Raw genomic sequence first — 142177 nt, forward strand, 5'->3', positions numbered from 1 at the left:
TAAAAAAGATGGGTTTTCCCAATCCTTGGAGCCCAGAGTTAGAGGGTCTGTGGTTGAAGCTGGTGAATGATGCCAGGGGTGTTTACCACAAGAGCGGGCACAGGATGCAGTCAGTCTCCACTGGGGAGTTTGTGCATCCAGAAGTCAAACCATTGGTTCTGTAGATGCTGTAGGAAGGATGTTAAAAAAACAAAACAAAACAAAACAAAACAAAACAAAAAAACAACCAGCCCATGAGCATCTGATCCAAGAGCCTTGAACTAAGAACTTTAAAAACCAAAACCAAGGCACAAGCTCAAACACAACTGGCAGAGACTCTGGAGAAGTGGCTTCTACTCTGCACAGAAACGGTTCTAAGATTTCCTGAGAGCAACTGGAGGCCAAGATGTGTAAGTTTACACGGACTTGGTTACAATAACACAATTCCAACCTGTAGAATTTCCTCAAGCAAAACTGAGAGCCTTCTAGAACCTCCTGAAAAAGTAAGTTTGAGCCAGGCGAAGTGCCTGGAATGTCAGTACCCTTTCAGGGGCCTCTCAAGTGTAAGGGCAGCTTGGAGCATATGGCCAGTTTAAGGCTGGCCCCAGCTTTATAATGAGATTCTGTCTGAAAAGAATATATATATATATATATTACATATACATATATAAAACACATAGTATAATGTATTATATATATATATGGTTTGAAATTGGTCTCAGTTTCAGAATCTCACTAACTTTAATATTAGTAGTTATGTACATGTAAGTAGTCAAATAAATTGAAAGGAAATTACATTTAAGTTGTTTCATAATTTAAGAGGAAGCAGAAAATTTCCTTAAAAAAAGGCAAGATTGGGGACAGGCTGCATATGGGATTGCGGAGGGAATTGTGGAGAGGATTGCAGACTGCAGCCGGAATTGCAGACAGTTTTACGGAAGTATGCCACCTCTTCCCACTGGTGCTCAGGGCCTCACACCAGCACACCGAGCCATCTCTCCAGTTCCAAGGAGGATCATTTTGTGCCCTTTGTGCCCTTCTTCTTCTTCTTCTTCTTCTTCTTCTTCTTCTTCTTCTTCTTCTTCTTCTTCTTCTTCTTCTTCTTCTTCTTCTTCTCCTTCTTCAAACTAAAATCAATCAGAAGAGATAGAGATGGACATTTCATACTCATAACAGGAACAATTCATCAGAATAGCTAAACTCAAAAACGTCAATGATAGCCTATGTTGGAGAGGTTGTGGAGTGAGGGGAACTCTCATCCATTGTTGGTGGGAATGCAAACTTGTGCAGCCACTGTGGAAATCAGTGTGGCGGTTTCTCAGGAAACTGGGAGTCAACCTACCTCAGGACCCAGCAATTCCACTCTTGGGAATATTCCCAAGAGATGCCCTATCATACTACAAAAGTATTTGTTCAACTATGTTCATAGCAGCACTATTTGTAATAGCCAGAATCTGGAAACAACCTAGGTGCCCCTCAATAGAAGAGTAGTTAAAGAAGGTGTGGAACATATATACATTAGAGTTTTACTCAGCGGTAAAAAACAATGACATCTTGAATTTTGCATGCAAATGGATGGAAATAGAAAACGCTTTACTGAGTGAGGTAACCCAGTCCCAAAAAGAGAAATATGGTATGTACTCACTCATAAGTGGATTCTAGCCATAATTAAAGGTCTTTGAGCCTATAATTCGTGATCCTAGAGAAGCTAAATAAGAAAGTGAACCTGAAGAAAATCATATAGTTATCCTCCTGGATATTGGAAGTAGACAAGATTGCCAGGCAAACTTGGGGGCATGGGGGGTGAGGGGTGGGGGATTGAGGGGTGGATGTAAGGGGAGTTGGGTAGAGAGAAGGTGAGAAGGGGAGGATTCGGGATAATTTGGGGGAATGGGATGGGTGGGAGGGAGGAAGGATGGATATGGGAGCAGGGAAGTAAATATCTCAACTAAGGGAGCCATTTTAGGGTTTGTAAGAGACTTGAGGGGGTCCCAGGTCCAAAGAGAGATCCCCAGATTGTTCCCTGGGCAGCAGAGGAGAGGGTGCATGAACTGGCCTCGTCCCATAACCATACTGATGAATATTTTGCATGTCACCATAGAACCTTCATCTGGCGATGGATGGAAATAGAGACAGAGACCCACATTGGAGCACTGGACTTAGCTCCCTAGGTCCAAATGAGGAGCAGAAGGAGGGAGAACGTGAGCAAGGAAGTCAGGATCACAAGGGATGCATCCACCCACTGAGACGGTGGGACTGATCTAATGGGAGCTCACCAAGGCCAGCTGGATTGTGAGAGATGGAGCATGTGATCAAAATGAACACTCTGAACGTGGTGGGCAATGAAGGCTGACTGAGAAGCCAAGGACAATGGCATTGGGATTTAATTCTGCTGCATTGTCTAACTTTGTGGGAGCCTGGTTTGTTTGGCTGTTCACCTTTAAAGACCTGTATGGAGGGGGAGGACCTTGTACTTCCCATGGGGCAGGGAACCCTGACTGTTCTTAAGACTAGAGAGGGAGGCAGAGGTGGGGAGGAGAAGATGGGGAGGGGGAGGTGGAGAGGGGGAGGGAAAAAGGAGGCGGGTAAGAGGTGGAAATTTTTAATAAAAAAAATAAAAATAAATAATTAAAAATTAAAATAAAATAAAATAAAACTGTACTGATAATAAAAAAAAATGTAAGTTCCAGAAATAGGAATGTAGACATAAGAAAATAAAAAGTTGTAAGCCTAGGAGAACGAGAGCAGACTGTCAGCAGCTTTCTCTGCAGCTTAAGGATTAACTTTTAACAGTGGATTTCTTTGCTTAACAACCGGCAGCGCTGTCTGTGGGGCTGAAACGGCCCTCTGCAAACTGAGGGTCAGCTTTTAGATAACCCTCATGAGCAGCACCTGATGTTGAGAAGAGCTAACTTTTAAATGATGATGGACGTGACGTTTGGGTTGTGCACTGTCCCATACCCTTCCCTGGTTATGCCCAACTGGCAGTTTCAGAGACCTGAAGAGCTTGGGTAAACACCCCCAGGAAGTGCCAGAAACAATGGGCTCGGTACAGACACTAGCTTAACTGAAAAGCCCTGTTAATGGGAATTGTGAAAAGAAAACCAATTTGTATCCGAGTTTTACCTCGAGACTGTAAAAATCCCTTTGTTTCTGCCTAATGCTTGCTTCTTGCTATAAAAGGGGGAGTTTGGGAACTGCGGCTACAGAATCCCCATCTCTGGCTGTGGTCACAGTGTAGCTGGTAAGCTTGTGTGCCCCCATGGTGACTCTTTCTTTCTTGGAATAAAGTTTGCTTCTGGTTTAATAGACTTTGGTGGTCTGTCCCCCATCGTTGTGCGACTTGTCAGCAACTTTTATGGCTCGGGGAGGCAGCTGTGAGTTATTTCTTAAAGGAACCAGGGTCATAAAAAGCAAAAACTGAACCATGGAAAACGCTAATGAGGAAAAAGATAATTCACACACTATCCACATTTAAACACCTGCTGCTAAATATATAAGGCTAAAAGTCCATGATTAATAAAACGTGGATAAAAGCAAGACGCAGGACGCACCATTTCTCTCCCAGACAGCAGGTGAAGTGGTTACAAAAAAGTTGAGTAACCATAGCAACCCGCGTAAGGAAGGAGAAAACACGTAGCGCTGATTCGTATCATCACATTCGCCAAACGCGGAACTGACAATAAAACCCTTGTAAGTCTAAAGATAAGCCTTCTGCCTTATGTGGTTAGAACAAAGGAAAGGGCCTGTAATTATCTGTACAAAATGTGGGGCCTGACACCTCTCAGCCGCTCTGGCCCCTGGCGGCCCTCACTTCCCAGGGAGGTTTTGTGAGACTGACTAATAACTCTGTTAGTTGCACAAATCTTAGGACTAAAACATAAACAGTCTCCTAACTAGAATCGAGTATCGATAAACTGAGGTGAAGTGTGTATGAGGTGTCGATAGCCTTCCGGGTCGAGCAGGAGAGTGCAGCTCCTGTGAGGACAGGCGGTTTACTGGTAATGCTGTTGGCGCATTTCTGACTCTGCCTTCTTTCTCCCTGTGTCTAAGCTTGGATTTCCTGCTTAGCTCTATTCTGCCCTGCCATAGGCCAAAGCAGCTTTTTTATTAACCAATGGTAATAAAACATATTTACAGCATACAGAGGGGCATCCCACATCTCGCCTCCTCTTCCTTCTTTTCCTCTGTTTAATAACACACTGAGTTAGTATTGCCCATATGGGCACATATATGGGGTTGTCTGCTGGAGCATGGCCAACCTACCAGGGTCAGCACACCCCTAAAGAAAACTGACTCTTCCTCTCTCAGCAGCCATCAACAGCCAATAGTTTCTCAACGAAGGGTAGAATTCCTGTTTCTCAATGGCCTATTCTCACACATCTGTTAAGTTCATTTGATCTGTGGTAAACTTGAACTCTGTGGTTTCTCCATCAGACACTATGCCCTCTGTGATTATCAGGATCCATCAGACACTGTATGCCCACTGTCATTGTCTCAGGATCCATCGGACACTGTATGCCCACTGTGATTGTATCAGGATCCACTGGAGATTGTATGCCCACTGTGATTGTATCAGGATCCATCGGACACTGTAACTATACTAGTTTTTGTTTTATTAAGTTTGGAGACCCAATATTTTACGCACATGGATTTATAATCATTATATCATCTTGATGAGTGATTCCTTAATAAACATGCAGCGACCTTCTTTATCTCTTTTGACTAAATAAAGTCGAGTTTATTAGAGAGAAAGACAGCTATGCCATCTTGTTCTCAGTCACACTATACTTCGTTTCCCATCCTTTGCCTCTAGGTCTGTGTCTTTATCATTGACGTGTGTTTCTCCAAGTCAATGAATAGTTAAGCTTTGTTTAACCTATCAATCAGTCTGCACCCTTTATGGATGAGTTGAAGCAGTGTCCATTGAAGGCTGCTAGTGAGCGATGTTGACTAATTCCTAGTCTTTAATCTGTTGGTTGGATTATTGTTTGCTGTTTTTTGCTTCTCCTTAGTTTTGGGAGTTTTCTGGGCTGAACATGATGGATTTCTCTACCTTTTCCTTTTTCTTCCATTTCTCTCATGAAGTTTGTTCTTTCCCTTGCTTGGTTACTTTGCTTCCTCCTCATTGTGGACGACTCCTTTAAGCTCTTTCCGCAACATTGATGGATGGCTATGGACCGATATAGTTTGTGTTTGTATAAGATGGCATGGAGAGATTCTTTTATGATCATGTATGCTTGGGGGTCTCAGTGTCTCTTCTGTTTGGAAATCTCTGTACATTAGGGGATCCTAGGTTATCATTTCCTTGCACAGATTCTTTGTGTTTTCAGTTCTTATCTTGTCTCCTTTTGTCCCATGGATTTTTAGGCTTGGTTTTTTGCTTGGATTCCAGAATTCTTGGACGTGAGGTCATGCTTGCTTTTTAAAAATCATTCCTTATTGATATTTGACTCTAGTAATTTTCTGACCTCATCTTCCACCTCCACATTCTTTCTTCTGCTTGGTGATGCCCTTTGGAGATGCTTTCCATTTTTCAAATTTGACTTTTTGAAATTTTATTTCCTATATTTCTATTTGATTCATTTGTTTGTTTGTTCGTTCCTTCCTTCCCTCCCTCCTTTATCTCTCTTTCTCTCTTTCTTTCAGAATTTCGGTTTTATTGCTGAAACTGTCTTCCATGTTAAACTTTTCTTATCCACTTTGATGAGTTTTTCTTTTTTTTTTTTCTGACTTTGCTCTCCATTCTGGGTCAAACTCATCTGCCTGTTGGGATCGTTTTTCAGGTCAATGATCATTTTTACCAGAAACATTTTGAAATTGTCACCTGAAATGTTCCCTATTTTAGTATCTTTTAGCCCATTCCTGAGGGGTTAGGATCTCCTGGAGGTGTCATGTGCCTTGTTTGTTCATGTTTCTTGTGCTCCCACAGTACGGTTTGTGCCTCTGTCTGTGTATCTCTTCTGGTTTTTATTTGGGAATTGTACTGTCATGTGCTCTTGTAACAGCTAGTTTTATCTGACAACTTGACACAGTCTAGACTTGCCTAGGAGGAGATTGTCCTCCTCAGGGTGTCCTGTGGGCGTGCCTGTGGCGGACTGTCTTCATTGCTGCTTGTTGCAGGAAGACCCAGCCCCCTGCAGGTAGTACCCTTGCCTGGACAGGGCTTCCTGAATCAGACAGGACAGGAGAAAGCCAGTTGGGAGCAGGCAGGCAGCATGGGTTCATTCATTTCTTTCCGCTCTCCACGGTGGCTGTGATGTGACCAGTTAGCTCCTGCCTTGACTTCCCCTCGGTGATGGACTGTACCTGGAATGGTAAACCAGTTAAGTACCTTCCTTCCTGAAGTTGCCTTTGATCAGAGTATTTTATGACAGGAGCAGAAATGTCCCTAGAAGGCCTCTCTTGAAGGCTCAATCCCACGTTGTTCACGAAGGAGGAATCAGTCGCTAGAGAGGCGTCAGGAAACCTTACTAGATATAGAACACCACTTGAAACCCATGGTAGCCCACAAACACACCGCCGGTGGACACAAAACTGAGACTGAAAAACTGATGCAGATATGTTATAAATATGTTAAATAAGTTGAAAATCAGAGGGGCTGGAACAGTGGCTCAGCAGTTGAGTGCTTTCTTCTTTTCCAGAGGCCCTGGGTTCAGTTCCTAGCACTCACGTTAGACGACTCACAACCCCTGAAACTCCAGATCCTGGCATCCTATGCTCTCTTCTGTCCTCTTCTGTCCCTCACCACATGCGGTGCACATATATACACATGAGCAAAAATAGAGCCTTAAGACTATGTGGGGTGAGTATAAAGATAAGAAGTGAGACAGGAAAAAGAGGCAAGGAGGAGGGAGAGGAAAGCAGGTCAGATGCAAGGTAGGAAAAAGGAGAGGCAAGAGTGCCATGGAGAAAGGACAGAGGTTAGAAACTACACGGAGAAAAGAAAACGGGGGCTTCCAATAACGAAACAGCTCAAGAACGAAATTATAACAATGCTCCATGGAAAACAAAACCTAGAAACACGAGAGGGTTTGCTTTTAAGCCAGCAAGGAAAAGCTGCAAACGTGGGATGGCTGAGAGAAGGAGGGGATACAGGGAGTACATCAGAGAGGAGGGCTGGCAAGACGGCTCGGCAAGTAGACTCGCTTGCTGACAAGCCTGGGCCCAGACCACAAGGCGCAAAGAGAAAGCCAACGCCTACAAGTTGACCTCTGACCTCCACATGTGGCCCACGTGCACATTCACCTAAAAACGCAGACAAAATAAAGTCATTGTAATAAAGGAAAAAAATCCCAACAGTGAAAAAAAATTCACAAACAAAATTAGAAGAGGAAAAAAAAAAACTAAAAATGTAAAGGTATACTAAAGTTAAAAACACTGCTAAGAACAAAATAAACTAAAAGTAAATAGAGAAAAGGAATCTTAAGACTAAAATATAAAGCTGGTTGAGAATTTCTGCACTGCAGAAGGAAGGGTCAGGGACGCTGTTGTCGGGTTCCTATTGGGGAGACATCTGCTGTCAGCCTGCGCTGGTTTCCCCAGGGTACTGTTCTTTCTTCCTGTCCAGAGCACTCTGGGGCCACACTTGGCTGTGTTGTGTAGGCAGGCTGTTTCACCCTTCCGAGACCCCCAGATCTCTACCGCCTGGGCAGCTCAGGACTCAGCTAGGTCGTGCCAACCAAGAGCGCCGAGAGTGTGGGAGCAACCTCAACACTGAGAGCTGTACAATCAAATGGTCTTCATAAAAATTAAACTTAATGATCTGTGGGCAGGACAGATTTCTTGGAGCGCTTCTCGGCATCTGTCTGCAGGGAGAGTGTGTTTACCCAGGATTATCTGTGTCAAGGGCATTTTCTGGACTGTGGGCTTAGTGTTAACATTTATGTTTACCTAAGGCCAGTTAATAAGTTACATGTGGGGCTCTCACGTGCATTGTGTCCACCAGTCAAGTGTCCCCGGGAAGGAACTCCCAGGGGTGTGTGCAGGGGCCGTGTGCAGCCAGCCTTCTCCGCCCACTCTCGGAGGCACAAGCCAGGCGTGTTGGCCCATGACTCAGGGTTTCCTAACAATTTCCACCTCATTGTGACTCAGGCTTTTCCAAGCGGGGTTTGTTCAGCTCCCTGTGCTGCTGTCACACTGTAAGATCACGGGAGTCACATGCTGTGTGCACCTCCCTTTGTGCCATAAGAGAGTCCTCTTTTTTTTTCTTAGAGGTTATTTGAAGCTTCATTTTTAAATTTTATTTTTTGTTTTTGAGAATTTCATATGTGCGTACTGGGTTTCTCTCATTTCCGCCCCTATTCCTCCTCCAGGCTGTTCTGTGTCCCTCATTCTGTCTCCAGTTCATCTTTCTCCTTCTGCATTTATTATTGTTTTACACACACATGTGCATGCACACACACACACACACCATATCGAGCTCATTAGTGTAGTGCGTGTGAACACATGTTTAGGGTTGACCACTTTGGATCAGATCACCTGTCAGGGGCTTGTCCTTGGAGAAGATGATTCTGTGTCTCCTCATTGATAGCCTGTAGTTCTTCATCTAGAGGTGGAACCTTGGGGAAAGTCCCCATCTGTGTTGACATGTCAACTGTTTTTTGCATTCAAAACCAGGTCTTATTCAGGCAGACTGTTAAGATCTCATGGACTCTGTGTCTCTGACATGTCTAGAAGACACCACCTAGCAGCGGGCGCGCTGGGCCCCCGACGTTAGCAGTCTTTCTCCTCAGCCCTAGTTGAAGGGTTTGTGCTGCGGATCTATCAGTTGGGGCTGGCACCACGTGGGCACTCATTGTTTGCAATTTGAGCACTTATGGATCTCTGTAGTCACCTTGGCACAGTGCAAGCTTCACTTTAGAGGAGAGCTACTTATGGTTTCTAACTTTCTTTGAGTGTTTTTCAAACTCCTGAATGCCTGCCTTAGTTGTCCGTCCTGTGACAGGAAGTTGTTTGTGCATGCGCTCCTTGTCCCCCATGAGTTATGGAGCTTCTGCTTCTGCAGTCCTGGTGGTGGAAATTGTCTCCTTTGCTGGGTTCCCCTGATGCATTGGCTGCAATGCAGTTACGATTTCCCACAGGAACAGGCTCTTGGGTTCCCAGGTATTAGAGAACACACTGAGCACACTCCAACTCTCTACATAAGTTTGGGAGCAAGTTCTTCGGTAAAAAAACGTGACGAAATAGAATGCCGGTTTGCAAGAACACAGAGTATGAGCAGGTGGAGGACCCAGACTTCAATGAGATTATGATAGAGGTCTTGCGCAGTATGTAGTGTTCCTGGGGGAAGGAGGGTCACAGGCAGTTCCTGATGCTCCCTGGAGCTGCCCTGGGTGATGGACAACGAGCAAGTGCTTTTCTTAACTTGGGGGGATGGTGTCATTCCTAAGGGCACTGTGGGGTGAAAGCGTGTACTATGCGTGTCCACACACCTGTCATGATGACCTGTATCCTATTATTATCCTCACTTGACAGTTAATAGGGTCAAGGCACAGCAAGACATAGTCACCCTGTTTCAGCTCATGTACTAAGTATGTAAAGCTGTGAATTCTTCATGTCTTTCTTCATTTCAGGGCTTCAGGGCTGAGGACTGCAGACTGAGCCTTCCCTCCTCCCAGAATTCTCTTAGTCTGGTCACCCTACCTACACTTCCTGCCTGGCTACAGGCCAATCAGCATTTTATTAAACCAATACAAGTGACAAATCTTTACAAGGTTCAAGACAGCACCCCCGAGGCTGTCATATATGTGCACATGAAAACGCACACACAAACGTCACACGAAGTCACCCCAGCCACACACACACACACACACACACACACACACACACACACACTATGGGGACATTTCCTATAAGCACAAACTCACATAAGACTCACTGGTGTGGCTGTTTGTTGTGAACAAAATTCGCTGAAAAGAACTCCAGGAGGAAACCATGTCTGCAGAGACTGACTGACTGGACCTGCAGGAGTCTAAAGAGACTGGAATTTTGCAAGTTCAGAGGCTAATTACTTTATGTTGGGCTGGTTTTAGCTTCTGGAATGCCCATTTCTTACTTCACTTCATATGTGGAATTAATTAGGGATAATAAATAAAAACCTCTTAGGAGCTATTAACGTAGCAGAAGACCAGCTTCCAGCATTCTAAGAGTTAAGAATGTTCTGGGACAGCATCTGGGCCTACGCATAGCTCCCTGTCTCTTTGTACCTGCCTCTCTGGTATACCGACAAACGTAGTCTAAAGTTGTCTGATTTATGACTTACTTTGGTCTATAAAAACAGCTTCTGAGTTGGAACACAGAATATGGGGTAACCTAACTCTGCGTTCCCAGGCCGTGGTCTCTCAGTGGCTCCAGCATAAATGCTCTCTTATTCTTTTGAGAGCTGAGATTGTTGTGAACCTCAGACACTGTCCTGGACTCAGGCTCCTCAGCTTGTCCGGCTGTCACCCAGGACACACCTGTGTGGCTGCTACAGCTGGCGGGGATCACAGAGCCCCCCGTATTCTGAGCTGACTCTTGAGATCTCCACTGACTGCAGCTGTGCTCTTCCTTCCATTGGCCTGACTTTGGTTTTGATTAAACCCCTGAGATGAAGCTGATTTTGCCTGGGCAGAAGCTGCCCAATGAGGACTGGAGAGAGGGCTCAGCTGTGAGGAGCACTTGCTGTTCTTGTAGAGACCTCAGTCATCTCTAACCTCAGCTCCAGGGGAGCCTCTGCCCTCATCTGGTCCCCATGAACACTTTATGCATGTGGTACACGCCCATCCACCTAGACAAGATGCTCACACACATAAAGGAACCTAAAAATTATACAAATCATTATGCTTAAAGAACCAGCTACATACTTTTATTTTTCCAGAATTGACTTTTACTCATCCTGTACCATAGAGGGAATCATAAAACAATTCATAGAATTACAAAGGTCAATCAGTCAAGTAGTTAATGAGTGTTAAATCAGTATATTGTGTTAATATTATCAATGTTCCTTGGCCCTCACCAACAGGATACAAAGAGAGAGGGGCAATGTGGGAAGAGGCCAGAGCTGAGTTCACCATTGTTCAACCTTCTTTTCTTGCACAAACTGCCCGTGAGGACCCTCTGCATCTGGTGGCAAAAGGGCCAAGTACACGGGGGTCTCTGCTCCTTCTTCGGGACTCTTGGGGGCTTCTGGTCCTGCCATGTCTGTTCTCACCCACCCAGGGCAACAGGCATTGAGGAGGATCTTGTCCCCTCCCCTATCCTCACTGAGTTTCCGGGCGTGAATTCTCGACAGGACTGTCACCCCAATCTTGGTCACCCCGTAAGCAGTCTTAGGCCACCCTTCTTTCTCATGCACTTCTTTCTTTGTATCCTCCACAAACTTGTTCATGAGCCCCACCAGCTCCTCCTCTGTGATGGTGTCACTTCGAAACTTCTGCTGCAGCTCAGGGCTGCAGTTTTTCAGGGCCATGAGACTCATCATGCTTGATACGTTCACCACTCTGCCTAAAACACAGCACAGATTGCTATGTAAAGAGGTATACACACGGATGGCACTTTATCTTGGTGAGATTTTACTCCAGGAAACTTCCATGTGAGAAAGAATGTGCAGAACAGGACTGAGGTAGAATAAAAAACTGTATTCTTTCGTTCAAAGTTTGGGTGGGTAGAGAAGTCAGGTGACCATGGAAACAGCAGCCCTTAGAGGTTCTGGAAATGCAGAGGATCAGCCAGGGGAGAGGACATGAGTTCAGATGAGGTATACTTCCTCAGCTCAAAACCAGACCCTCACAGTCCTACAGGGGCACACTTGTCACTGCTGGTTCATGTATGATGAGGGGTGGTTCACACACTATGCAAATAACATAGGGTCTTAGCAGTTCTTGACAAAAAAGAAAGTAATAGTTTGTTTTGCAGAATATGAACAAGTTGATGGAGAGCTAAGATCAGCCTGTAGTAAAGACAGGTGAGATTATCAAGTGGTGTGAACCATGCTGAAGTTTTGGGCTCTGTCCTGAAGTATCTTTGGGAGGAGAAGACTTGTGTAGACAGGGCGTAGAAACCCTGGACAGGAGCACGCTCCAGAATGGAGGCTTCCTAGGTGGGCTTGCAGTTTCCCAGTCCAGACCTGCTGTGGAGCTGAGCTGAGGGAGGCACTGTGTGGGCTTGTGGAGCAGGGATTTGTGAGCAGCTGGGTGCGGTTGGTGTGCATCAGGGTTTAGAGAGGAATGGAATTCTAAAAGCCCCTAAATTGTGAGGATGTGGAACAAACAGGCCTTGGAAGCAGAATGGATGGTTAAAGAGGAATCGGACAAGCAAAGAGAGAATCAGGGGCCACAAAGAACTGAGATCCAAAGAGCAGAGACACATCCTCCAAGTTTCAGAGAGGCTGTGGCACAGAGGGAGAGCAGCGGCCTGGAAAGCACCCACCAGACTCACCTCCGGGTTTCATTAGAGGGAGCAGCTCAGTGCAGACATCTCGGGTACCAAAAAAGTTAGTTTTCATTGTCACTTCTGCTTGAATGTGGAAGGGGGTTGGGTCAGCATCTTCCAGGGGAGAAAGAGAATGGATTAACTGTGTGGGACCTGGCCCAGGGCCTCAGTGATCTACTTCCAACTTTAGTCTGGGCACTGCCCCACTGTCAATCAGAAAGGTTCCTTTGATTTGAAAGACTGCAGGACTGAATTGCTGAGTGCCCATGGGAGCCTGAGGATCAGGATCTTAATGTCACACCTCTTTCCTCTACTCTTTCGCTGCCTTCAATTTCTGGTTTATTTCACTGTCAGAAAAATTTTACTCAAGTATCCCCTATCCAACTACTCAACAAGTTGAAACATGATTAATTCGTTCTAGATAAAAACGAGGCCCAATGAGGCTCTGCTTTGCCCGCAGCCCCCCGTCTGTTCCTGATCTCCCAGGGGACCTGTTCTAGACCACCACGACAGACTGCCCCTGCCCTAGCAATGCTCCCCTGAGAGACAGAGCCCACCCTGGCACCGCTGGGAAGCCGCCTTCCCTCTCCACACCCCAGGGCTTACTCTTGAAGGCGATGCCTGCATTGTTGACCAGCACGTCCAGTCCCCCATACTCCTTGAGCAAAAAGTCTCTCAGGGCGCGGATGCTCTGCAGGTCGTCGATGTCCAGCTGGTGGAAGCGCGGGCTCAGGCCCTCCGCCTGCAGCTGCTGCACCGCGGCTTTGCCCCTTGCCTGGTCCCGGGCGGTGAGCACCACGTCCCCGGAGAACTTCCGACAGAGGTCACGCGTGATGGCTAAGCCGATGCCCTTGTTACCCCCGGTCACCAACGCCACGCGGCTGCAGGATGACATGGCCGGGTGAGTGTAGGGTGGCGGTCGAGTTGGAGAGCAGTGAACCTAGGGCAAGCTCTGTCGTTCGGAAGTAGTTGCACAGTGGAGAAATGCAGAGTTTTTCTAGGGGAGACCAGTTGGGGAGGTTCTCACTGGAGGCTCAACCCAGGCCCCGCCCCCAGGAGGGCGTGGTGTGGCCGGAGACTGGGTGGGTCTTGCTTGCTTTAGACTTTCTTAAACTGTACTTTTATCATGTTGGTGTGTAGTTATGGGGTGCTGACTGACGTTCGCAGTTAACAGGCTCCGTTTTATAAAAGTTTATACTGAAAGAAACTGCCGTGTCCTTTGCTAGCTCCAAGCATGCAGGGTATTGTAGGTCGTTAAAAACCAACCATAAAAAAACAGCAAGACCAGCTCATGGACCTTTTTCTTAGGGCAACTTGGAAGCCAGCAGCCAGGGAAAACCGCAGGGGAAGGTGAGGGGAGGGTGCTGCAGCTGTCCATGCTACTGACTCTTCGTCTGTGCTCGTATGAATTTGCACTGTATTCCCCAACTTGCACACCAGACCTCTGTACCTAATCATCCCGCTGTCGAGTGAAATATCGCGGTGCCCCTTAAGTCACAGGAAGTAGAGTTGTAGGATGAACTCTTCAAGAAGGGCGAGGGTTCAGAAGTCGTGTTGAATTTCCCACTGCGTACAAAGCAAAGCTGTTGGATAATCCTTGGGCAGAAGCGTTCCTTCCTAGCCGCACGGGCTTCTCTTTACACACTTCTAATGCCTGCCTTACCTGGAGGTGAGGACTGACGTGTACAGAGGCAAGGGACATCAGGGAAGGTTGCTCACCTACACTCAAAATAGCATACAATGGACCTCTTATTCCTCTTTGAGACGAGAGGATGCTCTGTGCTGAGAAAGTCTACAGTTGGTTCAGTAGAGGGACACGAATCCTCACTGCTCCTGACACCCAGGAACTAGGGATCCAAGGTCAAGTTCCATTTCCTTACTCTTCAGTAGGTTGCTCCCAGCCACAGTGGCCCTTGGAATAAAGTAAGACTTTTGAGTTGCACTGACCTCAGTATGCATGAGGGCGCTGGTATTGGGAATACAGTGAAATCCAGGAAACAGATGAGACCTTTCTATATAGAGTCATGTAAGTAAATTCCCATTTCAGGCCAGCCCTCCAGTCAGCTGTTTACCAAGCATTTGAGACACCCAGGCCCAGAAAACCCATGTTCTGCAGTCTCTACACAGACCTGGAACTGCTGGGCTCCAGCCCCAACCCAGGGAAAGAATCACAGCCTGAAAATGGGAAAGGATCTAAGAGAAGAGACACTTTGTCCCTGAACCTAGAGTTGGTAAAAAAAAAAAAAAAAAAAAAAAAAAAAAAAAAAAAAAAATCCTTGGACTCTGAAACTTGGCAGGACAATCTCTGAGGCTCTAGAGCTTGCAATACCACCCCACTAGGGGGCAACCCGTCACAGGCCCAGAGGCTTGGAATCCCCAAGCCTCCTGCTCTCTATAAACCCCTCTGTCAGCTGGTGGGGTCTCTCCCGCACTATTTCTGTTGCTGCTGCTGCTGCTGTTGCATTGTTTTGGCATTGGAGTTGGTCTCTTGGTGGTGATTCCGGTTCTGGACTTTGGGTCTAGCACGTTCATAATCAGAAAATGTCTGGCAAGTGTGCCATGACTCAGCAGGTGCGGGCAGGTGCCTGGAAAACCCAGTAACCTGGGTTTAGTCCTTGGAAGGCATGTAAAGTGGAGGTCAGAGCTGATTCCATGAAATTGTTGTGACACCTCTGCAGGTTTGCGCGGTGTTTGGTTTGCACACATGCAGGATCAGACATACACACACACATATACTTTAACACCACGTTCCCACTCTCCAAACCCACACATACATTGTACTGCACACACACCAGACACACATACACAGCATATACACACATACCACCCCACAGCACACACCACACATACAGTACATACCCTTTACAAACATGCCACACCATACACACAGAAACACACCACCACAAACACCATACCATATACAATACACCAACGCCACTTGTACAACATAGCATACACACATAACACACACCAAATGCACACAGCACACATACACACATATAACACACTCATCACACATATCACACACCATACCACACTCCATACCCACAGAGGACACATAAACCATATCACTCACAAACCACACCATACTACAGTTATAAACATATATCAAACACCGTCACAGACACCAATAATTCCTGTCACCATACACCACACCACACCTAATACACATGTCACAAACATACCATTCACACCATACACACATACCATACGACACACAAACCATACTCATCGCACACTCATGTTACACCACTACACCTATACCATCCACACACGCAGTACACACACCTTACACATGCCATACCACACAATCTATAAACAAATACACACCACACACACCACAACCATACCACACACGCAACATACACATGTATCATCCAAACTAAACACACACACACATACACACACACACACACACACACACGTAGAGAGAGGTGTTCATTCTATGAGGTCAGTTACTCTAGAGAAACTGGATACACCTCATTTTCACCAGCTAGAGATACCGAAAGATTCTGGTTATTTGTATCCAAATTATACAAATGACATCAATGTCTGGTAAAAACCATTTTTGATGTTTTATAGTTTAAATACTGGTGAGTCCTGATTTATAAGTATCTAAAATGTTCTATAGTACAATGAGTTGGGATTAAAAATTAATCAAATAATTATTAAGTAAGAAAAAAGTGAGTCAATAGCAGAGTAACTACATTAAAATTTCCATTTCTAACCATTTAAATGTAAGCAAATTCATCAAATACAAACAACTGTAAAATACGGAAACTACACAGTGGGTCTTGTAAATTTTAGACGTGGGTCTCATCTGTAATTTTCCCTTCATTGGGCCAAATCCTGTTCTTAATTTGGTAATCAATCACATGTAAATGTAGTGTCAGAATCAGGGGGTAAAAGATAATAATTCAGAGGCGGATCCTAGTGGCTAATTGCTTCCATATGATGCTTGCTTAATGGCTTCTCTTGTATTCCTCTCTCCTAATGATGCTGTCCTGCTCACTGCTCAAGCCTCATCCACAGCAGGTCCTAGGCCTGAGTCCTCGCCATGAGGGACCTCAGAACATTAAAGATGGAGCCCCTGCATGCAGAAAATGTGGTGCTTGGTCAACGGAGGAGCTGTGATGTAAAGTTCTGAAGAGAAGCTGTATCTCTGTGATCAGAACGCCAGGGAGGAGTCTTGTATGGACTGATTGGACGTTCAGTTCAATAGAGGGACTGGAATGGAGCAGGTTGAGAGGCTAATTACATCTTGGGCTGGTTTTAGCGTCTGGAACGGCCACTCTTTGTACCACTCTGAACACACATCTAAAGATGATGAGGATAATGAAGAGGAGGAGGAAGAGGGTCATGCTGCTGATACCTGTTAGAAGCTTTTAATTCAGCAGAACATCACTTACACTAATCCAAGAACTAGAAAGTCATTAAACAACATCTTGGGCTTATAAAATGGTTCTCTTTTCTCATTGTACCCATTTCTCTGGTCTACCTACCAATGTATTTTAAATTTCCTTCATATTTTACTTTGCTCAATAAAACTTTATAGAACAAAGGAAGGTATAAAACCTAGATGAAAGTGCTTTAATGTTGGAACATAGAATGTGGGACACCCAACTCTGCGTTCCCAGGCCGTGGTCTCTCAATGGCTCTAGCATAAATGCTCTCTTATTCTTTTGAGAGCTGAGATTGTTGTGAACCTCAGACACTGTCCTGGACTCAGGCTCCTCAGCTTGTCCGGCTGTCACCCAGGACACACCTGTGTGGCTGCTACAGCTGGCGGGGATCACAGAGCCCCCCGTATTCTGAGCTGACTCTTGAGATCTCCACTGACTGCAGCTGTGCTCTTCCTTCCATTGGCCTGACTTTGGTTTTGATTAAACCCCTGAGATGAAGCTGATTTTGCCTGGGCAGAAGCTGCCCAATGAGGACTGGAGAGAGGGCTCAGCTGTGAGGAGCACTTGCTGTTCTTGTAGAGACCTCAGTCATCTCTAACCTCAGCTCCAGGGGAGCCTCTGCCCTCATCTGGTCCCCATGAACACTTTATGCATGTGGTACACGCCCATCCACCTAGACAAGATGCTCACACACATAAAGGAACCTAAAAATTATACAAATCATTATGCTTAAAGAACCAGCTACATATTTTTATTTTTTTTCAGAATTTACTTTTTCTCATCTGTATCTTAGAGGGAATCATAAAACAATTCATAGAATTACAAAGGTCAATCAGTCAAGTAGTAAATGAGTGTTCAACCAGTATATTGTGTTAGTATATTATCAATGTCCCTTGGCCCTCACCAACAGGATTCAAAGAGGGAGAGGCGATGTGGGGAGAGGCGAGAGCTGAGTTCACCATTGTTTAACCTGTTTTTCATGAACAAACTGCCCGTGAGGACCCTCTGCATCTGGTGGCAAAAGGGCCAAGTACACGGGAGTCTCTGCTCCTTCTTCGGGACTCTTGGGGGCTTCTGGTCCAGTCAAGTCGGTTCTCACCCACCCAGGGCAACAGGCATTGAGGAGGATCTTGTCCCCTCCCCTATCCTCACTGAGTTTCCGGGCATGGATTCTCGACAGGACTGTCACCCCAATCTTGCTCACCCTGTAAGCAGTCTTAGGCCACCCTTCTTTCTCATGCACTCCTTTCTTTGTGTCCTCCACAAACTTGTTCATGAGCCCCACCAGCTCCTCCTCTGTGATGGTGTCACTTCGAAATTTCTGCTGCAGCTCCGGGCTGCTTTCTTTCAGGCCCATGAGACTCATCGTGCTCGATACGTTCACCACTCTGCCTAAAACACAGCACAGATTGCTATGTAAAGAGGTATACACACGGATGGCACTTTATCTTGGTGAGGTTTTACACCAGGAAACTTCCATGTGAGAGAGAATATGCAGAACAGGACTGAGCTAGAATAAAAAACTGTATTCTTTCGTTCAAGGTTTGGGTGGGTAGAGAAGCCAGGTGACCATGGAAATAGCAGCTCTTAGAGGTTCTGGAAATGCAGAGGATCAGCCAGGGGAGAGGACATGAGTTCAGATGAGGTATACTTCCTCAGCTCAAAACCAGACCCTCACAGTCCTACAGGGGCACACTTGTCACTGCTGGTACGTGATTTATGAAGAGGGGGGGGTTCAAACGCTATGCAAATAACATGGGGCCTTAGCAGTTCTTGATAAAAAAAAGTGTAATAGTTTGTTTTGCAGAATATGAACAAGTTGATGGAGAGCTAAGATCATCCTGTATTAAAGACAGGTGAGATTATCAAGTGGTGTGAACCATGCTGAAGTTTTGGGCTCTGTCCTGAAGTATCTTTGGAGGAGAAGACTTGTGTAGACAGGGCGTAGAAACCCTGGACAGGAGCACGCTCCAGAATGGAGGCCTCCTAGGTGGGCTTGCAGTTTTCCAGTCCAGACCTGCTGTGGAGCTGAGCTGAGGGAGGCACTGTGTGGGTACAGTCTGAGGTCTTGTGGGGCAGGGCATTGTGAGCAGCTGGGTGCGGTTGGTGTGCATCAGGTTTTAGAGAGGAATGGAATCCTAAAAGCCCCTAAAGTGTGAGTATGTGGAACAAACAGACTTGGAAGTAGAGTGCATGGTTAAAGAGGAGTCGGACATGCAAAGAGAGAATAAGGGGCCACAAAGAATTGAGACCCAAAGAGCAGAGACACATCCTCCAAGTTTCAGAGAGGCTGTGGCACAGAGGGAGAGCAGCGGCCTGGAAAGCACCCACCAGACTCACCTCCGGGTTTCATTAGAGGGAGCAGCTCAGTGCAGACATCTCGGGTACCAAAAAAGTTAGTTTTCAATGTCACTTCTGCTTGAATGTGGAAGGGGGTTGGGTCAGCATCTTCCAGGGGAGAAAGAGAATGGATTAACTGTGTGGGACCTGACCCAGAGCCTCAGTGATCTACTTCCAACTTTAGTCTGGGTACTGCCCCACTGTCAATCAGAAAGGTTCCTTTGATTTGAAAGACTGCAGGACTGAATTGCTGAGTGCCCATGGGAGCCTGAGGATCAGGATCTTAATGTCACACCTCTTCCTCTACTCTTTCGCTGCCTTCAATTTCTGGTTTATTTCACTGTCAGAAAAGTTTTACTCAAGTATCCCCTATCCAACTACTCAACAAGTTGAAACATGATTAATTCGTTCTAGATAAAAACGAGGCCCAATGAGGCTCTGCTTTGTCCGCAGCCCCCCGTCTGTTCCTGATCTCCCAGGGGACCTGTTCTAGACCACCACGACAGACTGCCCCTGCCCTAGCAATGCTCCCCTGAGAGGCAGAGCCCACCCTGGCACCGCTGGGAAGCCGCCTTCCCTCTCCACACCCCAGGGCTTACTCTTGAAGGCGATGCCTGCATTGTTGACCAGCACGTCCAGTCCCCCATACTCCTTGAGCAAAAAGTCTCTCAGGGCGCGGATGCTCTGCAGGTTGTCGATGTCCAGCTGGTGGAAGCGCGGGCTCAGGCCCTCCGCCTGCAGCTGCTGCACCGCGGCTTTGCCCCTTGCCTGGTCCCGGGCGGTGAGCACCACGTCCCCGGAGAACTTCCGACAGAGGTCACGCGTGATGGCTAAGCCGATGCCCTTGTTACCCCCAGTCACCAACGCCACGCGGTTGCAGGACGACATGGCCGGGTGGGTGTAGGGTGGCGGTCGGGTTGGAGAGCAGTGAACCTGAGGCAAGCTATGTAGCCTGGAAGTAGTTGCACAGTGGCGAAAAGCAGGGTTTTTCTAGGGGAGACCAGTTGGGGAGGTTCTCACTGGAGGCTCAACCCAGGCCCCGCCCCCAGGAGGGCGTGGTGTGGCCGGAGACTGGGTGGGTCTTGCTTGCTTTAGACTTTCTTAAACTGTACTTTTATCATGTTGGTGTGTAGTTATGGGGTGCTGACTGACGTTCGCAGTTAACAGGCTCCGTTTTATAAAAGTTTATACTGAAAGAAACTGCCGTGTCCTTTGCTAGCTCCGAGCATGTAGTGTATTGTAGGTCGTTAAAAACCAACCATAAAAAAACAGCAAGACCAGCTCATGGACCTTTTTCTTAGGGCAACTTGGAAGCCAGCAGCCAGGGAAAACCGCAGGGGAAGGTGAGGGGAGGGTGCTGCAGCTGTCCATGCTACTGACTCTTCGTCTGTGCTCGTATGAATTTGCACTGTATTCCCCAACTTGCACACCAGACCTCTGTACCTAGTCATCCTGCTGTCTAGTGAAATATCGCGGTGCCCCTTAAGTCACAGGAAGTAGAGTTGTAGGATGAACTCTTCGAGAAGGGCGAGGGTTCAGAAGTCGTGTTGAATTTCCCACTGCGTACAAAGCAAAGCTGTTGGATAATCCTTGGGCAGAAGCGTTCCTTCCTAGCCGCACGGGCTTCTCTTTACACACTTCTAATGCCTGCCTTACCTGGAGGTGAGGACTGACGTGTACAGAGGCAAGGGACATCAGGGAAGGTTGCTCACCTACACTCAAAATAGCATACAATGGACCTCTTATTCCTCTTTGAAGACGAGAGGATGCTCTGTGCTGAGAAAGTCTACAGTTGGTTCAGTAGAGGGACACGAATCCTCACTGCTCCTGACACCCAGGAACTAGGGATCCAAGGTCAAGTTCCATTTCCTTACTCTTCAGAAGGTTGCTCCCAGCCACAGTGGCCCTTGGAATAAAGTAAGACTTTTGAGTTGCACTGACCTCTGTATTCATGAGGGCGCTGGTATTGGGAATACAGTGAAATCCAGGAAACAGATGAGACCTTTCTATATAGAGTCATGTAAGTAAATTCCCATTTCAGGCCAGCCCTCCAGTCAGCTGTTTACCAAGCATTTGAGACACCCAGGCCCAGAAAACCCATGTTCTGCAGTCTCTACACAGACCTGGAACTGCTGGGCTCCAGCCCCAACCCAGGGAAAGAAACACAGCCTGAAAATGGGAAAGGATCTAAGAGAAGAGACGCTTTGTCCCTGAACCTAGAGTTGGAAAAAAAAAAAAAATCCTTGGACTCTGAAACTTGGCAGGATAATCTCTGAGGCTCTAGAGCTTGCAATACCACCCCACTAGGGGGCAACCCGTCACAGGCCCAGAGGCTTGGAATCCCTAAGACTCCTTCTCTTTATAATCCCCTCTGTCAGCTGGTGGGGGTCTCTCCTGCACTATTTCTGTTGCTGCTGTTGCATTGTTTTGGCATTGGAGTTGGTCTCTTGGTGGTGATTCCGGTTCTGGACTTTGGGTCTAGCACGTTCATAATCAGAAAATGTCTGGCAAGTGTGCCATGACTCAGCAGGTGCGGGCAGGTGCCTGGAAAACCTAGTAACCTGGGTTTAGTCCTTGGAAGGCATGTAAAGTGGAGGTCAGAGCTGATTCCATGAAATTGTTGTGACACCTCTGCAGGTTTGCGCGGTGTTTGGTTTGCACACATGCATGATCAGACATACACACACACATATACAGAACACATATACTTTAACACCACGTTCCGACTCTCCAAACCCACACATACATTGTACTGCACACACACCAGACACACATACACAGCATATACACACATACCACCCCACAGCACACACCACACATACAGTACATACCCTTTACAAACATGCCACACCATACACACAGAAACACACCACCACAAACACCATACCATATACAATACACCAACGCCACTTGTACAACATAGCATACACACATAACACACACCAAATGCACACAGCACACATACACACATATAACACACTCATCACACATATCACACACCATACCACACTCCATACCCACAGAGGACACATAAACCATATCACTCACAAACCACACCATACTACAGTTATAAACATATATCAAACACCGTCATAGACACCAATAATTCCTGTCACCATACACCACACCACACCTAATACACATGTCACAAACATACCATTCACACCATACACACATACCATATGACACACAAACCATACTCATCGCACACTCATGTTACACCACTACACCTATACCATCCACACACGCAGTACACACACCTTACACATGTCATACCACACAATCTATAAACAAATACACATCACACACACCACAACCATACCACACACGCAACATACACATGTATCATACCAAACTAAACACACACACACACACATACACACACACACACACACGTAGAGAGAGGTGTTCATTCTATGAGGTCAGTTACTCTAGAGAAACTGGATACACCTCATTTTCACCAGCTAGAGATACCGAAAGATTCTGGTTATTTGTATCTAAATTATACAAATGACATCAATGTCTGGTAAAAACCATTTTTGATGTTTTATAGTTTAAATACTGGTGAGTCCTGATTTATAAGTATCTAAAATGTTCTATAGTACAATGAGTTGGGATTAAAAATTAATCAAATAATTATTAAGTAAGAAAAAAGTGAGTCAATAGCAGAGTAACTACATTAAAATTTCCATTTCTAACCATTTAAATGTAAGCAAATTCATCAAATACAAACAACTGTAAAATACGGAAACTACACAGTGGGTCTTGTAAATTTTAGACGTGGGTCTCATCTGTAATTTTCCCTTCATTGGGCCAAATCCTGTTCTTAATTTGGTAATCAATCACATGTAAATGTAGTGTCAGAATCAGGGGGTAAAAGATAATAATTCAGAGGCGGATCCTAGTGGCTAATTGCTTCCATATGATGCTTGCTTAATGGCTTCTCTTGTATTCCTCTCTCCTAATGATGCTGTCCTGCTCACTGCTCAAGCCTCATCCACAGCAGGTCCTAGACCTGAGTTCACGCCATGAGGGACCTCAGAACATTAAAGATGGAGCCCCTGCATGCAGAAAATGTGGTGCTTGGTCAACGGAGGAGCTGTGATGTAAAGTTCTGAAGAGAAGCTGTATCTCTGTGATCAGAACGCCAGGGAGGAGTCTTGTATGGACTGATTGGACGTTCAGTTCAATAGAGGGACTGGAATGGAGCAGGTTGAGAGGCTAATTACATCCTGGGCTGGTTTTAGCGTCTGGAACGGTCACTCCTTGTACCACTCTGAACACACATCTAAAGATGATGAGGATAATGAAGAGGAGGAGGAAGAGGGTCATGCTGCTGATACCTGTTAGAAGCTTTTAATTCAGCAGAACATCACTTACACTAATCCAAGAACTAGAAAGTCATTAAACAACATCTTGGGCTTATAAAATGGTTCTCTTTTCTCATTGTACCCATTTCTCTGGTCTACCTACCAATGTATTTTAAATTTCCTTCATATTTTACTTTGCTCAATAAAACTTTATAGAACAAAGGAAGGTATAAAACCTAGATGAAAGTGCTTTAATGTTGGAACATAGAATGTGGGACACCTAACTCTGCGTTCCCAGGCCGTGGTCTCTCAGTGGCTCCAGCATAAATGCTCTCTTATTCTTTTGAGAGCTGAGATTGTTGTGAACCTCAGACACTGTCCTGGACTCAGGCTCCTCAGCTTGTCCGGCTGTCACCCAGGACACACCTGTGTGGCTGCTACAGCCGGTGGGGATCACAGAGCCCCCCGTATTCTGAACTGACTCTTGAGATCTCCACTGACTGCAGCTGTGCTCTTCCTTCCATTGGCCTGACTTGGTTTTGATTAAACCCTTGAGATGAAGCTGATTTTGCCTGGGCAGAAGCTGCCCAATGAGGACTGGAGAGAGGGCTCAGCTGAGAGGAGCCCTTGCTGCTCTTGTAGAGACCTCAGCCATCTTTAACCCCAGCTCCAGGGGAGCCTCTGCCCTCATCTGGTCCCCATGAACACTTTATGCACGTGGTACACGCCCATCCACCTAGACAAGATGCTCACACACATAAAGGAACTCCAAAATTATAGAAATCATGCTTAAGGAACCAGCTACATATTTTTATTTTTTTTCCAGAATTGACTTTTTCTCATCCTGTATCATAGAGGGAATCATAAAACAATTCATAGAATTACAAGGGTCAAACAGTCAAGTAGTAAATGAGTGTTCAACCAGTATATTGTGTTAGTATATTATCAATGTCCCTTGGCCCTCACTAACAGGATACAAAGAGGGAGAGGTGATGTGGGGAGAGGCGAGAGCTGAGTTCACCATTGTTCAACCTTCTTTTCCTGCACAAACTGCCCGTGAGGTCCCTCTGCATCTGGTGGCAAAAGGGCCAAGTACACGGGGGTCTCTGCTCCTTCTTCGGGACTCTTGGTGGCTTTTGGTCCTGCCATGTCTGTTCTCACCCACCCAGGGCAACAGGCATTGAGGAGGATCTTGTCCCCTTTCCTCTGCTCGCTGAGTTTCCGGGCGTGGATTCTCGACAGGACTGTCACCCCAATCTTGCTCACCCCATAAGCACTCTTAGGCCATCCTTCTTTCTCATGTACTTCTTTCTTTGTGTCCTCCACAAACTTGTTCATGAGCCCCACCAGCTCCTCCTCTGTGATGGTGTCACTTCGAAACTTCTGCTGCAGCTCAGGGCTGCAGTTTTTCAGGGCCATGAGACTCATCATGCTCGATACGTTCACCACTCTGCCTAAAACACAGTACAGATTGCTATGTAAAGAGGTATACACACGGATGGCACTTTATCTTGGTGAGGTTTTACACCAGAAACTTCCATGTGAGAGAGAATGTGCAAACAGGACTGAGGTAGAATAAGAAACTGTATTCTTTCGTTCAAGGTTTGGGTGGGTAGAGAAGTCAGGTGACCATGGAAACAGCAGCCCTTAGAGGTTCTGGAGATGCAGAGGAGCAACCGGAAGAGAGGACATGAGTTCAGATGAGGTATACTTCCTCATCTCTAAACCAGACCCTCACAGTCCTACAGGGGCACACTTGTCATTGCTGGTCCATGTATAGTGAGGGGTGGTTCACATGCTTTGCAAACAACATAGGGTTTTAGCAGTTCTTGATAAAAAATGTATAATAGTTTGTTTTGCAGAATATGAACAAGTTGATGGAGAGCTAAGATCAGCCTGTAGTAAAGACAGGTGAGATTATCAAGTGGTATGAACCATGCTAAAGGCTTAGGCTTGTCCCCTGAAGTATCTTTGGGAGGAGAAGACTTGTAGACAGGGTGTACAAACCCTGGACAGGAGCACGCTCAAGAAAGGAATCTTCCTAGGTGGGGTTGCAGTTTTCCCATCCAGACCTGCTGTGGAGCTGAGCTGAGGGAGGTACTGTGTGGGCTTGTGGGGCAGGGCATTGTGAGCTGCAGGATGCGGTTGGTGTGGACCAGGGTTAAGAGAGGAATGGAATTCTAAATGCCCTTAAAGTGTTAGGATGTGGAACAAACAGACCTTGGAAGCAGAGTGGATGGTTAAAGAGGAGTCGGACAAGCAAAAAGAGAATCAGGGGCCACAAAGAATTGAGACCCAAAGAGCAGAGACACATCCTCCAAGTTTCAGAGAGGCTGTGGCACAAAGGGAGAGCAGCGGCCTGGAAAGCACCCACCAGACTCACCTCGGGGTTTCATTAGAGGGAGCAGCTCAGTGCAGACATCTCGGGTACCAAAAAAGTTAGTTTTCAATGTCACTTCTGCTTGAATGTGGAAGGGGGTTGGGTCAGCATCTTCCAGGGGAGAAAGAGAATCGAGTTACTCCAGTGGGACGGTATAGACAGGACTGGGAGCCCTAGAAATCCACCTCCAAGTATTTAGTCAGGGTACTGCCCTACTGTCCATCTGAATATATTCTATCATTTTTGAAAGACAGCACCCAGGGGTGGGGGTTGGGCTGGGAAAGGGTTGTTTCTCAGATCTCAAAGTAACCCTCCTCCCTTACTCTTCTCTTTTTCTCCACTCAATTCCTTGTTAATTTTACTATCACGTAGGGGTTCTATTCAAGTATACCCATGTTCATCTACTCAACAGTTGGGTGAGGGAAATCTGGAAAAGATGGTAACGCGTTCTAGTTAGGTAAACACAGGGCTCTGCTTTGCCCGCAGTCCCCACCCTGTTCCTTATCTCCCAGGGTACCTGTTCTAGACCACCACGACAGACTGCCCCTGCCCTAGCAGTGCTCCCCTGAGAGGCAGAGCCCACCCTGACATCGCTGGGAAGCCGGCTCCCCTCTCCACACCCCAGGGCTTACTCTTGAAGGCGATGCCTGCATTGTTGACCAGCACGTCCAGTCCCCTGTACTCCTTGAGCAAAAAGTCTCTCAGGGCGCGGATGCTCTGCAGGTCGTCGATGTCCAGCTGGTGGAAGCGCGGGCTCAGGCCCTCCGCCTGCAGCTGCTGCACCGCGGCTTTGCCCCTTGCCTGATCCCGGGCGGTGAGCACCACGTCCCCTGAGAACTTCCGACAGAGGTCACGCGTGATGGCTAAGCCGATGCCCTTGTTACCCCCAGTCACCAGCGCCACGCGGCTGCAGGACGACATGACCGGGTTGGTAAAGAGTGGCGGTCGAGTTGGAGAACAGTGAACCTAGGGCAAGCTCTGTGGTCCGGAAGTAGTTGCACAATGGAGCAATGCAGTGTTTTTCTAGGGGAGACCAGCTGGGGAGGTTCTCACTGGAGGCTCAACCCAGGCCCCGCCCCCAGGAGGGCGTGGTGTGGCTGGAGACTGGGTGGGCCTTGTTTGCTTTAGGCTTCCTTAAACTGTACTTTTTTATCATGGTGGTGTGTAGTTAAGGGGTGCTGACTCACGTTCGCAGTAACAGGCTCAGTTTTATAAAAGTTTATAATGAAAGAATCTGCCGTGTCCTTTGCTAGTTCCGAGCATGCAGGGTATTGTAGGTCGTTAAAAACCAACCATAAAAACCGGCAATACCAGTTCATGGACCTTTTTCTTAGGGCTACTTGGAAGCCAGCAGCCAGGGAATCCGCAGGGGAAGGTGAGGGGAGGGTGTTGCAGCTGTCCATGCTACTGACTCTTCGTCTGTGCTCGTATGAATTTGCACTGTATTCCCCAACTTGCACACCAGACCTCTGTACCTAGTCATCCTGCTGTCTAGTGAAACAACGCACTGCCCCTTAAGTCACAGGAAGTAGAGTTGTAGGATGAACTCTTCGAGAAGGGCGAGGGTTCGGAAGTCGTGTTGAATTTCCCACTGCGTACAAAGCAAAGTTGCTGGATAATCCTTGGGCAGAAGCGTTCCTCCCTAACTGCTCGGGTTTCTCTTTACACACTTCTAATGCCTGCCTTACCTGGAGGTGAGGACTGATGTGTACAGAGACAAGGGACATCAGGGAAGGCTGCTCTTTTTCACTCTAAATAACACACGATGAACCTCTTATTCCCCTTTGAAGATGACAGGATGCTCTGTGCTGAGAAAGTCTACAGTTGGTTCAGTAGAGGGACACGAATCCTCACTGCTCCTGACACCCAGGAACTAGGGATCCAAGGTCAAGTTCTATTTTTTTTTTTTTTTACTTTTCGGTAGGTTGCTACCAGTCACAGTGGCCCTTGAAATAAAGTAAGACTTTTGAGTTGCACTGACCTCAGTATGCATGAGGGCGCTGGTATTGGGAATACAGTGAAGTCCAGGAAACAGATGAGACCTTTCCATGACAGACAATTCTGTTGTTTCCTATAGAGTCATGTAAGTAAATTCCCATTTCAGGCCAGCCCTCCAGTCAGCTGTTTACCAAGCATTTGAGACATCCAGTCCCAGAAAATCCCTGTTCTGCAGTCTCTACACAGACCTGGAACTGCTGGGCTCCAGCCCCAACCCAGGGAAAGAATCACAGCCTGAAAATGGGAAAGGATCTAAGAGAAGAGACACTTTGTCCCTGAACCTAGACATGGAGAAAAGTCTTTGGACTCTGAAACTTTTCTGGACAGTCTCTGAGGCTCTAGAGCTTGCAATACCACCCCACTAGGGGGCAGCCAGTCACAGGCTCAGAAGCTTGAATTCCGCAAACCTCCTCCTCTCTATAAACCCCTCTGTCAGCTGGTGGGGTCTCTCCTGCACTATTCCTGTTGTTGCTGCTGCTGTTGTTTTGTTTTGGCATTGGAGTTGATCTCCTGGTGGTGATTTGGTTTCCGGACTTTGGGTGTAACACGTTCACAATCAGAAAATGCCTGGCAGGTGTGCCATGACTCAGCAGGTGCGGGCAGGTGCCTGGAAAACCCACTAACCTGGGTTCAGTCCTTGGAAGGCATGTAAAGGTGGAGATCAGAGCTGATTCCATGAAGTTTTTGTGACACCTCTGCAGGTTTGCGTGGTGTTTGGTTTGCACACATGCAGGCACACACATACACATGCACACACACATACACAGAAACACACATACTTTAATACCACTCCCCCCCACACCCACACATACACTATACTTCACACACTCCAGACACACATGCACAGCATATACACATACCACCCCAAAGCACACCCACACAGAAATCACATATACACCATACCGTACACACATACACACTACACCATATACACTACACCCCACACCATGTGTACAAATTGTACACACAGAACACACACACATACCACACATACATACCACACACATATAACACATCACACATATCACATACCACACATACACTATACCACTCACAAACCACACCACACACCAATCATACACATTTACCGCACAGCATCACAGACACAAATAATTCCTGTCACCACCCACCACACCACAAGCAATACACACATCACACAGAAACATACCACACCAACACACCCAAACCACACACACACACAATACACATCTCACCACACATCATAGCACATACCATACCACACACACACACCCCATACACATCACACATACATGCCACAACACTATACCCATACTACACACATACATACCACACCACAGATACACCAAACCCATACCACACACACACCCTACATATGTACCATATACACACATAAACCATACACATTATACTCACATGCTACACTACTACACTCATACGACACACACACACTACACACACACCATACCATACAGACCACAGACACACTACACCCATACACCATACACATGTATTTACCACAACACACACACACAGGTATTTATTCTATGAGGTCGGTTACTCTAGAGAAACCAAATACACTTCATTTTCACCAGGTAGAGATACTGAAAGATTCTGGTTATTTGTATCCAAATTATATAAATGACATCAATGTCTGTTAACAACATTTTTGATGTTTTATACTTTAAATACCGATGCTCCCTCATTTAATTAGTATCTAAAATGTTCTATAGTACAATGAGCTGGGATTAACAATTAATTAAACAATTCTTAAGAAAAAAAGAGAGCCATTATCAGAGTAACTACATTGAAATTTCCATTTTAACCATTTAAAAATAAACAAATTCATCAAATACAAATAACTGTAATATATGGAAACTACACAGTGGATTTTGTAAATTTTAGACATTGGTTTCATTTGTAATTTTCACTTCACTTGGCAAAATTCTATTCTTGATTCTTTAAATTTGGTAATCTAGGTCACATGTAAATGTAATGACAGAATCGGAAGGTGTAAAAGATGGTGTAGGACAATCGTATATATTTTGTCAATTATATTTTAAATAAATGCTGATTGGCCGGTAGCTATAGGCTATCTATAGCTATAGGAAAACTAGACAGGAAGTAGAGGTGGGGCAATGAGTACAGCAGTATTCTGGGAAGAAGGAAGCTCTTTCTGCAGTCCTGCCTAAATCACTGAAGAAGCAGGATGTGACCTGCCCTGCTGAAAAGATACTGAGCCATGTGGCTAATATAGATAAGAATAATGGGTTAATATAAGCTACAACAGCTAGTAAGAAGCCCGAACGAATGGGCCAATTAGTTTATAATCTTATGGAGACCTCTGTTTGATTTTTTCGGGGGCTACTGGCTGCAGGAACCTGGTAGGACAGAAACCCCAAAAAGCAGGCCCTCATGCAAGAAACTGCTCTTGCCTGGACTGTTGCATAAACTGGACATAAAGAACCCGCATATAGAGGACTGCTGAACTTGCCTAAAGGTGAGATGGTCCTTTGGGGTTCTTGTTTCATGAAAGAGTCTGCGAGACATTCTGCAGGACACAAAAGAAAGTGACTGAACTGTCTTTGGAATTTTCTGCTTCATGAAAATGGCTGCTGGATGCTATGGGCCTGAATGCTGAATATGGATGCCCCAATGATACAAAAGAACTTTGGGTGACTGTCCAGGCAGCGAGATGTCTCTGTCATTTCTAGACTTTTGGAAGTTGCTTATAATGTACTTCCTGTTTGCTTAAGTAATATTATCTCCTTCTGGAGTCTTCAATGGAGTTGAAGAATTTATATAGTTTTCCTTAGATATGATAAAAAATAAAGTAGATATAAATATTGTAACTGTAATTCCTGCTTGATAACTGTTTTGTTATATGTAATTTTACTATGTTAAAGTTAAAGCCTTCCCTTTTGTTTAAACAGAAAAAGGAGAAATGGTGTAGGAAGTCCTTTTGCCTATGTGTTGCTTTCATTGGTTGAATAAAGAAACTGCCTTGGCCTTTTGAAACAGCAGCACTTAGGTAGGCAGAGTAGACAGAACTGAAGGCTGGTAAGAAGGGAGACAAGGAGCCGCCATGGAGCTGCCAGGTCAGACATGCTGTTCCTGGTAAGCCACGACCTCGTGGTGACATACAGATTGTTAGAAATGGTTTCAATAAAGATATGAGAGTTAGCCAATAAGAGGCTAGAACTAATGGGCCAGGCAGTGTTAAAATGAATACAGTTTCTGTGTGGATTATTTCGGGTGTAAGCTAGCCAGACTGCTGAGACCAAAAGGACTGCTCCTCCTGTTACAAAAAGATTATAATTCAGAGGCAGATAATAGTGGCTAATTATTTCCATATGATGCTTGCTTAATGGCTTCACCTGTATTCCTCTCTCCTAATGATGCTGTCCTGCCCACTGCTCAAGCCTCATCCACTGCAGGTCCTAGACCTGAGTTCTCGCCATGAGGGACCTCAGAACATTTAAGATGGAGCCCCTGCATGCAGAAAATGTGGTGCTTGGTCAACGGAGGAGCTGTGATGTAAAGTTCTGAAGAGAAGCTGTATCTGCAGTGATCAGAACGCCAGGGAGGAGTCTTGTATGGACTGATAGGCCTTTCAGTTCAATAGAGGGACTGGAATGGAGCAGGTTGAGAGGCTAATTACATCCTGGGCTGGTTTTAGCGTCTGGAACGGTCACTCCTTGTACCACTCTGAACAGACATCTAAAGATGATGATGATAATGAAGAGGAGGAGGAAGAGGGTCATGCTGCTGATACCTGTTAGAAGCTTTTAATTCAGCAGAACATCACTTACACTAATCCAAGAACTAGAAAGTCATTAAACAACATCTTGGGCTTATAAAATGGTTCTCTTTTCTCATTGTACCCATTTCTCTGGTCTACCTACCAATGTATTTTAAATTTCCTTCATATTTTACTTTGCTCAATAAAACTTTATAGAACAAAGGAAGGTATAAAACCTAGATGAAAGTGCTTTAATGTTGGAACATAGAATGTGGGACACCCAACTCTGCGTTCCCAGGCCGTGGTCTCTCAGTGGCTCCAGCATAAATGCTCTCTTGTTCTTTTGAGAGCTGAGATTGTTGTGAACCTCAGACACTGTCCTGGACTCAGGCTCCTCAGCTTGTCCGGCTGTCACTCAGGACACACCTGTGTGGCTGCTACAGCCGGTGGGGATCACAGAGCCCCCCGTATTCTGAGCTGACTCTTGAGATCTCCACTGACTGCAGCTGTGCTCTTCCTTCCATTGGCCTGACTTGGTTTTGATTAAACCCCTGAGATGAAGCTGATTTTGCCTGGGCAGAAGCTGCCCAATGAGGACTGGAGAGAGGGCTCAGCTGTGAGGAGCCCTTGCTGCTCTTGTAGAGACCTCAGTCATCTCTAACCTCAGTTCCAGGGGAGCCTCTGCCCTCATCTGGTCCCCATGAACACTTTATGCACGTGGTACACGCCCATCCACCTAGACAAGATGCTCACACACACAAAGGAATCTAAAAATTATACAAATCATTATGCTTAAAGAACCAGGTACATATTTTTATATTTTTTCAGAATTGACTTTTTCTCATCCTGTATCATAGAGGGAATCATAAAACAATTCATAGAATTACAAAGGTCAATTAGTCAAGTAGTTAATGAGTGTTAAATCAGTATATTGTGTTAGTATATTATCAATGTCCCTTGGCCCTCACCAACAAGATACAAAGAGGGGGAGGCGATGTGGGATGAGGCCAGAGTTGAGTTCACCATTGTTCAACCTGTTTTTCCTGCACAAACTGCCCGTGAGGTCCCTCTGCATCTGGTGGCAAAAGGGCCAAGTACACGGGGGTCTCTGCTCCTTCTTCGGGACTCTTGGTGGCTTTTGGTCCTGCCATGTCTGTTCTCACCCACCCAGGGCAACAGGCATTGAGGAGGATCTTGTCCCCTTTCCTCTGCTCGCTGAGTTTCCGGGCGTGGATTCTCGACAGGACTGTCACCCCAATCTTGCTCACTCCGTAAGCAGTCTTAGGCCACCCTTCTTTCTCATGCACTTCTTTCTTTGTGTCCTCCACAAACTTGTTCATGAGCCCCACCAGCTCCTCCTCTGTGATGGTGTCACTTCGAAACTTCTGCTGCAGCTCAGGGCTGCAGTTTTTCAGGGCCCTGAGACTCAGCATGCTTGATACGTTCACCACTCTGCCTAAAACACAGTACAAATTGCTATGTAAAGAGGTATACACAAGGATGACACTTTATCTTGGTGAGATTTTTCACCAGGAGGCTTCCATGTGAGAGGGGATGTGTCAAACAGGACTGAGCTAGAATAAAAAACTGTATTCTTTCGTTCAAGGTTTGGGTGGGTAGAGAAGCCAGGTGACCATGGAAACAGCAGCCCTTAGAGGTTCTGGAGATGCAGAGGAGCAACCGGAAGAGAGGACATGAATTCAGATGAGGTATACTTCCTCATCTCTAAACCAGACCCTCACAGTCCTACAGGGGCACACTTGTCACTGCTGGTTCATGTATAATGAGAGGTGGTTCACACACTATGGAAACAACATGGGGTCTTAGAAGCTCTTGATAAAAAATGTATAATAGTTTGTTTTGCAGAATATGAACAAGTTGGAGAGCCAACATAAGCCTGTACTGTAGTAAGGACAGGTGAGATTATCAAGTGGTGTGAACCATGCTAAAGGCTTAGGCTTGTCCCCTGAAGTATCTTTGGGAGGAGAAGACTTGTGTAGACAGGGTGTAGAAACCCTGGACAGGAGTACGCTCAAGAAAGGAATCTTCCTAGGAGGGGTTGCAGTTTTCCTGTCCAGACCTGCTGTGGAGCTGAGCTGAGGGAGGTACTGTGTGGTCTTGTGGAGCAGGGCATTGTGAGCTGCAGGATGTGGTTGGTGTGCACCAGGGTTTTGAGAGGAATGGAATTCTAAAAGCCCTTAAAGTGTTAGGATGTGGAACAAACAGACCTTGGAAGCAGAGTGCATGGTTAAAGAGGAGTCGGACATGCAAAGAGAGAATCAGGGGCCACAAAGAATTGAGACCCAAAGAGCAGAGAGACACATCCTCCAAGTTTCAGAGAGGCTGTGGCACAAAGGGAGAGCAGCGGCCTGGAAAGCACCCACCAGACTCACCTCGGGGTTTCATTAGAGGGAGCAGCTCAGTGCAGACATCTCGGGTACCAAAAAAGTTAGTTTTCAATGTCACTTCTGCTTGAATGTGGAAGGGGGTTGGGTCAGCATCTTCCAGGGGAGAAAGAGAATCGAGTTACTCCAGTGGGACGGTATAGACAGGACTGGGGGCCCTCGAAATCCACTTCCAAGTATTTAGTCAGGGTACTGCCCTACTGTCCATCTGAATATATTCTATCATTTTTGAAAGACAGCACCCAGGGGTGGGGGTTGGGCTGGGAAAGGGTTGTTTCTCAGATCTCAAAGTAACCCGCCTCCCCTACTCTTCTCTTTTTCTCCACTCAATTCCTTGTTAATTTTACTATCACGTAGGGGTTCTATTCAAGTATACCCATGCCCATCTACTCAACAGCTGGGTGAGGGAAATCTGGAAAAGATGGTAACGCGTTCTAGTTAGGTAAACACAGGGCTCTGCTTTGCCTGCAGCCCCCACCCTGTTCCTTATCTCCCAGGGGACCTGTTCTAGACCACCACGACAGACTGCCCCTGCCCTAGCAGTGCTCCCCTGAGAGGCAGAGCCCACTCTGGCACCGCTGGGAAGCCGGCTCCCCTCTCCACACCCCAGGGCTTACTCTTGAAGGCGATGCCTGCATTGTTGACCAGCACATCCAGTCCCCCATACTCCTTGAGCAAAAAGTCTCTCAGGGCGCGGATGCTCTGCAGGTCGTCGATGTCCAGCTGGTGGAAGCGCGGGCTCAGGCCCTCTGCCTGCAGCTGCTGCACCGCGGCCTTGCCCCTTGCCTGGTCCCGGGCGGTGAGCACCACGTCCCCCGAGAACTTCCGACAGAGGTCACGCGTGATTGCGAAGCCTATGCCTTTGTTAGCCCCGGTCACCAGCGCCACGCGGTTGCAGGACGACATCGCTGGGTGTGTGTAGAATAGGGTTCGGAGAGCAGCGAACCTCGGGTTAACTGTGCAGCAGGAGGTAGCTGGAGAGCCAGTCCACGCAGTGGTTTTTTTTTTTAGCTGTTGTAGGTCGGAGAGGCCAGCATGGGCGCAATGCGCAGGCGCATTCCTTGATCCCGCCCCCAAGAGGGCGTGGCGTAGTGTGCCGTTGCTCTGGGTTTTGCTTTCTTTAGACTTTTAGAAAGTGGGCTATTGTCGTGTTGGTGTCTCTTTATTGAGTGGTGGCTCACCTTCGCAAGATTGTACTCATTTTTATAAAAATTTCCAATGAAAAAATATGCTACATTTCGCTAGCTCGGAGCATGCAGGGTGTTACTGAGTTTTAAAAACCAGCCACAAACAAACAAACAAACAAACAAACAAACAAAAAAGCGGCTAGGCCAGCTAGCTCATGGGTATTTCAGGCTTTCTCCTTAAGGCGACTTGGAAGCCAGTAGTCAGGCAAGTCTGCAGGGGAAGTTCCGAGAGAGGGTGCTGCAGCTGTCCACCTGGCAGTCAGGCATCTGCTTGCCCATGCTGCTGACTCTTCGTCTGCGCTCGTGTCAATTTGTACTGTATTCCCCAACTCGCACACCAGACCTCTGTACCTAGTCATCCTGCTGTCTAGTGAAACAACGCGCTGTCCCTTAAGTCACAGGAAGTAGAGTTGTAGGATGAACTCCTACAACTAGAAGGGCGAGGGTTCGGAAGTCGTGTTGAATTTCGCACTGCGTGCAAAGCAAAGCTGCTGGATAATCCTTGGGCAGAAGCGTTCCTCCCTAACCGCACGGGCTTCTCTTTACACACTTCTAATGCCTGCCTTACCTGGAGGCAAGGGACATCAGGGAAGGCTGCTCTTCTTCACTCAAAATAGCACACGATGGACCGCTTATTCCCCTTTGAAGATGACAGAATGCTCTGTGCTGAGAAAGTCTACAGTTGGTTCAGTAGAGGGACACGAATCCTCACTGCTCCTGACACCCAGGAAGTAGGAATCCAAGGTCAAGTTCCATTTCCTTACTCTTCAGTAGGTTGCTCCCTGCACCAGTGGCTCTTGAAATAAAGTAAGACTTTTGAGTTGCACTGACCTCAGTATTCATGAGGGGGGTGGTATTGGGAATACAGTGAAATCCAGGAAACAGATGAGAGCTTTCCATGACAGAAATTCTGTTGTTTCCTATAGATTGCATGTAGTAAATTCCCATTTTAGGTCAGCCCTCTAGTCAGCTGTTTACTAATCATTAATAACCAGAAAAAGGACTGGCAGGTGTGGGATACTCAGCAGTGAGGGCAGGTGGCTGGAACCCAGGCAATGGCGGGGTGAATGTACTGATTCTCAGAAGTGGTTCTGACACCTCTGCAGGTTTGCAGTGGGGTTTGGTCTGGCACACACGAAGGTGCACACACGCATGTTACTCACTCATTATTGTGTATGTGCACAATAACTTTTTAAAAAATCAGGAACGATCCCAACTTTTCCAACTTAATAAATTGTAAGGATTTTTTTGTGTTTTGTGTTTTTTTCGTGTGTGTGTTGTGCCTCCATGTCTGTGTGGCTTGTGCATACCTGGTGTCATTGGAGCCCAGAAGAGTAACAGGTATCGGTTTCCATGGACTGGAGGTTGTTAGCCATGTTCTGGGTGCTGGGCATCAGAATTCCCAGTGCTGTTAACTGCTGAGCCGTCTCTGCTGCACCTGTCCCTTGAAGTTTTTGTGGAAATACTTGAAAAGTCTCAAGGTACTGTAAGAAATAATACTGAAATCATACATATTTTCAAAAATATTGTAAAATATACATATGGAGAATGAGACAATCTTCCTTCCTATTCAGACTTCTCTTTTCTGTTCATAGTTAAGTCCCTTATCCTATATAATTTCATTGGAATTATAGACTTGTATCTATCACAGTGTTGGAGATCGACTTTGACAAAGATTCTGTTTACCAGAGTAGGGGCCCGGGGATTAGAAAAATAAATCATTTGAACGAAGATGGGAGTGAAAATAATAAACAGAAACATAGGATAGTACCAGGAGGGAGTTCCATGAATACTGAATTCGCCAATGTTTAATTTCCATTAGCTTATCTTACCCCTGACCCCAAAAGGTAACCAACTATATTAACATGATAGAAGGAAATGAATATACCAGTTGAAGGTTGCAGGCTACATTCTTAAACTTTCTGTTGCTAGAACAAGGCAAGTATTGCTTACACCCTAGACAAAAGCATTCTGTATGCAAACCAGTCCCTGGGTAGAATCCATGGTCATCGCCCTAAGGTAGTAAAGTCTTAGTAGGATCCTTAGAGCTCTGTTTGAGGTAGAAACTGACCTACTTCTCTATGCTTGAAATAGAAGGGCTGGATATTAGCCACACCTGTTGACAATAACCTTGAGCGAGCAGAACCTCTGACCTGAATCTAGGTGAGGCCTTTGTTTGGGGTAGAAGCAGACAACTGCCTTGAAGGAAAGGAAGTTCTAAGTCTCTGACCTTCAGACAGGATGGAAATAGGCTCACATTTGTGGGCCTCTCCATCACAGTGAAGACACGAACCCTCCCGTCAGTGCCCGGATCCTCTTGGTGCTGTTCCTTGAGGAAGATCCCTGCATTGCTCCTCAGTGCTGAGCACTGTTAGGCACGCGAAGGCACTGTGCTTGGTCCTGCTAAGTGTTTTCCCAGTCCGGATAACTTAACAGTTTGTGCTTTTCTCCTTTCTCACAGCGAGTATTTGCTGCAGGTTCCACACCACTGGCTACTGTCTGATGCTGTTGCACTTATCCTGAGTTAGAAGGATGTGCATTGAATTAGTTCAGTACAAGAGCCACTCAGTGATCGTTCAGGGCCTATAAGGAACCTCGAAGGCGGCGAGGGTCCTGCTGCAGAAGAGAATCATGAATTTAGGACCACCTGAAGGCACACTGAGCCCTCCTTCCTACAATGCACTTCTGGGAACCGCTCTAGGATCTTTCTGATCATTCTAGGCTTACTTCTTGGGCCTTGCATTAGAAATTGCCCCATTTATTGAATACATTTCAGGTCAGATCAATGCCATTCAAGATAAACTTGACTCTGGCCTCGGTGGTGGGGTAGAATTCCTTACTGAGTCCCACAGAGGGGTCTGCATTCTCTTCCAGAAACACTGCTCTTTTTACGCCAAGTCAAAGATGGTTCAGTATGGGGGCGGAAATGGAAACTTTTATAATTTAATAAACTTTGGAAAAAAAAAAAGATGGTTCAGTATGGGACCCAGCAGCTCCGGGATCAGGTCTTAACAACCTAACCACAGTCTCTTCTCTGAATGGGCTCCTGGTCCCTGCCATCCTGCTCCTCCTGTAACTTTTTGCCTTCCTCTTAATCCTCCCTGTCCTTACGTTTTTGCCTTGTCTTTTAAACTTAAAAAACAGAAATTTCTCTTGGGTCTTTGGACAGAAATTAGTCCATCACGCAAATCAAATTAAAAACAGTGTGTCTTTTAGAGTCATCCTAGACTGAAAAACTTCTAAAACGATGTCCCCTGTCAAGAGGAAGTAGCCAGAGAGAAGTCTCCCCTATCCTTTATATATAAAAAAAGGGTCTGGAACGCGCCCTCCTCCCTTCCCCCCGCCAAATCCCGGAAATTGAACTCAAACAGTTCTTTAGTAATTGTACAACACACACACACACACACACACACACACACACACACACACACACACACACACACAAACCCAAAAAATATATAAAGAAACCAACCAACCAACCAAACAAACAAAACCGCTGATACCTACTCCAGTCACCCAGAGGTTGCAAAGACAACTGTCCCTGTAGTTCTCATTCTGCCCTTAGGAAACTCCCTTTCACATCCTCAGCTAGAAAAACCCCAGCCTAAAGCATGGGACCTCTGGTCTGGAGTCCTGTGCTCCGATCATGCACACATGGCCAGAACTAGAAACGTCCCTTCCTTGGCATTGACCAAAGCTTGCTCCTTGCTGTTTGAGGACGTCTGCGTTCTCACCTTTCATTTCTCCCTACGAGCTTCTTACTTTTTCCTTATACTTTGGCCTTAACAATTTCGGTAACAGCCTCGGGACAAGACTAACGCGTACACAGAGGTGGATGAGGGGACAGCCTTCCTGGGAAAATGGTGTGCCCGGGTCCTGGCAGTGGGAGAGCGGGGCAAAGTGGGAACCAGGTAAGCCAGCTCGGTGCAGGGCTACAGGTGTGGGGGGGGAGGGGAGCGGGAGAGGGAGGGCTGGGGAACTGCGCGTGCGCAGCAGTGGCGCAGGCTCGCGACACGCAGCCGCTTCCTCCACAGCTGAGCGCTCAGTCTGCGTCTCCACACCCGCCACGCGCGGTTCCCCAGGTGAGCGGAGGACTTCCGGGTTGGCCCGGCGTTGCCTGGGGAACGGCAGCGGGGTTCGGTTGGACTTCCCGAGTTCTGTGCGGATCCCGACCCCAATTTCCTGGTCCTGCCTGCAATCTCTCCCTACCGGAAGTCAGGGCAGGATCGAGCCCTGAGCAGGCGCAGGATGCATGATCGTCAGTCCCCAGTCTGTTTGCCTGTGTGGGCGACGTGCAGTGATTGATGGGGTCCGCCGGGACTGTGCTTTGGCACGTGGCCATCACTGGGGTGCTGGTGGGAAGCAGGGGTGCAGGGCTTCGGTAGAACTGCACGTCCCTGTGCACTCACATCTGAGCACCGGCGAGGACCAGGTCTACATGTCCAGTGTTCCTGCCGAGGTAGTTTATTAACGCTGCCTGCGCGGCTGACCTGGAGGTTCATTTCTGCCCTGGCATTTTTTCTTTCTTTTTAAGAATCAGATTTTGAAGTCATTTTGCATGGGTATAACATGTTAAATATGTGTAAATCATTTATGCCGTTTTAGTATGCACCTGTATGGCACAGGGTAGGGCGTGAAATAGAAAAAGCTTTCAGATAGCGTTCTTTAGGTCGTTTGGTTATAGAGTTATACCCACCTTCCTTCCTTCCTTCCTTCCTTCCTTCCTTCCTTCCTTCCTTCCTTCCTTCCTTCCTTCCTTCCTTCCTTCCTTCCCTCCCTCCCTCCCTCCCTCCCTCCCTCCCTCCCTCCCTCCCTCCCCCCCCTCTCGCTCTGCTCAGAGGCAGGCCCCAAAGGGATCTATCTTATCTTGTGTATAGAGGTGTTTTACCTACACATGTCTGTGTACTGTGTTCGTGCAGTGCGTGTGGAGGCCAGAAGGGACATCAGATCCCCTAGGACTGGGATTACACGTGAGCCCGGCTCTTCTGTAGGAGCAGCATGTGCTCTCAACCACTGAGCCATCTCTCCAGCTGCCCCCATCTTTTAATTTAGAATTTTCTTCAATTTTATTTTTATTATTATTATTATTATTTTGTTTTTTCGAGACAGGGTTTCTCTGTAGTTTTGGAGTCTGTCCTGGAACTCGCTCCAGGCTGGCTTCTAATTCACATAGATCCGCCTGCCTCTGCCTCCCAAGTGCAGGGATTAAAGGCCTGCGCCACCAATGCCCGACTTGAACTCTATTTTTCCTCACTATTTCTTGCTTAGTTTTACATCTTAGCGTATATCTTCCAAAAATGCTTGTGTTTATTTCTGTTAATTCCTACAGTTGATCCCCACTCTGTTGCCTGTATTCCCTGAATTTTCCCTTTTCGAGAAGCTTTCGAGAGTCTAATGTAGAAAGCAGTGGTCATTCTTTTGTCTTCTGCTCATCTCTGGCTTCTGTTCCTATCTTGGTTTTCATTTTCTCCCTAACGTAGTTATATTTATTCCTAGACCCTAGTGTCAAAAAATCCAGTTGACACTGATGGGGGTTTATTTCTTTTTTCTAAGACTTTTGAGCTGATGGGTGACTCAAGGACGGTGTATTCTTTTTGGTATTTATTTATTGTTATTTTATGTGTGTGGGTGTTCTGCCTTCACAGACATCTGGGCATTACACGTGTGCTATGCACGTATGCACTGAGCCATGTCTCCAGTTCCCGTGTGTTCTTGGGTGCTGCCGGCACTGAACTGTGAAAGTCACCAAAGGCTATGTCTAGGAAGTCAGGGGTGAGAATCTGGTCAGCAGGACCTCCAGATGGTTTTGTTTTCTCTTTTTAGAGCAGAGGTTATTAACCTTCCTAATGCTGCTGCCCTTGTTCCTCACTGCTATGTTGTAGTGATAATTTGTTTGTGTTTTAACAACAACAACAACAAAAAGCTTGCCCGAAGATCAAAATGCAGAGCTAAGCCACTAGAGGCCAGGTGGTGGGGGCACACACCTTTAATCCCAGTACTCAAGAGGGAGAGACCAAGGGATCTCTGTGAGTTTGAGGCCACCTTGGAATACACTAGATTGAATCCAGTCTCAAAGAGAAACAGAGTTTACACCTTTGATCTCAACACTTGGGATCCCACACTTTTAATCCTGGCGCTAGGGAGGTAGAGACAGGAGTGATATGGCTGGGTGGAGAGAGGAATATAAGGCAGGAGGAGACCGGAGCTCAGAGATGCAGTCTGAGGCTGCAGTCTGAAATAGTCAGTTTAAGGAGCAGTCTGAGGACAGGATTGCTCCTTTGGTCTGAGCATTGGTAGAGGTAAGAACTCTAGTGGCTGATTGCTCTGCTTCTCTGATCTTCCAGCATTAACCCCTCGTCTGACTCTAGGTTTTTATTATTAATACCTCTTAGAATTTGTGCCCTACTATGTCATAATTATAATTTTTCTACTGTTATGAACTGTTCTGTAAATATCTGATGTGCAGGATCTATGATGTGGGACCTCCGTGACCTCCGTGGTTGAGACCCACATGACCCACAGGTTTAGAGGACCCATTATGGGTATTTGTTACTGCAGGGATCCCGATTTATCACTTGGTAAAAGTTTTGGTGTACAAAGCTTTTAAGAAAAGGACTTTTTAAAAAAATGAAAACATTCACCAAAATGTGTATTTGTATATTCACTCATCCTCCTAATGAGTAGGACTGAGGTTCTTCTTATTATAGGCTGAAGGCGACGACAAGGCGCTGGTTTTAATATGCAGAAGCGAAGAGGAAGAACGGGGAGAGTCAGAAGGCGAAGGCGGAGCTGTGACTCCAGAGGAGGTGACTGGGGAGGGGGTCCCGTGTGCTCACAGTGTTCCTCATGGGAGAGCCCTGTGTGGACGAGGGTCTGCTCACACAGAATTAATCCAAACTTTTTATTTTAGCCTCAGGCAGACTCTTGAGACAAGGGCAAAAAGCAGCCACACTCTTCACCAAAATATCACAACAACAATCTCTAGGCAACATAATAAAATTCTTCTCCTCTGAAATCTGTTGAGCGAGCCCCCAGCAGTTCAAATACCTCTTAGCACCACTGTCTTCCCTGTTCCTACTCATATGAATTATTAAACAGTGATTAAAGCATTCCACTGCTTTCCTAACCCAAAGTACCAAAGTCCAAAGTCCTGTAAGCAGAAGCATGGCCAGGCCTATCACAGCAATGCCCCAGTCCCTGGCACCAACTTCTGTTAGGGTTTCTATTGCTGTGAAGAGACAGCATGACCACCTCAACTCTTAGAAAGAAAACATTTAATTGAGGTTGTGACTTACAGTTCAGGGATTCAATTCTTCATCGTCATGGCATTGAGTTACAGGCAGACATGGTGCTGACTACCTCTTGATCAGAAGGCAGCAGGAAGTAGACTCAGATCCTGGGCGGTACCTTGGTCGTAGGAAACCTCAGAGCCTGCCCCCACAGTGACACACTTCCTTCAACAAGGCCATACCCACCTCAATAAAGGCATACCTAATAGTGCCTCTCCTTATGAGATTATGGGGGCCAATTACATACAAGCTACCACAGTATATAGTTCTCTCTCTCTCTGAGATTGAGTAAATTAAGCAGAATAACTTGTAGTAGAGACTGGGAAATGTAGCATCAAGGTTCTGGGTAACTTGGTTCCTGGAAAGGGCTGTCTGCCTGCCTTGTGGCTAGCTTGTTTCTCACCGTGTCCTCGTGTGGCAAGGACATCTGTGTTCTTCCTACTTTTGTTGGAAAGGGGTGCTGGCCATCAGATCTATGTCTTCAGGCATAAGTGCATGTTGTACCACTGAGATGCATCCTCAGTCCCCTTTTATTAAGCCACCATCATGAAGATCCACCCTGTGTCTTCTAACCCTGGTTGTTCACTTTAGAGTTCATGTCCAGCTCTCTCGAGCACTTCAGTATATAACTAAAAGGAGCATAAAATCTAAAAGTCATGTTTATTATGTACCTTTTACTTGTTTTTAGCAGTATTTTATAGCTTTTGATGTGTAAGTCATTATCTATACAAACATGTACATATATATTTGGATCATTAAGAATTTCATATTTTGTCAGGCAGTGGTGGTGCACATCTTTAATCCCAGCACTTGAGGCAGAGACAGGTTGATCTTTTGAGTTTGAGGCCATCCTGGTCTACAGAGTGAGATCCAGGACAGCCTGGGCTACACAGAGAAATCCTGTCTTAAAAGAACAACAATAACAACAACAACAACAACAACAAAAACCCCAAATTCCACTGACCCAAAATTTATATTTTAGCAGCATTTTTGGAATTTGAATTTTTAGTTATTACTAATATATGTAAACAAAATTAATCTTTATATATTGATTTTTTAATCTTACAACTTTGCTAAATTCATTTGTTGTTTTGATATTCTTAGATATTCCATGATTATGCTTATGTGTCCTGAAAATTTTGTCCCCCCCCCAATTTGGTTCTTTTATTTATTTTCGCTTATTACACTGCTTAAATAGCTTTTATCTTTTTGAGGGAAAATGAGAGATGTCTATCTTTTCCTTGTTCCTCATCTTACAGGAGGTCACTTAACTTTTCACTGTTGTAGGCTGTTTGTACACTGTGTGGAGATACATTGCTGTGATTGGTTTAATAAAGAGCTGAATGGACCATAGCTAGGCGGGAAGTATAGGCAGGACTTCCAGGCACAGAGAGAAGAAGGAGGGGGAGATCATCCAGATGCAGAGGAGATGCCAATGAGTTGGACATACAGAATGAAAGAGAGGTAAAAAGCCATATGGTGAAATGTAGATCACTAGAAACAGGTTAATTTCAGTTTAAGAGCAAGTTAGGAACAAGACTGAGCTATAAACCGGGCTTTCATGGTAACTCTCAGTGTTATTGTTTGGGAGCTGGCTCGCTGGGCAGAGACAGACTCCTTATGTTTCCCTGTTAGTGCGAAAGCTGCCTGGCGGTGCTGGGAATGGAGCCAGGACTATAAGTGTGGAACAGACGCTCTACCCGGGGCCATAGCCCCTGCCCTGTCATCTCAACCCCCACCAGTGTTTTTGTTGTATGTTATTTATCTGGGCTTGGGGATTTCCTTCTATCTTCATTAGCTGATAATTTTTATCAGACTGATGTTAGATTTTATCAGATATTTTTGTGCATGCATTGAAATAATCATACAGTAAATGACTTTTTTGTTTAGTGTGTATCATTTTCATTTTTAGTGAGATTCATTCCCTTTATGATCTGCCTGTTTGATCTGCTTCATCAGAATTGTACCTTTGCATGCTGGCCATTGATACAATGCTGTTAATGGTGGTGTGCCCTTGCCTCTCCTGACAGTGAACGAGAGCCACAGACCTGAGTTTATAGAGCTGAAAAAATGGCTGAAAGATAGGAAGTTTGAAGACACAGGCTTAGTACCTGCCTGCTTTCCAGGTGAGAGTCGTGTTGAAGGCGGGTACGGGGTGGGGGGAGGCAGGGGTGGTTCCTGCAGTGGCTCTGTCATTTCCAGAAGCACATCTATTGCTGTATTTGGGCTTCGCCGTTTGTCTTTGGTCAACGTCTCCGCTGGTGTGAACTATATTGTCAGCCAAGGACAGGACGTTTAACTCTGTGTTTTTATGTCAAAGACTGGTCACTAAGTCACTTTCTTAGGTTGTAGCTCATCCTGGGAAGTGTCAGCATTGTCTCTGTGTCAAGGTCCTTAGATCTTGACCTAGAACCCAGCTTTGCTGTTCCAGGAACGCAAACCCACAGAGAGGCCAGGTCATATTCTAGAACAGCTTCCTGATCCCATCTTCCCTGGGAGGGAAAGCCAAGAGACCCACCTGCAGCATGGCACTGTTAGGACATTTTTTCAGTCCTGAAGGGGCCCCCAAGATCTCTAAGATACAGTAGGATTTACCCCTCCATGTTTTGATTCTTCTAGGAACAGGAAGAGGACTGATGAGCAGAACATCACTACAGGTGAGAACGGCTTCTTTACCCTGGAGGTTCAAGATTGACCCTGCTTGTGCGTGTGTGTGTGCACGCGCGTGTTGCTCATATCAAGGGAATCAAATGTGCTTCACCTACATAGCCATTTCTCTTATCAAATAGATATGTTGGTTAGGATTATGCCAAGGAAGCCTGGTTTGCTGTGTAAAGACAGACATTGAAGTCCTTCTACTGATACAGCATTGAAAGTGGTTTGTTGTCATTTCAACAAGCATAGAGGGGACAGATGACCTGTCCTCAGGACCACGACCTTCAGTCTTCTCGCTCTGAGTTTGAGTTACAGGAGGGGACAGGTAGGAGTGCCGATTTCCTGCCCCTCCCTTTGAGGATGGTCTGGCCCCAGGGGCTGCAAAGGTATGAAGGCCTGCCGTCTTCTCCCTGGCCCTGTGCTCTCTGAGTGAACTCTTAGGAAGAAGAGACAGCCCGGGTAGGGCGCTGAGTGTGCCACGGCTGTTAGAGCTTAGATGGTGTCTGTGATGGTGGTGTGGGCTGCTCTTGTCTGGCATGAGTGCTGTGATGCAGAGCAGGAACACACGGAGCAGGAACACACCGGGAATCGGCCCTAGAGCCCATCCCACAGCATGGCTAAGGCCTCCAGCTTCTGTTTTCTTGCCTGGAAAATGACATTCATGATGTAACTCATCTCTGTGGTCCCCTTTTTCTTTTCTTTTCTTTTCTTTTTCTTTTTTGTGCTATTTAACAGTACTATCCACTATACATTTTTCTCAGTAGTTACAAATCAATTTATTTAATTTTAAATCACATAAATTTGTTTATCAAAACGTTTTTGTGCTGGTGTTTGTACCTGGGTGCTTACCCAGGCTAAGCACACATTTTGCCACAAAGCTACAACCAAGTCCCTAAGTTTATTTTTAAATTCCTTCATTTATTTAAACTAGTCCTGTATGTGTGTTCAGCCAAAAAAAAATGTACATTTCTATGCTGTAATTTTATAATGCTGTTTTGTTTTTATTTATTGTTTTTAAATGTGTAGTCCAGTACTCATGAGTAGAGCCATAGTAGGGTGCAGTATTTCTACTTTTTATTACTTAAACCATTTTTAAAATAAAGATTATTCATGTGTGTTTTCATGACGTGCATGTGTGTGGGATCACATGGCACTGTGCATGTGTGGAACAGAGGACAGCTCTGGAGTTGGTTCTCTCCTTCCTCTTATACATGGGGTCTGGGACTGAGCTCAGGCCTCCAGGTTTGTGTGGCAAGTGCTTTCCCCCTGGGTATTTCTGTTTCCGAGGCTGTCACAGCGGTTTTCTACAGCGCAGACGGAGAGACGTAGCTGGCATGCGCAGCCGTGCTATGGGAGGACCACACTTAGACTGTGAAGTCACAGCCACGCTGGCTGTTCTCCTTTCAGCTTTTGAGGTAGGGTTTTTGTAGTCGCCCAGGCTGGCTGGAGTTGAGCATGTATGTAACTCAGGCCAGTCACAAGTGCTCCATCCTGCTGCTCCCACCTCTGCAGTGCTGGGGTTCTGGTGTATGCCGCAGTACCTGGGCCCAGGCGCTTTGAGATGTGTGTTTTTATGAAAGTTTTTGAAAGTAGAGATGTATGTTATATGCAGTGACAGGTACAGATCCTGAATGCATATTTGATGCATTATATATTATACATATTTTATAATGAGTCTGCTCAAGTTTTTGTTGTTGTTGTTGTGATGAACACTGACCGAAAGCAGCTTGAAGAATGAGTTAATAGTCCGTCCTCGAGGGGGCCAGGGTAGGGCCTCTGGCTGGGACTTGAAGACAGGGACTGAAACAGAAACCACGGGAACTGCTTCCTGTCTTGCTTTTCATGGCTTGTTCTGCCTACTTTCTTGTGTAGTATGGGACCACCTGCTCAGGGGCCACATCACTCACAGTGGGATGTGCCCTCACATATCAGTCATTAATTAAGAAAATGCCCTACAGATGTGCCCACAGGCCAGCCCACAGCAGGCGATCTCTCAGTTCAGGCCTCCTGTCCCATGTAACTCTAGTTCATTTCAAGTTGACAAAAATTAACCAATATAGTTGAACCCTTTGTCACCCTGACACAAAAATATGCCATTATTAAATCATAGCTCCTCTGTTCTTGTTTCTCCCCTAGACCCCTTGTTAACACCGTAGTATAAACTGTAGAGTGACAGGCAGAATCACAGCCTTGCAAAAATCAAGGTCTGGTTAAAATAGCACCGCCAGGCACACTGCCTTCCCTCCTCCCCCAGCTGCCTCTGGACCTTGGCTGCTCTCCTCCTCCATGGCCTGATTTCTCCTCGAGTGCAGGAGCTCTGACCCAGGCCTTCAGCTTTTACTCTGGGCAACGAGACCCTCTACAGAGATGTCACCTCTAGGCTGTGATGGCCCTTTCCCTTTGGAATCTTGGCTTACCCGAAGTTGATGGTCACCCTCATCCACTGTGGCACTCTGGTACCCCTCAGTGAAGCAGGCCCACAAGCTGAGGCAGCTGCAGAGACAGGAGTGGGCTGGGCACCAAGCTGGATGAGTAGTCCTTGTGGTAAGAGGACTGGACGGATGGACAGCTGATGGAGAAGGACAGCAGGCAGGTGATAGCTGGCACTGGACCTAGCAGCCCTCCTCCCAGACCTCATGGCCTGCTGTGACTCCCACCTCTAAGTACATCTGCATTGTACCTCTTCTTGGGGCTGCTGCCATCTGATGTCACAGTTGGGAGTGTGGCCCTCCAAGAATTAAGGACAAACTAGTGAGGTTCTTTGGCGGTTGTGAGAAGATTTTGACTGAAGTGGGAGGGAATGTTACCGTTCCTTGTCAGGTACAGGCCTTGATGACCGGGTCTGTAATGCAGAGCCTTTCGTTAGATGCAGCTGCTTCCCACGAGCCAGTTGACAGCGTAAATGAGATTTAACATCTATTAGACATGACAGATACAGGTGTCCAATCTCCCTGGTCTGCTGTTTTAACACAGACACTGAAGAGGTCCCGGGATACACATGATATGAAGCAATATTGGAAAAGAAGCTATGGATACACCGTCACTAGCCCATCTGACTGCTCCCTGTTTCAGGATTCTTTGCAGCTCTGGACACAGGAGTTAAGCAGAAGCAAAGGCTTCTCCAGTCATTTCCCATTGGTCAGGCACAAACCCTTCTTCCACTGCTCTCCTGGAGAGCCAGGAGATAGGGAGCCTGACAGCTTGTGATTATGAGAGGCAAGTTCTCAGAACTTCCCACTGGTCACAGACCTTGTGCCTCAGCCCTGATACTGTGCTTTGTTTACCCTTGTGCACGTGCTAACACCCTGAAGAGTTCCAGGACAGATGCTGAAATGAAGAAGTGTTGTCCTTGGCTCGTCCATGAGAAGCTGCTACTTTGTATGCGGATGTGAGGGACACACAAGAACATTGTTCAGAGTTGCACATCGGTAAAGAACATAGCCTGCCAAAGATGAGCACATGTCTGTGAGCTCCGAGGAGCTGAAGACATTCCTAGTTCAGCACTGCTTTCTGGGGGGATGATAGCGTTTGTAATGGCAAATTCAGGAAGCTTCAAGGCCAGGCATGGCGGCCCTCACCTTAATGGAGGCAGAGTCAGGCAAATCTCTGAATTCAAGGCCAGTCTGGTCTACAGAGTGAGTTCCAGGCCAGTCAGGGCTAGCTACATAGAGAGACCGAGTCTCAAAACTAACTAAGTAAGTAAGTAGATAAACAAATCTTCTGGATTTTTGGTATTCCTGTCTTTTCACAGAGGACAACATGGTTTCTTCCAGGGCCTGGATGTGCTAGGTGAGACATGACTCTTTCCTGGGCAGCTCTCTTCAGGAAGGGAATCCATTCAAGGAAGTAGCTGTTGGCACAAGTGTTCTCAGAAGTGAAGGCTTCTGAGATGTTCATAAGAAACATCACTGAGGGGCTGGAGAGATGGCTCAGTGGTGAATAGCCGTGGCTGCTCTTCCAGAGGTCCTGAGTTCAATTCCCAGCAACCCATGGTGGCTCACAACCATCTGTAATAGGATCTGGTGCCCTCTTCTGCTGTGCCCAAAGACAGGTCACTCATATCCATAAAATAAATTTAAAAAAATATTTAAAAAAAGAAACCTCACTGAATAGAATATAATTTGAAAGTGATGCCTGAGAAAAAGCGGACTATCAAAATACAGGCCAACAATGATGCGTAATTTGAATTAATGGATTGCAGTACTTTACCCACCATGTTAAATTCTTTCTTTTCCTGTGGGTAACACTCCTCCCATAAATCACACTGTGGTAAAGTGGGAGTGTGCTGTCAGGGAAAGCTACGCTATCCATGTGCAGAACTGGATGCAGTCTTTTAAGAAAGAGGCTGAAGCAAGACAAAGTATAGAGAGATACTTTTGTTAATATTATTCCCAAAATATTTAAACACATTTTCATATAATTTATTAAACACAATTTCATTAATTAACACCTGAGTAGGTTTTGCAAGACTGTTGTAATTCTCATCAGACCTGTTTTAGGTGTGCAGCAATGAAAAGAGAAGTCACATGGGCAAAATCAGAAGTTCTTATATCTGTTACCTAGTTGTCTTTTTCAGTTGGCTTCCATTTTTATATTTTGTTTATTACTATATAAAGTGTATTTGTTTCAAAGACATTCTGAGCCATGAAAATATTTGTTAAAATAAACAAAAGTCTTAGGACTTAAGGAAAAAAAAATTAAATACTTCCTAAGTCCAAAAAGGAAGAATTGAGGCTTAAAAACAGCCATGCTCAATCAGAGCCCAGCAATGCATCCCGGGATTGTGTAGCTCATTGTCTGGTACCTGGGGCTCACTCATATCTTCTGGGCTCTGCCTTCCAGAACAGCTTGTTTTGTAGGCTGAGGCCAGCTTCACTCTACACCTGCTACTCTCCTCGGTGGTCATCTCCTTCTCCTGGCTCTCTAATATACTGGAGTGTCCACTGAAGTTGGGGCCGTATCTCTTCCAGTGGCCTCTCCTGGCTTCTGATATTGCCAAACCTCAACTTCTCTTCAGGGCCTCTTCAGTCATGATGTTTCCATTGCAACAGAGGCTGCACCTTCATCAGTGACGTCTCATGGATCTCACAGTGCCGAGCCTTAGCTCTTGATGATCCCTTCCTGCCTTCAAACCAGTGCCGTGTGATGGATTCCCCACTGAACCACAGCCTCTGTGTACTGATGCTGAGGAAGTACTTCCCAGGCTTATTTCAGTGATGCTGGTCTCTTGTTAATCACAGCTAATTTTTTCTTGTTAATCACAGTTAAGCCAAGCAAATTTTCATTGATTGTCTTGGTAAAGCAAAGATTTTACTTCCACACAGTCTATCATAGGAATGGCCCTAATATAGTCTGTGCTTTTCTCATTTTTGCAAGGCAGGCCTGTACTGTCTGCACTCTGGGGGGCTCTTGATATGTAATGATGCCGTTCTGTGTTTGCAAAGCTGAGGTGTCCTAACTCTACTTTCTCTTTGGCAAGGAGGGACAGATGATTATTTCATTGCCTGAGAGCTGTCTGCTTACCACGGACACTGTGATTCGAAGCTCCTTAGGCCCCTACATCCAGAAGTAAGTGACCACACCTTGCACACCTGGTCTGATTTGAAGCTCTGTAGGGCTCTACATCAAGAAGCTAGTGACCCTTGCACACCTAGTGCCAGTGTGAACGGTTCCTTGAGAGTTTCTGCCATTGGGAGATGTGTCATGACTGACACGGCATGAGGGACCAGCTCTTGTCCAGCCTAGAAGTACTTGGTGTGATCTGAAAGATTTATTCTCTTCTGGTTCGCTCTCAGTTCACTGTGAACTGTGTTTCTAAGTCTTCAGTAGGCTGCCTGGGGTGTGGTGTGAACCCTGTCCTTATTTACTAAGAAGTGAGCATGAAATGGAATGGTGTACACGATACATCTTCCAGATGCTTCTTTCCTGTCCTGGTTGACCCTATTGTACCTGCTTAACTTCTTCAGCTCTGAACAGATTTGGCCTTAGGGAAGAGTTGGCTTTAGTTAGGAATGAAGTAGAGCAGGCAATGTGGAATTTGGCATTAGGGAAGAGTTGGGTTTAGTTAGGGATGAAGGAGAGCAGGCAATGTGGGATTTGGCATTAGGGAAGAGTTGGCTTTAGTTAGGGATGAAGGAGAGCAGGCAATGTGGGATTTGGCATTAGGGAAGAGTTGGCTTTAGTTAGGAATGAAGGAGAGCAGGCAATGTGGAATTTGGCATTAGGGAAGAGTTGGGTTTAGTTAGGGATGAAGGAGAGCAGGCCATGTGGGATTTGACCTTAGGGAAGAGTTGGGTTTAGTTAGGGATGAAGGAGAGCAGGCAATGTGGGATTTGGCATTAGGGAAGAGTTGGGTTTAGTTAGGGATGAAAGAGAGCAGACAGTGTAGGATTTGGCATTAGGGAGGAGCTGGACTTAGTTAGGGATGAAGGTGATCAGGCAGTGTAGGTTGAGATCCTTGTTCTGGGCACATGGTGATGAGCTTTGGTTTGGGGGCATCCTGAGCACAGAGTGAGAACCTCAGCAGAAGTGATTTCTACATTTTGAGGGTTCAACCAAAGATTGTGCTATTACGTAACCCAAGCCTCTGCCCCCATTCTTTATGGGCCTGTGTGGAGGCAAGGATGCTCTGAATCCTTATGTTCTGAATCACTCAGAGGTTGCAATAGAAATGGGTAACGTGGGAATCCGGACTTGAAAAGGGAATGATAGCATTGCAAAGCCTGTGTACACCATAGGGGCTGATTTGTGAGTAATTATTCAGATGCAGCTACATAATTTGTATTAGAACCCATAAGTTTAGGACAGAAGCTTAAAGTGTCTAATGAGCGGACAGTTTCTGTCTGCCAGCATTGCCCAGTGGAACTCCAGCAGTGGTGTGGTTGCTTTGTTTTGTGTTATCCAAGATGCGAATCACAGATGCCTGCTGAGTAACTGGAATGTGGCTTGTTTTATTAAAGAATGACTCTTAATCACTGCTTAACCATAAATAATTGAAATCAAAATAGTTCTGTGAGCTAGTGTTCACTGGGTTGGATGCTGCATCTCTGGATCTTTCTACCCCTTACACTCTCTGTAGTATATATCTTTATAGGGTGAATCCCAGGAGCTTGTAGAGAAAGTTTTCAGCTCGGCGGTGGTGGCGCACGCCTTTAATCCCAGCCCTTGGGAAGCAGAGGCAGGTGGATCTCTGTGAGTTTGAAGCCTGTAACTGGAAGTTTCTCATTCTACCTGGTCCTTCAGCCACTCCTAAAATAACCACTCAGAGGCTTAATATTAATTACACACTGTTTGGTCTGTTAGCTCAGGCTTATTATTAACCAGCTCTTACAACTTAAATTTACCCCTATTATTCTATATTTTACCACCAGGCTCGTGACTTGTTACCTCACGTCTTACTTCTCTGGCAGTTGCTGTATCCCTCAACTCTGCCTTCTTTCTCCCTGTATTCAGTTTGACTTTCCCACCTTGCTATATTCTACCCTGCCATGGGCCAAAGCAGCTTCTTTATTAAACAATGGTAATGAAACATATTCACAGCATACAGAGGGGGATCCCACATCATTGTCCAGCCTGGTCTATAGAGTGAGTTCTAGGACAGCCTGTCTTAGAAAAAAAGGGGAGGAGGATAGGGAGAAAGAAAGAAAAGTTTTCATCAGGAGAACCAAGCTGGAAACAAGATTTCTTTCTTTCTTTTACTTACTTATTTTTTTTGCAAAACGACTCTTACCTACTAACCACAGAAATAGCATTGGTGGGAAAGAGAACATAGACCATGTTGGGTATGCTCTGGAGAGAACATAGACCATGTTGGGTGTGTTCTGGAAAGAACATAGACCGTGTTGGGTGTGTTCTGGGGAGAGCATAGACCGCGTTGGGTGCGCTGGAGAGAACATAGACTTTGTTGGGTATGCTGGACAGGCACAGCCATAGGAAAGATGCCTCTGTCTTGGGTAGAGCGTTGACAGCTTGAGCACACTCCCTCTGAAGCAAACCAAACTGTTTGGCCAAGGCTACACTTTAATTCATTCAATTTGTCTTCATTTTACAAGGTGGAAGCCTCCTCCATCTCCCCTGCTGGCCCTGTGCACATTTTTAGTCTCAGAGAAGCACGCAGGTGATCAGTCCCTCTGGAAGTCTTACCTGGACATTTTACCCACTTCCTACACCTGCCCGGTCTGCTTGGAGCCGGAAGTGGTAGATCTTCTGCCTGAACCTTTAAGGACAAAGGTGGAGGAACAGAGAACCCACGTGCAGGACTTCTTTACCTCCTCCAGAGCCTTCTTTGCATCCCTGCAGCCTCTGTTTGTGGAGTCTGTGGACAGCATTTTCAGCTACAGTGCCTTTCTGTGGGCCTGGTGCACTGTGAACACCAGAGCTGTGTACCTGCGGTCTGTGAGGCAGGAATGCCTTTCTGTAGAGCCAGACACGTGCGCGCTCGCTCCCTACCTGGATCTGCTCAACCACAGCCCACATGTCCAGGTGAGAAGCTGGCATGGACATGTGTCCTGTTGTTTTGGAATTCCAACATGTGGAGTCGAGAATGAAGTAGTGGAGGTGTAAGCTGCTTCAGGTAATCGTGTTAGACCAGTCTGCCTGCAGCCACATTTTGTTCCCTGCCTTGAGTCATTCTAACAAGTGTCTCTGCGTTTGTACCGCACTGCTCTCCAGGCCTGCAGGGCCCTGTGCTGAGCCCTGGACCTTCCGGCCCAGACTGTCTTTCCTTTCCAGCCTTCAGGACCGGGGTGGTGTCTAGCTTTCCTTCCTGCCCCTCAGGACCAGAGTGCTAACTTTCCTTCTTGCCCCATCCCTTATACACTTGGTGGTGTAGCTGTCTGCCCATGTGTCTTTGTTCTGATTGGGGATTGTCTGTGCCTCCTCAATGGACTCAAGGCTTTGCGGCCTTCTGTTGTTCCTCTTTGAAGCCTCAGTGGCCACTTGATTATGGAGCAGATGAGAACCTGTGTGAATTGGAGTCTGCGGGCCATGAAAGAACTCCTAGTGATAGCCATATGCCCTCTCCCTCAGCCCTTTCCTCTCGGGTACACACTGGAGATGCATGTGTTTGCATGGTATGCTGGGAGAAATACTAGCTGAGGAAGGCCAGACTTGGAGGGCCAAGAAGAAACCCTCTGTCAGCTCTCCCAAAACCTATTTAGGGTTTGGGATCTGCACCTTTGCTGTCTCCTAAGAGACATGGCACCAGGAAGAGGTCAATGTCACCTTGTCATTTCACACGACGGTGGGAGGACCCTGGAAGGTCCTGCTTGTCTTCTTGGCCCTGGGAAGCATTTCCCACAGTCTCCAGAATGCAAGTCCAGTGTTAGGTGAAAGGTCATAGGATGCTGGACGTAGGGCATCAGTCCCCAGCCACTTCACTTGGCTCACGGACTATAAACACATGAAATTGGGGCCAAGACCAGCCTCACAGCTTTTGACAACCGATGGGTCTTAGCACCACCACATTGTCTTCCACTCCTGATCAGAGTCAGAGGTCGTGTGTTTGGCCATTTTCAGAGCCTGTGGTTGGACCTCCTCCCTCACCAGCAGGTAAAGGTGAGATGAGGAAACAGGCCCAAGTGCAGCAGTACCGTTTCCCACCTGTGGCCGACTTTGTCACCAGGCATTCCAAACTGCATCGTACTACAGTTAATACTGTACTTGGTGAGCCTTTGAGATTTTGGTTAAAATGAGAAATCTTATGCCTTTCCCCTGTAGGTAAAAGCAACATTCAATGAGAAAACTGGCTGCTATGAGATCAGAACGACTTCACGCTGTCGGAAGCATGAGGAAGTGTTCATCTGCTATGGCCCCCATGATAACCAGCGGCTGCTCCTGGAATATGGCTTTGTCTCCGACTGCAATCCTCACGCCTGTGTTCCTGTCCCCGGAGGTTGGTGTCAGGTCCTGTTGTAGTAGAAGGAGGCTGGAAGGGCATCCTTCACTTACGGCTTCAGGGAACACTAGCCTTGCCTCTGCTGATTGGGATGTCTGTGTTGCAGTAAAGGCAGCAAAACTGATTGGTACTGAGGCTGCAATGAACTGAGAAGGTGGAGTGGGAGGAGAGCTACTTAGGAAGTGATTGACAGTCACAGCTTGGCGGATGCAGATATTTGTACTGAGCAGAAACTTAGTAAGCCCTCAGAAGCAGCTTCTAAGCCATGGGTGAGTGGCTGGAACTTTCTCAGCATTTATGTGTAGGCTCAGATGAATGTAGAACCTCTCGGAGATGCTGTCTACCCTCTAGGCAGAACAACCATTATGCTCTTAGATTAGAGATAGAAGGGCCTGAACCAGGCAGGGGGATGGTCAATGGGTAAAGGGGCTTGCCACCAAGCCTGATGGTATGAGTTCAATTTTCAGGACCTGCAGGGAGGAGAGGAGAGAACTGACCTCTGTGAATTGTCCTTAGGCCTTCACACGTGTATGTGGTGCACACACAACACGTAAAATAAATACGTGTAATAATTTTTTAAAAGGAAAATGAGAGCAGGGACTTGTACAGTGAGTCAGAGAGCCAGCTTTGAGATGGCCTCATTCGAGGTCCTCGCAGTTGCCGTACGATGGCTACATTTGGTTAGAAGTGGCCTGAGGATCAGCTCAGAGGCAGGACAATTGCCTGGCATCTGCAAGTCCCTCACTGAAGGAAAGGGAAGGCTCACTTTTGTCAGAATTATACCCAAAGCCCTGTTTTTGTTTTTGTTTTTATATAAAATGCAGAACTGAACCTATTATCGCGTCCAAACAGACATTGTTTGTTTGCTTTCTCCTTCAAAAACGTTTGTCGGTTTTCACACGTTCACGTGTGGCTGCAGCCACTGATTTGTGGACTGCTTTGCACTGGCTTGCAGACAGAGTTGCCATCCTTCCTCCCTGTGTTTCTGTGCAGCTTCTTCCTGGCTATGTCTCCCAGCAGAGGCTCTAGTGTCTTCATCTCCGCTTGTTCTACTGTGGATATGCTTAGTGGTGGCGGTGTGTGTGTGCGTGCGTGTGTGTGCTTGTGTGTGTGTGTGTGTGTGTGCGTGTGTGTGTGTGTGTGTGAACCTTGCTTCTCTGCATTCTGTCCTCAGCCTTGGACACCTTACAGCTTTTCAGGGACCTCGACCTCAGGAGTTGCCCTGAGGAGGACACTTGGTGTGGGTTAGGAAGCACTCTTGGTTATACGGGGTGGTAATGGGAGGAAGTCAGCTGGAGGGCATGCACTGAGTTCTGTCCTCCTCTGACAGCATCTTCTCTCTGACCTAGAGACGCTGGTTAAGTACCTCCCTGCAGCTGACAAGCAGGTGCACAGGAAGATGTCCATTCTGAAGGACCACGGCTTTACAGAGTGAGTGCTTTTGAATTTCCATGCAAACACTGAGGGTTCTGGTCTCTGTAGCTGTGAACCTCCTGCCTCTATATTAGCCGACAGCTGGGTATTTATTAGGTCTTACTGTGTGGTAAAGTTGTGCTTGGTGTTGTAGACACACATGGAGTAGACTGTGAGAGTCAAGCTTGAAATAGTCCTGTCCATGTGGTGAGGTGGGTCATGTTCAGGTGGGGTGACACTGGGTTATCATCACAAGACAGGCTGACCCCTAGCAGAACCCATCTGCTGGCATCAGGCAGTGAGAGTCAGACCCCAAACTCACCCTCTGACATCTCCTTTTCTGTATAAATCAGGTTTTCCATGGGTTGCAACGGTGTAAGGCTGCTGGCTGGGGTAGCTGCATGTTTGCTCTCTGGGATGACCCGAGGCCTCACTGTAAACTGTGTGGTGTGGTTACCAGGCCTCTTGCTATGGTCCCCTAAACCAGGTTCAATGTCTTAGAGAAATTGATTGGAAAATGACTTTTCACCCTCTCTTAGGATTACTATTGCTGTGATAAAACACCATGATCAAAAGCAGGCTGGAGAGGAAAGGGTTTATTTGGTTTATAGTTCTACATCATAGTCTGTCATTGAAGGAAGTCAGGACAGGAACTCAAAAAGGGCTGGAACCTGGAGGAGCTGATGCAGGAGCCATGGAGGGGTGCTGCTTGCTGGTTTGCTCTCAGTGGCTTGCTCAGCCTGCTTTCTTACAGAACCCAGGACCAGCAGCCCAGGATGGCAGGCACTCAACATGGACTGGGTCCTTCCCCAACAATCACTAGCTAAGAGCCTTATAGTCCTACCTATAGCTTGATCTTACTGAGAGATTTTCTTAATTGAAGTTCCCTCTTGTCCAGTGACCCTAGCTTGTGTCGAGTTGGCAAAACTATCCAGCATAATCCAGAAGAGTCAGAACACAAATTACATTGTGTGGAATGAACCACAGACTGTGCTGTACCCCAGCTTTAGTCATAGAATCCACAGACTCAGTATCTCATGGTGCAGAATTGTCTGTAATATGTCAATCATGTTTTAAATAGACGCTGATTGGCCAGGCAGGAAGTATAGGCAGGAAAATCAGACAGGAAGTAGAGGTGATGCAATGAGAACAGGAGAATTCTGGGAAGGAGGAAACTGATTCCTCCCAGTTCTGCCCAGACCACTGAAGAGGCAAGATGTAAACTGCCCCGCTGAGAAAGGTACTGACCCATGTGGCTAGCATAGATAAGAATAATGGGTTAATATAACTTATAAGAGTTAGCTAGAAGCCTGAGCTAATGGGCCAATCAGTTTTATAACTTATGGAGATCTCTGTGTGATTTTCTTTGGGGCTTGCTGGCTGTAGGGTACCAGACGGAACAGAAACCCCAACAAGCAGGCCTCCTCATGTTACAATCTCACACTATTTTGACCTTCGTGGAGGTGACCTAACATCTGTGCCCGGTTAAAGTCACTGCCAGGGTCCTTAGGTGTTCGCCGTGGTGCCATTTCTGAGTGCTGGATTTGCTGATGCTGGTCTTCTCTTGTAGAAATTTGACATTTGGATGGGATGGACCATCTTGGAGGCTGCTCACAGCTCTTAAGTTGCTGTGTCTGGAAGCTGAGAAGTTGTAAGTTTTACCTGCATTGTTTTTCTTTGTTTCTTGAGACAGGGTTTCTCTGTGTAGCCCTGGCTGGCCCAGAACTCACTGTAGACCAGGTTGGGCTTGAACTCAGAGATCTGCCTACTCTGTCTCCTGAGTGCTGGGATTAAAGGATCCTGCATTGCTTTTCCTCGGTGCCTGCTTCTTGGTAAACATTAAAGGCGTTTGTCTGGGGAGTTTGCAGTTAGAGGGCAGAAGAGCAGGCTGTGCCCTGGTGCTGCTGTTGGGAGTGCCCACCCAGCCTTTCAGAGTGCACAGTTCTGAGAACTTCACACTCTGGTGGTCAGGTGTCCCCGGGTGTCCCCTGGTGACCCGGTGCTGACAGTCTGAGTAAGTGACTGTGCACTGTCAGCATGGGCACACTGGAGGCACGTCTCTGAGTAGGTGGGTTTTCCCTGCAGCAAGCAAGTGCCTGACTATGCCGTCTGGTCCCGTGTTTCCCCCACCCCCAGTTCTCTCCTGGGGTTGATCTAGAAGCCCTGCTGAAGGGTTTTTCCATGAGAGGAGGCAGGTAGAGGAGCCCCAGTGTAGACATGCATCCTGGTTAGGCTCCTTAATATCCCTAAGGAACTATCCGTGGTTCTCAGAGCTGCCTGTCCATGATCATGGCTGTGCTCTGGTCTTCACTGGAACTCCTGCAGGCCCAGGACTGATTTGACAGCAGCTGCCTTACTGCTGCCCGGTATGTTGGACAAGTGTCTGGCAGTGTGTAGGGACAGCCCCGGTATGTTGGGCAAGTGTCCGGCAGTGTGTAGGGACAGTCCCGGTATGTTGGTCAAGTGTCCGGCAGTGTGTAGGGACAGCCCCGGTATGTTGGTCAAGTGTCCGGCAGTGTGTAGGGACAGCCCCGGTATGTTGGTCAAGTGTCCGGCAGTGTGTAGGGACAGTCCCGGTATGTTGGGCAAGTGTCCGGCAGTGTGTAGGGACAGCCCCGGTATGTTGGTCAAGTGTCCGGCAGTGTGTAGGGACAGCCCCGGTATGTTGGTCAAGTGTCCGGCAGTGTGTAGGGACAGCCCCGGTATGTTGGTCAAGTGTCCGGCAGTGTGTAGGGACAGCCCCGGTATGTTGGTCAAGTGTCCGGCAGTGTGTAGGGACAGCCCCGGTATGTTGGTCAAGTGTCCGGCAGTGTGTAGGGACAGCCCCGGTATGTTGGGCAAGTGTCCGGCAGTGTGTAGGGACAGCCCCGGTATGTTGGACAAGTGTCCGGCAGTGTGTAGGGACAGCCCCGGTATGTTGGTCAAGTGTCCGGCAGTGTGTAGGGACAGCCCCGGTATGTTGGACAAGTGTCCGGCAGTGTGTAGGGACAGCCCCGGTATGTTGGACAAGTGTCCGGCAGTGTGTAGGGACAGCCCCGGTATGTTGGTCAAGTGTCCGGCAGTGTGTAGGGACAGCCCCGGTATGTTGGGCAAGTGTCCGGCAGTGTGTAGGGACAGCCCCGGTATGTTGGTCAAGTGTCCGGCAGTGTGTAGGGACAGCCCCGGTATGTTGGTCAAGTGTCCGGCAGTGTGTAGGGACAGCCCCGGTATGTTGGGCAAGTGTCCGGCAGTGTGTAGGGACAGCCCCGGTATGTTGGTCAAGTGTCCGGCAGTGTGTAGGGACAGCCCCGGTATGTTGGTCAAGTGTCCGGCAGTGTGTAGGGACAGCCCCGGTATGTTGGTCAAGTGTCCGGCAGTGTGTAGGGACAGCCCCGGTATGTTGGTCAAGTGTCCGGCAGTGTGTAGGGACAGCCCCGGTATGTTGGTCAAGTGTCCGGCAGTGTGTAGGGACAGCCCCGGTATGTTGGTCAAGTGTCCGGCAGTGTGTAGGGACAGCCCCGGTATGTTGGTCAAGTGTCCGGCAGTGTGTAGGGACAGCCCCGGTATGTTGGTCAAGTGTCCGGCAGTGTGTAGGGACAGCCCCGGTATGTTGGTCAAGTGTCCGGCAGTGTGTAGGGACAGCCCCAGCACAGCTATGTCGTTCTTCTGGCACGGCTTACTCTTTCCTGTGGGGACTCAGAAGTAAGTTTCTTCCTGGTCTTTAGTCCCAGAAATGTCTTTGAGTCACGTCCTGGGCTGATTGGCACCAGAACAGTTTTACTTACATGGGAATTAATTTTTAAAAAAATAATTGCATGTAGAAATATTGAAAACTTTGAGAAAAAGTTAGTTGTAGTAAAGAAAAATAGAAAAACATGTATGCATAATTGTCTGTCTTATCATTTTTTACTGTATGTAGGCAAGTGTGTCATGGAAAGTGAAAGAGTCTCACAATTGGTTTCCAGCCGTGTGAACTGTAGGTGACACTTGCCGTAGTCAGTGTTCTGTTGCTGTGAGGACACCATGACCACAGCAACTCTTATAAAGGAAAGCATTTACCTGGGGCTGGCTTGCAGTTTTAGAGGCTGTGGAGGTTTGAGTATGAATGGCCCCATGGACTCATTTGTTTGAACATTTGGCCCATAGGGCGTGGCACTATTAGGAGGTGTGACCTTCTAGAGTAGGTGTGGCCTGGTTGGAGGAAGTGTGCCGCTGTGGGACAGGCTTTGAGGTCTCATGTGCATGAGCACGGTTTCCTTCTGCTGCCTTCAGATCAGGATATAGAGCTCTCCAGCACCATGTCTGTCTGTGTGCTACCATATTTCCCACCGTGACGATAATGGACTAGACATCTGAAACTGTAAGCCAGCCCCGATTAAATGTGTTCATTTATAAGAGTTGCTGTGGTCACGGTGTCTCTTCACAGCAACAGAAACCCTAACTAAATCAGAGGTTTAGTCCATCTTCATCATGGTGGGCAGGATGGTGGCATGCAGGCAGACAAGGTGCTGGAGAGGGGGGCGAGAGTTCCACATCTAGATCTGCAGACAGCAGGAAAAGAGAGCCACTGGGCCTGGCTTGGACTTTTCAAACTTCAAAGCCCACCCCCAGTGACATAATTTCTACATCAGCAAGACCACACCTCCTGATAGTGCCATTCTCTGTGAGCCTGTGGGGGCCAATTACATTCAAATTACCACGCTATGGCTTCCATTCAGGAACTACAGTGGTATTATAGGTTTAGGGGACGAGCCTCCTGTGCTCAGAAGAACAGGGACGTGGCTTGTGTACCATGCTGCCAGGTGAACGCTATCTCCCGAAGCTGGGGGATTTGCTGAATTGATCTTGTTGGACATTCTGATTCTAGTACCTCCTGGAAAAAGGTGCTTCTTGGTGAAGTGATTTCAGATACAAACGAGAAGACAAGCTGGGGTGTGGCCCAGAAAATATGCTCTGACTACATCGAGGAAACGCGTGCTGTGCTGCGCAAGGTGCGTCCCCTGGTGCTGCTGGGACTCAGTTCCAGTCCCTCCCAACAGCAAGTGTTTGGTCACCTTTGTATCTGACGGTGTTAGCAGAGTTAACCTAAAGTTATACATACGGTGCCAGGGAGATGGCCCAACAGATCCTTGCTGTGCTCGTGTGGGGGCCTGAGTTCAGATCCCAGCACACATATAGAAGTCAGGTGTGGCAGCTGGTGTGCCTGTAACTCAGTGCAGGGGTTAGGGGATCATGAAGGCTCCCTGGCCAGCCAGCCTTGTCCAGAGCACTAAGGATCAAGTGAGAGACTGTGGCTCATGCTACAGGTGGCCAGCCGTGGGAGCTGGCACTCAGCCTCTGGCCAGCCCATGTGTGGGCACGGGCCAGTCTGGAAGGTTTCCATGCCGTGTGTGATACACGGGCCAGTCTGGAAGGTTTACATGCCGTGTGTGATGTATGGGCCAGTCTGGAAGGTTTACATGCAGTGTGTGATACACGGGCCAGTCTGGAAGGTTTCCATGCAGTGTGTGATGTATGGGCCAGTTTGGAAGGTTTACATGTAGTATGTGATACACGGGCTAGTCTGGAAGGTTTACATGCCGTGTGTGATACACGGGCCAGTCTGGAAGGTTTACATGCCGTGTGTGATACACGGGCCAGTCTGGAAGGTTTCCATGCCGTGTGTGATGTATGGGCCAGTCTGGAAGGTTTCCATGCCGTGTGTGATGTATGGGCCAGTCTGGAAGGTTTCCATGCCGTGTGTGATGTATGGGCCAGTCTGGAAGGTTTACATGCCGTGTGTGATGTATGGGCCAGTCTGGAAGGTTTACATGCCGTGTGTGATGTATGGGCCAGTCTGGAAGGTTTACATGCAGTGTGTGATGTATGGGCCAGTCTGGAAGGTTTACATGCCGTGTGTGATGTATGGGCCAGTCTGGAAGGTTTACATGCCGTGTGTGATGTATGGTCCAGTCTGAAAGGTTTACATGCAGTGTGTGATACATGGTCCAGTCTGAAAGGTTTACATGCCGTGTGTGATGTATGGGCCAGTCTGGAAGGTTTACATGTAGTATGTGATACACGGGCTAGTCTGGAAGGTTTACATGCCGTGTGTGATACACGGGCCAGTCTGGAAGGTTTACATGCAGTGTGTGATACACAGGCCAGTCTGGAAGGTTTACATGTAGTATGTGATACACGGGCTAGTCTGGAAGGTTTACATGCAGTGTGTGATACACGGGCCAGTCTGGAAGGTTTACATGCCGTGTGTGATACATGGGCCAGTCTGGAAGGTTTACATGCCGTGTGTGATACACGGGCCAGTCTGGAAGGTTTACATGCCGTGTGTGATGTATGGGCCAGTCTGGAAGGTTTACATGTAGTATGTGATACACGGGCTAGTCTGGAAGGTTTACATGCAGTGTGTGATACACGGGCCAGTCTGGAAGGTTTACATGCCGTGTGTGATGTATGGGCCAGTCTGGAAGGTTTACATGTAGTATGTGATACACGGGCTAGTCTGGAAGGTTTACATGCCGTGTGTGATGTATGGTCCAGTCTGAAAGGTTTACATGCAGTGTGTGATACACGGGCTAGTCTGGAAGGTTTACATGCAGTGTGTGATACACGGGCCAGTCTGGAAGGTTTACATGCAGTGTGTGATACACAGGCCAGTCTGGAAGGTTTACATGCAGTGTGTGATACACGGGCCAGTCTGGAAGGTTTACATGCAGTGTGTGATACACGGGTCAGTCTGGAAGGTTTACATACAGTGTGTGATACACGGGCTAGTCTGGGAGGTTTACATGCAGTGTGTGATACACGGGCCAGTCTGGAAGGTTTACATGCAGTGTGTGATACACGGGCCAGTCTGGAAGGTTTACATGCAGTGTGTGATACACGGGCCAGTCTGGAAGGTCTACATGCAGTGTGTGATACACGGGCCAGTCTGGAAGGTTTACATGCAGTATGTGATACACGGGCCAGTCTGGAAGGTTTACATGCAGTGTGTGATACATGATGGTGCTTTGATGTATGCTCACCATGTGGAGTTGCCTAGTCAAACTGTTGAACAGCGTTTTCCAGACTGCAGCTCTTGGAATCTGTTTCTTGACATGCAGTATGTGTCTTGTTCCTAACTGAGGTCACGTGTTGTCCAGGGAACTCTGCGGTCTGTTCCTCTTGTCTAAGTAAACTCTGTGGTTTTTGACTGATGTCACCAGTCTCCCTGCCATTTACGTGGTGGTCACCATTCTTTACAGACACAAGTAAGAACCTGAAGACCTGGCTTTGTGCCTGATGTACTTCATTAACCCACTGTCCTCCAGACTCTTTCTTGTTGTCACAAATAAGGACTCCCCCTCCCCGCTTTGTGATACTGGGAATGAGATTCAGGTCCTTGAAACCCGAGCCCTGTCACTGCCCTCATTCCCATTTAAGACTATACCACTGTGTAAGTATATCAATATTTTCTTTATCCATTCATCATTGGGCACTTAGGTCGAGTCTTAATTTTGCCTCATGTTTCATCATTGCCTGATTGATAGTGTTTCAAATATTTTTTCTTTAATTTCATAATTTTTTTGTCTTAATGAGAAATCAGTTCATTTATAAGAAACATGACGATTAAAATTCACAAGTTTGTGCATTTTGAAGATTTTATGCTAAATGAGAAGAAAAGCACAAAAGGACAAGGACTGTCCACTTACAGGGTTCCCAGGCCAGGGAACCCAGGGCTCTGGGGAGGGAGCCGGAGAAAGTGATCTGGGCGACTTAAGGCCACTCACTGTCTGCCTCAAAGCAGTTAAAATGGTAAATTTTATAATGCCTTTCTAGTATAATAAAAAGTTAAAAATTACTTTCAGGTCTCTGACATGAAGGAAGGAAACGTGTTGCCGGTAAATCAACTTGCTTTGGTGGAAGCCTTGTGGGTGGAGGAGCTGAGGATTCTCCAGGCCTCTGCTGAGATTCTGAGCAGTTTACAAGCCCCTGACACCACGGGGGGCATGTGATCCCTCCTGTGGAGTGTGTGATCCTCCTGTGGAGTGCGTGATCCCTCATGTGGAGTGTGATCCTCCTGTGGAGTGCGTGATCCCTCCTGTGGAGCATGTGATCCTCCTGTGGAGCTTGTGATCCCTCCTGTGGAGTGTGTGATCCCTCCTCTGTAGTATGTGATCCCTCCTGTGTAGTATGTGATCCCTCCTGTGGAGTGTGTGATCCTCCTGTGGAGTGTGTGATCCCTCCTGTGTAGTATGTGATCCCTCCTGTGGAGTGTGTGATACCTCCTGTGGAGTGTGATCCCTCCTGTGGAGTGAGATCCTCCTGTGGAGTGTGTGATCCCTCCTGTGGAGTGTGATCCCTCCTGTGGAGTGTGTGATCCCTTCTGTGGAGTGTGATCCCTCCTGTGGAGTGAGATCCTCCTGTGGAGTGTGTGATCCCTCCTGTGGAGTGTGATCCCTCCTGTGGAGTGTGATCCTCCTGTGGAGTGTGTGATCCTCCTGTATAGTGTGTGATCCTCCTGTGGAGGGTGTACTTTCCTCACTTTTGCTGAGGTTGGAATAAATAGACTTATATGACACCCTTTGCAGTCTTCGGATGGTTTCTAATAAACAGTTTAATGTTTCTTCCTCGGCTTTTCTTACATGTAGAGAACTTTCAAGAGCCTGTCGTGGGATGGAATGGCAGCTGCTCCCAGCCCTGGGAAGTATGTCTGCCCTGAGCAGAGGAGTGTTCTGGGTACTGGGTAACTGAGGACAGACATGTCACGCTTACCATCCCTTTCCTGCCTGCGTCCGTGGGGAAGGAACAGCATGGAAGTGATGAACTGCAGAGATGGACGGGCAGGCAGCCCGCTGTGGCCTGCTGTGGTCTGTGTCCTGTCAGCTGCTGAGGTCTGTGTCCTGGTGTCAGCCCGCTGTGGTCTGTGTCCTGTCAGCCCGCTGAGGTCTGTTTCCTGTCAGCCCGCTGTGGTCTGTGTCCTGTCAGCCCGCTGAGGTCTGTGTCCTGTCAGCCCTCTGTGGTCTGTGTCCTGTCAGCCCGCTGAGGTCTGTGTCCTGTCAGCCCGCTGAGGTCTGTGTCCTGTCAGCCCGCTGAGGTCTGTGTCCTGGTGTCAGCCCGCTGTGGTCTGTGTCCTGTCAGCCCGCTGAGGTCTGTTTCCTGTCAGCCCGCTGTGGTCTGTGTCCTGTCAGCCCGCTGAGGTCTGTGTCCTGTCAGCCCTCTGTGGTCTGTGTCCTGTCAGCCCGCTGAGGTCTGTGTCCTGTCAGCCCGCTGAGGTCTGTGTCCTGGTGTCAGCCCACTGAGGTCTGTGTCCTGTCAGCCGCTGAGGTCTGTGTCCTGTCAGCCCGCTGTGGTCTGTGTCCTGTCAGCCCGCTGAGGTCTGTGTCCTGGTGTCAGCCCACTGAGGTCTGTGTCCTGTCAGCCGCTGAGGTCTGTGTCCTGTCAGCCGCTGAGGTCTGTGTCCTGTCAGCTGTGGTCTGTGTCCTGTCAGTCGCTGAGGTCTGTGTCCTGTCAGCCGCTGAGGTCTGTGTCCTGTCAGCTGTGGTCTGTGTCCTGTCAGCCCACTGAGGTCTGTGTCCTGTCAGCCGCTGAGGTCTGTGTCCTGTCAGCCCGCTGAGGTCTGTGTCCTGTCAGCCCACTGTGGTCTGTGTCCTGTCAGCCCGCTGAGGTCTGTGTCCTGTCAGCCGCTGAGGTCTGTGTCCTGTCAGCTGTGGTCTGTGTCCTGTCAGCCCGCTGTGGTCTGTGTCCTGTCAGCCCACTGTGGTCTGTGTCCTGTCAGCCCGCTGAGGTCTGTGTCCTGTCAGCCCACTGTGGTCTGTGTCCTGTCAGCCCGCTGTGGTCTGTTTCCTGTCAGCCCGCTGTGGTCTGTCTCCTGGTGTCTTCCATTTCAGTTCACTCTGGTGGTTACTGGTCCAGAAGTGACCCTGTAAGACCCAGGTGGGTACTCTTGGCTTAAGGTCAAGTTGAGGCCAGGCATCTCTGGTGGCTTTGTGACAGAGGGTTGGCAGTGTTGGATCACAACTGGATTGCTTAGACCTTCTCCATGTACACCCACTGAGGGAAGTGTTGAGGTACCTTCTTGATGGGAGGTGGGGTGTGTGTGTGGGGGGGTGGGTGGGGAGGCTTGGGGTCTTCCTGAGGACAGTATGCGGGTGGCCTCTTGAAAGCTGCAGGCAGGGAAGGACTGTGAATCACACAGGGATTTCTACTTTGTTCTGGCACTTTCCTGGGCAGCCTTTCCATGTGGGGACACAGACCCTGCTATTTCATGCTCCTAAAGCAGGGTCAGGACTGGCACCCTAAGTGCTGGCCTCTTGATCCCAGAGGACTCTGGGAGGAGAAATGGCAGAAAGGTAGAGAGGGGCAGGTATTAGGACCAATAGAGGAAGTGGGAGGACTTGAGGCCTATAAAATACCCACACCAGCATCCATTTATCAAGCTTCTAGCCTCAGCCCTCCTCCCCCAGATAAAACAGTTACTTGTTTCCACAGCTTGCTCTCCCGTATCGGCGAATCAATCCCACACCAGTTATGTTTTAAGGGGTTATTTATTTTGAGGGGTAATACTTACATACACCATAAACCGTCAGGAAGGGAGCCTAGTCGCAGGAGCCGGGAGCAGGAGCCAGGAGCAAGCACCGGAACCAAGAGCCGGAACCAAGAGAGCCTATTCCGGATATGCTTCTCTTTTTAAAAGAGAAATATACCACGCCCCAGTGGGCTGGTATTTCAGCAGCTATTGGCTGACGGAGCGGAAGTCACTCCCCGCTGCACTGTGGGCTCGTATTTCAGCGACTATTGGTTGAGGCAGAGGAAGTTACTCCCACAACACTCCCGTCTTTCCTGGTTGCTCAGTTCTGTGTTCATCCACAGAGTGGACTTCACAGTCCCCCTGGCAACTGCTGACATCCCTGTCACAGATGCAGTCAGTCCAGGACAACTGAAGGCACTATGGCATTTTGTCCTGTGTCTGTTCTTTGAGTTTTGTCTTTTCTCTCCTAAATACCAGGGTGCAGAAAAGAGGGCAGAGATTCTGAGCAGTCTATGACCTCGGAGGACCCTCCAAATGAGTAGTGGGATTAAGACTGTCCGGTCTGGGGTCTCTCAGGCATCTGTGGCTGTGGCCCAGAGTCCTCCATCCCTGTGGTGTCCCTTCTTCCCCAGAGCTCTAGCTCTCTTCTCCCTGCAAGACGCAGTGAGTGCACAATGCAGGGGGAGTTCCAGCGAGCATTCTCGGCTACGCTCTGAGCATTGTTCCTTGTGCTCATACACAGAAGTCTGCACACGCTTGTCTCCCTCTCCCCTCCCCTCTGTGTGTGTGAGAGAGTCCTGTACCCCCTTGGTGTGCTTATGGAGGTCAGAAGACAACTTGTGGGAAATGAGTCTCTGCTCCTACCATGTTGATCCCAGAGATTGAACTCAGGACAGGTTTCATGGCAAACGTCCTCACGCACTAAGCCATCACACCAACCCAACTCCTCTATTCTTTTAAAAATGTCTGTGCTTATGGTGTGTGCCTGACATGTTGTGTGAGTATACTTGTGTGTATGTGTGGTGTGTGCATGACATGTGTAAATATACATGTATTTATGGTATGTGCATGGCATGTGTGTGTGTATTCTTGTGCATGTACTATGTGCATGGCATGTGTGAATATACTTATAGTTATGGTGTGTGCATGGTATGTTGTCTGAATATACTTGTGCATGTGGTATGTATGTAGCATGTTGTGTGAGTATACTTGTGTGTGTGGTGTGTTGTAGCGAGGAGCTACAGGCAGGAAATCCCGCCCGGCTCCCACACGGCTAGTTTACCCCCCGGAAATAACAACACACAAATTGTATTCATTTAAACACTGCCTGGCCCATTATCTCTAAGAGTTAGTTACTGGCTAACTCTCACATCTTGATTAATCCATTTCTAATAATCTGTGTAACACCACAAGGTGGTGGCTTACTGGGAAAGATTCAGCATGTCTGACCTGGTGGCTGGCTCAATGGCATCTGCTTCATTGCCCTCTTCCCAGCCTTCTGTTCTGTTTACTCCGCCTACCTAATTTTCTGTCCTATCAAAGGGCCAAGGCAGTCTCTTTATTAACCAATGAAAATAACACATAAACAGAAGGCCCACCTACATCATTTCCTCTTTTTCTACTTAAACAAAAAAGAAAGGTTTTCACTTTAACTTAGTAAAATTACATAGAACAAAACAGTTATCGAGTAAGAATTACAGTTAAAATATCTATTTTATCTTTTATCATAACTAAGGAAAACTATAACTATCCATTCTTCAACTCCATCAAAGACTCCAGAAGGATATAATATTACCTAAGTAAACAAGAAGTAAGCAACTTCCAAAACTCTAGAAATGACAGAGACATCTTGCTGCCTGGACAGTCACCCAAAGTTCCTCTGTACCTTTGGGGCATCCATCTTCACCCTACAGGCCCATAGTATCTAGAGACATTTCCATGAAGCAGGAAATTTCAAAGGCAGTTCAGTCACTATCTGCTGTGTCCTGCAGAATGTCTCGCAGACTCTTTCATGAATCAGGAACCCCGAAAGATCATCTCACCTTTAGGCAAGTTCAGCAGTCCTCTCTCTGCAGGTTCTCTGTGTCCAGTTTATATAACAGTCCAGGCAAGAGCAGTTTCTTGCCCAAATGGCTAACCAACTCCATAAGGAGCCTCTTCGATGCCCATCTTCCTCTTGAATTAGATTGGTGCCGCCAGGAGCAGACGTGTCTCATTGTCATGAAAAGCCCTAAGTTATTAAAATATTAAATGCCATGTTTTGTAGTCTTTGAAAGATATGAAGAATGCCTATCTGAAATATATCTATGCACATCTAGAAAATCAAACTAACATTACTACAAGCTTGACTATTATTGATGATTATCAATTAACAACTTATATTTTTAATTATACATTGCATTTTTAAATGAACTACACAATCACAATACCTCAATCAAGATCAGAAATATATATATATGTATACATATAACAAAATTGACCTTAAAATCCAAACCAATGCAAATTATTCATATCTATATCATATCCCCCTTTAAATGTAAACGAACATTTATAAGCAATATTTGGGAATATGGATGTAGTTATTTCTCTCCAAACTTCTTCCTGCTGTATAGGGGTGCTGTTAATCAGGTCTTTCATGGTATAAACTGTGTGCTAGATTCATCTCAGTCAGCAGTTGAGCAAAGTAATTTCTTGAGGGTATTCATAGCAACCTTTCAGGAGGACGGGGTCTATCATACCATATTGGGATAGAAGCAATCCACAGGGTCTCATCCTCTGTGAAAACAAAAGAAGAACTTTTCCAAAGCATCATAACCTTAGATCCAAATTTTGAAGTCAATGTATTTTCAAAATATCTATCTTGAATTAGTTCAGCAGCATTTATAAACAAATATCTTTTAGCAGCTGTTACTCCTTCCTCAGCATTCAAACAATTCAAAGAGAGCATAATAATATACAGTATCAAGAGTCTCTGTGTGTTTTCCATCTTTATGCAGCTTTAATTTAACTCTATTTCTTTTATTTTTACTTTTACTTTTTGAGACAGGTTCTCTGTATATATCTTTGTCCTGAAATAACTCTGTAGACCAGGCTGTCTTTGAATTCACAGAGATCCACTTGTCTCTGCCTCCCAAGTGCTAGGATTAAAGGTGTGTGCTACCACACCTTGAAGTCACAGAGGTCTATCTACCTCTGCCTCTTAAGTGTTGGGATTAAAGGTGTGTACCACCACACCCAACTACTTTCTTTCTTTCTTTTTTACCCTAAGAACTTTAACCTTTAGCCTGCATATATTTTTAACACATAGTAAACCATTTAGAGGTTTTCTTCGTCTTTGAATCTCTCTTTATTGTATATCTCTCCTTTTTTCTAACCACATGAGCCTTTAAGGAGAGGATTGAAGTCATGGCTTTGTCGGCTGGATCCAGCCCATTCCTTAGCTTTCCAGCCTCGTGGCTGAGGTACTGGCTGTAGCCATTTTTATTGCCACAACTCTATGGTATTTCAAGGTCCCTACCAGCAAGCAAACTGCAGCATTCTGTTCACAGACCACACTCAGTCGGACTGCCTGTCTGAAAGAGTCAGAGTTTGCCCTGGCAGGACGGCCCAGAAAGCCGGCATTTTAAAATGGCGCAGCTTTTTTCCTGCTACGGCTGAAAACCAAAAAGCATGTGTTCAGCTTTTCACTAACACCGTTTAAGTGTTTTGTGGCAGGACCTCTTAAAAGAGCTACAGGGTTTTGCAGCTAAAGCTGAGTGAGGAAGCCTCTCTTAGATGAGAGCATTTGCTTGCCTCTAACAAGCAGCGCAGACCCGAGAAGTTGCTGCTACCAAGAAAACATGCTTTACTCTGTTCTTTTCCAAGCTTTCTCAGGCTTTTTGTGGATTCAGTTATCCACGTGGGCACCATATGTAGTGAGCTGTGGGCAGGTCTGCTTTTTGTCTCACCCGGCTCCTGCACAGCTAGCTTGTCCCCAGAAATAACAACACATAAATTGTATCCATTTAAACACTGCCTGGCCCATTATCTCTAGACAGTTAGTTACTGGATAACTCTCACATCTTGATTAACCCATTTCTAATAATCTGTGTAACACCACAAGGTGGTGGCTTACTGGGAAAGATTCAGCATGTCTGACCTGGTGGTTGGCTCCATGGCATCTGCCTCATTGCCCTCTTCCCAGCCTTCTATTCTGTTTACTCCGCCTACCTAATTTTCTGTCCTATCAAAGGGCCAAGCAGTCTCTTTATTAACCAATGAAAATAACACATAGACAAAAGGCCCACCTGCATCAGTGTGTGCATGGCATGTTGTGTGAGTATACTTGTGCTTATGGTATGTGTGTGGCATACTGTGTTGGCGGAGACTGCTTGTTCGTTTCTCGGCTACCCAGACACGAATAATCACACAGAAACTATATTAATTACTGTTGTGGGAGACCACTTGTTTGTTTCCTGGCTGCTTAGCAGCTCAGCCCCAAAATAATCACACAGAAACCATATTATTTGCAATACTGTTTGACCAATAGCTTAAGCATATTTCTGGCTAACTTTTATATCCTAAACTAACCCATCTTTATTAATTTTGTATTGCCACAAGGCTGTGGCTTACCAGGTAAAATTCCAGTGTCTGTCTCTGGTGGGGCTACATGGTTTCTCCCTGACTCTGCCCTTCTTTCTCCCAACAGTTTAGTTTTCTGTTGGGGACTGTGGACCCCCCAGACCCTGAATTTCCTGTAAACAACTTGTTATGTTTGCAGCTGCTCTGAGCACAAGATGGGAGTGGTTTCTGGTGGGATTGCTGAGAGTTAGGGCGTGGCCATTAGTCAAGGAGACCCTATATAAACTGCCCTGGAACACAATAAAGGGGGCGTTCTTGATTCAAATTGGCATTCTTGGCATTCTTGTTTCAAGGATGACCCATGTCTCTGTGTGTCTGTGGGTGTTTCAATCTCCAGTCCCTTGCCTGGCTTGCAAACTGTCCCGTAGTGCAGGCTACAGGCATAGTTCTGTAGTACACGTAGTACAGGTGCTACAGGACCATAGTACATGTGGTAGTAAGGATAGTACAGTTTTCCCTGCCTACTTCTGTTCCCTGTGCAGGCCCAAGATAGTTTCTTTACTAATCAGTGGTAATCAAAGCATACAGAGGGAAATCCCACATCAAATTACAACTCTGTTTGGTCAATGGCTTAAGCATATTATTGGATAACTCATATCTTAAATTAACTCATTTTTATCTATCTGTGGATCACCACAGGGCTGTGGCATACCAGAAAGGTTCCAGCCCGTGTGTCCTCCTTCTGCAGCTATATGGTATCTCCTTGACTCCACCTACTCTCTCTCTTTTTCTCTGTTTGGATTTCCTGCCTGGCTTTACTCTACTAGCCCATTGGCCAAAACAGCTTCTTTAATAACCAATAAAAGTGGCACATATACAGAAGGACATCCTACATCAATGCTGTGTGATATATTTGTGTGCGTGCTATGTGTGTGGCATGCTGTTAATATACTTGTGTGTGTGGTATATGTGTAACCTGCTGTGTAATATACTTATGTGTGTGGTATATGTGTGGCATGCTGTGTGATATACTTGTGCATGTGGTATGTGTGTGGCATGCTGTGTGAGTATGCTTGTGCATGTGCTATGTGCGTGGCATGCCGTATGAGTGTACTTGTGCATGTGCTATGTGTGTGGCATGCCGTGTGAGTATGCTTGTGCATGTGCTATGTGCGTGGCATGCTGTGTGAATGTACTTGTGCATGTGCTATGTGCACAGCATGCCGTTTGAGTGTACTTGTGCATGTGCTATGTGCACAGCATGCCGTGAGAGTGTACTTGTGCATGTGCTATGTGCACAGCATGCCGTGTGAGTGTACTTGTGTATGTGGTATGTGCACAGCATGCCGTGTGAGTGTACTTGTGCATGTGCTATGTGCACAGCATGCCGTGAGAGTGTACTTGTGCATGTGCTATGTGCACAGCATGCCGTGTGAGTGTACTTGTGCATGTGCTATGTGCGTGGCATGCCGTGTGAATGTACTTGTGCATGTGCTATGTGCGTGGCATGCCGTGTGAGTGTACTTGTGCATGTGCTATGTGCACAGCATGCCGTGTGAGTGTACTTGTGTCACAGGCTAGAGGGCAGCCCTAGGTCTTATTTCTCAGGAGTCATCCACCTTGTTATTTTGAAATAAGAGTCTCACTGGGATCAGAGGTTCCCCAAGTGAGCTAGGCTGGGCCAGAGAGTCGCAGGGCCCCTGCATTCCTACCTCTGCAGTGCAGGGGCTACAAGTGCGCTGACAGCCACCCCTCCCCCATGGGCACTGAGGATCAGACTCGGGTCCTTATGCTTGCATTGCAAACACTTGACCCCAGCCTGTGGCTCTGGTTTCACAGCTGTGATCTGTCTCTTGATACATTAGGCCAGAGTTTGGCAAAATTTCTGTAGAGGGCCAAATATCAAACAGTTACATTTTCTGGCTCTTAATGTGGTCTTTGTCCCAGTGTATTGCTGACAGAATCAAGACCAAGGGTGTTATGGTTTAAATAAAGCTGCGCAGTTCCCTGAGGGCCAGCGGTGGACCACGGGGTGGGTGGTGGGTCCCAGGCTGGGCCACTGCAGGTGACCCAAGGCAGCGGTGGGTGAGAGATGGATAGACATGCCATGCTGAGAGAGTCTGAGTCTAGAGTTTATTCAGTGGGTTATGGAAGGGAAAGGGGAGAGGGAGAGAAACAGAGAAGGGTTGGGACAGAGAGAGCACCGGCTGGAGGTGGAAGGGAAGGTCTGCTCGCCTTGAAGCCAGCAGCAGATCATAACAATAGGTAAGCAGGTCATGTAGCTGTGTTTCATTAAAACTTTATTTACAAGGACAAGATTTTGGTGTGCTGTCTTGACCCTCCTCCGGGGAGTGGTCAAGGTTTGGCAGGCACAGGGATGGGGCCTCCCCATCTTGATGTGTTCTTAAAGAGACGATGGTCATAGCCTCAGACCTATCTCCCCACCCCCCCGAATACCCACCACCAAGCCCCTGAACTCTGTACCTCACACATATCCCCCATATAGTGAGTTTGTGGGTGGTAAGCCTCCCACAGCTCCCCAGGCCCAAGGGATAGCTGGATATCCTAGGAGTTAAGTGCTATCTTCCTCCACCAGCCTTCAAGCTAGAAGCAGGATTGGGGTGCTGGCCTTTCACACCGGGCTTTACTGTGCTTTTGCTCCAGGATAGAAGCTAGCAGTGACCAATTTGGAGCTGTGATCAGAAAGTGACCTCTGACCTCCCAGAAGCAGGGGCTGTGGTGTAGAAATGTTTCCTTTAGCCCCTGGTTGGTCAGCTGCAGTCCTGCCCTATAGGATGGGGTTAATGTTTGATCATTTTGTCCTGAGCGGGGAAAGTAGAACGCATTGTTTGTTGATGGGCAGCTGCACCTGGGACCTTTGCCAGGAAGGCGACACGTTGGGTCACTCGGGAGTAAACTTGCCTTCACAGAGCCAGAAAAGTCAAGAGTGAATGGAAGGGAGCGTGGGCCATGGGAGGGAAGAAGTGGCCCAGTGAGCATCTGTGTGTGCCTCTCCTCGTATGTGTATGTGTGCCTGAGTGAGTGTGTATTTGTATGTATGAGGGTACATGTGTTTCCTCATGTGTATGAGCACGCTTGTGTGTGTGTGTGTGTGTGTGTAGATACTTGGTGTGTGCATGTGTGACTCACGGTTGCTGCCGAGAGTCTTGGTTACTCTCCCCCTCTGTACTGAGACAAGGCCCCTCAGGTGACTTCAGAGCTCTCCGGTATCGCTAGTGTGTGTAGTCACTTTGCTCCAGCTTCCCACTTCGGCTTGCACACTGGAATCATAGGCAGGCCGCTATGCCCACCGACATTCATAGGGATTTGGGGCGATCCATGCTCTGGCATCACACCTTGGCAAGCACTTTCACCACTTAACTGGCTCCCTCTTCCTCTGAGACAAGGTCTAGCTATGTAGTCCAGGTGGGCCTCGAACTGGTGATCCTTCTGCCCTACCCTCTTAGTGTGTGCACCACAGGTGTGTGTAAGGAGCCGTTCGGAGAAATCGCCATTACAAGATGGCGCCGGCATTCCTGCAGCTTGGAGGTAATCAAGTCCATATTTGGTATTGCCACGTGGAGCTGATCGCCCTTTGCCTGCACATGCGCAATTGAGCCTTTTGTCCCTGGCCAATCCCGAGGCCCCGGGCATCAGCAGAATGGTATTCACCAATCAGGACAGTACCGGAGTCCCTCCACCCTATAAAAGCAGCTGCCTCTGGGCTTTTGCTCTCTCTCGCTTTCTGCTCTCCCTTCAACCAAGAGGCTCCAATAAAGTGTGATTTGAGAAGAATCCTCGATTCGTGGTCGTTCTCCCTTGCTGGTCAAGGAGCGCGCCACAGGTGTGCACCACCCACGGCTGCTGGATGCTCCCTGCTGCAGCACCCCAGAACCCCCTAAATCGCTCACAGCCCCCCCCCCCCCCCCCCCCCGCATCCATGGCCCTCTGCTGCCTCTAGTCAGCTGCAGTGTAGAGAGGACACAGGCTCAGAGTGAGGACAGATGCCTGGCGGCTGTGTGTAAGCGAAGAGCAGCGGGGCTGGAACGGGAGGCTCCCTGAAGGCTGCTGGTGTCTACTGCTGTGTCGTCATCAGACCCTTTCACGTGACTCAGTTTCTGCTTCAGGAATGCAGAGTTAGAGGAGCTCCCAGTTCCTGTCCATGCCAAAATTAAGGCCATTGATGTAGAATTCTGAAGGAGCCCTGGGTATTAGTGAGTCCTTTAGTTCTTTTTTTCCCCCCCCTATTTTTATTAAAAAAAACCCAAAACCAATCTTTTCTCATTTTACATACCAATCCCAGGTCCGTCTCCCTCCCCTCCTCCCATTCCCTCCAATTTTCCCTACACAACCTACCTCAAGACCCAGCAATATCACTCAGGCATATACCCCAAGGACATGTGCTCAACTATGTTCATAGCAGCATTATTTGTAATAGCTAGAACCTGGAAACAACCTAGATGTCCCTCAACCGAAGAATGGATAAAAAAAATGTGGTACATTTACACAATGACATCTTGAAATTTGCATGCAAATGGATGGAGCTAGAAAAAAACCATCCCGAGTGAGGTAACCCAGACCCAGAAAGATGAGCATGGTGTGTACTCACTCCTAAGTGGATACCAACAAAGGATAACGAGCCTATAGTCCATGATCCCCCTGAGGCTAAAGAGCAAGGAGAATCCTAAGAGAAACATATATAGATCCAACTGGAAAGGGGAAATAGACAAGATCGCCCAACAAAATTGGGAGCTTAGGAGTAGGAGGAGAAGGGAGGGCAGAAGGGGAGGAGGAGGGGAGAAGGGCATGAGGGAGGAGAACTTGAGGGAATGAGATAGTCGAGATGGGGAAGGACGGAGACGGAGAGCAAGGAAAGAGTGTGTTAACTCTGATATAAGCAAATCTGATCAGTCCTGAAGCGAGGCTGACTTCATCGCTCTGGAGTGTACCAGGGCATCAGAGTCCTTAAAGCACCCCAGGCTCAGCCGGCTGCAGTGTTCTCTGGGAAACAGGAGCAAGCTGCTGTAACTGTTCCCAGCTGGAACATTCCGGTTTCAAAGACCTTCAGTTATGATCATTTTGGAAGGGAGAAGAGAGAGAGGTTATAGATATATAAATAATCTTTTAACTGGTAGCGTTTGGTGTTAATTAAAAAAGTCATCCAATGATCAAATGCTTTATTGCTTGGTTAAAAACACACACAGATATAAGCGCCCAGTGCATGGCAAGCAATATGCTTTATATTTCCTCACGAGGCTCCCTTAAAAACAGGCTGACACCTGGAGCCTTGCAGGTGGACCTCTGAATGGTCCAGGGACTTTGCAATTTTGAGTCATTTCCATCCTTGAACACTAGGTGGCACCAGAGGACCGTCGTGCTGACGATGCGGCTTTGGGTCTTAGGGCTCCATCAAATTAGGCAACCAAGGGTGTCTCTCCTCCTTGCTCCCCATATTAGCAGGATCCCAGTAAGGCAAAAACAACACTGTTTTGCTTTGGGCTCTAAAGTCTTATTTATATTCCTTTTGGGAAGCAGTATCTGTGTGAGCAACGAGCAGGTGTGAGAAATGATTATTCAAGGTCATCATTGAGGACGGGGAGAAGACCTGGCCAGTGCTGCAGGGGTGGCTGAGTTCAGGGTGGAGGAGGGGCCAGCCCTGTTTCCCTACAGTTGAGAGGCGGTGTCTTCAGCAGTGCAGAGAAGGACCAGGCAGCAGGTGCTAGTCTTAACTGAGAACTTAGCTGCTACCTGACGGACAGGCAAAGACAGAGCCACCTTTAAGGAGTGGAATGGACCACACACACGAAGTCCTCAGGACCTCAGCGGGCCTCATCTGGAGGTTTCTAGAAAGGTGCGCTTTGTAGAGGGCTGGAAAGAATAAATGTGTTTCTGCAGACAGATGGCCCAGCCGCAGTCAGGGGTGCCGCTAGATCTGAGGGCCGAGCTTCAAGGCGCTCTTGGCTCCCCCGTGCAACAGGCAGCTGACAGAATGCAGACCACCGTGTGGGGCTGACTTAGTCCTACAACACACCGCTCCATGCCGGTGGCCTTGGAAAGAAAGCCCTTGGTTTGCAGAGCTCCCCACGCTTCTGCTGCCTGTTCTCGCGCCCTGGATTTACTCTGCAGACCAGAGAGCTACTGTCATAGCCTTTCCCTCTTTGTCTTCTTCCTTTCCTGACTCCTGCTGTATTTTGGTCCTTGGGCTTTTGGTGTGGCTTGTTTCAGCACATTGATCTGGACAAATCACTTTTCCCAGCATTGGAATTTTACTTTAAAAAATTTAACTATATTTACTTTAAAAAATATAGACGTGCATATTACCGCTTACCTGATTGGATCAGCCCAATGGAAGTATATATTAGCCCTTACCTGATTGGAGCAGCCCAATGGAAGTATATATTAGCCCTTACCTGATTGGAGCAGCCCATCCCCGCCGTTTGTGTTTGGGATTCAGTTGTGGCTGCAATAGCATTCAGGATGGTGAAACAACTGAATTTGATCGGTGTACCATGGAAGCCTTCTTTAGAAGAGAATGACCCTGTTGTCAAAAACAAAAAGACAAAAACATTCCTGGGAAGATGGAGGCAAAGTCTTTTATTGGGGTCCTTTGCTTTATATCCCCATTCTTCAAACAGTATTCTGCGGGTAGAAGGTGCAGCAGGATGTTGGCCTCCTCCGCCCACCAAGATAGGATCTGCATCAGTACAAGCTACCATGCCCAGGAAAACTGATATGTCTGTGTTGAGGGGTGTGGCTGGCTCCAGGGATCAAGTCAGTTCGCTGTGTGTTGTGTACAGTATCCTTCTGTAGCTATGGGTTCTGCTTCTGAGAGCCAATCAATTGATCATTGTAACATGAGGGGGCCGGCTTGTTGGGGTATCTGGCCCGTCCAGTACCCCACAACCGGCAAGCCCCAAAAGAAAATCACACACTGGACTCCATAAGGTTATAAACTGATTGGCCCATTAGGTCAGGCTACTTATTAGCTCTTATAACTTATGTTACCCCATTATCCTTATCTATGTTAGCACATGGCTCCGTACCTTTCTCAGCAGGGCAAGTTACATGCTGCCTCTTCAGCGGTCTGCACAGGAATGGCTGAGGAACCTTTCTCCTCCCTAGCCTTATCCTATTCTCATTACTCTGCCTCTACTTCCTGTCTGGTTGACCCGCCTATACTTCCTGCCTGGCCAATCAGCGTTTTATTAAAATACATGATTGACAGAATACAGATAATTCTCCCGCACCAGATCATCCTTGCTGTGTGTTGTATGCGGTCCCTTCTGTATCTATGGGTTCTGCATCTGAGAGTCAATCAATCAATCAATCAATCAATCATCCTTGCTGTGTGTTGTATGTGGTCCCTTCTGTATCTATGGGTTCTGTATCTGAGATCCAATCAATCATCCTTGCTGTGTGTTGTATGTGGTCCCTTCTGTATCTATGGGTTCTGTATCTGAGATCCAATCAATCATCCTTGCTGTGTGTTGTATGCAGTCCCCTCTATATCTATGGGCTCTGCATCTGAGAGCCAATCAATCAATCAATCATCCTTGCTATGTGTTGTGTGCAATCCCCTCTGTATCTCTGGGCTTTGAGAGCCAATCATCTTTGCATCGGAATTGGGCCCTGGTTTGCTTTCTGGTGCTGTGATAAAAAGCATACTGGTCAAAAGCAGCTTGTGGAGGCAGGGTTTATTCACGCCATACTTTCAGGTCACAGCCTGCCGCTGAGGACGTCAGGGATGTCAGGGCAGAGACCCATGTCTTGCTACAATCGTCATCTCCTAATGGGGAACTCACTCACAGCTAAGGAAGTGCAGCGGAAACCGGGGAGGTTGATAGCTGTTGATAGCTCCCTCTCCGGCCATGCCCTGCTAACAACCTTGTACAACTCAGAACCATCTTTCTAGGGATGGTATGGCCCATGGTAGCCTGGGTCTTCCTACACCAGTTAATAATCAGTCAGATCAGACATGCCCTCAGGCCGGTCTGATCTAGGCAATGCCTCAATCCAGGCTTCCCTCTCAACGACTGGAAGCTGTGTCAACAGGGAACACTAACAAGGTCGATGGTGTACCTATTTACACAGTGTTTACACTGGATAACGCTTTCAATAGTGAAGACGATTTCAAGTACACATAACGTGTGGGTGACTTGCAATTTGTATGCCGTTTTTGTGAGGGGCTTAGGATCTGCAAGGCTATCCCATGAATGCTGAGGACCGGCTATACCAGTCATCTGGGCTGCTCCGTGTGACCATCAGTAACCAGAGAGTGAACTGTGGGAACGCCTGCTCTTGCACACGGAGCCAGCAGTGCTCACACTGAGAGGGAGGGGACAGCTCTGCTAGGAGGAGGATTCTGAGTGGTGGATGTTGTTTGTTTCTTTACTTGGGGGCAGGACTGATCCAAATACTACTGGTGTGTGGGGTGAGGCCTCTGGACCTCAGGGCCTCCGGACAGGTGGGTTGGAGATCCCCAGAATGTCTAACACAACATTTAGAGTTTCATTTCCCCTGCCCCACAGGGAAGACCTGTCTTTGCCCAAAGCCTCCTGCTGGAAGGAAACACGTGGGCTTTTTCATGTTTATTCAGTGTTTCCCATGGCTGCCCTCAGTTTCACTGGAGTTTTTAGGAGTGAGGTGCAGGGAAGCTGGTGAGAATATCTGGGGCAGGGCTGGCTTTCTCTTGGAGGGTCTGAGCATTCTGAGGAACCAGATAAGCTCACCTCTAAAACTGCTGGGCCTCTTCTTTATCTGGGCTCTGGTTCCCTCTGCAGGTTCTGACATGCCCCTGGCTCGCACCCAGTGGCAAGAAGAGCTGCTGGCAGCTGCAGACATGCTGCCCGGCCAACTTCATGGCATTGTTTTCACCGGTTAGCTCATGGTGCAGGATGACAGCGAGCCGGGCTTGGTGGCCCTTCCTTTGCTTATGTACATCTTTTTGCTCTGTGAAAGGAGAAGAAAGAGCAGACTCCCTTTTGAGAAACATGAAAACTGTCAAACAAGTCTGCTCAGATCACACGGGCCTGTCCCTGGCAGGAAGTGGGGCCTTACTTGTGAATGTATAACTCACAGTAAGTTCTCAGCAGACAAAAACACCCCGAACCCTTTCATCATATTCTCCCCTTTCTTAGCCTCCGACTGTTTTACCTCATTTACGGCCCCACTCAAGCCCGAATGTTGTTTGTCAAGGTTAATCAGCCAGCCCCAGAGGCTGTGTTCAAGGCTGCTTAGATGGAATACCTCAGAGCAGTTGTCCATGTTGAAAGAAAACAGTACATTCGATCTTTGCTGGAAATGACTTCTGCAGACACTGTGCCTGTCTGCATTCCTTAGCCTTCTAATCCCTTCCTACCTGGGGCGGGGCCGGGGCCGCAGGAACCAGCACTTTACAGTTAACTTTGCAGTGTGTCTGTTGACACGGGAGTCTCTGAACCAGGACCGAGGTTTATTTTTACTAGCTTGCTAATGACCCGAGCAGGTGTGCAGGGTGTTAGATGTTGAGCGATGAGCTCACACTTCACGTTTCCACAAGGGTATTTATTCTTCTGGACGAGGTTGTGCTGAGGATGGTGGCAGCCAGTCATGAGATGGCATAAGGCCTGCCTATGGTCTCCCGTGTAAGCTACATACATGTCTGGTGCAGGCATGATACAATGAGCCAGGCAGACTCATTCGACACCATTGAGTAACACAGGACGGTGCTGTTCGGGGCTGGGTTTTTGTTTGTGTCAATTTGAAACAAGGCAGAGTCATTTTGGAAGAGGGAACCTCAATGGAAGAATTGGCTCCCTCAGATTGGCCAGGGGGCAAGTGTGTGGAGCACTTCCTTGATAAATGATTGATGTGGGAGAGCTCCGCCCACTGTGGGCAGGGCACCCTTGCTCAAGTGGTCTTTGGTTGCTTAAGAAAGACAGCGGATCAAGCCATGGCTTCTGCTTCAATTCCTGACAGCCCATCCCTGACTTCCCTTCAGGACGGATTGTGAGCTGTGAGATGAAGCCAACCTCAAGCTGCCTGTGGTCGCTGTGTCACAGGGACAGAAAGGAACTAAGACAGCGCCTGAGGCTGTAGCATGAGTGGGTACCAGGCTTCTGACACCCGAGGTCACCATGAGCCACTGGGTAGTGATTTCCTCTGCTCAGGACCAAAGTGTGGGTCAAGTCACAGATCTGGAGGTGGAAGTTCACACAACCCGGTGTAAATGTGCCATCTTTCACATTCTAGTCATGTGTGTGTGTATAAATGTGCATGTGTGTACGTGTGCATTGTGAGGGTGTATATGTGTGGCTGTATATGTATGTGGGTGTATATGTGTATGTATGTGTACATGTGTATGTGTGTGGGTGTATATGTGCATGGGTGTGGGTGGTAGGTGTATATGTATGTGGGTGTACATGTGCATGTGTGTAGGTGTACACGTGCATGTGTGTGGGTGTATGTGTACATGTGTGTGGGTGTATATTTATGTGGGTATATGTGTGCATGTGTGTGGGTGTACATGTGCATGTGTGTGGGTGTATGTGTGCATGTGTGTGGGCATACATGTACACATGTGTGGGTATATACATGCACGTGGGTGTACATGTGCATGTGTGTGGATGTATTTGTGCTTGTGTGTGGGTATATGTGTGCATGTGTGTGGATGTGCATGTGCATGTGTGTGGGTGTATGTGTGCATGTGTGTTTGCCTGAAGTTGAATCACAGTCCAGTGACTAAGTATGATAGAAGCCAGCACTTGCTGCCTTCTATCTCCTATTCTTTAATATTTAGAAGTTTGGAAAATTCTAGATCAGTGGTTGGCAAACTTTGGTTACTCCTTGTTTGGGTCAATAAAGTCACTCTCCTGCAGGCATATTTTACTATAGTGGAGCACCCACAATATCGGATTTACCTCTGAGCCATCTGAACTGTGCAGTTAGTGCAGTGAGCGCTTCCACAGTGTGTGCACTCCCATGCAGACACTGCACTGCTCACCAGTAACCCCAGTCCCTTGTCCCCACGGCTGCTGGCGCCCTCCATTATACTGTCCATCTTTGTGATATCACATAAACATAGTTGTTCTGAAGTTTGGGTCATAGTCTGTACCCCAAGAAGCCAGGTTCAAACACTCTTGCTTGAGAAGCCTGTCAATGCAGCCAAACTAATAGTAAGAAGCCGCAAAACGAGGTTCATTCAATGCGGCCACTTTTGGAGGCGGGACAAAGAGATCCCATGACCTCCTCCAGTCCATCTTTGGGGGTCCTGAGGTGGAACTAAAGTTTGAATAGGAGGCCAGGGATGTGCACTCCGAGGGGTTTCTGGTCAAGGAGTAGCTCCACCCACCGTCGGGCCTGTCACTGTCTGAACTCCAATGTCTCCAGCAAAATGGTTGGGCAAGTCGCTATCCTGTGTGAGTCGCCCGCAAGCTGGTGGGTGGCTTCAGCCTTTGCCTTCCAAGTTCCAGTGAGGAATTACTGTTTCAATAACCGGGCAGTCGGTTTGAGGGATACAAACGCATCTGTGGAATACGCTCATTTCTATGCCTGTTCCATAACTTGTCCCTTGTGCAGACCCCTTTTGCCCTTTGTGAATGCAATGACCTTAGCAGATGACTGCAAGGCTCACCTGGATGACTGGATTTCACTAAGCTGAGTAATATCCTAGTGTCCGGGCACACACGGTATTTGTTCATGCTAGTGATATTTCATTTGTATTTTAATAAATAAAGCTTGCCTGAAGATCAGAATGCAAAACAGCCACACTGGTCAGCCATCCAGGCCAGGCAGTGGTGGCACATGCCTTTAATCCCAGCCCTAGAGAGGAATATAAGGTAGATGGATGGGAACTTGCTCTCTTTCAATCTGAAGATTTCATAGTGGCTGGCTGCTTTGCTTTTCTGATCTTCAGGCTGAACCCCAATCTCTCTCTCTCTGGGTTTTTATTATTCGTGCTACAGTTCATCAACTGACAGACACTGGGGTGGCTTCTCCTCTTGGCTGTTATAGCAACACTGGCCACAAACATGCATGCTCATATCCAAGTCCTTGTAAACTGCTCCGTGTGGGTACCCAGGACGATGAAAGGCAGTACATGCTTGTTTGTTCTCCAGGTGGTGCTTTCATCTTGCAACAGCTGAACACTTGTGGCAGAGATGTGGTGGTTCCCAAAGCTGTGAAGATTTTCCTCTGGCCCTTTCCAGGGAATGCTTGCTGGTCTCTGCTGGAGTTACTACGCTGTGAACCCATTGTTTGGCTTCATTGGAGATGTCTTCTTTTGCTCCCTGGGTTTGGGCCAGGCCTTGTCTTTAGTTATCTGGCACTCAGTACCTACCAGAAGATCCCGCTGGAGAATGCTCCACCCACTGGCAAACTCTTGGCCCTAGATGGAGATGACATCCATCAGCTCTCTTAAAACCTAGAGCAAACACTTTTTTCCAGCCAACACGCTGGATTTCCCAGGTTATTTGTGTATACCATCTAGCTGCCTGGGTGATGTGGCTGGTCTCAGGTAGCGGACAATACTGCTGCATGGCAGTGCTCCGTAGCAGTGGAAATAGGAGCTCCAGCTGTGCTTTACGGAAAGAGATCAGAGATGAAGATAAAGTAGATGGGGACTCTCCCGTGTGGAAGGTCACAGAGCTGGTGTCGGCTCTGGGATTCAGTACCCAAGGCAAGGTAAGGGAGCCAACATCTCCCCATCCTTAGGGGTGGGCTTTCTGGAGCCATTGATTGAGAAACAGAGGATGGGAGAGGTGTGGGACCATGACAAGGGTGTCCTCAGGCAAGGAGTGGCCACGAACTATTTACCTGTCTTGGTGTCTATTGTAGTTTGAATGTGAAGTACTTCTGTCTTAGGGTTTCTATTGTAGCGATGAAACACCATGACCAAAAAGCAAGTTGGGGAGGAAAGGGCTTATTTGACTTACACTTCCAGATCTTATTCCATCATTGAAGGAAGTCAGGACAGGAACTCAAGCAGGGCAGGAACCTGGAGGCAGGAGCTGATGCAGAAGTCACGGAGGAGTGCTGCTTACTGGCTTATTTCTCATGGCTTGTTCAGTTAACTTTCTTATAGAACCCAGGACCACCAGCCCAGGGATGGCCCCACCCACAATGGACTGGGCCCTCCCCTACCAATCAGTAATTAAGAAAACACCCTACAGGCTTGCCTAAAGGAATCTTATGGAGGCATTTTCTTAATTGAGGCTCCCTTCTCTCAGATGACTTTAGCTGGTGTCAAGTTGTCACAAACTATCCAGCACAATCTCCCATAGGATCCTGTGTTTGGATACTTTGTCCCCAGCTAGTGGTACTGTTTGGGGGAAGTTATGGAACCTTCAGGAGGAAGAGCTTCCTTGGAGGACACAGGTCACAGGGGTGGGTGTTGGGGTCGTATAACGTGTCCTGACTTCCTCTCTACTCTCTGCTTCTTGACTCTGGACCAGAGTGGTCAGTTCTTACACTCCGGCAGCCATGTCTTCCCCACCAGAAAGGGCTGCATCCTGTTAAACAGTAGCCAGGATGAATGCTTGCTCCCTTCAGTCGCTTCCTGACAGGTGACTGTCACCACCACTAGAAAGGAAACTGGTACAGCCCCCATCTTAAGCACATCCAATTTCATCATATGTTTCCTCAAACATTATCTTACAAAGTTCACAATCCAGATGGGAAGGAGGGACGTGGAGGAGCATGTGTGAGGAGCAGATGGAGACTGAAGTTTCTGTCCTGCCTGGTCCCGCAGTCTTTCTGCCCGCCCCCCCCCCCCCCCAAGCACACATTGGCTTATATTAATTATAAACTGTTTGGCCTATTGTTCAGGCTTATTACTAACTAGCTCTTACAACTTAAATTAACCCACAATTTTTGTCTATGTTTAGCTGTGTGGCTTGGTACCTTTTCTCAGTGAGGCATTCTCATCTTGCTTCCTCTGCATCTGGCTGCTGACTGACTCTCTGCCTTTCCTCTTCCCAGAATTCTCTTAGTCTGCTTGCCCTGCCTACACTTCCTGCCTGGCTACTGGCCAATCAGAGTTTTATTAAACCAATACGAGTGACATATTTTTACAGTATACAAGAGCATTCTCCCACAGTAATCTCAGCTATGTGGAACATTGAGGCAGAAAGATTACAGGTCAAGGCTGCCTAGGGTACAGACTGTGTTCCAGACTCACCTGGGCGGCTTAATGAGACCCTGCTTCAAATATAAAAGTACAAAGAGTGCTGGGGTATAACTGTGACAGAGCACTTGTCTGTCATGATCAAGGCCCCTAGGTCCAGGCCTCCGTGTCCTTAAAAAGGGAGAGGAAGGCTAAATGTAAGCTGTGAAGTATGGATACAATCTAAATGATGTCATCAGGTAAACTGAACTATAGATACACTGTAAAGGACAGCATTGACACAGTGTATGCTGGGGAATACTATTTTCCGGTGTGTGACTTTTGTTTACCTTGCATTTGTTTAACTCTGAAGCTGTGCTATTGTGCCTGTCTAAAGCACCTGATAGTCCTAATAAAGAGATGAATGGCCAATAGCGAGGCAGGAGCAAGGATAGGCAGGGCTGGTGGGAGAAATCTGAGAGAAGAAAGAGGAGCAAGAGAGAAAGGAGAGGACTGAAAGTAAGATACACAGAAGTAAGAAAAGGAAAAAGCCCAGAAGCAAAATGTAGTAGGGACAATTTAACTTAAAAATACTGGAAACAAACAAGCCAAGCTAAGACCAGGCATTCATAACCTAGAATAAGCCTCCGTGTGTGATGTATTTGGGAACTGGGTGGTGGGCCCCTTGAGAATCAAAAAGAGAAAAATCTCTCACAACAAGTGCAATCGTGATCTTGTGTAACATTCAATACATTTGGGTTCCCCAACGCCACTACAGCACTTAAAAACATTTGTGAGCTACTTCTAGGTGACAATGAGAGCTATCTGGTATACATGCCCGAAGCAAATGCTAGTAACTAGATGGCCATGGTTTTTTGCTTACTGCACTCCTCCCCAGGAATCTATTGATGTCCTAATGTTTGAGGTCATATCCCATATTTCTCCTGGCTTCCCAAACACTGATACACTAATCTGTCCCTAAAATGTTGATAAATACTGTCTAATGGATGTTTCCCACAGTTGCAATGTTTTTGAAAAGCAATCAGCGACACATAATAATGAAGTCATTCATCAATTATGAAAGGCCCCTGCACACAATTCTTGTGAATTCTCACCGCAGATTCCATGGTTATAAAACAATGCCACTGCCTTTCCCATACTCACATTTGAACAATGGAGAGCTCATACTTTGACCACAGACAATAAGTTCAAGATCTTGTAACATCTTTAAATCACCGTTGAACAGGGAGGGCCTTGAGTTTTTTTAGAATACCCAGGAGTCCTAGCCAGTACTTTACTCATCAACTACAAACAAGATTTATTGGTTTATTTCGCCCTCCCCCTCTGTCTCTCTCTGTCTCTGTCTCTCTCTCTCTCTGTCTGTGTATGTGTTTTCAGGCACCCATACATACAGAAGAGGGTGCCAGGTTTCCTCGAGCTGGAGTTACAGGTTGATATGGGTGCTGGGAACTGAATTCCAGTTCTCTGAGAGAGCAATGGATGCTCTTAACCACTGAACCTTCTCTCCATTCCATTTATGGAGCAAAATTAAAGACATAGTAGATCTAAACAAATTACATTTAAGACATAGCAGATTCATTTTCATTCAGGCTCACTAGGAATTCCTTTCACCTGTCCCCCTAGCCCCTGCTCCCCACCCCCAGTCTCAAGGTATTGTGGTTGCATCGCAGGGTCTTTGGCATGCTAGGCAAGTGCTTCATCCCTGAACCACAGCCCTATATGCACACACACGCAGGAGTGTGTGTGTGTGTGTGTGTGTGTGTGTGTGTGTGTGTAGTATTATACAACAGATACAAATCTGTTTTCTGTCGGGGTCCGGTGCTAGCTCGGACCCTCAATTATTTCTCTACCAGACCCCAACATAAACTCTCTCTCTCTGGACCAGCGTGGAGGAGACGGGAATAAAGACACCACTCACATGGTTTCATCGGGAGGGAGATTCTCAGAGATCCCTCATGAAGTCCTGAGTTCACATCCTGAAGAATTCCTCATTTATTCTCCAAACAGTCTTTATACCAAAACTTCACCAAGGGGGAAAATACATCAGCATTCTGTCTCCTAGGTAACCAGGTGAATGGCTTTTCATCACGTCCACAACTACCTGTGTGCTGTGTACCCTAGCTGTCATGTAGGCTTGATTTAACTTCTCTATCAGGCATCCTCCAAATTACAAAGAAAGGAACAAAGCCACATCCTGACCTTTTGTTAGGGAAGTGACAGCCTGTCTGGAAGTTTACGTGACCCTTCTCAGGTGTGGCCTATGGCTTGATAGTGTGGTTGCCATACCATATAAAAATATGGGTCTACAGTTTCCCCCATACTTTTCCCTGAGAGAACTCTCTCCTAAAAGGTGCCTGTCGCTCCCACTTGAGTCTTGGGGCCCACAGGATCTCTCCCCACTTTCTCTCCCTCCGAGGAGCCATGTGCTCTTCCTTTTTCGTCACTACAAGTTTACCCCACCTCCTTCCTATGTTCCTGGAGGGTCCCCTTCACTGCTTATTTTTGTCCCCATCTTTCTTTGAGTTCTCCTGCCCACCCCCTCCCTGTTCTCAGTCTTTACTTCATAAAACTTACAGGTTGGAAGGAAGTTGAGATGCATGTACATGGGCACTGGCGAGGCAGAGGCAGAGGCAGAGGTCAGATGAGCCCACGGCACTACACCTTTTTTTTTCATTGCTGGCCTGGGGAGATGGTTCAGTACAGGACTGTTCATGCTGCACAGGCATGAGGACCCGAGTGTTGGATATCCATCCATGTAAATGTCTGCAATCCCATGTGGAGGCAGAGACAGGAGGAGTTCTGGGACTCACTGGATACCCGTCCTAGCAAAGCCAGTGAGCTCCAGGTTCAGTGAGATATCTTGTTACAAAAAAAAAATAAGGTGGGGTGATTGAAGAAGACACTGACATTGACCTCTGATCTCCATTTGGAGGTGCTCATGTACCCCCATTCATGGGCATATACACACATATTACCACACAAATACATATTGGGAAGATTTTTTTCACACTGCCGATAACATTAATAGACACTTAATATCTTAGAGTCGTGCATGTCTTTCTTCTCCTGAGACTTGACGGCTAAAGGCTCACTGCTGCCCTCTGACTTAGCGTATCAGTCTTCTCCACGTGCCTTGAAGTTGTTCTTTATATAGCTCAGGCTTCGTGTCCTCCGGGCCCTTGTGACATTGACCCTTTGGATAGCAGAGACCCGGGGTGAGTGCTTCACACAGCTCCCTCCTTTTTGTTTCTCCTCAGCATATGCTTGAGAATATTCTTGGGAACTCCAGATTCTCAAAGGATTTCAGATGTTGAGATACAATCCACATCTCATAAGAATGACGATTTAAAGACAGATAATTCCATCTTCAGTCTGTTTATGAGCTTGTACAACTGTCTCTTCCCCAAACGTTTTCATCACACACTGCATTGGTGAGTTCCCGTTTTCTACCTGATATGACGTAGAATCCCACGGCTAGGGTCTTGCCAAGGAATTATCTAGATTAGTTTGGCCTGTGTGCACTTTAGGGAGACTGATTGCTAATTGAGGGTGGAGAGACTCATCCTGAATGGGAAGTATTATTATCCAGGCTGGGCCCTAAACACAGTGAAGAAAGTGAGCCAAGGGTGAGCACACAGGTAGCATGGTTGTACATACTTCTCTCCGTGCTTGACTGTGTTTGTGGGATGCCTTGCCTTGCTCCAGCGATGGACTGTAACATGGAATTGTAAACCAAGTAGGCCCTTGGCCGCTGGGAATTGAACCTGGGTCCTCTGGAAGAGCGGTCAGTGTTCTCAACCACTGAGCCATCTCTCCAGCCTTGATTGTGGCTGTGTATGCCTGGTTGCCTTGACTTGCCCTGGTGATGGACTGTAACCTGGAACTGTAAACCAAGTAAGCCCTTTCCGCTTTTCTGCTGCTTTAAACGTAGCCATTTATTTTTGTGTACCGAGTGTGCCTGGCACCTTCAGAGACCGCAAGAGGGCATCAGCTTCCTTGCAGCTGGAGTTACAGATGGCTGTGATCCACCACGTGGGTCCCGGGAGCCAGACTCAGGTTCTCTCGTGTACAGTCAGTGTTCTTAACAGCTGAGCCTGGGTCTGGATTTCCTTGTGTCGCTTCTTGTCAGGATCTTTGTCATAGAAGCAGAAGTGAAGCTAGAACATGCCGACCCAAAGACACAGCCTTCCCATTAGGAATTGTGACCCACTATACTGTCCCCTCAGACCCCTATGATGGCCAGCTTGTCCCCATGCCCTTTTCTGCTCTGGATAGGTCATATGAAATGAAGCACGCACTAGGTGTCTTTCATGGCTGACTCTTGCACTTGGTGTGATGTTTCCAAGTTCATTTATCTATTTAAGTACTTTGTTAGTTTTTGTATGTACGATATTCCATTACACACACACCATACTTTATTCAGCTCATGACCCAATGATCCTTCGTGTTGTTGCTGCTTCTTAGCCTTTATGAACAACGCTGAAGCTTTGGCCGTGTGTTTTCAGTTCTCTGGGGAGCATAGCCGGGGGTGGTGCGTTGAGGTCCCACCGGACGCATGGAATAGTGGCTGCATCTGGCATCGGCTCCTTAGTCTTGCCCAGGTGTTCTGGTTACTCCGCATACTCCCCAGCGCCTGTTTGATGCCCGCTGAGGTGACTGCAGTCAACTCGGTGGGCACAAACAGTGCTTCACTTGATTTACATTTCCTTGATAAGTCGTGACATTAGGAATATTTCCAAGTGTGCATATGCGATAAAGTGGATGCTTTGCATTTTATTTTGAGCTGCAAGAGTCGGATGCATGCTCTGGGTGCTAGTCATTTAGTGCAGATACATGAGATTTGCAAAGATATTCTTCCACTCTGTGAGCTTCCTTGGCACTTTGTTGGCAGTGCCCTTTGACGCGTGAGAAGTTTTAATTGTGAGCAAGTTCAGTTCATCTTTTGTCTTCAGTGACATATTCAAGAAACCCAACTAAAGGCCACTAAAGTTAAATCTGTTTTCTTCTAAGAGTTTCAAAGGTTTAGCCCCTACATTTAGGACCTTCATCTGTTTGAATATAGCATGAAACCAGAGTTCAACTACTATTTTCCCATTTGATTCCAGTAACTTAGTGACAACCACAAGAACAAAAGTGGCTGTGTGGGATTGCAGCAAATCAGGAAGATTCCGCCTTGTAGCCCAGGAAATAGCAGAGGGAAGCGATGGTCTGCGGGGGGCTCAAGGCTGAGGTCTCAGGGTCAGTGCATGTGCAGTGTAGACAAAGCCCTGGGTTTGACCTGCGACACCATACACGACCACACACCAGAAATGTGTGTGTATGGGGGCGAGCTGTGGAGTGAGAGCAAGCGTTTCCAACCATGCCTACATCTGGAAGGAGTTACTTTCCAAAACCACAGGAACTTGAGATGGTTCTAATCGTCAAACTTACATTACCTGGGGTTCCCTGGGAAGAGGGTCTCAGGAATTGCACGGATCAGACTGGCCTGTGGGCGTTTCTCTGGGGGACTGTCTTGAGGACTTTAAATGAGATTGCTGTGGGGAGACCAAGGCTACTGTGGGCAGCTCCAATCCCTAGGCAGGGGTCTAACACTGTGTGAAGATGAGAAGCTGGCTGAGCACCAGCAAACAAGTGAGCAGGCCTGCACTCATTTCTCTCTGCTCTGGATGGTGGATGTGATGTGGCCAGCGGTTTGAAGTCCCTGCTTGACCTCTCTGCAAGGTCACACTCTGACCTGGACAGCTAGCCGGGAAGAACCCTTTATTCCCCAGTCGCTTTTCTCAGATTACTTGTTTTCAGCAATAGTCACGAGACAAGAGCAGAACAAAACCAAGAAACAGTCTGGGTAAAAATGGGTAAGGGACTGAGGGGATATTTCTTACAAATGATCAACAGCCATATTTAAAAAATGCTCAGTGGCACCACCAGGGAAATGCACGGCACAACCACAATGAGAGGTCAAGTCACACTGGCTAGGATGGCCGCTGTCAACATCTGGAGGTGCCAAGGGTTGACAAAATGATCGATACCATTGGTGGGATGCTCACCAGGGCAGCCATGTTCGTGTTGTCTGAGGCTTAAGTATCAAGACCACTTTCTAGCCATAGATCAGTAAACTTTTCACAGTATTTCTTTTTAGATTATATGGCCAAGACTGCTGGCATTTTAGTTACTGTACTTCATAAATTGGGGGAGACTTTTTTGTATTGTTTAATTTCTCATTTTCTAGTTTTTTTGACTTTTATTGAGCTATACATTTCTCTCCGCTTCCCTCCCATCTTTTTCTCTCCCCTTCTACCCTCCCCCGTGACCCGCATGTTCCCAGTTTACTCAGATCTTGTCTTTTTCTCCTTCCTAAGTAGATCCATGTATGTCTGTCTTGAGGGTCCTCTTTGTTGTCTGTGGTTGTGGACTGTAGGCTGGTTTTTCTTTACTTTATTTCTAAAACCACTTACAAATGAGTATATATAATATTTGTCTTTCTGGGTCTGGGTTATTTCACTCAGTATGGTTTTTTTTTTAGATCTATCCATTTGCTTGCAAAATTTTCAAGATGTCATTATTTATTTATTTATTTATACCTCTGAGGAGTATTCCATTGTGTAACTGTACCACATTCTCTTCATTCATTCTTTGATGGTCATCTGGGCTATGGCAAACAATGCTGCTATGCACACAGTTGAGCACTTTCTGGTGATATGATTGAGTGGTATTGCTGGGTCTTAAGAAAGGTTGTTTCCTAATTTTCTGAGAAATTGCCATACTGACATCCAAAGGGGTTGTATCAGCTTGCACTCCCACCAGCAATGCAGAAGTGTTCTCTTTGTCCCACATCCTCTCCAGCATAAGTTGTCATCAGCGTTTTTGATCTTGACCATTCTGACAGGTGTAAGATAGAATCTCAGAGTTGTTTTGATTTGCATTTCTCTAATGGCTAATTTTATCATTTTTTTATGTGTTCATGTGTGTACCTAGGTATATGTGCACATGCATCTGTGGTGTGAATATACATGTGTGCAGAGACATGTGGCAGCAGAAGATGGTATCAAACATCTTCCTCAGTTCCTCTCCACCTTATCTTTTTGTGATGGGATCTCTCACTGAACCTGGAACTCACCCATCTGGCTAGTAAGTCCCAGTAATCCTCCTGTCTCTGCCTCCCCAGCTCAGAGGTGACAGGAGCATGTTGCTGCACCCTTCTTTTGTCTGTTGATGCCGGGAATTGAACTAAGACCCTTCCACTTGCACAGGTTGTATATTACTGGCAGAACTGCTTCCCAGCCCCTGTTTGAATTTGTTTATCTTTGTTAGGTCAGTGAACAAAGTAGCGGGCTTCGCTACGGCATTTTCACACACACATGTCATCGTGCTTCGTTTTCCTCAGCCCAGGATTACTTTTTCATGCCGTGGGTTTCTGGAGAACCATTTTCTTTCTTTGGCTTTGATGGGATGCTGCTGCTAGTTTCCAGCTTATGAGGCAGTGAGGAATAGGAGGTAGAGAAACACCACGCTTGCTGTTGGTGCATTGACAAGGAACATGAGAATCAGATGGAAGTTTTCTTTTCTGCAAATTTGAAAAAAGAGTCCAGTCACTTCTACAAATGGCTTAAAAGCCTCAAGATTTTAAGAATATGTATTTGCAATTACTCTTCTTTAATAATTAATTACTAATATGTTTTAATCACTGAGAACATGGTTTTGATCATTAAGAATTTACAATGTAAAGATGATTTCAAGGTCAAACTTCAAATGTTAATCATCTTAACGTAATGCACGTAGGCCTCTCCTGAATTCAGTTTAAAAATAAAATGTAAACTACTCACCAGGAGGATGCACTTACCAGACAACATCTTTGATTACTCCCTGCTGTAGTTCAAGGTCATTCCTTGAATCAGACTTCGAAGTTGGATACAGAGTCGTCAGAGAAAAAACAAATCTCGTCTTTCTTTCTCTCACATCCCCCTCTCACAGTGGACCTTTTCTGACCTTCCCTTTCTCTCCCTTCTTCCCATCCCATCTCTAATTGCAGCCGTACATGGTTTGTTTTGTTGTGAGGGCTGTGCCAATGGGCCTAAGATACTTAGAAATTGTGTATCTCATTTACCAGTGGAATTTAAATGCTGCTTGGTGTCAAAACACTCCATAGGGTGTCCTCCTATGACTCCATAGGGTATCCTCCTAACCCTCTATAGGGTATCCTCCTAACCCTCCATAGGGTGTCCTCCTATGACTCCATAGGGTGTCCTCCTAAGACTCCATAGCGTGTCCTCCTAACCCTCCATAGGGTGTCCTCCTATGACTCCATAGCGTGTCCTCCTAAGACTCCATAGGGTGTCCTCCTATGACTCCATAGCGTGTCCTCCTAAGACTCCATGGGGTGTCCTCCTATGACTCCATAGGGTGTCCTCCTAACCCTCCACAGGGTGTCCTCCTATGACTCCATAGGGTGTCCTCCTAACCCTCCACAGGGTGTCCTCCTAACCCTCCATAGGGTGTCCTCCTAACCCTCCATAGGGTGTCCTCCTAAGACTCCATAGCGTGTCCTCCTATGACTCCATAGGGTGTCCTCCTAACCCTCCATAGGGTGTCCTCCTAACCCTCCATAGGGTGTCCTCCTAAGACTCCATAGCGTGTCCTCCTAAGACTCCATAGGGTATCCTCCTATGACTCCATAGGGTGTCCTCCTAAGACTCCATAGGGTGTCCTCCTAACCCTCCATAGCGTGTCCTCCTAACCCTCCATAGGGTGTCCTCCTAACCCTCCATAGGGTGTCCTCCTAAGACTCCATAGGGTGTCCTCCTTAGCTGTGTTCTGCTCAGGACTAGTGAGGTAACAGCTATAACCCTAATGGTGCCTCTGGGTTTGACTCCGGGTACCCTGGATACCAGTTCTGTCATGAGTCTCTGTCCCGTACCTCCCCCCCCCCCCAATGTGTAATCAGGGCCCTCAGAGCACTGATGCCAGAGCCCTGCAGTAGGAGTGGCAGGACCTGGGACAGTCATGGTGTGGAGACATCAGCTAACCCTACACTATAGAGATGGTGGAATTCCTTTATTTTGTTCCTCTGTGCCCGCCCCGCAGGTTACTGGCAGACATATGACTCCTGTCACATTCAGTTTAAAGTCTGGTCTCATCCAGTGTGTACTAAAAGTCCCAGCTGAATTAGAATGACGCCATAGGTAACAGTCTGAGAATTAGTCAGAAATGGCCTTCCAGTGTCTCTTTCCCAAATGGCTTCTGGAGGTGAGGAGGAGGTGCTATCCACACATCTCCCTTCCCATGCTGATGTCCCTGCTGATGCCCCCACCTCCAGCTGCTCCTTCTTCCCCACTGTGTTATGCCCACTGCCCTCAGAACACGCCTGGAATTTTGCCTGCTTCCCAACTCCATATACTCTGTCTGTTTTCTTATATCCATACCTATGTTATAATTTAATCTGCAAATTAAGCACAGGAGGAAATTAACAGCAATGACTAGCAGCTATCATACACACTGTAATAGAAGTTATAGTAATGTGGTTTCTCTCAAAATTAAAATAAATTAATATATCAAAAAAGACTTTTATTTAGTGTGTATACATGTTCAGGTGTGTGTGTGTGTGTGTGTGTGTGTGTGTGTCTGTCTGTCTGTCTGTCTGTCTGTCTGTCTGTGTGCAGGTGTGTGAGCCTGTGTGTGGAAGCTCGAAGTTGGTGGTGGAGTCTTTGTCATCTTTTTCTTTATGCTAGATTTGCGATAGAATCTCTCACTGAATCAGGAACTCACCAGTTCATCTACACTGTCTGGTAGCCCCTAGGGATCCCCCTGTCCCCACCTCCTCAGTCCTGCAATTGCAGGGCTCTGAAGCCACTTGTGGGTGAATTTTAGAGAACCAGACTCAGGTCCCCATGCTGGCACGACAGAGTACTCTGTTATCTGCACCACCCTTGCCTTTCCATCGAAAGGTAGAACTTGACGGTCTGTCTGTGACACATCCATGGCCAGCATCATCCCTCTGTGACACACCCATGGCCAGCATCCTTCCTCTGTGGCACATCCATGGCCAGCATCATCCCTCTGTGACACACCCATGGCCAGCATCCTTTCTCTGTGACACACCCATGGCCAGCACCATCCCTCTGTGACACACCCATGGCCAGCATCCTCCCTCTGTGACACACCCATGGCCAGCATCCTCCCTCGTGACACACCCATGGCCAGCATCCTCTCTCTGTGACACACCCATGGCCAGCACCCTCCCTCTGTGGCACACCCATGGCCAGCATCCTCCCTCTGTGACACACCCATGGCCAGCATCCTCCAGTACTTTGGGGCCACTAGCAGGTAAAACAGGGGTTCCTTAAACACCCACATTGCTGCGGATGCCGCAGCTGATCTGGTACCTGAGCTGTGAACTGAGAGACTAGTGAGCACGTACTGCAGTATGGATATACTAGGCAAAGGAACGATTCGTGTCCTAGGACAGGGTGGGACAGAATGCGATATCAGATTTATTCAGGCTACTCCAATTTGTATACAGCTTAACACTTACACACTATCTATTTCTGAAAATTTTCATTGAATATTCCTGAGCTGTGATTAACTATATAAGTCAAAACCACGGGCAAGGGGAAACCACAGTACTACCCCCCGCCCCGTAAAAACTTTAGTTAGTAATTACCTCTCTGTTGTTGCCTCTCCCTTGTTGGTATTCTGCTGCCTGTAGACCTCTGAGAGCGACCCTCACCTAGCCCCAGGCTGGGATCCACACTGATGGAGAATGAGCGACCCTCACCTAGCCCCAGGCTGGGATCCACACTGATGGAGAATGAGCGACCCTCACCTAGCCCCAGGCTGGGATCCACACTGATGGAGAATGAGCGACCCTCACCTAGCCCCAGGCTGGGATCCACACTGATGGAGAATGAGCGACCCTCACCTAGCCCCAGGCTGGGATCCACACTGATGGAGAATGAGCGACCCTCACCTAGCCCCAGGCTGGGATCCACACTGATGGAGAATGAGCGACCCTCACCTAGCCCCAGGCTGGAATCCACACTGATGGAGAATTGCTTTCTCTGCTGTATTTCAGCAGCACAGGAGCTAATTTCCAAGCTCTGGGAATGATCATGTTTTGTGAGCTGTCAGAATCATGAATCCATGCCTGTATGGGCTTTACAGCAGCCTGTTAGGTATCCCTTGTCAAAGCCTGCTAGGCAGAAGCATCTGTTTGGATAGCCCTACTTGAAAATAGGATGCCTGTTGGCTTCTCATGGCCTCCTGGCTCTGTGTTCTGTCTTAGAACACATCTCAGGGCCAGAAAGGGGTGGCTCTCCCCTCCTAAATATAGGACTTTACTCCCCTATGCCTGGCTCTTCACGCGCTACAGAGCGGACGAGCAAGGACAGTCTCTCCCAGGCCATAGCCCGGAAGAAGACTGCAGAAACCACCTGTCTCAGTGTAGAGAGGTGGGCATCCCTCCACCACCTCTTCTGCATTCCCGTCATCTTCTTCCTTGCCCTTGCCATTGGCACGCCTCTGAGGTCAAAGAGAGGCGAAGGGAAAGGCACACCAATGCTCTCAGAGCGCCTCCCCTGCAAGGAGAACGGCTCTTGGTCAGAGCACAGTGAATGTCTGGTGAGTGAATGGAAGATAGTGATGACAGCTTCCTAGAAACAGTCACGTGCAGTCGCGTAACTGTCCTGCAGTCCCGTTCTAGAGAGAGACACTCGCACCTGTCCATTCGGCTCAGAAACAATGGTTCCCAAGAAATCAGAAGTCACTAAAAATTCCTGCAGAAATAAGGAACAGGCTGAGTCCTGGCGCCAGCCAGAGACACCCTGCTCCCCACGAAGAGATTTTACACTGTTCTGGTAACTCCTTGAACTATCTGGCAGGACAGACCACAGACGTGGACCAGCGATGGGCAGGTCCCCACTGTGATCAAGACCACTTAGGTATGAAGCTTCTTGCCCTCTGTTTAAACCTAAACCTCATATCAGTACCCCAGCGCTGAACTCGGGGGCCGCTAAACCTCTTTATTTGTTCCTCTTCCCACAGTGGCCGCATGGATAAAATCTCCTTTTGCTTCTCTTCATAAGATTACCTCAGCTGGTAACATCGTAGTCTTCGGTTTGTTTAGGTCTACGCTGTCACTGTTCTCACGTCCAACGTCACCGAATGACATTTGACTGTATTTCCCAAACAGCTTGGTGGTGGTTCACAACAGACACGGGCACTTTGCCGCAAGAGCTTAAGAATCCTGCGTTCACTGTAACGTCACCCCTTGAGGGAGCAAGAGGAAACTTCCCCCTTTCTCCACGAAGTGCAGTGTCAGAGGAGTGACGAACTCTTGTCAAAGCAAAAACTGTACTGAACAAAGCTGACCATGCGAGGGAGACTTTCTGCCAGGCACTGTAGTGAAGGAGAAAGGTCAGAGGTCAAGGAATAGGGCCCCGAGCATAGATTGGGTCTGTGTTTTCAAATCATTTCACCATAATTAGGCATTCTGACACCTATCCAAGCAGGCTGCTGCTCTCAAAGTGAGATGGGGGAGGGGTGCTGCCTTAATGATTTTATTTCCAAAGGATGGGTCTCAGGTCCTTCAGAAAGACGTTTGTGAGTTGTCAAACTGGAAGGAGACTTCAACAATTTTACATGTCACGTAATTCTTTTGTTCCTTTATTGAAGTCCATTTTTGCTGAGTATAGCAGGCTGGCCTCAGACTCATAATCCTCCTGCCTCTGCCTCCCAAGTGCTTGATTACAGGTCTATACCAACACATCAGGCATATTATTATGCATTTTGAAGTGACCGAGAAAGAATTAATCCTTGTAGATTTTTTTTTTCTAAAGAAAATGTTGTAAAGAAACAGAGATTGGGGGCCTACAGTTAGGTATAAGATGGTTTTAAGTTAAGTCAAGCTGGAGTAACCGTAGAACAAGGACCAGGTGGTTTCCTTGGGAATTCAGTGAGAATACAGTGTTTTACAATGCCCACTAGCCAGACTTGTCACTGAAGCAAAGTCCTTGAACTAGTAACAGAATACACTTACTGCTCATTTTGTTTTGTGGGTCGGCCACTTGGATCAATCACCTCGAAAGAGGAGGGCGTGGTTCCTGCAGTTCTCTAGGGTCTTGGTGTTGGTGACCGAGGTGCTTTCCCGGCAGACACTGTTACCTGACATAGCTGCGATGAATCAAGTGACCTGGTAGAACACACTACCAGCGCCTGCGCTCTCCTTCAGGATGTCCTACCCACAGGCTGCTCCTTTTGGGTTTTCACCGCAGCCATGTCTCTACCCTCATTGTCCCCTTTGCCTTATCATTGTTGGCGAATCTCTGTGACCAGGAGATACGGGAGTTTTCAAGAGGAGACTTACACAGGATGGAGTACACACTGAGTGGCTAGTGTGCCAAACTGTGGATTCAAAGAGCAGAGCCCAGGAAGAAGCAAGGAGAGAGTAACAAAGGCTGGAGAGACACACGAGGATGCCAAACAAAGGCAAGAAGATGTAGCATGAGGGCCGGCTTGTTGGGGTTTCCGTCCCGCCCGGTACCCCAACAGCCGGCAAATCCCAAAGAGAAATTACACACAGGACTTCATAAGGTTATAAACTGATTGGCCCATTAGGTCAGGCTTCTTGTTAACTCTTATAACTCATGTTAACCCATTATTCTCATCTATGTTAGCCATAATGACTCCGTACCTTTCTCAACTGGACATGTTACATGCTGCCTCTTCGGTGGTCTGCGCAGGAGTGGCTGAGAGAGCTTCTGCTTCCAGAATACTCCCAGTCTCTTTGCTCCACCCCTACTTCCTGTCTGGCTTTCCTGCCTATACTGCCTGCCTGGCCAATCAGCGTTTTATTAAAATATGATTGACAGAATACAGACAATTCTCCTGCACCATTTCCCTCTTTTTTTTTTTAAACAAAGGAAAATACCCATAATCCATTTGTTGGGAATGTGGGCGTAGTATTTCAGGCTACTTCCTGCTGGTTGGGGGCGCTGATTATCTTATGGGGACCTAAAGAAAATTTAGAGTTATAATCAAGTCCTGACTGGAGTATCCTGTGAGTCTTGATCATCTCAGGCAGCAGTCTTGAATCTGTTCTGGATGTAGAATTCAGACATCCAGGCCATCTGTTCCTACCGGAAATTTCTCAGGAGGTCTCCCTTGATCAAAGATGATTTTTCTTAACTCTGAATAAATCCAGAGCCTCTCATTTTCTGTGGAAACAAAAGCAAAATCTCTTCTCCAAAGTAACATACCTTTTGACTTCAATTTTGAAGCCAAGGTATTTTCAAAATACCTATCTTGGGTTGGTTCAGCAGTATTTATAAACAACAGTCCTTTAGCAGCTGTTGCTCCTTCCTCAGCATTCAAACAATTCAAAGAGAGCATAGTAGTATATAGTATCAAGATTCTCTGTGTATTTTCCATCTTTATGCAGCTTTATTTTTAACCTCTATTTCTTTTATTTTTACTTTTACTTTTTGACACAGGTTCTCTGTATACCTTTGTCCTGGAATAACACTGTAGACCAGGCTGTCCTTGAACTCACAGAGATCCTTCTGTCTCTGCCTCCCCACTACTGGGCTCAAAGGTGTTTGCTACCACACCTTGAACTCACAGAGATCCATGCCTCTCTGCTTCCCCAGTGCTAGGATTAAAGGTGTGTGCTACCACACCTTGAAGTCACAGAGGTCAACTACCTCTGTCCCTTAAAGTCTCAGAGGTCAATGTGCCTCTGCCTCCCAGGCATTGGGATTAAAGGTGTGTTCTACCACACCCAAGTACTCTCTTTCTTTTTAGTTTAAGAACTTTAACTTTTATCCTGCATATATTTTTAACATACTGTAAACCATTTAGAGGTTTTCTTCCTCTTTGAATCTCTCTTTACTGTATATCTCTCTTTTTCTGACCACTTGAGTCTTTAAGAAGAGGATGAAAGCTGTGGCTTTGACGGCTAGATCCTCGTGGCTGAGGTACCAGCCAGAGCTGTGTTCAGTGCCACAACTCTATGGCGTTTCAAGGTCCTTGCCAGCAAGCTGCAGCATTCTGCTCACAGACCACACTCAGTTGGACTGCCTGCCTGAAAGAGTCAGAGATTGCCCTGGCAGGACAGCCCAGAAAGCTGGCATTTTAAAACAGTGCAGTTTTTATCCTGCTCCGGCTGAAAGCTGAAAAGCATGCGGTCAGCTTTTCACCAACACCGTTTAAGTGCTTCGTGGCAGGACCTCTTAAAAGAGCTGCAAGGTTTTGCAGCTAAAGCTGAGTCAGGAAGCCTCACTTAGATGAGAGCAGTTGCTTGCCTCTCGCAAGCAGAGCAGACCCGAGAAATTGCTGCTACCAAGAAAACATGCATAATGCTGTTATTTTGTTCTAGAATTACTTCCCAAGCTGTCTCAGGCTTTATGTGGATACAGTTGTCCACACGTTGGCGCCATTTGTAGCATGAAGGCCGGCTTGTTGGGGTTTCCGTCCCGCCCGGTACCCCAACAGCCGGCAAATCCCAAAGAGAAATTACACACAGGACTCCATAAGGTTATAAACTGATTGGCCCATTAGGTCAGGCTTCTTGTTAACTCTTATAACTTATATTAACCCATTATTCTCATCTATGTTAGCCATAATGGCTCCGTACCTTTCTCAGCTGGACATGTTACATGCTGCCTCTTCGGTGGTCTGCGCAGGAGTGGCTGAGAGAGCTTCTGCTTCCAGAATACTCCCAGTCTCTTTGCTCCACCCCTACTTCCTGTCTGGCTTTCCTGCCTATACTGCCTGCCTGGCCAATCAGCGTTTTATTAAAATATGATTGACAGAATACAGACAATTCTCCTGCACCAAGAAGACACGGGCACATGCATTCCGAGAGTGTCACTGAGGGGCAGGAACACAGTGAGAGCCTAAGAAGACTGAACTAACAACACCTGGCTAACACGCCACATGCCTGAGACTTAAAGTCAGGACTAGAACCAGAACCTTTGTTATTGGACTGTCTAAGGACCCCATTATCCTAGTCAGAGATTAGATATTTGGTGATTGTGATAGAGATTTTGAGTCATTATTTTTTAATGCTAGAAAGCAGACTTCTGTATCTCTCCACAACTCTAAGGTTGCATGAGGCTTGGTGATCTAGCACACAGCATACACTGATGGATGTATTCAGTCATTCCTCAGACTCTCAGTTCGGGGTCCTTAAAAATCTTATATTTCAAAGGACATTTGTTAAATTTACCAGCGAAGAGCAAAAGGGGTTACTTCAAAAACATTAGTATATAGGCAACCTCAGCTCCTAAGACTAGGGCATTTTTTGGGGTGGGGGAAACACTGTATTTGCTTTTCTGAGGTAGAACTGCAGAAAGCTAAGTCCTTAGACTTGGGGTGACATTGGATAAGACTTAGGAGGGTACTCACTGAAATTATTCTGAATTTAATATTAAACTGCCTCTCCAATTAAACTGCATCTCAAGCAGAAGGAGAAGAGTGTGGGAGGAAGACAGCAGCTTGTCATAAACTGTGCAGATTTGCAGTCTGAGCCACCTGCTGACCCCTCTCCAGTGTGGGCTTCGGGAGCAGGCGCCCACCAGACGAACGCGGCTCCCCTGCCCTTGGTTCTCCTGCTTTAGTGTCTCTGGGTTTCTGAGCGTTTTGCTGGGTGCTGGGCTCCTACTTCATGCACTCTGGCCCCAGCTGGACCTTTTCCCCTTGAAGGGTCTACTCGACTCTGATAGTCCCAGGGTTGGTTCATTTACCTGTAACACTGCAAAGCTCCCCCTCATCCCCAAACAACATTTCTTGATATTTAAGAAGCAACCGGATTCTGGGCTATTTTCACTTGGAATTTCAAGCTTTCTCTTCTCCCCAAATCCCCTTGGGCTATAAATTAATTTGAGCCAAAACATGCTTTTAAGAGAAGGGAACTCAACTCAGGACAAGGGTTTGCTCTTTTTGAAATTGCCTATAATTTAACACGGTATAACCTTTGAAGAGAAATGTGACCCGCTCAGGACATCACAGTGGGATTTACGGAGGTTGGGTGTCTGAAAGCCTTGTCTCAAAGCAGGCAGGTATTCGGTATCAAATTATCAAAACAGCCTTGTACTCTTCTTGGAGTTATTTTGACATCTAAATAATAGTTCTGGCATTTCTCTCAGAGTGTAAATCAATAACATTGACTTTGAGCATTCCTTCCTCTGTTTTCATTCCTTATCCGTCTATAACCTTAGATCAAGTATTAATAATTACTTTAAGCCTTGGCTTAGGTTTGGCACTAAGTGATGCTCGACACCCCTCCTCCCTCCCTCTACCGTTGCCCAGCTCTTCCAGAATATTCTTTCTGTGAGACAGACTCTTCTAAAGCAGAGGAGTGGGCGGAGCATTTGGTGAGACATGGTTTCCCTTCATTTGTTCTTCCTGAAGTGTTACAACACACTACCCTCTGCTACCCGTTCCACACCACCTCATTGTTTGCACCCTGGCTTCCCAGCAGGGTTTCCAGAACACCGGTCTTGGAACTGGTGCCAAGGAAGCTGTGATTCTGAGGTTTCACCCCGGAACCAAAGACTCGCCCCTTCTGGAGAGCAGGCTGGAGAAGGTGCACTTTTAACTGGCGCCCAGTGGGGCATTGGTCTGAGAAGCCTTGACTCCCCAGCTTCCTGGTCGCAGTTCTGTTTTTATTCCACTCAGCCAGAAGTGTTTTCTTCCAGTTCACTATTATCGCGCCTCAAAAATGCTGGCCACCGGGTTGGGAGGTGGGTCAGTGGGGAACGGACTTGCTGTGTGGGTGTGAGGGTCTGGCTTTGGATCCCCGGGACCCAGGTAAAGCTGAACACCGAAGTGTCTATCTCACTACCACACAAGATGTAGGGCAGACAGGAGAATGCATGGGCCAGGTGGCAAGCCCATGGTCAACAGCAAGCAGGTGCCGCTACCTCAGACAAGGTCGTGGGTGAGAACTGACACCCAGGCTTGTCCTTTGTGGTCCTCATTCATACCGTGGCATGTGTGAGCTAGAATTCATGCCCACAGCCGTGAGCCCCCGCAAATGCTTGCAAGCTGAGAATTCCCGATTGTCTTTGAGAGTGCAGGGTACGGGGGAGGCTGAGGTGAATTACACCTAGTTTGGATTTCAGTTCTGCTGTTAGAGCAGCTGACTGGCTTTGGATGAATTATTTGATCTTGTGAAGTTCAAGATTTTTGTGTCTGGCTGGGGCGACCACCTAGACCATCTATCAGACAGCGCTGCTGCTGGTGGTAGTGGGTCAGTGTGTTGCATGCGCACAGCTAGGAGCATCTGCAGTGTCTGCCTTTCTTTCTTTATCTTTGCTGCTGGTGGTAGTGGGTCAGTGTGTTGCATGCGCACAGCTAGGAGCATCTGCAGTGTCTGCCTTTCTTTCTTTATCTTTGCCATCTCTGTCCTGTTGACGCCTTATCTTTCGCCTCAGCATCTACACGGATAACCTTGTTATTTTTACTTTCAGATACTCCTCCTTAAAGTTGTATCAGCACTCCGAAGCCTTTGTTCTTGGCCTTTCTCAGGCTGAGTGTCTGTGGTGGGGATCTGTTGTTTTGGCATGTGGGGCCTGGTGAGCCCGATGGACACAGCTCAGGTGTTCATTACGATGCCACATGGGTATGGTGCCATATCCTTCTCGGGAGACGAATTGTCCCACAGAAACTGCCACACATCAAAAGCAAAGCCAATGGATGGTTTTCTATAGTTTCCTATGTTAGATATACAAAGCCAGAGCTGACCGTGGCCTCAGGAACACCAAGTCTTGCAGGTTCTGATACTTGCTACCTTCTCGGGGGCTGGGAAAGAGGGCTCCCTCTGCTGCTGTCAAGTCTTCAGCTGTGATGGAGTCTTAGGTTACCTGTTCCAAGCCCGGTCTCTGGAGTGGGCCCTTCTTCAGTGTTACATGGGTCAGCCCCTGAATATTTCACTATGCATTTGCTCTTATCATTAACTATGTACATACTGTCTGTGTGTTATAAACTGTGCATACACTGTCCTGTGTTATAAACTGTACACACACTGTCCTGTGTTATAAACTGTACACACACTGTCCTGTGTTATAAACTGTGCACACACTGTCCTGTGTTATAAACTGCACACACTGTCCTGTTATAAACTGTGCACACACTGTCCTGTGTTATAAACTGTGCAAACACTGTCCTGTGTTATAAACTGTTTACACACTGTCCTGTGTTATAAACTATGCACACACTGTCCTGTGTTATAAACTATACAACACTATCCTGTGTTATAAACTGTACACACACTGTCCTATGTTATAAACTGTACACACACTGTCCTGTGTTATAAACTGTGCATACACTGTCCTGTGTTATAAACTATACAACACTATCCTGTGTTATAAACTGTGCACACACTGTCCATGTATTATAAACTGTGTACACACTGTCCTGTGTTATAAACTGTGCACACACTGTCCTGTGTTATAAACTGTGCACACACTGTCCTGTGTTATAAACTACACAACACTATCCTGTGTTATAAACTGTGCACACACTGTCCATGTATTATAAACTGTGTACACACTGTCCTGTGTTATAAACTGTGCACACACTGTCCTGTGTTATAAACTGTGCACACACTGTCCTGTGTTATAAACTGTGCACACACTGTCCTGTGTTATAAACTGCACACACTGTCCTATGTTATAAACTGTATACACACTGTCAGGATGCTTTCATGCTGGGTGACAAAAAATATAAAGATGATAATTTGTCTTTTCTTATTTTTTTCCAACTCTTTCAAAGAATGTCAATATTTAAATTTTGAAAAATAAAATAGTCAGAGAAACAATTTATAATAAAATAAACTTGACTGGACAACTTGGACCCGATGTGTCACTGGCAGAGTGCTTGCCTAGCATGCATGAAGCCCTGGCTGGGCTCATTTCTGGGAGAAATTTTAAAATGAAAATAGTTACAGAAACATGAATTTGAAAATGTGAAAAATAGTTATGGTTCCTCCAAATTAGTTTAATTTTGTTGTAGAGAAACAATGCATACTCAGGAATATATGCATAAGATTGACCTCAGCCTCTCCTGAACACTGGGAGAAACCTGGCTTCCAGGAAATGTTGAACAATGTAGTGTGAGACTCACTCAACTTTTAGGATGAGCATGCCAAGTGCAGGTGACCATGAACTTTGGAAACAGGCAGACACGTATACCCATCTGAGGGACATTGTCAATCTGGAAATTGTCTGTGTTTTCATCTTAGAGACACTCAGAATTGTATTTTGGGTTAGATGCTGGATGGGCTTTTATTTCTTAAACTTACATTCCCCCTCATCCCATTGGTTCATATTGCTGTCCACAGAATGATGGCTCCCTTCCTAAGATCTGTCTCTGCCCACTCTTTCATACATAGTGGCTGCTGTGGACGTGCTTAGCAAATGTCACACCCTCCTCCGTGTTGTTTGGACCATTGGAAGGTGAGTGTGGGAACTTGGAGCTAGGCCTCAGGGCCTCTGGGCTTCCTGGAGATGTGGAGAGGACGATGCTTTTACTCTATGGTTGCAGAAGAGGAGGATGATAGTGGGAGGATCTGGAAGAATCAGAAAATGAGACGAAGACACAGATGAGAGGTGGAGACACTGCTAGGGCCCCAGGTGCTCCAGTCTCCTCTTCCTTAAATCCTTGGGGACAACAGTGATTTTTTAAATTAGATTGTTTTTTAAAAAATACCAATCCAAGTTCCCACTCCCTCCCTTCTCCTATTTCCTCTACACAACCTCCCACCCTACCCCCATCTAATCCTCAGGGTAAGGTACATTGCTTGGTGGAAGGTCCAAGGCCCTCCCTACTATATCTAGCCTGAGCAAGGTATTCATCCAAAGAGAATAGGATCCCCAAAAGCCTGTACATACAGTAGGGATAAATCCTGGTGTCACTGCCATTGGCCGCTCAGTCTGCCCCAGCCATACAACTGTCAACCACATTCAGAGGGACTAGTTTGGTCCTATGCTTGTTCCTTCCCAGTTTGACTGGAGTTGGTGAGCTCCCATTAGCTTAGGTAGACTGTTTCAAAGGGTGTGCCCATCATGGTTTTGACCTCTTTGCTCATATTCTCATTTCTTCCACTCTTCAGCTGGACTTTGGGAGCTCAGTCCAGTGTTCCGGTGTGGGTTTCTGCCTCTATTTCCATCAGCTGCTGGATAATCTATGGTGATATTTAAGATGTTCATCAAGCTGACTACAGGGCAAATCAAGATTGGGCTCCCTCTCCTCTATTGCTTAGGGTTTTAACTGGGGTCATCCTTATGGATTCCTGGGAATTTCTCTGGAGCCATGTTTCTGTTAACCCTATAATGGCTCCCTCAATCAAGATATCTTTTTCCTTTCTCTCATCTCTGTCTTTCCCCCATCTTGACTATCCCATTCCCTCAAGTTCTCTTCAACCCTCCCCTTCTCCCCTCCTCTTATCTTTCCACCCTCCCTTCTCCCCCAGCCCCCATGCTCCCAACTTTGTCAAGCAATCTTGTCTGTTTCCAATTTCCAGGTGGGTCTATAAATGTTCTTTTGGGGGGGTTCACCTTATTACTTAGCTTCTCTAGGATCATGAACTATAGGCGCAATATCCTTTGTTTATAGCTAGTATCCATTCATGAGTGAGTACATACCATATTTATCTTTTTGACTTTGGGTTACCTCACTCAGGATAGTGTTTCTCTAATTCCATTTATTTGCATGCAAAATTCAAGATGTCATTGTTTTTTTACCGCTGAGTAGTAATCTAATGTGTAAATGTGCCACATTTTCTTTATCCATTCTTCAGTTGAGGAGCATCTAGGTTGTTTCCAGGTTCTGGCTATTACAAATAATGCTGCTGGAAACAGTTGAACAAATGCTTTTGTAGTATGATTGAGCATCTTTTGGGTATATGTCCAAGAAAGGTATTGCTGAATCCTGAGGTAGGTTGATTTCCAATTTTCTGAGAAACTGCCATACTGATTTCCAAAGTGGTTGTACAAGTTTGTATTCCCACCAGCAATGGAGGAGTGTTCCCCTTACTCCATGTCCTCGCCAGCATAAGCTATCATTGTTGTTTTTTATCTTAGCCATTCTGACAGGTGTAAGATGGTATCTCAGAGTTGTTTTAATTTGCATTTCCCAGATAGTTAAGGATGTTGAACATTTCCTTAAGTATCTTTTGGCCATTTGAGATTCTTCTGTTGAAAATTCTCTGTTTAGTTCTGTATCTCATTTTTAAATTGAGTTATTTAGAATTTTGATGTCTAATTTTTTGAGTTCCTTATATATTTTGGAGATCAGTCCTCTGTCTGATGTGGGGTTGCTGAAGATCTTTTCCCATTCTGTAGGCTGCCTTTTAGTCTTAATGACACCGTCCTTTGCTTTACAGAAGCTTCTCAGTTTCAGGAGGTCCATTTATTTGTTGTTGCTTTCAGTGTCTGTGCTACTGGAGTTATATTTAGGAAGTGGTCTCCTGTGCCAATGCATTGAAGACTACTACCCTCTTTGTCTTTTATCAGGTTCAGTGCAGTCATATTTATATTGGGGTCTTTAATCCATTTGGACTTGAGTTTTGTGCATGGCAATAGATACGGATCTATTTTCAGTCTTCTACATGTTGACTTCCAGTTATGCTAGAACCATTTGTTGAAGATACGTTCTTTTTTCCATTGTATAATTTTAGCTTCTTTGTCAAAAATCAGGTGTTTACAGTGTGGATTAATATCCAGGTCTTAGATTCGATTCCATTGGTCAACCTCTCTGTTTTTATGCCAGTACCAAGCTGTTTTCATTACTATAGCTCTGTAATAGAGCTTGATGTCAGGGATGGTGATGCCTCTGAACGTTCCTTTATTGTACAGAATTGTTTTGTTTATCCTGGGTTTTTTGTTTTTCCATATGAAGTTGATTATTATTCTTTCAAGGTCTGTGAAGAATTGTGTTGGGATTTTGATGGCGATTGCATTGAATCTATAGAATGTTTTTGGTAGGATTGCCATTTTTACTATGTTGATCCTACCTATCCAAGAGCATGGGAGATCTTTCCATTTTCTGGTATCTTATTCAATTTCTTTTTTCAAAGACTTAAAGTTTTTGTCAAATAGGTTTTTCGCTTCTTTAGTTAGTGTTATCCCAAGATATTTTATGGTATTTATGGCTATTGTGAAAAGTGATGTTTCTCTGAGTTTCCTCTCAGCCCCTTCATCATTTGTGTATAGGAGGGCTACTGATTTTTTTTTTGAGTTGATTTTGTACCCTGCAACATCACTGAAGGTGTTTATCAGCTGTAGGAGTTCTCTGGTAGAGTTTTTGTGGTCACTTATATATACACCATCATATCATCTGCAAATAACGAAAATTTGACTTCTTCCTTTCCAATTTGAATCCCCTTGATTTCCTTTCATTGCCTTATGGTTATGGCCAAAACTTCAAGAACTATGTTGAAGAGATATGGAGATAGTGGGCTGCCTTATCTTGTTCCTGATTTTAGTGGAATCACTTTGAGTTTCTCTCCGTTTAATTTGATGTTGGTTGTCGGCTTGCTGTATATGATTTTTATTATATTTAGATATGTTCCTTGTATCCCTGATCTCTCCAAGACCTTTATCATGAAGGGGTATTGGATTTTGTCAAACGCTTTTTCAACATCTAATGAAATGATCATATGTTTTTTTTCAGTTTATTTTGTTTTTTTTTTCAGTTTATTTATATGATGGATTACATTGATAGATTTTTGTATGTTGAACCAGCCCTGCATCTCTGGGATGAAGCCGACTTGCTTGGATTTGCTTTACCGGTATTTTGTTCAATATTTTTGGATCCATGTTCATGAGTGAGATTGGTTGTAATTCTCTTTCTTGGTTGAGTCTTTGTGTAGTTTTGGTATCAGGGTAACAGTAGCTTCATAAAAAGAGTTTGCCAATGACTCTTCTGTTTCTATTGTGTGGAGCACTTTGAGGAGTATAGGTGTTAGCTCTTCTTGGAAGTTCTGGTAGAATTCTGCACTAAAACCATCTGGCCCTGGGCTTATTTTGGTTGGGAGGTTTTTGATGACAACTTATTTTTCCTTACAGCTTATAGGTCTATTTAAATTGTTCACTCAGTCTTGATTTAATTTTAGTATGTGGTATCTATCTAAAAAATTGTCCATTTCTTTTACATTTTTCAATTTTGTGGAGTACAGGTTTTTGTAGTATAACCTAATGATTCTCCGAATTTCCTCAGTGTCTGTTGTTATGTCCCCCTTTTCATTTCTAAGTTTGTTAACTTGGATGTCCTCTCTCTGCCTTTTGATTAATTTGGATATGGGTTTGCCTATCTTGTTGATTTTCTCAAAGAACCAGCTCTTTGTTTCATTGATTCTTTGGATTGTTTTCTTTGTTTCTATTTTGTTGATTTCAGACCTCAATTTGATTATTTCATGTCTTCTACTCCTCTTGGGTAAGTCTGCTCCTTTTTGTTCTAGAGCTTTCAGGTGTGCTGTTAAGCCACTAATGTGAGCTTTCTCTGTTTTCTCTAAGTGGGCACTTAGTGCTATGAACTTTCCTCTTAGCACTGCTTTTATAGTGTCCCATAGATTTGGATATGTTGTGCCTTCATTTTTGTTAAATTTTAGGAAGTCTTTAATTTCTTTCTTTATTTCCTCTTTGACCCAGGGATTTTTTTAAGTAGTTCACTGTTCAATTTCCATGAGTTTGTAGGCTTTCTGAGAGTATTGTTGTTAAATTCTAACTTTAATCTGTGGTGATTTGATAAGATACATGGGGTTATTCCAATTTTTTTTTATATCTGTGGAGGTTTGCTTTGTTACTGAGTATGTAATCAATTTTAGAGAAGGTTCCATGAGGGGCTGAGAAGAAGGTACATTCTTTTGTGCTTGGGTGAAATGTTCTGTAGATGTCTGTTAAGTCCATTTGAGTCATGACATCTGTTAGTTCTCTTTCTCTGTTAAGTTTCTGTCTGGTTGACCTGTCCATTGGAGAGGGTAGAGTGTTGAAATCTCCTACTATTAGTGTGTGGGGTTGATGTGCAATTTAAGTTTTAATAATGTTTCTTTTACATATGTGGGTGCTCTTATATTAGGGGCAGAGATGCTCAGGATTGAGACTACATCTTGATGGATTGTTCCTGTTAATGGTATAAAGTGTCCTTCTCCATCTCTCCTGATTGATTTTAGTTTGAAATCAATTTTGTTAGATATTAGGATAGCTACACCTGCTTGTTTCTTAGATCGATTTGATTGGAAAACCCTTTCCCAACCCTTTACTCTGAGGTATTGTGTTTCTTGCATACAGCAGAAGGCTGGATCCTGTTTTTGTATTCATTCTTTTAGCCTGTGTCTTTTTATAGGTGAATTGAATCTATTGATATTAAGCAATTTATTGACCAGTGATTGTTAATTCAGGTTATTTTTTGGTAGCCGTGTTTGTGTGTTTCCCTTCTTTGGGTTATGCTGGTGGGGGGTTATTAGTTGCTTTTGTTTTTGTGGGTGCAGTTAGCTTCCTTGAGTTAGGGTTTTCCTTCTAGTACTTTCTGTAAGGCTGGGATTGTGGCTATGTATTGTTTAAATCTGTTTTTGTACTGGAATATCTTTTTTCTCCATCGATGGTGAATGCAAGTTTTGCTGGGTATAGTATTCTGTGCTTGCACCCGTGGTCTCTTAGTGTCTGAAGCACATTTATTCAGGACCTTCTGGCTTTCATGGCTTCCATTGAGAACTCGGATGTAATTCTGATAGGTTTGCCTTTATATGTTATTTAATCTTTTTTCTTTGCAGATCTTAAAATTCTTTCTTTATTCTGTATGTTTTTTGTTTTAATTATTATATGGCAAGGGGATGTTTTCTTTTGATCCAATCTGTTTGGTGTTCTGTAAGCTTCTTGTACCTTCATAGGGATATCCTTTTTTAGGTTGAGACAGTTTTCTTCTATAATTTTGTTGAATATATTTTCTGTGTCTTTGAGCTGAAGTTCTTCTCCTTTTTTTAAACCCCTATTATTCTTAGGTTTGGTCTTTTCATGGTGTCCCAGATTTCCTAGATGTTTTGAGTTAAGAATTTGTTGGATTTAATGTTTTCTTTGATCAATGAGTCTATTTCTTCTATAGTATCTTCAGCACCTGAGATTCTTTCTTCTATCTCTAGTATTCTGTTGGTTATACTTGTCTCTGTAGTTTCTGCTCATTTACCCAGATTTTCCATATCCAGAATTCCCTCGGTTTGTGTTTTCTTTATCACCTCTGTTTCAGTGTTCAAGTCTTAAACTCTTTCCTTCACCTGTTTTATTGTTTTTTCTTGGTTTTCTTGGTTTTTTTTGAGGGATTTATTAATTTTTTCCAATTTTTTGTTTGTGTTTTCCTCCATTTCTTTAAGGGAGTTTTTCATTTCCTTTTTAAAGGTCCCCATCATTTTCACAAAGTTACATTTAAAGTCATTTTCTTTTACTTCTTCTTTGTTAGGATGATCAAGTCTTCCTGTTGTGTGACCACAGTGTTCTGGTGTTATCATGTTGTTTTTAAGGTTGTTGGAGGAATTCTTGCATTGGTGCCTGCCCATCTCTTCCTTCAAATGAGGCCAACATGTCTTTGTGTCTTCCTCCAATCCTTGCGGCAGTTGTCTGAGCGTTTGGGAGTTTTCTTGGTCTGCTCTGTGCTGTCAGTGTCTCAGAAAGCCTGTGAGGTCTCTATAACCCTAACGTCTTGGTCTTCTCTCCTGGCTTGCTCTCTTGGTTTCCTCAGTATTATAGCCAGCTCCCAGCTCTTAAGCAGGATGTGGATAGTAGCTTGGAGGGTGCAGTGGATGGGGTTGGGTTTTGGGGGAGCCTACTTGCAGGAAACTCCCTGCTGGAAGACTAGAAAAACCTAGGGAGTTGGGGAGGGGTCCGGGATTTTGTTCCACTGTGGAGGTCCTAGAGGGTGGGGTGTCCCACCGCGTGGCTGTTCACTCACCTCTTAAGTCCCTGCAGTATTGGAGCAAGCTGTGTTTCAGAGTTCAACAACAGCGATCTTACAAACTTCCTTTTGTGAGTAAGGCAGCACAAATTAATTTCTCCTATTTTTGATATGATGAACCTTGATTGAAGCAATCTCTTGTTCCACAGCTAGAATCCAGAGTTGAGCCCCGGGACAAAAACTTGTGCAAAAAAACCAAACCAACCCAAAAAGCAACCAAACACAAACCAGTTCCTTCCCCCCAACTCCTCTTGTTAACCAGCTTTGGCTGCCATAACAAAATCCCTGAAGCGAACAACTTAAGAGAAGGAAGACTCATTTTTTTTCGTGGGCCATGATCACGTGACTGTTGCTTCTCCTCCTGTGGTGAGGTGAAACACTGTGGTGTAGAGTAAAGCAGCCCATGTTACAGTGACCAAGAAGCAAAGAGAACAGAAGAGGCCTGTGTTTCAACACATACTACTATGTCATGTCCCGATGACCTGCTACATCCCAAATGTCCCCAAATCTTCAAGTAGCACCAACAGGTATGGACAAAGGCTTTAGACCCTACCTGGGGGTGGGGGACATTTGAGATGCAAGCCATAACAGCGATGAACCTTTAGAGAGAGGAAAGGGCCAATAAATCAGTAAATCTCATGTGTGCTGGAAGTGGAAACAAAAGCACGGCCATGTATCCACTGATCGCCTCCAGGCGGCTTGTGTTCGCTTTCTAGGGCTATAGAACCAACGATCACATGTGTAGCTATAGCATAGAGTAATATAGGACAACAGCAGGAGCTATTGACTTGGCTCACACAACAGAAGGCTGTGCAACTTTCCTGTTCATCCCTGCATCACAAAGGCCCAGAACCTTAGCTTCCCAGTTAGATAAATGGAGGTTGTCGCAGTCCAGTGCGGAAAGACTGGGAAGGAGCTGCTGGGGTTCACCCTGGAAAGCTGATGACCCTGCAGTCTGATCTCCATGGAAAAGGGCAGCCATGCATGTACTCAGAGCAGGAGCATGTAGCCACTGCTGGCTTCCTCTTTCCAACTTCTTGCCTCTGGACCCCAGTCCCTTGGGTAAGGCTGCTCACATTTGAGGAGGGTCTCTCCCCTCCTCAGAGCTCTCCCACAGGCTAGTTTTCTGTGGACACGTCCTTACTTAGATGTTTCCACTCTCAGGCATTTCTCAGTCCAGGGAGGTTGGCAACCAAGACCACACACTGAGTAGCCAAAAGCCAGGCCCAGAGACAAACACCTGGGAGTCATCCATCCTGCCTCGTGAAATGGAACTGTCTGTGATGACAGAGAATTTCTAGAACGTCTATTCCCAACATGGTACTCACTGACCACATGTGACAAGGGAGCACCCAGAATGTATGCTTCGCATGGTTGAAGAGCTGATTTTTAAACTTTATACCGCTTTGATGACTTAAATTGAAGTATAAGTAGCTACATGTGGCTGCTGACTACTGAATCTGACAGCCAGAGTCAGACTATAAATACACTCTATAATTTTTGATGTTGGCATTGTTAAGATGCCATTTATGATGTGTGGTGGGTTTTATAGTGGTTTGAGTTACCCATCACATTTCCCTAATTCTGACATTTCCCACTTCAAAAAGACCAGGGGTTGAGAGCCTGGCTGTATCTCTTTTAACCAAATTTAACCAAATGGGAAACTGTACTTGACCTTGGCTTTCGGTAGTGGGACTCGTGGTCGAGGTGGGTGCACTGTGGTTCTCTGCTTTGCTTCTGCATCCACAGACTCGGGGCTGAGGGCAGTCAGGCAAGTGAATACTGAGAGGATGAGGATTTGCTTACCCTTCAACATGTCTGAGGACCAAACCACAGCCACATTGAGATGGAGTAGTCCAGCAGAACAGCGCCAACTCCAGGGAGACCTCGCACTGGCTTACCACAAAAACCTCAGTGTTGATACACTTTTCTTTGTGGACCACAGTGACAGACTTTCTTGGTCTTGGTTGCTGTGGAGAGATGGCGTGAAGCAGGGAGCAGTGTGCTTGGTGTCTGTCAGTACTTCTGTAGTTGCTATACTTTGTGTGTACGCATGGGTGCTTGTGCATGTGTATAGAGGCCAGATATCAGCCTTGGGTGTCATTTGTCAAGTGTTGGAAATATTATTTTATGGCAGGGTCTCTTATAGGCCTAGAACTCACTGATTTGACTAGTCCAGCTGGCAAGCAAGTCCCAGGAATTCTGCTGTCTCAACCTCGCCAGTTATGGGGTTACAGGTGTGCACCACCTCCTCTGGATTACTGATGTTTGTTTTGGGGGTTGAATTTAGGTTGTTATACCTGTGTGGAAAGCACACACTGACTGAGACATTTCCCTAGACTAGATACTATATTTTACTAAAGTCAGTTGAGAGCATCCTTTCCGCCAGAGGCAAGTCAACAGCCTCATGTGCCGTGTGGGTAAGTTTGGTTTGCAGAAGGTTTTCAGTTTATGGCCTCAAGTTCATGCATGCTAATGCAGAACTGGGGGCACTGTGGAGCTGAAATTGCCCACACGGATGCAGAACTGCAAGCCTGCTGCAAAAAGCCACGTTTGATTGAGGTAGTGGAGGAGTGATCTATTGCATCATCACTGATCGATTAGCTTCCTCCATGAGAAACCTGACCGTTCCTCGGATTTCCTTCCTCATGGCTGCTGAGAACCATATTGTCTCTGAAGGCTGGCTTGTTTTGTTTGGTGTTCCTCATGGGTGTTTGTGACTGTAAGCACTCACAGGCTGGTGAAGCTGGTCCACATGTGTATGTCCGGGGCTGAGGACTCTCCTCTCTGACCTGTGGTAACTGCATGCCTTCACTCAGGCCAGGGAGCAGCTGAGCCCACCCCGCCTGGCTCATCCAGAGTACTGCGGTCCTTCTTGATCTGCTCATCTCCTGTTGCTACCGCTTAGAGGACTTCAGTGGCTCCACAGGCCCCTAGAGGAAGCTGAGTCTCAGTGACCTCCATCTCCAGGTTCTCACCTCATTCCCAACTCTTGAGGAGAGTCAGGAGACACTGACCCCTGGACTTCTTGGGTCTCCCTACCCTGAACTGTACTCCTGGTTGAGCCAAGGCACAGCTGGGCACCTAATGGGACATCCTGTTCCCTCATCTTTCTGGCTCTGTCACTTGCTCCTAGTGCTTCAGTTATTCTCAGAACATCAGCTGCACAAATGAAGTGGGGTGGTGGTTTGAATGCAATTGGCCTCCGTGATCTCATAGGAGTGGTGTTGTTAGGAGATATGGTTTTGCTGGAGTGGGTATGGCCCTGTTGAAGGAAGTGTGTCACTGTGAGGATGGGCTTTGGGGTTTGCTATGCTCAGTTCACTTCCTGTTGCCTACATGATGTGGGACTCTCAGCTACTACATCTGCCTGCACACCACCATGCTCCCCGCCGTGATGATGATGGACTGAACCTCTGAACTGTAAGCCACCACCTCGATTAAATGTTTTTCTTATTAGAGTTGCTGTGGTCACGATGTCTCTTCACATCTTAGCCTAGCTAAGACAAATGGCTTCCCCCATGCTGCAGGGTGTCCTGCAGACACACCTCCTTCCCTTCACATTCTCTCCATGCCACCTGTTCTCCTGGAACTTGTATCAGGACAACCTTACAAGGATGCTTAAATATCTTCTAAAATGAGTCCCTTCTTTGAACACAAAGTGAATAAGACTTAGGAAAACTGGGATAAAAAATTAAGAGCAGGGTTTAGAGTAAACAACACATTTCATGGTGCTGGCTAATTTTTCAAGTTACCTTCCCAACCCCATTCCCCATGTCTAAGGGAAGAACAGGGTTCAGAGGTCCTGGAGCTCTCATCCCTCAAGAGGCTGAAGCAGGAGGATTCAGAGTTCAAGGCCAATCTAGGCTGCATAAGCTAAGACAGCAGATGATTACAGCTGATGTAAAACAAAACCTCTCAAGAACCAAAGGACAGGCTGAGTTAGATTACAGACTTCTTTCTCTGAGGCCATGGACTCGGTTTACCTTTCTGCATTCCAAGAGTCACGGTGAAAGGTGACCTTACACAGTGGCTCCCTGAGACCCTGAGGCTACCACCTGCTTTTATTCCCAATGATATGGTGGAAAGATGGGACCAGCAGGGGGCAGAGCCCTGGCTCACACCTCACACCCACAACCCAGTTCCCTCTGGTTCCTGCTCATCTTCCCACTTGGTTTCCCAAGGCCAAGGTTTGTATTGTGGAATCTCTCTCTCTCTCTCTCTCTCTCTCTCTCTCTCTCTCTCTCTCTCTCTCTCCCTCCCTCCCTCCCTCCCTCCCTTCCTCTTTCCTTCCTTCCTTCCTTCCTTCCTTCTTTTTTCCTCCTGCTTTCTCTCTCCCTGTCTCTCTCCCTATCTCTGCGCTCTTTCTCTCTCTCTCTCTTTCTGTGTGTGTGTGTGTGTGTGTGTGTGTGTGTGTGTGTGTAGCAAGAGCTGTTGAAAGCATGAGGATGAAGAACTTCTCCTTCAGCAATGGGGGTACACCTCTACTTCCCTTCCCTAATGGCTGGAGTTTGAGGGAGTGAAGAGAGGCGGGTGCTGAGCTTTCACGGTGGACTCAGCCTCCCACCACCACTGAGGCCCAGCCTCTGAGATCTGCTGTCTCCATCTGGGACTCAGGTCACAACCACTTCAAGGTGAGCTGCTTGCTTTAAAGTCCTTTGATATTTTGACTAAAGCCTATGTCCCATTGAGGCACCGACCAATTCAAGTGCCAGCTGGGCCCTTTGTTTATTATTGGCTCACGTTTCTGAGTGAATTTCTTTTTGGAGACCATGTTCTATGAGTCACCTTTGAAATGAGAATTTATTAGCTTAGGAACGATTCTCTTTGAATTGTCAGAGTAAGTGTAGTTGTCTGAGGTCCCGTTTCTGTCCTGCTGGGTCTGCATCAAAGACAGAGGCGTGTCCTCCCACATGCTCAGCCAGGGGACTGTTGCTTTCTTTTTCCAAAAGAACATCTCTCACCTGTTTCTCTAATCTCTGTCCTGCTGCAGACCCGAGCATCCCCCTGTTACCCGGTCACTAGCTTGGAGCATACAAGTCTCAGTTCCTACCCATAAACTGGGTATAACTCAGGACTTGTGAGCATCATTTGAGTTTCTACATGTGAAAGGACAATATCGAATTGAAAATGCTCTGCCAACTCTCGCGATGTCTCTGCTAATCAACCAAAGCAAAGCTCAGCACAACAAACAAAACAATGGCGTTAGGATGGGCTGGCTCTCTCCCTGTCTCCCTGTGTCTCCCCCCCCCCCCCGCCCAATAGCTGCCCAGTGACAGAGAATATGGTTGTGTCACATTTAAGACCCATAACAACGAAGAATCTTCCCTCCCCCTTCCCTCTCTCCACACTCTTGTCTAGGGGGCACTCTTGTCTAGGGGGCAATGGAAGCCGGTTCCACACCTCTCTTTCCTGGCTGTTGGGTGTATGTGGAGATGCCCTGCCCCAGGTTGCTCCCCCTGAATTTCTATTCTTTGTTTTTTTTCAGGGTTCACTAAAGTGGGGTGCTAAGTATGAACTGTGGGAATTTGAGGGCTCTTTTCCCCCTTCAAGATTTGCTTACTCAGTGGGGAATGGTATCAGCCAGCAGGATGTGGAGCCACAGAGGTAGGGGTTGGTGATGGCTGGAGAAGGCATGCCTTACCATCATGCTGTGTGGTTCTGACTCGACTCCACCTTCTTTCCTCTTGCTCGGTGCTGTCCACTGTCCACTCAGACTCTCAGAAAACTGAATAGTTGCTCATTGGTTTGTTGGAAAATCTGAAGCTGGTTGTTCGACTCAAACTAGTCCTGTCCATCTTTCTCGGGGACAGGGGCAATGTGGCAGAATGAGAAACGACCCCAGCATTATGACGTGAACTCTTTCTGTTGATTTATTGCACTTCGTACAATTCTTCTGGCAACGTGGTGGTGGCCTGGTTCTTCGTGGCATAGAAAGCTTTGGTGTGCGGTTCTTTGCCTGTCTACTTGGATGCCCATGCTCTGGGCTTTGCTGCTGACCAGAAGTCTGAGGGGATAACGGGCTGTCAACACCGCATTTCTTCCTGGCCTGTGTTCCAGCTTGGTGTTATGACAGCTTGGGAGTTCTGTGTGTGGGAGACAGAAAGAAATTTGAAAATGGCCACTCAACCTGACATGGTGAGCAGCCATAGACGGAGGGGAGGTAAATGTGGTTTGTCGGGGGCTGGGAGGGAGCACAGAGGCACAGCCGGTGGTAACTGGATTCCTGAAGTGGAGAGACCAGAAAGGGGAGTGTGTCATGGGCAGGAAGGAAAGTAAGTGCAAGTCTCCACGGCCTCTGTGAAGCCACGAAGCAGGTCCCAGGAGCTCACTCCTTTTTGGATTTAACCTTTTGTTTGGAAATAACCATAGATCCATATAACTTACAAAAAAATTACAGGGGTGAATGAACCTTTCCCTTCTGCTGCCAATGGGCTGTCTGGGTTCCTTTGCTCTTTTAGGATTAACATCTTAGCTAAGCTAAGGGTGGCAGTTTCTGGGTCTCTGAGTCCCAGACGTGGGCTGGACTCACAGAGGCTCTGAGGACTGGGGGCACGGAGCCCAAGCCTTGGGGTTCTAGGTCCTTCAGTGGAGAGGCTGCTCCAGGCCTGGTCAGTGGTCCCACCTGCACATATGGCTCATGGCGACACCATTCAGTGGCTCCTGCCATAGCTCTCAAGCTCTGGGTGTGGGAGCCTCACCTCATGACAGCAGTTGGCATTAAGGCTCTCTGGCATTTGGTTTTTGAACCTTTAGCCCTTGGGGTTGGGCAGGATAGAACTCATCCATTGTCTAGTGGCTGCTGTCTCTGGCCCTTGAGTCGTCATGGACTTCTGCCTCCTTGTTCCCTGCATTATCCCAGCTTCCCCTCCATCCTTTTCCATTTCTCTCACGTGGTTTCTGCTCCCAGGTGCTCTCTGCTGACGAGCTTGTGGCTAACACTGCTATTGCATCCTTCTCTTCCTGTCTCAGCCTGCTCCACTCAGAAAGATCATAAGCAGCCAAGAAAAGATGCTCCCAAACGAATGTACACACAGGTGCACATGCACACACCTGCACACCTATACAGACTCACATGCATGCACATGTACACACATGCTCACATCAACATACACACATATGCATGCACACATGCACACACACACACTCTCTTTCTCTCACACACACACACTCACTCACTCACACTCCTTTTCTTCATGGCTTTTATAGCTATATTTTAAGATTTTTCAGGAGTGGTAACTTTAAAATTCACTTTTACTGTGGAATGTATAGCCATGCCCTTTTCTAGACTGATTTTGCCAAATTTCCTCTCTACTTTGGTTTATGGAAGCCAAACGTATCCTAGAATTAATGGGCATTGATGGCCAACCACAAACGGCACTTTGTGAGGATGTTATTAATGCGCACCAGCAATTTAGCTGCAGAAAGGGAATCAGCAATCTACTCCTTAATATTGCCAGCAATTAGAAAGTGATAAACCCCAACTTGAGGCCTGGAGGGGGAGGGAGGCTTGAAAGCTGGCCATGTGTGATGAGATGCTAAGACAGCTTTTTAATTGGAACGCTTCCTGCCTTTGGTTACAGAGGGCAGCTTGGGCAAGCCATGCAGAGTTGGGATGCATAGAGTTTGCTCATGTGACCCAGCGATATGATCTAATTTGGAATCCCTATGACTGGAGTGGAGAGAGACACAATTAGATTTATGTGCCCTGTTGAACACAAGACATGGTATCCGGGCAACCCAAGCCAAATGCACACAAGATAGCAACCCTACCCCACCTACTTGGTAAACTTCATGCAGGTGGTGGGTATAATACCTTGATAAATAGGACTGGTCACTTAGGACGTTTTTCTTATATCAACATTTACCGTAGGAAGTCCTCATGTCACTGGATTTTGCCAAACAAACAATGTGTTTCAGGCCAGAAGGGGAAGAAAAAGCTTTGCTAGGAGTTGCCTGAAAGTAGTTGGTGACGTTGGTGACTTGTCCAGCTAGGTTACCCACGGCCACCCGTATTGGTGCTTGTGAGAGGCAGTCTTGGATCAGGGAGCGCGGATTCTCCAGAGACTTGCAGGATTTACTGAAGTGTTGTGTGTTTTATAGTATTCTCAGATGTTCTGAGCCCTTCAGGACAGAGGCAGTAGTTCCCCTTCAGATGGGGTTGACGACCTGAACATCCCAGCAACTGGCTCTATTATGGCTCTAAATAAAGTGGGGAGACAAAACCCTACAGAATCCAAAGTGACCCAAACTTATTTTTCCTTTGGTACAAATAAACCACAAAAGGTCACTTTCTTTGACAAATTGAACATCTAAAAAAAACCAGTTTGTTATATATGTCTGTACCTGAGTGTATTTATGTACATTACATGTGTGCAGGAAAGTCGCAGAGACCAGAAGCGTCAGATCCCCTGTAACCAGAGTTAGAGATGATGGTGAGCTGTCTTGTGGGTGCTGGGAACCAAATCCGGGTCCCCTGGAAGAGCAGCAAGTGCTCTTAAATACCGAGCTAACTCTCCAGCCTCCAAATTCGACTCTTAGTAAAAGTTTAGCTTTTAGTTAATATTTTTCCAGAATGTTGGAGCTGAATTTGGGAGAATGTGTTTAATAAACTGTGGTGAATACACGTGTGTATGTGCTTGGCCACCGAAAGCCACATGATCCAGTTGGAGCAGTCTGGATCCTCTGCTGGAGGTAGGACCTGCCTCATACCTGTTCCTCCCGGGCCTGATATGATACCCTGTACACATCTGGCCACAAGGTCACACTGGCTCCATTTCCTATAGAACACCTAGGTGGAAGGTATAGTTGGGGTGGACCCGAAGAAGCTGGATCTGACTTCGAATCCTATCTGGGTTCTTAGGCTCAGTTGCCTCATCATCCATGAGACAGAGTGAGAATAGTGTGTGTGTGTGTGAGTGTGTGTGTGTGAGTGTGTGTCTGACTGTGAGTGTGTGTGTGTTTATGTGTGTCTGACTGTGTGTGAGTGTATGTGTGTGTTTATGTGTGTCTGGCTGTGAGTGTGTGTGTATTTATGTGTGTCTGGCTGTGAGTGTGTGTGTGTCTGACTGAGTGTGTGTGTTTATGTGTGTCTGACTGTGTGTGTGTGTCTGACTGTGAGTGTGTTTATGTGTGTCTGACTGTGAGTGTGTGTGTGTTTATGTGTGTCTGACTGTGTGTGTGTGTGTATGTGCTTATGTGTGTCTGTGTGTGTGTGTTTATGTGTGTCTAACTGTGAGTGTGTGTGTGTGTTTATGTGTGTCTGACTGTGTGTGTGTGTGTGTGTGTGTGTGCTTGTACAGTACTTGTGATATGTTTGATCTGGGCCAACTGTCCCCCCAGTTATAGGATGCCCCACAAAGAGGGGGCACTTTCCAGACTCTGTTGAATTCCCACGCCTGGCACATAGAATCAGATCAGCAAGCACCTGTCAGATTAGCAATTGGACATGTATTAGGTGTTTTCCATAATATTATTACAAAGAGAGAGCAAACAACTCGAGTGCTTGAGAAATAAAGACATGAGACAATTATATTGAAAAAGTAAAATTATTGAAGAAAGGTTAGGCCTGATAGAGCATGTTTTTAATCCATTACTCAGGAGGCAGAGGCAGGCAGACCTCTGTGAGGTGGAGCCAGCTTGGTCTGCATTCAGTGTTCTGGCCCAGCCAGGATACACAGTGAGACTGTCTCAAAATGACATAAAGAGAAAAGCACTATTGAAGGAAGTTTTCTAAAAGATTTATTTTTATTTTACATGTACAAGTGTCTTGCCTGTGTGTGTGCGTGTGTGTGTGTGTGTGTGTGTGTGTGTGTGTAGTGACTGCAGCATTCAGAAGAGGGCATTAGATCCCCTGGAGCTGATTGTAATCACTTAGGCTGAGAGTCAGCCTTGACTTCTCTGTAAGAACAGCAGGTGGTTTTAACCTCTGGGTGACCTCTCAGCGACTGATGAAAGGTTTTTACCATCACAATTTTCTAGTTATATCTGAGATTGTTCATACACTCTATCTTTATGGGATTTTAAGATTTTATCTAAGAAAACACGTTCAGGTATCTGAGGGGAAACAGTGTGCCCATTTTCATGGGTATTGACCAGGGTGTATATTTACACACAGGCATGCACACACACTTTCAATATAATTATGTAATCCTGTTTTCTGGCTTCCCGTGAGCCATGACAGTGACTTTTGCATTCCTTTGTTCCTTCTTTGTTCCTCAACTTCCTCTTCCTGTTGTGTTCTGTCTCTGAGATGAAACACTACAATGCACTTGAAATATTTTTTGAGAACTGGTGACATTAACTTGTTTGGGAAATTTCTAAAGATAAAATATTGTTTTTTAAAAAAGTTATTCAGCTTTTAAGTGATATACTAACTTTCCTTCCTTTATAATTACAAAATCTGGCTACAGCTGAGAGTCAGTTTGGAGGTCTAACACGTTGAAGACAATTCTCAAAGTGACCGCTAGATGGTGAAGATGCTCCATCAGTCCACTGTCCGACTGCCTTGAAATGGGTTCTGACTCTGGATAGGATGGTCTACATTCTTCTGGATGCAGAAAGGAGAAGCTTGGCTGGGTGGTGGAGGCAGAGGCAGGTGGATCTTTGTGAGTTCGAGGCCAGCCTGGTCTACAAGAGCTAGTTCCAGGACAGGCTCCAAAGCTTCAGAGAAACCCTGTCTCGAAAAACAAAAACAAAAACAAACAAACAAAGAACAAAAAAAGGAGAGAGAGAGAGGCTTAGAAGTCTTGTGTTTTCACATTTTATGTAGGAATTAACACATTTTGTTACAGCATCTACTACTTTTATGTGGTAAAAACACTTTAAGGGAGTGAGTGTGTGTGTGTGTGTGTGTGTGTGTGTGTGTATGTATGTATGCATATATTTAGATGCATTTGCATGAGAAGGCCAGAGGTCCATGTTGGGTGTCTTCCTCAACCTTATTTTTTAACCTTATTATTTTAAATGTTGAACTCAAGTCATCAGGCTTGGTGACCAGCACCCTTACCTGCTGAGTCATCTCACCCCTGCTGAGTCATCTCACCCTTACCTGCTGAGTCATCTCACCCCTGCCTACTGAGTCACCTCACCCTTACCTGCTGAGTCATCTCACCCTTACCTGCTGAGTCATCTCACCCTTACCTTCTGAGTCATCTCACTCCTGCCTGCTGAGTCTTCTCCTACTCCATTCTGGAAGAGATTCCAACAGGAAGTTAACAAGCAGAGTGAGAGTTTCAGAGCATAACTGCCCTGGACTTGCAGGCTACTGCACTTACGTGAGCGTGTGACACACCCACTCCCTCAGACTGCTGCTGTGACGTGAAGATGCCCACCTCACAGGATGGCTGGGCGTGGCTGAGGCAGTGAAGCTGTTGCCCCTGCTGGAGTTTATAGCACTCACATGAGCAAGTTCACGGTCAACAGCAATGCATTGCTACTCATTGTAATGGTTTAAGTAAAATGCTGCCAGTCCCCAAGTGGCGGCAGTGGGCAGCAGGCCATGAGACCATGCCGCAGGTCCCAGGTCCCTGAGCAGCAGTGGACAGTGGGTCCTGAGACCACGGCAGGCCATGAAGGCAGCCAGTTCCAGGCAGGGAGAAAGTCCCAGGCAGGGAGCCGCATGGCAGGTGAGAGACTGAGATAGATAGATGGTGTGGGAGAATTATCTGTATTCTGTCAATCATGTATTTTAATAAAACGCTGATTGGCTAGGCAGGAAGTATAGGCGGGTCAACCAGACAGGAAGTAGAGGCGGGGCAATGAGAATAGGATAAGGTTAGGGAGGAGGAAACTTCCTCAGGCACTCCTGCGCAGATCACCGAAGAGGCAACATGTAAGCTGTCACACTGAGAAAGGTACTGAGCCCATGTGGCTAATATAGATAAGGATAACGGGGTAACATAAGTTATAAGAGCTAATAAGTAGCCTGACCAAATGGGCCAATCAGTTTATAACCTTATGGAGTCCTGTGTGTAATTTCTCTTTGGGATTTGCCGGCTGTTGGGGTACCGTGCAGGACGGAAACCCCAACAAGCCGGCCCTCATGCTACAGATAGATATGCCACAAGACCACACCACAGGTCTCCAAAGGAAGCTGGTTCTGGGCAGGGAACCACACAGCAGGTGAGAGACAGAGACATGGACAGGCATGCCATGTAGAGTGAGGTTGGATATTTATTTAGTGGGTTATGGAAGCGAAAGGGAGAATGGGTAGGAGGAGAGAGAGAGAGAGAGAGAGAGAGAGAGAGAGAGAGAGAGAGAGAAAAGAAGGGAAAGAGAGATGGAAAGGGAAGGACTCAGACTGGAAGCTGAGGATCAGCTTGCCTCGGCAGACAGGGGATGGAGTGGGCGTGGCTTGTCTCTTAAAGGGACAGGACAGACCATTACACTCATCATACACTGTCCGTGGTTGAAAAGTGAGTGTGTTTCATCTCTCTCTCTTACATCAGCATCTCGAGCTACAGTTGGTTATAGTTTATGGTACTTTTTGTCTGCCCTTCCCTGTTCCTACCCAATCCTTTGCATGGACTGAGTCAATGGTGTTTAGTTGTATAAGATTGGGGGGCAGTGACTCTTCTTCCCAGAGGTTGAATGTATTACTGAACTCTGAGGATAAAGAGGATAGAAAGATACATCTAGAAGCAAGAACAGAACCTGCAATATGTGTGAAAGCTTAAACCACAATGTGGGGTTCAGGAGAGCTATGCTCTTATATACACAGACAGAGAGGGATTGTGGTCCTCATTCAGCAGAGTGGGTGGTGCTGTACTGTAAATGCATTTGATTACAATTTAGAAAACATTTATTTTATTTTTATTTATTTATTTGTGTGTGTGTGTGTGTGTGTGTGTGTGTGTTTGTGAGTGTATGCTCACATGAAAGTTGTACCCTCCAAGGCCAGAAGGTGTCAGATTCCCTGGAGCTGGAGTTCTGTCCTTCCATGATGTAGATTCTGGAGACTGAACTCAGGTTGATGAACACTCTAGGATTTACTCCTTTAGTGAGGTCCCACCATCTATGTTCTCATCATTTACTAAGCCCATGAAATAGGAGTGCACCATTGGAGTCCTTCACTGATGAGGTCAGAAGGCTTGTGGTCCCGCCTTTCCCACAAGGGTTGCTTCTGAACAAACCCCATGAGGAACATGCATACAAGAACATGTATGAAAAGGACTGAGTGTCGTTCAATAGAAGAGTTCAAGGTGAACATCCCAAAGGGGAGAAAATGACAGCGCAGCGTTGACCCCATATAACAAGCGGGACACAACGCATTGCCCGCAGAAGTTCAGAGCAGAAGAGAGACTGCTCATCGGCAGCCACTTCTCAGGAGCAGCTGGGAATGACTGTGCAGGGCAAGGCTACACTAGCATTGCCATGGCCCAGTGCCAGTGAGGACCATGCACACCAGCCTCTTGCCATGCTCAGCACCTCAACACACTCAGCACCTTGCTATGCTCAGCATCTCGCCATGTTCAACATGTCACCAGCTCAGCACCTCGCTGTGCTCAGCCCCTCGACGCACTCAGCACCTCGCCGTGTTCAGCATCTCACTGTGCTCAGCTCCTCAACACACTCAGCACCTTGCTATGCTCAGCATCTTGCCAGCTCAGCACCTCGCTGTGCTCAGATATTCTTCCTTGCAAACACTCAAGAGGAAGCTTAGCAAACAGGGTAGGAGAGGAAGGAGACTGGAGAAGTGGTTTTGTGGGTCTCCCTGGACTCAGTTCCAGTCACTCATGAGCGATGCCTGTTGGTTTCCTCAGAATGCATACCATCCCCAGGCTGCCAGGGTCCATTGGATGATCATTACCTGTGCATCAAAGCAGACACCTGCTCAGTTTGGCAGTGCATTCCTGTCTTAAGAACAAAAACTCAAGCTATCCCTTCCTCTTCCCCAGAACCCCACATTTAGAGGGAGAGAATGGAAGTTCCATTCTGCATTAGTTATGCCTCACCCCTTCAGTGATGTCAGCATTTTACCATATGTAGTTCCTATGTGCAGGGTAATCAATGCCCAAATCAGCTCCTAGGAGAACGAGTGCACACGGCGCCCTCTGCCGAATAGCTCCTTCTTTGCTGACCCCTGTGTTTAAAGGTCAGCATTTCACACCGAGCTCTGGACTTGGTACCATCAACTTTATGAATATAGACAAAAACCAGGCGGTATACCCAGATATGGTCTCAGGTTATGTCAGGATGCAGTGTGAAGCAGATGGTGTGTGGCTGGGAATCCAGAGTCTCACGGATGGAGCTTCCTAGTTAGGGCAGCTGTCACATCTGCAGTTACCTAAATTTAGTTACCTAAATGCTTATAGATACAACTTGCTTCCTCCAGCAGAGCAAGGGGCCAAACACTGATGCCCTTAACATGGTTCGTGAGTTCACTGTAGCCTGCTCTAGGGTGGTGACTGTCTCTAGAATCCCACCTCGGGGTTGCCTGGCATCAAAGACAGTTACTTGCCACAAGTTACTACCCTTCCTCTAGTTCCACTGTTTCTGGTAATCTAGGAATACTTGTCCTAGCTGTAACCCCAGGGAAGCTGGCAAACAAAGGCTCTTGCCAAGCCCTTGTTCCTTTAGAATAGGAGGGGCTATTATTCTTATACCACACAGAAGCACACATTGGAACATTCCTAAAGGGAAGATTTCTACCTGGTTGTTGAACAGTTCAACAACCTGACAGAAACTGTTCATTCATTCATTCATTCATTCTTCATTCATTCTTTTCACTACTTCTCATCCTGCATTGAACAAGCACATAATGTAGACTAACCATCCACCCTTCCCATCTACTCACCTACCCATTCATCTGTCCATTTAATCTTGGGCTCTAGTTAGAGAGAGGGTTAGACTTTCCTACAGAAAGGTCTGCTGATAAGGAGAAGGCCTCTGATGACTATGTAGAACAAAATAAATGAGCCCCTTTTGGCCTTATAAGTGATGAGGTTTGTAGTTGCCGGGTTTGAGGAGGAGTGAGAGTGTGGCTTTGTGAAAGGAGAAGTGTAGAAATGATTCCATCGAGCATGGGAGGGAGGTCAGCTGGAAAGGGAGAGCAACATTCCTGATAGGACCAGGGTGCCTGGAATCTGATCACCGATCCATCATCATCCATCACACCCGTCGATTCCTCCATTGGTGTAATCCATCCATGCATCTGTCCACCCACATTTATCCTTCCCACCATCCATATATCCACCCACCCGTCCACCCACCCATCCATCCCATCATGTGTGTATGCATGCATGCATCCATCTATCCCTCCCCCCATCTGTCCATCCATCTGTCCATTTCCAGGGTCCCTCTGTAGACCACGCTGAAGAATAGAGCCAGCCGCCTGCGACTGGCCCTGGCTGAGGAGGGGAAGTGCACAGCTCGCCACCCAGCTCCCAGGGTCCCAGAGACAATCAGACACACCCAGCTCCCAGGGTCCCAGAGACAATCAGACACAGCAGGGAGTCAAGTCAAGCAGGGACTCATTTCTTTCCTTACAGCATGCGACTTAAAAAGCAAACAAACAAACAAACAAAAAAAACAAACAAAAAAACCCCACGAATCCCAGAAAAAGTGGAAGGGTACCGCATGAGCTGTGGCTCCTATAGCCGCTAATGAGGATCACGAGGGCATCAGGCACTTTATGTCATCTCACCCCATCTCTGACTCCAATCATCTTCTTGTAAATAAATCAGAGTCCCCCCTTGCTCCCCTTCAACGCCATCTTGGTTGGGAGTATTCTTCATGGGCTTTGAAACTTAATTGTTTGTGAATTTCATGCCCTTTTCTAACTGTTAAGCTTTTGGCGTAGCTGTCATGCTTTTGGTGTAGTTCTTACCCTTTTGCACTAACTTGGCCACTCCAGACTCCTATATGCTCAATTCAGCCCACATCCATCCATCCATCCACTCATCCATCCATCCATCCATCCATCCATCCATCCATCCATCCATCTATCTACCCATCCATCCGTCCATTCTCCTCTCTCTCCTTCCTTCCCTCCCTCTCTCTACCCATCCATCCCTCCCACAATCTACCCATCCCACCATCCATGCATGCATCCATCCCCTACCATCTAATTTACTCATCTGTTGATTCATCCATCCACCACCTACCCACCCACCCACACATCTACCCATCCATCCATGCATCCATCCATTCATCCATCCATCCATCCATCCATCCACTCGCCCATCATCCACGAATCCATTCATTGTTTTCATGATTATGAAGCAGTTATATAGACATCTGTTATACATGCACTGTTATATAAACATCCATGTTTCCTGCAGGCTGAAGGTGCCAGGCAGGATTGGAAAGGCTGTTATAGAGGGCAGGGCTAAAGGGATACATTTTGTTAGAGCCATGTCCTGGTCCTGTGTCACTGTTGACTGCCTCCTCTGGTGCTGTGTGGTTCTGTCGAGTTGCAGGCCTACAGGGGACACTCAGATTCTCTAGCACATTTCTCAGAGCTGGATTCAGCAATTGAAGGGCCATCCCGCTGGAGCTGGAGGGGGCCTCACTGTAGCTATTTGTACCTTGCTGCCATTGAGGCTCCTTGGCCTGCTTGGCTTTCATGAATTGTTGGTTGGTCTTAACACATTGGCTCCACGTCTGCACTGTTTGCCCAGCAGGGCTCTAGTTAGAGAGAGGGTTAGAACGTCCTACAGAAAGGTCTGCAGATAAGGGGGCAGCCTCTGTTGACTAATTAGAACAGAGTCAATGAGCCCTTTTTGGCACTGTAAGTGATGAGGTTTGGCGTTGTCAGCTTCCAAGAGGAGGGAGGGTGTGGCTCTGAGGAAAGAAGAACACCAAGGATGCTACCCAGCATGGCAGGGATGTCAGCTAGGAAGGAGAGAGGCATTTGGATGCGATTAGGTGCCTGGGAATCTGCGCAGAGACACTCTTGTCCTTTGTAGTAGGAGGGAAACTGTGGGAAACTCACGTACAGAGGAAGACTCCTCCATCTCCACACGTACAGAGGAAGACTCCTCCATCTCCACGCGTACAGAGGAAGACTCCTCCATCTCCACACGCACACAGGAAGACTCCTCCATCTCCACACGTACAGAGGAAGACTCCTCCATCTCCACACGTACAGAGGAAGACTCCTCCATCTCCACATGTACAGAGGAAGACTCCTCCATCTCCACACATACAGAGGAAGACTCCTCCATCTTCACACACACACACACACATGAAAGTTTATTCTTCTAAGCTTCTTGTTTGGAATCGCAGCCATTTTGTAAAGTAACTAAGGCTAGAGAACAGAGTGTAGCTAATGGTTCTGAAGATGAAGCATTAAAGATCGGAGCTGGTCCTGAGACCCCGGGTTATGAACTCGTAAATCTCTTTCATTATGTAAACAGCTTTAGGATGCCTTGCTATAAACAAAATTTTAGCCCCAAGTCATTTGAGTCCTATAGCCCCACCAAACGCCTCCCTGTACTTTTTTCTTAGGTTCTAGTCCATATTGTTGGGCAGATGCATTAAGTGGGTGGTAGACTCCTGGTGGTTTTCGTAGTGTGTAGAATAAGGGACATCGTGGCAAGAAGGACAGACAACAGCTGAAACCACCTCACCCATTATCAAAGAACATAAGTCAGAAGAAAAGTACTTTGAATAATTGCAGGCATTATTGCCACCTTCAAGGCCCTAAAAGGTTCGCAGCGTTGGTATTTCTATCTCTATTCTCTTTGCAGATCTATTGCCCTTGTAGAAGCCAGATGCTTATGGAAGTTATGAGCTCTCTGAATTCATTTAGGCTCCAAATTTCCTATGAAGCTGAGGTGACAGGTGTATTGTATTTATGGGTCAAGGTCAACACACATGCTCACATGTGTGGCCAACAATCTGCAAACGCTTTCTCCATCAATAGGGACCCAGGGCAGGGGTTGCTGGTCTTTACACGGCGAGAGCAGCCATGGACACTACCTCCCTGCCAGTCTGCAGCAGCCCAGGTCATCCTGATGGTCTGCAGAGAAGAGCTGTCCGGTATAGTGGTGGCATCACGTCGGTCACTGAGTGGCAAGCATAACCGATGCTCTGATACGATCCTCACCCTGGAGTGACCTACACCCAGAGGACATTTGAGAATACTAGATTACTCTGTGTGTGTGTGTGTGTGTGTGTGTGTGTGTGTGTGTGACACACTGTGGGACTGTGGGAAATTGGCACGAGGTGGTAAAATCCTGAGACGCTACCACACATCCTGGAGGACACAGGACGGCTCTCCACCCTAACACATGACTCAAAACATGACTATTGCCAGGGTTAAAAGATACTGCTCTGTCCTGGGTGGTGACGATGAGGGAAGCTGCCAGGCTGACCAACCCGGCTGCTACCCAGGCCCAGAACCAGGATGGGAGGTAGTCCACCCCAACACCCCACTAATCTCTGAACTCCTGGAGCATGTGAAGGGGCTGAACCTGCAGACCCAAAGCTACAGCTGCAATCCTCATGACACAAGGCAACCAGAGGATAGCCAAGAGGATCCCAGTGGGGGCCCAGTATGGAGAGTATAGCAAAAGCCAGAGGCCTCAAACCAGACCAATGGAGCATTGCAGTCAACACTTACAAGTAAAGATGTATGGACTAAGGGTCCCTACTGTGTGACTCACAGGCTACACGACAGCTTCCACGATGAGATTTTATTTATTTATTTATTTATTTTACCTTGTCTTTTGTTTTTACTTTTGAATTTTTTTTTGGGGGGGGGTGTCACAAGGACAGGGACGGAAGCGAGGGGGCAGGGAGATGGGTGGGATCATGATGTAAGGTTTACAAAGAGTCAATAAAAAGTTAAAAAAAGAAAAGAAACACTGCCCTGAAAGACAACTGTGGACCAGAGGTGGGAGATTAATCCTATGACGTTCACAGCAAGGGAATTTCTAAGGATGTCTAAAGTTTGTGATATCCAGGATTTCCTTCCTGGTTAAATAATAAATTGTACATATTAAGAACTTACTGAATAAGTAAATGGATGAGAAGCATATGGGGAAGTTCCCAGTGCCAAGAGAAGGCCTCCTGAGAGCCAGCCTCCCAGGGGAGGGCAGACGGTTGCTATGGCCAGAGGCCAGGAGAGGGCTGGAGGTGGGCCTTCAGAAGGCCGCGGTTTGCATGGTTACATGCTACTTGTTTAGATGCTCAGCCACAGAAGGTGGAGGGCAAGCAAGTAGCTCTCACCACGAGAGAAGCAAGGCTGGCTCTGTGTTCTAGATCACCCGAGGGCTGTTAGGAAGGTGGCTCTGTAGGGTGAGGGTACCAGGGTCAGGTAAACTAGTCTGCCTTCCTTCTGAGATGGTCATTTGAGAAGAGATGGGATTCTCTGCTGGGACAGAACAGAAGTAGGGTAAAGGCAGAAACAGGTTCTGGGGAAACCTCTGGGGAACACCTCCCAGTAACTGGATGGGGTTGTGAGCAGAAAGAGGGGATGAAGCAGGGCCCCAGGTCTGGAGGGCTGCAGAATTCAGGAGGAGAATGCAGGTTTAAGCGACATCTTGGGGACAAGTTGATAAATATCATAACGGACCTTAAAGATGCGGGTTTACAGATGTCCAGAAGACAACTAGAAAAACGGGCAGAGTCAGCTGAGGATGGACCCGGGGAGACTCCACAAGGTTGGGAATTGGTTGACATTTCCAAGCAAATAAGTCAAATACTGTATTTATAATTATTCTACTTTTCCTCAGAACTGCTTTGGCCATGAGCAATACTTCCATATGAAGAAAACGTGACTCAAAGAGCCTCATGTGAGATGAGCCTGCTGGGTCTGGGAGGGTCAGCTCTCTTTGGGGTTGACTGGCGGCCTGTGGACATCTTCACACCCATCTGTGGGCACCACAGACTGGACTTGGTGTTCAAAGAGGAAACTAAACAAGAAGACTAGATCCATGATGGCTTGCCTAGAGACCACGGGGACAGACTGTCAAGAATGGTTCACTGCACAGGGCTGGCACTTCCTGCAAGACACTAGGGCGGGGTACTTGGTGGGGACAAGGATCTGGGGCTTCCTGGTAGCTGTCCTGCACTGGACCCCTCCTGTGAAGGCTTGGCTGTTGTTCTCCCTCAAGTTTCGGATTTCATTTGTGCTTCAGAGAGACTGCCCTCCTGCTGTTCTCTTCTGTATTTACAAGAATCCAGCTTTATTTGTTTTCCGCCTTCCACAGAATGAGCCCTGTAACTCGAGAGTCCCCGGGGGAGCTGGCTGTTGTCACTCCAGCTTGGCTGCCCGGAGGCACAGCCACTGCCCAGGTGCTCGGAAGGTTCTGGGTTTGGAGATGTGGACATTCCGTCCACATCAAAGCAACATTTCCCCAATCTACGGAGGGGTGGGGGTGCGCATCATTGGTTGCTTCCTAAAGGGACAGGGTAGCAGGTTCCTTCGTATTGCTGGAGTTGTACGCAGCAAATAATTGCTGTTCCTGTTGAACTCACCTGGTTACAGGTTCAAACTCAGCCAAAGGTTGCCCTTGCGGGGACATGGACAACCTGAGTGTGCACTCTGGAGATTGACTTCAGATGGATGAGGACAGGTTGTCTGGGTATGTGTCTGCCTCTAGCAGGGCAAGTTCCACCTTCAAACTGACCTACTGTGTGCATGACCAGATTCGCCCTGACTCCAATGTTCAGGAGTTGAGTGGGGACCCCAGTGACTGAGGAAAGAGAATGAAGGACCCAGCACCAACCAGGGCCCAGGCAGAAGTCGAAATTGTTTCTTAATAGCAAAACAATTTCCCAGCTTCTCTTATTAATGCTTCCGGTAATTATTTTTATAAAGTAATTTCTTTTCTCCAAAGCAACTCGACGCTTCCATCACTTGCTTTAATTTCGATTTAATTGAGTCAGAGTGGGGCTGGGCTTTTGTTGCTGGCCTGAAGGACAGCTGCATCCCTGTCGGTTGGGGGAACAGAACTCTAAGACAGAATGGACGCTTCTCTACCTCAGGCAGTTCTCGCCAGCCTTTTGACTGTTTGCTGTAAAGGTACCACAGGGAGGAGGAGTCAGAGCGAAGTCTAGTAACACACAGTGGGAAATGCCATGTTGGGACTTGTTACTGGTATGCTACCTTAAAAACTTATAATAAAAAAACATGCAGTATGGAGTCTTTAGGAGCATGCTGGAAGCATGGTTATGCCCCAGCACCCCTTAGAGCAGTCCTGTAACCCCAGCAGCCAGGAAGTAGAGGCAGGAGGATCAGAAGTTCAAGGTCACCCTCATCCACATAGTGAGACTGAGTCTAGCCTGGGCTACATGGGACTTTGTCTTAAGCAAACACACACAGAATCACACTGTTAAAGGTACTAGACTACAGATCCTTCCTCTTCCGCTGGTGCATCCCTTCTGCACGGGTGCATGCACCATTGTCTCAATGGACTTCCCAAAACACAAATTCAAAGAGAAAATTATTAAAACTCTCCAGAACAGAGCAATGGGGTATGAGCTCCAGTGTGGCCCGTCTGAATGCAGGGTCCCAGGTAAGTATACAGATGGTGTGTCCACGGAGCAGGTCCTGGGATCTGAGTCATTGATGAATCATGAGCAACTGGTAACCAAGGGAGTGTTTTCCCATCCATTGCTGGAGTTTCAGGGAGGATCACCGTCCCCGAGTCCAGCTTCCGGCTTTGCAACTAATGTGGACAGCTGAGCCGGTTCTGCTCCTTCTGCTTTGCTCTGGGCTCCCCGGAAAGCAACTTTGCCACTGTCTATCGCTGTGGAGAGAAGGTGACTCGTGTGTTGTGGCGTTCAGACTTTCCGTTTTAAACACCTAATTTATCACCACTTACTGAGTGCCTGCTCTTTGCTGGCCTGTCTTGTCGATGCCCCCGAAAGCTGCGTATCCTCACAGAACTGACACTCTTGTTGGGGAGGCATTCGGCAAGCAAAGTGGGGAGAAGTGGACAAAAGCTGAGAACTGTGGACTACAGGAACACTGGGCAGAAAGTGAAGAGAGGGGACTGGACAGCTGGGCAGCTGCTATGGTCCAGTGGGGAGGTTAGAGAAGGCAGCACCAGAGGGTGACATTTGAGTGACCAGCTGAAGATGGCATTAGACAGATGCGGTGATCTTGAGAGTGTGCATCACAAATCAGAGACTCCTTAAGGGGAACATAAAACTGCACTGACCTTACAGAAGTTTGGGGCATCATTTTATCAGGCACACAAGAATGTCTTTTCTCTCTGGGAGACAGAAAAGTAGTATTCATGGGTCAGTACAGTTCAACACAACCGAGAAAGGGTTCTACACCTCGCCTGGATGTGGCCTTGCCTCCACACACCGCAGAGCCTTGTTCTGAGATCCAACACTTTCTACAGACAGAAAGTTCTTCTGAAAGGGCCCTTCATAGTCACAGCTGCCTTCATAGCAAACTTTTAAAAACTCTGATCGATTTCTCATTTATTACATTTTGTTTCGTAAAAGATTTTATGTCAGCAATTGCAGAATGGAGGTGCCAATAGTGAAGGAATTGGCTTCTAAGTGGAAAGTTAATCAGACGGCTTCCTTCTTGATGTCCTCCCCAAGGTCAGAGTACAGCTGAGATGCAGAGAGACACAGGGACATATGACAGACTCTCAGGGGGGTGGGGGTGTCTAGCCTCCAGGTCCTTCTGGAAGGAAGTGTTGATACAAAGGGCTTGATGAGCTTCAAAGAGATGGGATGCAGCTGTACCAGGATGGAAGAGATGGCGCCTACGGTTAATGCTGATTGGATGGTGGTTATGGAGGACTGGGAAGCTTCAGTTTTCAGAGCCCGGGATAATCCCCAGTTGGGCATTCTCCCAGTGAATACAGAATTACTGCTCCCCAGGCGTTCCTGAGATGTGTTATATGTCTGGCGGTGCATAGACTGCCGCCACGGGCACCTTTGGGGTTGCCAGGGGAGTCTTTGGTTTCAGCCAGGCAACTCTCGGCTCCTCTGACATGTCAGGGTGCCTGTTATAACCAAGGGTCAGAGTGGGCTTGAACCGTTTGGAAGTGAGCTCCGTGTCCTGGTTCCAACAAAACAAAAGGCAGGAATGCTAAGATCTGTTTCCTGGAACTCTTTGTGTTTACATGTTGATAATGAATTTCTTCACGTTGTTGGCCCAGATGGAGTCACGTCTTGCCTGGTGACAGAGGCCCCTCGACTGACTGGCTGCCTTTGTCATTAAAGAGCTCTGGTCGAACCTGGACTGAACTTTCCTGGAAAATAGAATTAAAGATAGCTGACCGTTCTTTTGTGAGCTGAGCTGAGTTCCAAGAACAACACCTAGGTAATTCTGCTCAGTTCTTCGCTTAGATTGTTGGTGAAAACACCTATTGTACTTTTGAGAAAGAAAACAATCCCCGTGTAAAGACAGGTTACAAGTTTTCAGGGCACTATCTGCTAAGGTCTTGTATAATCCTTACCTTAGGCTGAAACCCCTTCCCTACCATGGAAGCCATTGGCTTATGTGATACATTGCAAAGTCCTAGGTGGCATTTGGAGGGGTCACCGTGACACAGAATGTTGACAGCCACAGTCATCGTGGTCAGTGATGTCTCTGTTGTTGTGACTGGTGAACATTGGAGTCTTTGAAGAAGGAAGAGCATTCACCAGACTCTGGTTTGAGCAGGACATCATCCCTTCCCTCTACTCCTTCTTCACAAGACAGGCCACCCGTGGCACCATGACACCCACTGGCATTCCCTGACACCACACTTCTGTTCCCAGTCTGCGGATTACTCTCCCCAAGAGCACACAGGTAAGGATGTCCTTGCCCGTGGCCCCCGGAATATTATGTTCTCTGCTGTGTGTGAGTTGGCTTTTGTGGGAACGGCACTCACACACTTGCAGAACCTGTCCCTGGGTTCGTCCCATGTGTGAGCCATTTCTTTCCTCCAAAGATGGCTGTGAACTCTGGGCAGCTCTTTGTTGATTTTGGTGTAAATGAGAACTGGGAAGAAGCTGGATTAGAATATGTTGGAACTCCTGGCCTGTGCATTTCTGCTTTGATCAGAATCAATGAGGTGCTCGTTCAGTCCCAGTCCAACTGGCCTTGGTGAACTCTCATTAGATTAGTCCCCTTGTATCAGTGGGTGATCGGACCCCTCGCGGTCCTGATTTCCTTTTTCATGTTCTTCCTCCTTCTGCTCCTCATTTGGACCTTGGGGGGCTCAGTCCAGTGCTCCAATGTGGGTCTCCGTATGTATCGCCATCCATCGTCGGATGAAGGTTCCCTCTGGTCTTGCCTTCTTTGCTCACATTCTCTTTCCTTCTGCTTCTCGTTTGGACCTAGGGAGTTAAGTCTAGTGTTCCAATGTGGGTCTCTGTCTCTATCTCCATCCATCGCCAGATGAAGGTTCTATGGTGATAAACAAAATATTCATCAGTATGGTTGTAGGCCAAGGCCGGTTCAGGCACCCTCTCCTCTGTCCAGAGAACAATCTGGGGATCTCTCCTTGGACCTGGGATCCCATTTATAATCAAGTCTCTTGTAAATCCTAAAATGACTCCCTTAGTTGAGATATATTCTTCCCTGATCCCATATCCATCCTTCCTCCCTCCCCTCCATCCCAGTCCCCTGAGCTTTCCCCATTCCTCCCCTACTCCGTTCTCTCTAACCCTCTCCCCTTCCAACAACCCCCCCCCCCATGCACCCGAGGTTACCTGGGACTCTTGTCTATTTCCAATCTCCAGGAGGATAAGTACATGATTTTCTTCAGGTTCACCTTCTTACTTAGCTTCTCTAGGATCACAAATAATAGGCTTGAGCACGTGACCCAACCAGATTCTCTGAATGTGGCCGGATTCTCTGAATGTGGCTGGCCCAGAGTCTTTCTGAAAAGCCATTGACAATGACACTGGGACTTGTTTCCTCTGCATATACTGGATTTTTGGGATCCAGTCTGTTTGGATACTCACCTTGGACCTGGAGGGAGGGGGAAGGAACTTGAACTTCCCACAGGGCAGGAAAGCCTGACTGCTCTTAGGGATGGAGAGGGAGGAGGAGGGGGAGTGGGGGAAGTGGGTGGGTGTTTGGGAGGAGGGGCGGAAATGGAAACTTTTATAATTTAATAAATTTCAGACAGTTGAAAAAAAATCAATGAGGTGCTTGGTAGACTCAGCACTTAAATGAAACACAAAGAGAAGCCAGGTGAGGGATTCCGTCATACAGAAAGAAAAATATATTATGATTAAAGTACATCATATACGTGTATAAAAATGTCACAACAAAATATATTATTTATGCAATTATTATACACTAATAAATTTTTTCCATGGAAAGCAAAAGGAAAATGCAGTTCCCAGCCTCCAGTTCTGGCTCCACGAGCTGTCTCCACCCCTGTCCCCTTACACAGGGTCTTTCTTCCTCTTTTCAGCCTGCCAGTCTGACAATGAGTTGCTCTCCATTCTGAGAATGTCTACAGTTGCCTGATGCATAGGCTTGTGGGAAACTCACAGATGAGTGTGTCTGGGAACCTTTATCTCCACTCAACTGTCTTGCACCCTGGAGGTCACAGATCAAGACTATGTTAAGAAAGTGACCGTTGCTCACTGGGACAGTGTATTAGAAGTAACGCTATCTATGGCAATATTTTCAGTCTCCTTTGCTGTCTTGCCTGGTTCCATTTTTGGTTCTCTAGAAGTCAGGTTCTGAGGAAGGTCTCCTGCTGCGTCTTGGTGGCAAAGTGGAGGCAAAGTGGGAGGGTGGGCAGATATGCACAAGGGGAAGAGAGCATCATCCGCTCCTGTTGCAGTAACCGACCCAGTTCTCTGACTGAGAGCTCCGTCAGCTAAGAATTAACCCCGCCCCAAGACAGCAGTAATGCTCTCTTCATGAGGGCTTTTCATGTCCTGCATATTTTCTATTCTTTGAAAATTTCATACAAGCATATGGTGTGTCTTGATTATAATTAGCCTCTCCCTCCCTCCAGCATCTCCGTATGCTATCTGTCTGTCTGTCTATCTATCATCTATCTATCTATCTATCTATCTATCTATCTATCTATCTGTCATCTATCTATCTATCTATCATCTATCTATCTATCTATCTATCTATCTATCTATCTATCTATCTGTCATCTATCTATCTATCCATCTATCATCTATCTGTCTGTCTATCTATCTATCTATCTGTCATCTATCTATCTATCTATCTATCTATCTATCTATCTATCTGTCATCTATCTATCTATCCATCTATCATCTATCTGTCTGTCTATCTATCTATCTATCTGTCATCTATCTATCTATCTATCTATCTATCTATCTATCTACCTATCATCTATCTATCTATCTATCTATCTATCTATCTATCTATCATCTATCTATCTATCTGTCATCTATCTATCTATCATCTATCTATCTATCCATCTATCATCTATCTGTCTGTCTATCTATCTATCTATCTATCTGTCATCTATCTATCTATCTATCATCTATCTATCTATCTATCTATCTATCTATCTATCTATCTATCTATCTATCGTCACCACAGTGGCTGGTTGTAGCTGCTCATGCCTTCTTTCCGGTGCCACTGAAACATAGGCTTAATTCTAGGCTTGGGACCTCTGTTGCTTTTTTCTTTATTGAAATTAGGCACAGACTGTGGAATGCTGAATGTGTAGAAATGCACCCGGGGCTCCAGGGTTCTCTGGGAAGGTAAATGTGACCTCCAGCCGCTCACACAATATTGGTAATCTGACCTCAGCTTGGTTTTCATATAACTTGTCATTTTATCCACCCAGCGAAAGGCGATGAAGAACACAATGGAGAGGTTCTATTTCTAGTGGCAAATGGAAACAGAGCCGGGTACCAAAAACTATCCTTGCTCAGGTTATAGATAGCAGCCTATGTATTAAGCTTCGTTTTGCTCACAGGGGGGTATCCCAAGCCTTTCTGGGTTCCACTGTAGAATTTACAGCGACTTTTGGGTCTGACCATAAATTTTTATCAAACGAGCTAGCAGGTTTGTATACAGAAGTGACTGGATATTCTTGAAATGTCTGTATTTTTTAGTAACCGGTTAGAACATGAAAGAAAAATTGTTCTCTGAAAAAAGTAATGCAAGATAATTTTAATAGGCTTGGAAACACTAATGGTACAGAAATCCCCATGATTTGTGTATGACTACCATGATTTGATAGATTTTTAGTTTTCTATGCATGAATAGAGTCGTTATGAGTGATTAATAACTCTGTGTAGGGCTGGAGAGATAGCTCAGTGGTTAAGAGCTCTGCCTGCTCTTCCAAAGGTCCCAAGTTCAATTCCCAGCAACCACATGGTGGCTCACAACCATCTGTAATGAAATTTGGTGCCCTCTTCTGGCCTGCAGGGGTACATGCAGGCAGAGCACTGTATGCAGAATAAATAAATAAAATTAAAAAAATAACTCTGTGTAGCATACAATTCTGATTCCCACTTTTTCCTCTCCTGAACATTGATGTGCAGATCTTTTTCACGTTACTGAATTTTCTTTGATCTCGGTAGAAATGCCTGGGCAGGGGAGGTGCTCGACGGGCAAAGTGCTGTCTATGCATGGTGGGGGGCAGAGTTCAGACCCCAGAGCTCGGGCAGAAGGCAGCAGGTACAGCAGTTGTCCGTAATCCTGGCTGCTGTATCTGCAGGCTCTGGCATGACGTGAGAGCCTCTGCCTTGGTGTACAAGGTGCAGAGCGACTGATGGAAGCAGACACTTGACGTCAAACGCTGGCCTCTGCTTGTACATGCACACATATGTACATGCACCACCCTCCCACTTCTCATACATGAGTACCTCCTTCCCTCCCGGCCAACACACAATGGTTAAGACCTTAACTGGCTAACTTGTTTGCCTGGTCCTTGGCCTGGCCAGATATTTGATGCTTTAAAACTAACATTTCTTAAGAAACAATGTCCCTTCCCTTTGTTTATTATAAACGAAAACATCCATATTTCAGATACAGGGTAAAAGCCGTTGAAGGCAATTAGGATCTCTTGGTACCCAAATCTGCATTAAGTATCTAGGGATACTGTCACAAAGAACCACAGGAGGGTGAATTGTGTGGCAGAAATTATTTTTATCATGGTTCTAGATGCCAGAAGACTGAGGTTAAAAGCGTAGGTAGGAGGTCCCTCCTGGGGGAGGGGCTGGTCCAGGCCTGTGCTCTAGGCCGTGGACAGCCATCTTTGTCTCTTCATTTTCTCTCTGTGTCTCTGTCTAGGTTCAAACTCTGCCTATCTTTTTATAAGGTTATTCATCTGCATTTTAGAATATTCATTTTTTAATGTTATGTATTGGGTGTTTTAACCTTCATGTATGTATGTGCACCATGTGTGCAGTAAGTCAGAAGGATCCCTTAGAACTGGTGACAGGTAGCTGTGAGCCAGTGTGTGGGCGCTGGGGACTGAACCCAGGTGCTTTGGAAGGGCAGCCTGTGCTCTCAGCTGCTCTCATTTGTACTTTTCTTGCACTAAAATACATAAATACACTTTGCAACTTTAATTAATTTTAAGTGTCCAGTTCAAGGTCAGTGAGTTTGCAGTATTCAGAGCCATCGCTGTTGTCAACTCCAGAACACTTTAACAAAGGCAGAAACGTCACCTCGGAGGCAGCCCTCCCCACATTCCCCCTGCTCTGATCAGCCTCTTAACCTGTAGTCTAAGGTGCATATACCATGTATTTCATAGTCACACGGCGTTGCCTGCATTACATCATTTAGCGAACATTTCCAGGCCCATCATAACTGGACCCACTGTCATCCCGAGGACAGCAGTGGCGCTGGATCAGGGCCAGCTCTGCCAACTGCAGCTGCACTTGATCACTTGCGAAGATTCTCTTTTCAGATAAGGTTGCATTCTGTGGAGCTGGGAGCTGGTATTCTCACCGTCTTTATTAGGGGAAAGGCCATTCTCAGATGTCTCAGTGCCTATTCACTCTCTCCCGCGGGAGCTTGGGGAACCTTTTGTGCTTTCAGTAAGTTATAGTTTACAACAAAATGTATCCCCACAGGAAAGTTTGTCTTATTTATTTATATTTAAATTTCTTATGCATTTGAGTATTTTATTTTCCATGTTTGTTTGTGTACCACGCGCATGCAGTACCCTCAGAGGCCAGAAGAGGCACCGGATCCTCTGAACTGGAGTTCAGAGTGGTTGTGAGCCCCTGGATGGATGCTGAGGATTGAACCCCGGTCTCCTTGAAGAGCAGGGAGTTCTCTTAATGGTCGGGGCATCTCTTCAGCCCGTTTTTGGTCCCTTTTGAAGATGGAAGCGTGGGATTCCTCTGAAGTGTACTCACTTTGAAAAGAGTGGCATTGCTTCAGGCCTTGCGTTGCTAGATCTGTTTCTCCATATTTTTCCGCATCAAGGCAGAAGGTACTGAAATGAGCAGTGTGCAGGGAGGATTTAAAAAAATTATTGAATAAAAATTAAAAAAAATAACCAAATTGGTTAACCAGCATTACTGTCTTTATAGTTTATCAGAGTCTTTTGTTTTGTTTTGTTTTGAAGCATAAGGCTTTTCCCATGGCAGGGCAGTACCGACCTGGCCTCTCCTCCGGGCAGCTGGCACCTTCCAGTTCAGGGATGGTCTGAGGACACAATCAGCAGTTGTTTGTCTTATGTGGTTTTTATTATCAAAGATGGTGTATCCTATGACTGAGTGGTCAGCAGCTGCCGCTGGAAGGCAGGGGCTCCCTCGGAGTGACGGCTCACAGGCTTCTCCAAGTCTTCTGTGTGGCAGTATGAAAGGGTTTCCTCAAGCAGGGATGGTG

At 46.7% G+C, this 142177-nt stretch overlaps 5 protein-coding genes across 7 annotated transcripts; 1 reads left to right on the plus strand and 4 right to left on the minus strand.

Annotated features, from left to right (window-relative positions):
* Positions 1-10800: 10800 nt before the first annotated feature.
* Positions 10801-13398, minus strand: LOC148122898 (carbonyl reductase [NADPH] 1-like). Its single transcript, XM_087899034.1, has 3 exons — positions 13000-13398; positions 12400-12507; positions 10801-11466 (listed from the first exon to the last, which is right to left on the minus strand). Exons 1-3 carry the CDS (start codon positions 13286-13288, stop codon positions 11030-11032), a joined length of 834 nt encoding a protein of 277 aa, XP_087755160.1. The 5' UTR covers positions 13289-13398; the 3' UTR covers positions 10801-11029.
* Positions 13399-17519: 4121 nt separating this feature from the next.
* Positions 17520-20147, minus strand: LOC148122899 (carbonyl reductase [NADPH] 1-like). The gene is made up of 3 exons (XM_087899046.1): positions 19736-20147; positions 19137-19244; positions 17520-18188 (listed from the first exon to the last, which is right to left on the minus strand). The coding sequence occupies exons 1-3, from the start codon at positions 20022-20024 to the stop codon at positions 17752-17754; spliced, it is 834 nt and encodes a 277-aa protein (XP_087755172.1). The 5' UTR covers positions 20025-20147; the 3' UTR covers positions 17520-17751.
* Positions 20148-24235: 4088 nt separating this feature from the next.
* Positions 24236-26854, minus strand: LOC146895734 (carbonyl reductase [NADPH] 1). The gene is made up of 3 exons (XM_087899086.1): positions 26459-26854; positions 25830-25937; positions 24236-24900 (listed from the first exon to the last, which is right to left on the minus strand). Exons 1-3 carry the CDS (start codon positions 26745-26747, stop codon positions 24464-24466), a joined length of 834 nt encoding a protein of 277 aa, XP_087755212.1. The 5' UTR covers positions 26748-26854; the 3' UTR covers positions 24236-24463.
* Positions 26855-32331: 5477 nt separating this feature from the next.
* LOC125392606 (carbonyl reductase [NADPH] 1-like) lies at positions 32332-42558 on the minus strand. Its single transcript, XM_087899094.1, has 5 exons — positions 42433-42558; positions 36448-36621; positions 34568-35933; positions 33939-34046; positions 32332-33001 (listed from the first exon to the last, which is right to left on the minus strand). Exons 3-5 carry the CDS (start codon positions 34854-34856, stop codon positions 32565-32567), a joined length of 834 nt encoding a protein of 277 aa, XP_087755220.1. The 5' UTR covers positions 34857-35933; positions 36448-36621; positions 42433-42558; the 3' UTR covers positions 32332-32564.
* On the plus strand, positions 39119-64925 carry Setd4 (SET domain containing 4). 3 transcript variants are annotated; one of them, XM_087899074.1, is made up of 12 exons: positions 39137-39219; positions 40783-40909; positions 41845-41943; positions 44457-44552; positions 45046-45083; positions 50561-50649; positions 53133-53562; positions 54799-54973; positions 56326-56407; positions 57960-58040; positions 61236-61359; positions 64213-64925. In XM_087899074.1, the coding sequence occupies exons 3-12, from the start codon at positions 41877-41879 to the stop codon at positions 64357-64359; spliced, it is 1329 nt and encodes a 442-aa protein (XP_087755200.1). In that variant the 5' UTR covers positions 39137-39219; positions 40783-40909; positions 41845-41876; the 3' UTR covers positions 64360-64925. The 3 variants fall into 3 exon arrangements, with proteins under 3 accessions (XP_087755184.1, XP_087755200.1, XP_087755191.1); XM_087899058.1 differs by lacking the exon at positions 40783-40909 and having other exon boundaries at positions 39119-39219; XM_087899065.1 differs by lacking the exons at positions 39137-39219; positions 40783-40909 and adding an exon at positions 39340-39596.
* The last annotated feature ends 77252 nt before the right edge of the window (positions 64926-142177 follow it).

This window comes from Myodes glareolus, chromosome 2 (genome assembly GCF_982192425.1).
Source record: "Myodes glareolus chromosome 2, mMyoGla1.1, whole genome shotgun sequence".
In the NCBI taxonomy this organism is placed as follows: domain Eukaryota; kingdom Metazoa; phylum Chordata; class Mammalia; order Rodentia; family Cricetidae; genus Myodes; species Myodes glareolus.

Excerpts from the sequence above, each read along its gene's own strand:
- LOC148122899 (XM_087899046.1), bottom strand. The coding sequence starts at position 20,024 with ATGTCGTCCTGCAACCGCGTGGCGTTGGTGACTGGGGGTAACAAGGGC. Across the intron at positions 19,245-19,735 it reads TGCAGGCATCGCCTTCAAGA|ATGCTGACCCAACCCCCTTC; the intron begins GTAAGCCCTGGG and ends CTCCCCTGGAAG. Across the intron at positions 18,189-19,136 it reads CCCTCTAATGAAACCCGGAG|GCAGAGTGGTGAACGTATCG; the intron begins GTGAGTCTGGTG and ends GCTGTGTTTTAG.
- LOC125392606 (XM_087899094.1), bottom strand. The coding sequence starts at position 34,856 with ATGTCGTCCTGCAACCGCGTGGCGCTGGTGACCGGGGCTAACAAAGGC. Across the intron at positions 34,047-34,567 it reads TGCAGGCATCGCCTTCAAGA|ATGCTGACCCAACCCCCTTC; the intron begins GTAAGCCCTGGG and ends CTCCCCTGGAAG. Across the intron at positions 33,002-33,938 it reads CCCTCTAATGAAACCCCGAG|GCAGAGTGGTGAACGTATCA; the intron begins GTGAGTCTGGTG and ends ACTGTGTTTTAG.
- Setd4 (XM_087899058.1), top strand. The coding sequence starts at position 41,877 with ATGCAGAAGCGAAGAGGAAGAACGGGGAGAGTCAGAAGGCGAAGGCGG. Across the intron at positions 44,553-45,045 it reads AGTACCTGCCTGCTTTCCAG|GAACAGGAAGAGGACTGATG; the intron begins GTGAGAGTCGTG and ends TGATTCTTCTAG. Across the intron at positions 58,041-61,235 it reads TGTCTGGAAGCTGAGAAGTT|TACCTCCTGGAAAAAGGTGC; the intron begins GTAAGTTTTACC and ends TTCTGATTCTAG.
- LOC146895734 (XM_087899086.1), bottom strand. The coding sequence starts at position 26,747 with ATGTCGTCCTGCAGCCGCGTGGCGCTGGTGACTGGGGGTAACAAGGGC. Across the intron at positions 25,938-26,458 it reads TGCAGGCATCGCCTTCAAGA|ATGCTGACCCAACCCCCTTC; the intron begins GTAAGCCCTGGG and ends CTCCCCTGGAAG. Across the intron at positions 24,901-25,829 it reads CCCTCTAATGAAACCCCGAG|GCAGAGTGGTGAACGTATCG; the intron begins GTGAGTCTGGTG and ends ACTGTGTTTTAG.
- LOC148122898 (XM_087899034.1), bottom strand. The coding sequence starts at position 13,288 with ATGTCATCCTGCAGCCGCGTGGCGTTGGTGACCGGGGGTAACAAGGGC. Across the intron at positions 12,508-12,999 it reads TGCAGGCATCGCCTTCAAGA|ATGCTGACCCAACCCCCTTC; the intron begins GTAAGCCCTGGG and ends CTCCCCTGGAAG. Across the intron at positions 11,467-12,399 it reads CCCTCTAATGAAACCCGGAG|GCAGAGTGGTGAACGTATCA; the intron begins GTGAGTCTGGTG and ends GCTGTGTTTTAG.